General features: G+C 49.2%; 1 protein-coding gene across 1 annotated transcript; it reads right to left on the reverse strand.

Moving 5' to 3' along the window:
• Nucleotides 1-54869: 54869 nt before the first annotated feature.
• LOC120982979 (RNA-binding protein Nova-2-like) lies at nt 54870-105517 on the reverse strand. Its single transcript, XM_040413083.1, has 4 exons — nt 105218-105517; nt 96489-96635; nt 58513-58679; nt 54870-56433 (listed from the first exon to the last, which is right to left on the reverse strand). Exons 1-4 carry the CDS (start codon nt 105366-105368, stop codon nt 55591-55593), a joined length of 1308 nt encoding a protein of 435 aa, XP_040269017.1. The 5' UTR covers nt 105369-105517; the 3' UTR covers nt 54870-55590.
• Between the last annotated feature and the right edge of the window lie 38662 nt (nt 105518-144179).

Raw genomic sequence — 144179 nt, forward strand, 5'->3', positions numbered from 1 at the left:
GGGGGCACTGTGGATGTCACTGTTATGGGGGCACTGTGAATGTCACTGTTATGGGGGCGCTGTGAATGTCACTGTTATGGGGGCACTGTGAATGTCACTGTTATGGGGGCACTGTGGAGGTCACTGTTATGGGGGCACTGTGGAAGTTACTGTTATGGGGGCACTGTGGATGTCACTGTTATGGGGGCACTGTGGATGTCACTGTTATGGGGGCACTGTGGATGTCACTGTTATGGGGGCACTGTGAATGTCACTGTTATGGGGGGGTCGGCAGTGACAGACTTCCCATCACACAGGGGGTCGGCAGTGACAGACTTCTCATCACTCGGGGGGTCGGCAGTGACAGACTTCTCATCACACGGGGGGTCGGCAGTGACAGACTTCTCATCACACGGGGGGTCGGCAGTGACAGACTTCTCATCACACGGGGGGTCGGCAGTGACAGACTTCTCATCACACGGGGGGTCGGCAGTGACAGACTTCTCATCACACGGGGGGTCGGCAGTGACAGACTTCTCATCACACGGGGGGTCGGCAGTGACAGACTTCTCATCACACGGGGTCGGCAGTGACAGACTTCTCATCACACGGGGTCGGCAGTGACAGACTTCTCATCACACGGGGGGTCGGCAGTGACAGACTTCTCATCACACGGGGGTCGGCAGTGACAGACTTCTCATCACACGGGGGGTCGGCAGTGACAGACTTCTCATCACACGGGGGGTCGGCAGTGACAGACTTCTCATCACACGGGGGGTCAGCAGTGACAGACTTCTCATCACACGGGGGGTCGGCAGTGACAGACTTCTCATCACACGGGGGGTCGGCAGTGACAGACTTCTCATCACACGGGGGGTCGGCAGTGACAGACTTCTCATCACACGGGGGGTCGGCAGTGACAGACTTCTCATCACACGGGGGGTCGGCAGTGACAGACTTCTCATCACACGGGGGGTCGGCAGTGACAGACTTCTCATCACACGGGGGGTCGGCAGTGACAGACTTCTCATCACACGGGGGGTCGGCAGTGACAGACTTCCCATCACACAGGGGGTCGGCAGTGACAGACTTCTCATCACACGGGGGGTCGGCAGTGACAGACTTCTCATCACACGGGAGGTCGGCAGTGACAGACTTCTCATCACACGGGGGGGGTCGGCAGTGACAGACTTCTCATCACACGGGGGGCCGGCAGTGACAGACTTCTCATCACACGGGGGTCGGCAGTGACAGACTTCTCATCACACGGGGGGTCGGCAGTGACAGACTTCTCATCACACGGGGGGGGTCGGCAGTGACAGACTTCTCATCACACGGGGGGTCGGCAGTGACAGACTTCTCATCACACGGGGGGTCGGCAGTGACAGACTTCTCATCACACGGGGGGGTCGGCAGTGACAGACTTCTCATCACACGGGGGGTCGGCAGTGACAGACTTCTCATCACACGGGGGGTCGGCAGTGACAGACTTCCCATCACACGGGGGGTCGGCAGTGACAGACTTCTCATCACACGGGGGGTCGGCAGTGACAGACTTCTCATCACACGGGGGGTCGGCAGTGACAGACTTCTCATCACATGGGGGGTCGGCAGTGACAGACTTCTCATCACACGGGGGGTCGGCAGTGACAGACTTCTCATCACACGGGGGGTCGGCAGTGACAGACTTCTCATCACACGGGGTCGACAGTGACAGACTTCTCATCACACGGGGGGTCGGCAGTGACAGTCTTCTCATCACACGGGGGGTCGGCAGTGACAGACTTCTCATCACACGGGGGGTCGGCAGTGACAGACTTCTCATCACACGGGAGGTCGGCAGTGACAGACTTCTCATCACACGGGGGGTCGGCAGTGACAGACTTCTCATCACACGGGAGGTCGGCAGTGACAGACTTCTCATCACACGGGGAGTCGGCAGTGACAGACTTCTCATCACACGGGGGGTCGGCAGTGACAGACTTCTCATCACACGGGGGGTCGGCAGTGACAGACTTCTCATCACACGGGAGGTCGGCAGTGACAGACTTCTCATCACACGGGGGGGGCCGGCAGTGACAGACTTCTCATCACACGAGGGGTCGGCAGTGACAGACTTCTCATCACACGGGGGGTCGGCAGTGACAGACTTCTCATCACACGAGGGGTCGGCAGTGACAGACTTCTCATCACACGGGGGGTCGGCAGTGACAGACTTCTCATCACACGGGGGGTCGGCAGTGACAGACTTCTCATCACACGGGGGGTCGGCAGTGACAGACTTCTCATCACACGGGGGGTCGGCAGTGACAGACTTCTCATCACACGGGGTCTGCAGTGACAGACTTCTCATCACACGGGGGGTCGGCAGTGACAGACTTCTCATCACACGGGGGGTCGGCAGTGACAGACTTCTCATCACACGGGGGGTCGGCAGTGACAGACTTCTCATCACACGGGGAGTCGGCAGTGACAGACTTCTCAACACACGGGGGGTCGGCAGTGACAGACTTCTCATCACACGTGGTCGGCAGTGACAGACTTCTCATCACACGGGGGGTCGGCAGTGACAGACTTCTCATCACACGGGGGGTCGGCAGTGACAGACTTCTCATCACACGGGGGGTCGGCAGTGACAGACTTCTCATCACACGGGGGGTCGGCAGTGACAGACTTCTCATCACACGGGGGGTCGGCAGTGACAGACTTCTCATCACACGGGGGGTCAGCAGTGACAGACTTCTCATCACACGGGGGGTCGGCAGTGACAGACTTCTCATCACACGGGGTCGGCAGTGACAGACTTCTCATCACACGAGGGGTTTCCCACTCAGACGGGGCGTTATCTGTCACACCGCTCATCACACTTCCAGGTCTGGCGTCACTTGGCACAATGATATCTCAGCGTCACCTCACGTCACATTAACACAAAGCCATAAACCCCTGCCCGTCTGGGCGCTCACTATACAGAGGTCTCCCTAACTCACCTCTAGGTCAGTGTTCACACTGCGGTATTCGGCTTCACTCAGCCATGCGGTCAGACAGCTTCCTAGCTGTGACCATTAAACCCATTGGGGTCTCTGTCCTCCAGTTCTCCTGACGGTGAACACACAACACCTTGGGGGGATATGGTCCAGCAGTCCTCCCGACTCCTTCGCCCTCAGCCTTGTGGCCCCCGAGCCCCCCTGGCTGGGACCACACAGAGCCTCTGCAGGCTTCCTCTTCACTTCCTCCCACTCTCAGACACTGAGGATTGATTTATCCCTCAGTGATTATTCACACCTGGAACTTTTATAATATGTAAATCCGGTCTCTACCAGCAAGTATGGCGTCTACGTGCTGGTAGCAGCTGCAGAAAACCGCCCCCTCGTCGTGTTGATTGACAGGGCCAGCCGCGATCTCCTCCTCCGGCCGGCCCTGTCAGCATTTCAAAAATCGCGCGCCTGTGTTCATTCGCGCAGGCGCTCTGAGATGAGGAGGCGAGCCTGCGCCGATGACGTCTTCTATTTCGGTGATGTCATCGGCGCAGGCGCACTGAGGGAGTGCTGAGGAGACGAGCCTCCTCATCTCAGAGCGCCTGCGCCGAATGAACACAGGCGCGCGATTTTTGAAATGCTGACAGGGTCGGCCAGAGGAGGAGATTGCGGCTGGCCCTGTCAATCAACACGGCGAGGGGCGGTTTTTTGCGGCGGCTACCAGCACGTAGACGCCATACTTGCTGGTAGAGACCTAATTTACATATTATAAAAGTTCGTTTTTATAAGAAACTGCTGAAGCAAAGTAAGAGCATTATATTCTCCTATATCGCAGTATAAGGAATTTAACTAGACTTTAGTGGGGTGACAGAAGCCCTTTAACCAGGTTTTGGGGGCTCAGTGGGTTATAAGCTTGACCTCCGGGGGCTTAATCTTATCTGTACTAAGGAAGGGGATGAGTGGAGACAGCGTTTAATACCCTTGAGGGTCATTTCGAATACCCTGTCATTCCTTTTGGGTTAAGCAATGCTTCTCCATCTTCCAGAATCCGGTGAACAGTATTTTCAAGGAACGTATCGGGAGTTTTGTCGCCTTTTATCTGGATGATATATTGATCTATTCTACAGACTAGGCGTCACATATACAACCTATCAGGATGGTCTTACAGATGCTCTCTGATAACCTTTTGGATGTGTCAGGGGTTTAGGAGGTGCTCTTCTCTGGTCTATTCTTACCCCAAGGGCATTTCGGATGAGCTCTGCCAAGGTCTAAGTCAAGGGTCCAACCCTCTTCTTTTAAAGCCTTACATTCGCAAACTACGACTGTAAGTACCTAAAAAACATTTCCAGTAATGGCCAAGCCTCTCACAGACATGACTAAGAAGGGGACAAACCGACTCCATTGGCAACCAGAGGCAGTTGCAGCCTTTGACTTATTGAAAAAAATGTTTTATGGAAGCCGTGTTGTGATCCAGCCAGACCAATCTAAACCATTACTGGTTGAGGTTGATGCCTCTGTGGTGGGAGCCATGTTGTCACATGGAATGTCTTCACTTATTCCGACCATGTGCTTTTTTTCTCCTACGTTTTCTCCTACAGAAAGAAATTATAATGTTGGCATCAAAGAGCTCCCTGCCATTAAATAGGCCTTTCAATATCAATGCTCGTGGGTATTCTGCCACAGTTGTACGTTAGAGAAATCTCTGACCGGTTGTGAGTGCTAATCTCTGTACAAGTAATGGTAGACAGCTGAACCCACTAATATCCCTAGGTCGTGGTACCAGTTGTATGTGAGTTTCCAGTGAGGAGGATACAATGGAGATGCTTTGGTAATTTATTGAGTTTACCTTGAGCAAAGACACATAGAGGACATTAGAGGACAAAATCGAATGCTCTCACCAGCTCTGAGTCTGCTGCAGAAAAGAAAGACACAGGAAGAGAACAACAGGATGTGATGTCACCGAAAGGGAGGAGTAGACATGGGAGTTACATAATACATGCAGGAAACCTATACCCAGAATGACCACAGGGGGGCAGCATTACATAGCATGGTAATGATATGATAACACAAATACAGCAATGTATCTTACATGGAAGAAATAAATGCTGGGACAGAACAGTCCCCATCTGAAATCCTAGGATTTCACACTATATACTAAACATGAATGTCCATATGATGTTCGATGAAAATACTGGAACCTGAAAGACAAAGGCAGTAAAGAAAACACAGTAAACTAAAATGGGTGAACAGGAACAGTCCAATGTCTGGAATTTTCTAGGAATAGTCCGGAGATGGACAACTGAATGGACAAAAAGTTCTTCAAGGCAGAAGAAATCATTCCTCAACAGGAAAGAGAACAATCTCAGATGCAGGCCTGATGAAGGATTTGGGATCGCCTTGGTTTGCGATGGTCACTCCCACCTTACGGACCTTGCCATCCTCACTGGCGAAGATTTTTCAGATAAGACCCATGGGCCAGGAGTTTCTTACCACCTTCATGAGAACAAGATCTCCTATTTGTAAGTTTGGCTTGACCTGCTGCCACTTCCTTTGTCCTTGAAGAAGGGTTAAAGGGCTTCTGTCACCCCCCTAAAGTCATTATTATTTTTTGGGCTCCTTAAAATCCTTATGCTGCGATTTATCAATATATAATGCTCTTACTCATTTTCGTTCAGTAGTTTCTTAAAAAAACGGACTTTTATAATATGTAAATTACCTCTCTAGCAGCAGGCAGGGCGGTTACTTGCTGGTAGCAGCCGCATCCTCCTTTCATAATGACGCCCCCTCCTCATGTTGATTGACAGGGCCAGTGAACACGCTCGTCCTCTGGCTGGCCTGTCTGCGTTTTAAATCTCGCGCCTTCGCCGTACCGGTCTTCAGTCGCTCTGATAGGAGGACGCTCGCTCGGCCGCTCCTTCCTCAGTGCGCCTGCGCCGGGTGTAGATGTGACGTCATCGGCGCAGGCGCATTGAGGAAGGAGCGGCCGAGCGAGCGTCCTCCTTTCAGTGCACCTGCTCCGACTGAAGAGCGGTACGGCGCAGGCGCGAGATTTTGAACTCAGACAGGGCCAGCCAGAGGACGAGCGCGTTCGCTGGCCCTGTCAATCAACATGAGGAGGGGGCGTCATTATGAAAGGAGGATGCGGCTGCTACCAGCAAGTAACCGCCCTGCCTGCTGCTAGAGAGGTAATTTACATATTATAAAAGTCCGTTTTTTGAAGAAACTACTGAACGAAAATGAGTAAGAGCCCTATATATTGATAAATCGCAGCATAAGGATTTTAAGGAGCCCAAAAAATAATAATGACTTTAGGGGGGTGACAGAAGCCCTTTAAGTACTCTTTTTTTCCACCTGTTCCAGAACCGGCCAGATGTTGAACGTGTTTCCACCGTTTCTGATATAGGTTACCAGAAGAAGACTCTTCAGGTGGATTAGGAACAGATCCAAACTTCTGAGTGAGAAGAGTTGCTGGAGTGGAAATGGCAGGGGATTCCATAGATACAGGTACAAGAGGGCTTGCGTTGACCATAGCAGATACCTCAAAGTCTCATGGGTGAGCCTTGAGAAGTTAGGGTCATCATACAGTCCAATATTTTGCGGGTGATGCCTATCATTCTTCCCCATGAACCGCCCATATGAGAGGCATGCGGGGGGTTAAAGATCCATGTACAACCATTGTTGGCCAAGTAGTCTTGAACTGGCTTAGAGTCGATTTGCGATTCTCGGCAGGCGCCTATGAAGTTGGTTCCACAGTCAGATCTTATCTGCTTTACTGGTCCTCTGACGGTGAGAAATCGTCTTAAAGCATTGATGAAGCTAGAAGTGTTCATAGATTCTATTAACTCAATGTGTATAGCACGTACACTTAAGCATGTAAACAACCCTGCCCATCGTTTGCTGTCTGCATGACCACCTCTGGTCCTACGTGCAGTGACTGTCCATTAGAGATGTCCCGAACTATTCGCCGGCGAACATAGCTTGTTCTCGTTCGCCGCGGCGGGTGAACATATGCGATGTTCGGTCCGCCCCCTATTCGTCATCATTGAGTAAACTTTGACCCTGTACCTCCCAGTCAGCAGACACATTCCAGCCAATCAGCAGCAGACCCTCCCTCCCAGACCCTCCCACCTCCTGGACAGCATCCATCTTAGATTCATTCGGAAGCTGCAGTCTCAGTGAGAGGAGGGACAGTGCAGCTGCTGCTGATCTAATAGGGAAATCGATAGCTAGGGCCGTGTATTCAGTGTCCACAGACTCATCTGCTGTAAGGACAGCGTCCTGACAGCTCCCCAAAAAGACCTTTTCAGGGCTAGAACATCAGTCTGCTTTATTATTATTTTTCCCTGTGTAATCTAATTGCAGTTTCCTGCCAGCGTGTGTGTCAGGCTCACAGCGTATACTGTGCCCACTACTGCCAGTGCCACCACTCATATCTGGTGTCACAGTAGCTTGCATTTAAAAAAATAATAATAATAATTGACTGTAATATAATATCAGTCAGTTTCCTGCACGCGCGTGTGTTTCAGGGCCTGCCAGAGCACAGTGTCACCAGCGCAACTCATATCTGGTGTCACAGTAGATTACATTAAAAAAATAAAATAAAATTTTTGACTGTAATAGATTGAATAGCAGTTGTCTGCCCGTGTGTGTGTCAGGCCTACAGCGTCTACTCTGCCAACCTCTGCCAGTGCCCAGTTGCACCACTCATATCTGGTGTCACAGTAGCTTGCACGCATAGTACAACTAAACTAATCTAAAATAAATGACAGGCAGAGGCAGGCCACCCCGCAGGGGCCGTCGTGGTCGTGGTGCTGTGATTCCCTTTGGCCCTAGAATAATGCCCAGTGTTCAGAGGCCACGTACCCTGAACTCGAACTCGAGGACATAGTTGACCGGCTAACACAGGACACCCAATCTTCTACAGCTTCCGCTCGGAACCTTGACGCACCATCCTCCTCCAGCTCAGCTTCGGGCACCTCTCAAGTTACCACTCGCCCGGGGTCAGCCAGACAGCACGCCAATCAACGCATGCTGCTGCCACCACCAGAATGATGTCATTGCAGAGATCTGCCTCTGATAACAGCGATGCCATTTGCATCTGATGCCAGGACCACTGAGGAAGGGGCAAGTTAAGACCCCGAAACGCGTTTGGTGATAGCAGCTACAGGATTCAAAGGAGCCGATATATGGCATGACGTTCTGAAAGACTTTTAAGGAACAACCATCTTCAGCAAAGAAATAGTGAAGCAGGTTCGCGCCTTACTACTATAAAAGCCACAAGCCGTCACAGTCTCCGATACTCCTCCCCACCAGATCACGTGGGTCGATTCAGATCACGTGACCGGAGAACACGTGAGAAACCAGGAAGGTCCTACAGATCCACGCGGACCACATGTAGACTTGACCTATCCTACAGGGTCTGCAGTACCACATCGGTCGTCTGGAGGGGTAATGTAAAGAACATTGATACTAATCCGTCTATATTTGCCCTGACTGGACTTTACTGGCCATAATAGTACGAAGTTCATCAGTACCAAGTCAGTACGTTGCAGCGATATATGCCAGCAGGCCGTAAGCAACATATTTGTGGCGAATGAATATTATTCTATAGCCACCTAGTAGTTGTCGGCCTCTGTCTGGAACGCTGAATTGACATTGTGAAAGTGGTATACATGCATATATTTACGTGACCGTGTGGATTGGAGCCGAATCAGCTGTTAGAAACAGCCATTCTTTTGCCTTATTGCCCTATCGTGGGAATATCCGTGCTATCACAACGAGGTGGTAGCGACAGTTTATATTATCACCAGCAGTCAGCCGACCATGCTACATTATCACTGATTATTATTTGGCATTTTTAAGATTGTGTATTATTATTGTTACTTCGGCGCCTTTTATGTGTGATATTATATGATATGTTTTTGTGGCGAAACCGACCTCGCCACTAGGTTTTGGAGAGGACTGGCTGCTGGCCTCTTGCCCCTGGATTATGGGCCATATACTAACTTTTAAACCCCTGAACCTATTCAAGTGAATTTTGGATAGGTTTGTCCCCAAGTTATACTGGTTAAATTGATGTAAGTTATATGTATGGCCAATGTAAACTCACAAAGTTGTAACAATTTATAATAATTGTAACTTGCCAGCTTGGGAGGAAAATGCTGGGTGTGTTTCTATTGTGCCATTGTCCCATTGTGTGTTTAAATGGTGATGTCTGTTCTGTTGTCCTCACATGTGTATTGGTGACTTCTCTTTGTCTTGAGAGATAATTGGATTGCTCCTTAGGTTGTCTCCGGGACAGAGAGGAGGGAACCGTGATGCATTGTGGGGATATGTTGTATCTGTCCTATGTCACAGTCTTCATTCTGGTCCTCTGGGGGCGTGAACGATTGGTTGCTGTAGTTACATTGTATGTGTTGTTAATTACTGATTGGTTGTATTTCAAACCCCTGTGGGCAGTACTATGTTTGTGGTTTATGAATAACAGAGGCTGTACGTGAAGTACAGTCAGACCACTGCTTGACCCTCAACACGGAGCCCTGTCTCGTTATTGGGGGGATTCACTGAATGCTGTTAGAAGACCGATTGCCAGAAGTGTAAGCTGATCCCTGTTCGTCTGCTAGCAGCTATTCGTGAGGTTCCAGTTTGGAGTCCTACTTTGTATCCCGTCCGGAGTTTGGAGCATTCCCTTGTATGCCGTTACATTGGTGGCAAGCGGCGGGATCGTTCCTACAGCCAGAAGGACAGCTACAGGAGACACCATTTCTTTGGATTCTACAATTTAAAGGACAACGCATGTCCCAGTACAGCGTCCCTGACAGCAGCAGGATGGAACCAGCAGTGTTATACGAGGAGGAGGACCTGGATGGCCGGGATGCATTAAGGAAAGGCATCTGGTACCAGGCCCTGGATAATCTACAATACCAGCGGGGTGAGAGTCTCCCCAGTGAAGAACAGCGGTTGCAGAAGCAAGTGGCCCTGCGGATGCCCTTCCTGGGAGAGCAGCCCCTGGAGGAATGGGTGAAGGAACTAGAGCACCGGGTATGGCAGGAGCTATGGCTGGAGGATGCCTACCAGGCGCTTTGGTGGTATATGGCACAGTATATACCCTGGACAGCCGAACATGACAAGCCAGAGGGAGAGAAGTTTTATGGTCCTGGCTTGTTATGGGAGTCCTTTGCAGAGCCTGACTTCGGGAGCCCTGTACAGTCCAGACTTCAGGACATTTTCTATGAGAGGGAGGCTAGGCATGAGTGGGATGACCCCCATGAGGTAGAGTAAGACCTGTCTCACCTAGCAACCCTGGAGTGGGAACTGGAGCAGGACTACCGAGATCTCTTCCACTCCATTGAGAAGGCTCAGCAGGACGGTAAGGTGACAGACCCAGATCCAGACCCATTCAGCTGGGCAGATATTGTAGAGTGTTACTGGGAAGGACCCCAGGTGGCCGGTAGAGATGGGACCGAGGTCTCTCCACCGGTCCTGCAGGGAATTGGGAGCCCAGTCTCCATTCCCCAGCGGCAGTGTGAAGTGCAGGGAGAGGAGAGCAGCGCCTGTGCTGTTCCTTTCATATTGAATTTCTGCACTGTATTATTTCTTGTTTTTACCTATGTTGTTTAAATCTATTGTTCTCTGCTGCCATCTGCTGGCCGGAATTTGTATGCTGCACGCTTCGTTCGTTGTCTATAAAGTTTTCTCTGGGCGTGGTTTTAGCAGCCTTGGGCCTGGTCACTTCCTGTAGCCTTTTTCAGTGCTGCATCCTTTGTGACTGGAGACACACACCTCGGCTTGTGAAGGCATCAGTTTTTGACCAGCAGTTGCCTCAGCAGTTAGCCTCAGCAAAGACATCCACATCACAGCATCTACTGCATTCCTGTATTGTATCACCGTATGTCACTGCTCTGGATCAAATAAACCCACGTTTGATTGCATCCTCATGTCTACGTCTGGATCCATCTAACCTGAGCATCTGCCGGTCCGGTCTGCTCCACTGCTTGGATACGAAGGTAGGCCAGTCACAAAGTCATTATCATTTACACCTTCATTCGCCTTCATGTGGGGACAGAACAGTCAAAAACTGCCTTAAAGCCTTATACCCCAGTAAATACCCGTCTGAATGTCCAATGCCGGCTACAGGTTCCCTCAGAGCCCAGCGCCACACTCAGGAACCTCCCCTGCAACAGGCCCACTCCCAGCAAATCTGCCCGGCAACAGTGCACGTCCCATAAGTCTAAGGGGAAGCACGGCGTGTCCGCAGTAGATATACTCTCGCCTGGAAGTCCTCCACTACTCGCCAAGCCACTTTCTACATCCTATATTAACCCTTGCTCGCACGATATAAGGACTGTTCACACTCGCGGGGCCTCCCTCAAACCAAAACCCCGCCATTCACTTAAAACACCTTGGGAAACTCATCGGGGTGCCTCATCTGAGCCGCACAGCAATTTTCAGCCCCCAATTCAAAAGTTCATTTTCTTAAAGAGACAGCGCACCTTAAATAAAAATGGCCGAAAAGGACCTCGTACAGTTCCCCAGTGATGAAACAAAACAAATGCTACCTGATACTGATCATTATGAAGAGCTCGAGGTAGAAACCACACTTCCAGCAGACCAAGTCACGCGACCAAGGCGCTCTCTCAAACCAACTATAAAGATCACAGAAAATTATCACACCAGGAAAGATGAGCTATGTGACAACCTGGAAGAGCTATGGGAACGAGTTTCCTCCCTCATATCAGGATTTAAGTCCTCCTCAGGCGATGCCACCAGTTTACAAGTTGCCGTCGGGCGGCTGAACGCAGCCCATGAAAGATACAAGAGACTGTCCACAAGGTATATAACCTTTCTAAAAGACTCTAATATTGAAGAAGCCCCGTCAGAATTGTGCAAGGCAGAATCAATAGACAGACAAAGAGACGCCATGGTGCTGGACGCTAAAGATAAAGTGGAACTCCGCATCTCTCATTTGCAAGAAACTAGATCACACAGATCGCATTCATCCAAACATTCCTCGCGGTCCTACAGATCATCATGCTCTAGAAGCTCCGCCCTGAGCGACAGATTACTAGAGGCCCGCATAAATGCAGAGCAATCCAAAGTGAGGCGTTCCTTCGTCGAAAAAGAAGTCCTTGCCAGGGCAGAAGCAGAGGCTCGAATAAAGATCCTTGAATCAGAGAGGGAAGAGGAAATCGCATTAGCAAAAGTAAGACTACTTGAGCAAGCATTGAGCCAAGGCCCTGATTCAGTCTGCTTACCACCAGAGGAGATAGACGATCCAGCTGATCGCACCAGCGACTACGTACTGAAACAGTTATCTGCACCACCCCCAGTGTGCAGTACTGTCCAAGCCAACAACACTGAAACCTCCAAGTCAGCTCTACCTGCAGTGCCAGTGACACCCACAGCACCTGAGCAATCCAATAACAGTCGCCCAGACGCACCCTCTCAAGGACAGTTATTACTGCAAGATGGCTACCATGTGTTTCCTGGCCTACCTCCACAGCTCAAGCAGCAGTCATCAGAATCTACAGAGGCTAGACCACAGCTCAACCCTGCAGCAACATCATTCTACCCGGAAGCATCTCACCCTTTCACGCCACGCAGCCTATACGCCCCAGGGGCATCACAAGTTGTCATGGCAACAAGCAGTGAGAAATCAGATATGTCTGAGTTTGCCAGGTTTATGGTGAGCAGAGAGCTAATTAACACCAGTCTCTCAAAATTTGATGACCGTGCGGAAAGCTACAGAGCCTGGAAGGCAACCTTCAAAGCCGCCATCGCCAACCTCAACCTAACTGCAGAGCAGGAGCTCGACCTCTTGATCAACTGGCTGGGCCCAGGCTCCACAAATCGCATCAAGAGCCTTAGAACTGTCTATGTGGGACAAGCAGAAGCAGGTCTCGCTGCAGCCTGGCAGAGACTCGAACGCACCTTTGGCAGTGCAGAAGCAATAGAGAAGGCACTATTCAGGAGACTGCAGAACGTCCCCAAGATCAGTCTCAAGGATGTCCATAAGCTTCAGGATTTAAGTGATTTGCTCATGGAACTGGAGCTTGCCAAAAGAGACCCTCGTCTGTCCGGGCTGTGCTACCTAGATACAGCCCATGGGGTGAACCCAATTGTCGTGAAGTTACCATACAGCCTGCAAGAGAAGTGGGCGGCATCAGTCTCAAGGTACAAAAGAGTGCATGACGTCACTTTTCCCCCATTTATTCATTTCTGTAGGTTCATCGATGAACAGTCCCAGATGAGGAATGATCCCAGCCTCGACTTCCTGGAGTTCAATACTACAGCTTCAGTGACACCATCATCAAGGTATGAAAGTATTGTACATAAACACAGAGACTTTAAGAGCAGCGTGAATGTTAGAAAGACTAACCTACCATCATCTGCAGTACCCACTGGTAGACAGTACACTACCTCATCAGGAGACAAGGCCTTCAATCGTGAATGTCCCATTCATAAAAAACCACACTCACTGAACAAATGCAGAGGATTTAGATCCAAAACAATACAGGAGCGCAGGAAAGTCCTGACCGAGCTTGGGGTATGTTTCAAGTGCTGCGCTTCATTGGAGCACATGGCTAAGGACTGTAAATCCATTGTCAAGTGTGAGGAGTGTCATAGTGAAAGACATGCCTCAGCTATGCACCCAACTCCACTCACAAGGGATTCACCGGCTGCTGTCACCACCATTCCTGCTCAAAGTCATGGCGGGGAGCCACAGAACCACGCTAACACAGCCACCGCTGTTTCCTGCTCATGCTTGGACGTATGTGGCGAGGGCCAGAGTGAGAAATGTTGTGCCCGCATATGCCTAATCAAGGTCTACCCGGAGGGGCTACCAAAAAAGGCAGTAAAAATGTATGCCATCATTGACGACCAAAGCAACCGCTCCCTAGCAGGACCTAAATTCTTTGAAGCCTTTGGAATAAAGGGACCGTCAGAACCCTACATCTTAAACACCTGCTCGGGTCGCATAGAGACTAGCGGCAGGAGGGCACAAGGATTCATCGCTTGTTCCGTCAGTGGAAATACGGAAATACCTCTACCGACGCTGATCGAATGTGATCAAATACCCAACCATAGGGATGAAATTCCTACCCCGGAAGCTGCATTTCACCATCCACACCTAAGGCACCTAGCCAATGTTATCCCACCTATGGACAACAACGCCGAGATTCTACTCCTGCTTGGCAGAGACAATCTAAGGGTACACAAGGTGCGTCAACAGTGTAATGGTCCCGACTATGCACCATACGCCCAGAGACTGGACTTGGGATGGGTAGTCATAGGAAATGTATGCCTGGATCAACCAAAAATCCGCTCATTCAAAACGTACGTGCGTGGAGATGGACGCACAACTTGCATTAAGCCTTGCCCTCATCACTATGAGGTGAAAGAGAAGCCTCCAGACCTCATACAACCACCTGACGACATTCCTCCCTTTGCTGACAACTTGGGAAGATTAGTCTTTCACACAAGCAAGGACGATGATAAAGTAGCTTTGTCAGTAGAGGACAGAGAATTTATCAAGATAATGGACAATGAGTTCCTTAAAGACGAAACCAATCACTGGGTTTCTCCATTACCCTTCCGAGCTACCAGGGTGAGACTCCCGAACAATAGGGAACAAGCTCTGTCTAGATTTAACTCTCTTCAGCGTACCATGAACAGTAAGCCTGAGATGAGAGAACACATCGTTGCCTTTATCGACAAAATATTCCGCAACAACCATGCAGAACCAGCTCCATCCTTAGGGAAGAACGACGAGTGCTGGTACTTGCCTTCATTCGGAGTGTATCACCCACGGAAACCTAATCAAATTAGGGTTGTTTTCGACTCAAGTGCCAAACATCAAGGTGTATCGCTTAATGATGTCCTTCTCACAGGTCCTAATCTGACGAATAACTTAGTCGGAGTGCTGATGAGGTTCAGAAAAGAGCTCGTTGCCATCACCGCCGACATTGAACAGATGTTCCACTGTTTCGTAGTCAGAGAGGACCACCGGAATTTCCTCAGGTTTCTGTGGTACAAGAATAATGACACCAACGCAGAGATGGCAGAATATCGTATGAGGGTACACGTATTTGGAAACAGCCCTTCACCTGCCGTGGCAACTTACGGCCTTCGGCGCACTGCATTAGAGGGAGAATTCGAGTACGGTAAAGACGCCAGAGACTTTGTAGAAAAGGACTTCTACGTAGACGATGGACTCAAATCACTACCCACTGAAGAAGCGGCTATCGATCTGCTCAAAAGGACTCAAAGTATGTTGTACCAAGCTAAACTTAGACTACACAAAATTGCTTCAAACAGCCTGGCCGTTATGAGGGCCTTCGAATCAGGCGATCATGCACCAGGATTCAAGGACATTAACTTGGGACTGGACAGTCCACCTGTGCAGAGGAGCTTGGGCCTCAGATGGGATCTCTCGGCTGACTCCTTCGGTTTTCAGATAAGTTGTGCAGACAAGCCATTCACAAAACGAGGCGTCCTATCAGTGGTAAACAGCCTATTTGATCCGCTGGGATTTGTAGCGCCCATCACCATACAAGGTAAATCTCTACTGAGACAGTTTTCTGAAACAGTCAAGGATTGGGATACCCCACTTCCCTCCGAGAAAGAGCAAAAATGGGAAGCCTGGAAGCGATCCTTGTGTGCCTTGGATGAGATCCACATCCCAAGATGCTATATTAAAACTTCACTTTCCTCTAGCATAAAGAAAGAACTCCACGTGTTCTCGGACGCCTCCACGGAGGCCATCGCAGCGGTTGCCTATCTGAAAGTGACAGAACCTAACAACCAAAACCACGTTGGATTCGTCTTTGGTAAGGCTAAGTTAGCCCCCAAGCCCGATCATACTATTCCCAGACTGGAACTTTGTGGGACTGTGTTGGCAGTTGAGATTGCGGATTTCATACAACAAGAACTGGGTGTCGACATAGCTGAAGTCCAGTATTACACCGACAGTAAGGTCGTTTTAGGTTACATCCACAATCGGACCAAGCGATTCTATGTGTACGTTAGTAACCGCATAGAGAGAATCAGGAGGTCCTCCAAACCTGAACAATGGCACTACGTACCATCCGAACTTAATCCAGCAGATCACGCCACTAGGCCTATGTCTATAGGTTCCTTTATTAACTCTACTTGGCTTACAGGTCCAGAGTTTCTGCTTGAAGAGGCGGACGAATGTGTACAGGAAGTTTTCAGCATCCAGGATCCGGATAATGATCCAGAAATCCGCGCTGAAGTTAGCGCATTAGTCACTGGAACAAAGCAAACCGCCAGCTTCGGTTGTCAGCGCTTTGAACGTTTCTCCAGCTGGATGAGATTCGTCAGAACTATTGCAAGGTTAGTGCACATTGCAAGATGTTATCATAATACTTACCAAGATAAAGATTGTCATGGTTGGCATGCCTGTCATAAACCCTTCTCTGCTGAGGACATCTCTCATAGTGAGTACCTCATATTACGTCACGTCCAGCAGGAAAATTTCAACATAGAATGGAAGTGCTTGTACAACAAACAGCAGATTCCTTTAAAAAGCCCTCTTGCCAACTTAAATCCAGTTATCGACAGTTTTGGCTTGCTAAGAGTTGGTGGTCGTTTGAATCAAGCCCACCTGGGAATTGCAGCACAAAATCCTCTCATCATTCCCAGCAAACATCATATCACCGTCTTGCTAATCCGACACTACCACGAAAGGGCCGAACACCAAGGCAGGCAAATTACTGAGGGCAAAATACGGTCTGCTGGCCTTTGGATTATAGGTATGAAAAAACGCGTGGCCCAAGTATTGCATGAATGTGTGCACTGTCGTAAAGCAAGAGGAAAACAACTACACCAACAAATGGCCGACTTGCCTGCGGACAGACTATGTACAGAGCCGCCTTTCACCTATGTTGGCCTAGATGTCTTTGGGCCATGGATGGTATCCGCACGCAGGACTCGCGGCGGTCACGCAAACAGTAAGCGTTGGGCTGTACTATTTACTTGCATGAGCGTGCGAGCAGTTCACATAGAGGTGATAGAATCTATGGACACATCCAGCCTTATCAATGCCTTAAGACGGTTCTTCGCAATCAGAGGACCAGTAAAACAATTGAGGTCTGACCAGGGAAGCAACTTCATCGGAGCTTGTAGAGAACTTAACATCGACACCAAGTCCATTCAAGATCAGTTGGCGGAAAAAGGTTGCACCTGGATTTTCAATCCTCCTCATAGTTCCCACATGGGGGGCTCCTGGGAGAGAATGATCGGCATCTCGCGCAACATCTTAAATTCTATGCTGATGGATGTAAACTCGTCAAGACTCACACATGAGACTCTAGTCACCCTTCTTGCCGAAGTTTCGGCTATTATCAACTCAAGACCCCTTGTGCCAGTGTCTATGGATCCTGAAACACCTGCCATACTGACTCCGGCTATTCTACTTACCCAAAAGACTGAGAGTACGCTAACACCTAGTGGAGAATTTACTCATGCTAACATCTACCAAAAACACTGGAAACGTGTACAATATCTAGCAGATTACTTCTGGAACAGGTGGCGAAAGGAGTACCTCAGTATTCTTCAAGGAAGAAGAAAATGGCAACACAACAAACCAAACTTGAAGGAAGGAGACCTTGTATTGATGAAAGAGCAACAAACCGAAAGGATTGACTGGCCTATCGGACTAATTTCAAAGGTTTTCCCTAGCAAGGATGGCAAGGTCCGGAAGGTGGAGTTGAAGATCTTCAGGAAAGGCGAGCTTAAAACGTTCTCAAGACCAATCAACGAACTCATTTTAATATTACCCGTCGAGAACGTCCCTGCAGGGTGAACAGGACTAATCTATGTTTGCATTCTAACATGTTTTCTTTTACAGGTTGTTTATATTTTATGGACATTCGTCATAGTGAAATCCCCAAAGTGAATTTCAGACGGGGAGTGTGCTGTTCCTTTCATATTGAATTTCTGCACTGTATTATTTCTTGTTTTTACCTATGTTGTTTAAATCTATTGTTCTCTGCTGCCATCTGCTGGCCGGAATTTGTATGCTGCACGCTTCGTTCGTTGTCTATAAAGTTTTCTCTGGGCGTGGTTTTAGCAGCCTTGGGCCTGGTCACTTCCTGTAGCCTTTTTCAGTGCTGCATCCTTTGTGACTGGAGACACACACCTCGGCTTGTGAAGGCATCAGTTTTTGACCAGCAGTTGCCTCAGCAGTTAGCCTCAGCAAAGACATCCACATCACAGCATCTACTGCATTCCTGTATTGTATCACCGTATGTCACTGCTCTGGATCAAATAAACCCACGTTTGATTGCATCCTCATGTCTACGTCTGGATCCATCTAACCTGAGCATCTGCCGGTCCGGTCTGCTCCACTGCTTGGATACGAAGGTAGGCCAGTCACAAAGTCATTATCATTTACACCTTCATTCGCCTTCATGTGGGGACAGAACAGCGCCCTCCCTCCCCAGCGACAGGCTGAGTTACAGGGGGCAGAGGTAGTTGTTCCTGCCCCCCAGCAGCAGAGTGATATGCCGGGAAGGCAGTGTGAAGTGCAGGGAGAGGAGAGCAGCGTCCTCCCTCCCCAGCAGCAGGCTGAGGTACAGTGGGCAGAGGTAGTTGTTCCTGCCCCCCCAGCAGCAGAGTGATTTTTTGAGAATTGGGAGCCCAGTCTCCATTCCCCAGCGGCAGAGTGTCCAGCAGGGAATAGAGAGCCCAGTCTCCTTTCCCCAGCAGCAGGACACTGTATTGGGAGCGGAGACGGTCGGTCGCCCTCCCCAGCGGCTGGAAGTATGTATGGGAGAGGAGCTCGTTACCCCCTCTCCCCAGCGGCAGCTTAACGCTCCAGGGGGAGACAGTAAGCCCCACAACAGTGCAGATGGGACCGTGGTCTCTGCACTTACAGCACAGGGGGTAGAGACAGTCGGTCTCCCCCTCCAACAACCAGACTCCAAGCCAGGGAGCAACACAGAGACCGGGAGTACCAGCTTCCAACATAACCTTGGTGGACTCACTGGACAGAGACAGGCTACCAAATGCAACAGGTCCAGTATTGGGTTGTGGGTGGGCTGCCAGACTAACTCAGGTACCGACCGGCGTGAGGTCAGGTACCTGGTTAGTCTTCCCTGGGGGGGGGGGGATGTGTGGTGAAACCAACCTCGCCACTGGGTTTTGGAGAGGACTGGCTGCTGGCCTCTTGCCCCTGGATTATGGGCCATATACTAACTTTTAAACCCCTGAACCTATTCAAGTGAATTTTATGTATGGCCAATGTAAACTCACAAAGTTATAATAAGTGTAACTTGTCAGCTTGGGAGGAAATGCTGGGTGTGTTTCTATTGTGCCATTGTCCCATTGTGTGTTTAAAGGGTGATGTCTGTCCTATTGTCTGCACATGTGTATTGGTGATTTCTCTTTGTCTTGAGAGATAATTGGATTGCTCCTCAGGTTGTCTCCGGGACAGAGAGGAGGGAACCATGATGCATTGTGGGGATATGTTGTATCTGTCCTATGTTACAGTCTTCATTCTGGTCCTCTGGGGGCGTGAACGATTGGTTGCTGTAGTTACATTGTATGTGTTGTAAATTACTGATTGGTTGCATTTCAAACCCCTGTGGGCAGTACTATGTTTGTGGTTTATGAATAAAAGAGGCTGTACGTGAAGTACAGTCAGACCACTGCTTGACCCTCAACACGGAGCCTTGTCTCGTTATTGGGGGGATTCACTGAATGCTGTTAGAAGACCGATTGCCAGAAGTGTAAGCTGATCCCTGTTCGTCTGCTAGCAGCTATTCGTGAGGTTCCAGTTTGGAGTGCTATTTTGTATCCAGTTCGGGAGGTTGGTGTCCTGCAGTAGCTGTGCCTGTCTCTCAGAAAAGGGGCATATCGCCTAAACTGATTTTAACCCCTTGTCTGCTGAAACAGTCCGTTATAGTTTTATTGATATAATTGATAATAAATCTAATAATTAGTTATACCGCATTCAGCATACATCTGTGTCCATTTGGTTCCAAGTAGTTGAGTGCCCCCCTACACCCACATACCACTTTTCATTTTTCCATTGCGACCAGGGGTAGGCCGCAAGGGGTGCGCACCGTTCCCAGGCGGTATAGGAGGTTGAGCCACTGTAAAATAATTATTCCATTTGCAACCTGTGCCAAAAGAAACTGAGTCGTGGGAAATCCAACACCCACCTAGGTACAACTGCTTTGCGAAGGCACATGATCGCAAATCACAAACGCCTATGGGATCAACACATGAGTACAAGCAGCACACAAACTCAAAGCCGCCATCCTCCTCCTGGTCCAGCATCTTCAGCCACGTCAACCACTGCTGTCCTCCTTGCCCCTTCTCAACCATCCGCCACTCCGCCTCTCACCTTCAGCAGTTCCTGCTCATCTGCCCACAGTCAGGTGTCTGTCAAGGACATGTTTGAGCGTAAGAAACCAATGTCGCAAAGTCACCCCCTTGCCCGGCGTCTGACAGCTGGCTTGTCTGAACTCTTAGCCCGCCAGCTTTTACCATACCAGCTGGTGGAGTCTGAGGCCTTCAAAAAAATTGTAGCTATTGGGACACCGCAGTGGAAGGTACCCGGCCGAAATTTCTTTGCACAAAAGGCAATCCCCAACCTGTACTCAATTGTGCAAAAGGAAGTCATGGCATGTCTGGCACACAGTGTTGGGGCAAGGGTCCATCTGACCACTGATACCTGGTCTGCAAAGCACGGTCAGGGCAGGTATATCACCTACACTGCGCATTGGGTAAACCTGCTGACGGCTGCCAAGCATGGAATGCGTGGCTCTGCAGAGGAGTTGGTGACACCGCCACGACTTGCAGGCAGGCCTGCTGCCACCTCCTCTACTCCTCCTACTCCATCCTCTTCCATAACCTCCTCGGCTGAGTCCTCTTCTGCTGCTGAGTCTTGCTCCACATCAACTACACCCCCCCAGCAACCCAGGGGCTATTCCACATCCCGGATACAACAGTGTCACGCCGTCTTGGGGTTGACTTGCCTGAAAGCAGAGAGTCACACCGGACCAGCACTCCTGTCCGCCCTGAACGCACAGGTGGATCAGTGGCTGACCCCGCACCAACTGGAGATCGGCAAAGTGGTGTGTGACAACGGAAGTTGACACATGTGCTGTGCATGGCACATGTGTGTAATCTGATTGTACTATGCTTTGTGCATAAGTACCCAGGCTTACAGGACGTCCTCAAGCAGGCCAGGAAGGTGTGTGGCCATTTCAGGTGTTCCTACACGGCCATGGCGCACTTTTCAGATATCCAGCGGCGAAACAACATGCCAGTGAGGCGCTTGATTTGCGACAGCCCGACACGTTGGAATTCAACACTCCTAATGTTCGACCGCCTGCTCCAACAAGAAAAAGCCGTCAACGAGTATTTGTATGACCGGGGTGCTAGGACAGCCTCTGCGGAGCTGGGAATTTTTTTGCCACGTTACTGGATGCTCATGCGCAATGCCTATAGGCTCTTGCATCCTTTTGAGGAGGTGACAAACCTAGTCAGTCGCACCGAAGGCACCATCAGCGACATCATCCCATTTGTTTTCTTCCTGGAGCGTGCCCTGCGAAGAGTGCTGGATCAGGCCGTAGATGAGCGTGAAGAGGAAGAGTTATGGTCACCATCACCACCAGAAACAGTCTTGTCAGCATCGCTTGCTGGACCTGCGGCAACGCTGCAAGAGGAGTCTGAGGAAGAGGAGTCAGAGGAGGAATGTGGCTTTGAGGAGGAGGAAGACCAACCACAGCAGGCATCCCAGGGTGCTCGTTGTTGTCACCTATCTGGTACCCGTGGTGTTGTACTTGGCTCGGGGGAAGAACAGACTTTCAGTGAGATCACTGAGGACGAGGAACGGGACATGAGTAGCTTCCAACCTTGTGCAAATGGGGTCTTTCATGCTGTCATGTCTGTTGAGGGACCCTCGTATAAAAAGGCTGAAGGAGAACGACCTGTACTGGGTGGCCACGCTACTAGACCCCCGGTATAAGCAGAAAGTGCGTGAAATGTTACCAAATTACCGGAAGTCGTAAAGGATGCAGCAGTTCCAAAATAAATTAAAAAGTATGCTTTACACAGCGTATAACGGGGATGTTGTTACGCTGAGCGCTCCGGGTCCCCTGCTGGCCTCGGAGCGCTCACAGCGTATGCCCCCAGGCAGCACTCCAGCGTCTCGGCGTGTGCGTCCTCGCTCTCTAGGGCGCGCGTGCGCCGGGACTCTTAGATTCAAAGGACCAGTGCATCAGTGATTGGTGCCTGGTCCAAAGGGGTTATTAAGGGTTAAGGTTGTGAGAGGCAGTGCTGACTTAATTAGGCTGCACCTGTGCACTGCCCATTTATACCTTCTCCTCCCACAGCTTTCTGCCGGATCTTTGTGCCTTGTGCCCCGGAGAAAGCGTTCCCTACGATGTTAGTTTGCCTTACCTGTTGCCGTACCCGTTGCTACCGTCCACTCGCCTTTGAACCTTTGCTGCCTGCCCTGACCGCTGCTACGTCCGACTACGCTCTTACCTTCTCCCTGTGTACCACGCCTTATCAGCTGCCAGAGAGGTCGAGTTGTTACTAGGGGACACGACCTGGTAGTTACCGCCGCGGCAAATCCATGGTGAATCCAATCTGGTGAAGACCAGGAACTGCTTAGAACCGGTCCTCTAGTAAAACCCGCGCCATCGCCTCTCTGGTCCAGAGGATTCACTACCTGTCCTGCCGGTTCGTGACAGATGTCACAGCACAACGGGAATCTAACAGGGGAAGAGGTGAAAGTAATCCTCCTCCTACCACGACCACGCCGGCAAGGACAGGACACTTTACAGACGTGTTGTTGATGGAGGACATGCAGAGCTTTTTAAGTCCTACGCATCGTTCACAGCCCTTCGGGGTCCACCCTCAGAGAACGACTCGACCGACAGGTAGCAGACTACCTCACCTTAACTGCAGATATGGACACTCTGAGGAGCGATGAACCCCTTGACTACTGGGTGTGCAGGCTTGACCTGTGGCCTGAGCTATCCCAGTTTGCGATAGAACTTCTGGCCTGCCCCGCTTCAAGTGTCCTGTCAGAAAGGACCTTCAGTGCAGCAGGAGGCATTGTCACTGACAAGAGAAGTCGCCTCGATCAAAAAAGTCTAGATTACCTCACCTTCATTAAGATGAATGAGGGATGGATCCCGAAGGGACTGACAGTGGGCGATACATTCGACTAATAAAGGCCTGATGAGAGGAGCTGCCTTGGGCTAAAAATGGTCCACACGCTGCTGTATTTTATCTCTGAATGCCGGATGACTTGCGCGACTTCTCCGCCACCAACTAGGGTTCAAGCCGCAATGTTCTAGTGCACTTTCTGCCTGGAAAACATCAATTTTTCTGGCCGCTGCTGCAACAATGCCTAATTTTTCAGACATGTGTAGATGCCTAATTTTTCTGGCCTCTGGTGCTGCACTGTGGCTGCAAAAACCAAACAAAAAAAAAGGCACATACATGTGTCAATTCCCCTTCGTGATCGTTACCTTGTCGTGGTGAAGGGGCTTGTGTATCACAATGAAGCGATCACCTCTATGAGTGTGTTGGCAATGTTGGCACACCCCAGATGATAAGGTCGTTGCTTCATTGTGAACAGACCAAAAGCGATCGGCTGGATAATTTTGCATAGAAAAAACATTAATTTTCTTTGTGATCATCTAAGGTGATCATTAAAGCCTACTAGGCCAACAGTATACAGCGCTGTACAGCCTCAGTGCAGGGCTGACATAGGAGCCCCAGTTACAGGGGAAATACACCCCCCAGAGAGGCTGTACAGCAGTATACAGCGCTGTACAGCCTCAGTGCAGGGCTGACATAGGAGCCCCAGTTACAGGGGAAATACACCCCCCAGAGAGGCTGTACAGCAGTATACAGCGCTGTACAGCCTCAGTGCAGGGCTGACATAGTAGCCCCAGTTACAGGGGAAATACACCCCCAGAGAGGTTGTACAGCAGTATACAGCGCTGTACAGCCTCAGTGCAGGGCTGACATAGGAGCCCCAGTTACAGGGGAAATACACCCCCCAGAGAGGCTGTACAGCAGTATACAGCGCTGTACAGCCTCAGTGCAGGGCTGACATAGGAGCCCCAGTTACAGGAGAAATACACCCCCCAGAGAGGCTGTACAGCAGTATACAGCGCTGTACAGCCTCAGTGCAGGGCTGACATAGGAGCCCCAGTTACAGGGGAAATACACCCCCCAGAGAGGCCGTACAGCAGTATACAGCGCTGTACAGCCTCACTGCAGGGCTGACATAGGAGCCCCAGTTACAGGAGAAATACACCCCCCCAGAGAGGCCGTACAGCAGTATACAGCGCTGTACAGCCTCAGTGTAGGGCTGACATAGGAGCCCCAGTTACAGGAGAAATACACCCCCCAGAGAGGCTGTACAGCAGTATACAGCGCTGTACAGCCTCAGTGCAGGGCTGACATAGTAGCCCCAGTTACAGGAGAAATACACCCCCAGAGAGGCTGTACAGCAGTATACAGCGCTGTACAGCCTCAGTGCAGGGCTGACATAGGAGCCCCAGTTACAGGAGAAATACACCCCCCAGAGAGGCCGTACAGCAGTATACAGCGCTGTACAACCTCAGTGCAGGGCTGACATAGGAGCCCCAGTTACAGGGGAAATACACCCCCCAGAGAGGCTGTACAGCAGTATACAGCGCTGTACAGCCTCAGAGCAGGGCTGACATAGGAGCCCCAGTTACAGGAGAAATACACCCCCCAGAGAGGCCGTACAGCAGTATACAGTGCTGTACAGCCTCAGTGCAGGGCTGACATAGGAGCCCCAGTTACAGGAGAAATACACCCCCCAGAGAGGTTGTACAGCAGTATACAGCGCTGTACAGCCTCAGTGCAGGGCTGACATAGGAGCCCCAGTTACAGGGGAAATACACCCCCAGAGAGGCTGTACAGCAGTATACAGCGCTGTACAGCCTCAGTGCAGGGCTGACATAGGAGCCCCAGTTACAGGAGAAATACACCCCCAGAGAGGCTGTACAGCAGTATACAGCGCTGTACAGCCTCACTGCAGGGCTGACATAGGAGCCCCAGTTACAGGAGAAATATACCCCCCAGAGAGGCTGTACAGCAGTATACAGCGCTGTACAGCCTCAGTGCAGGGCTGACATAGGAGCCCCAGTTACAGGAGAAATACACCCCCCAGAGAGGCCGTACAGCAGTATACAGCGCTGTACAGCCTCAGTGTAGGGCTGACATAGGAGCCCCAGTTACAGGAGAAATACACCCCCCAGAGAGGCTGTACAGCAGTATACAGCGCTGTACAGCCTCAGTGCAGGGCTGACATAGGAGCCCCAGTTACAGGAGAAATACACCCCCAGAGAGGCTGTACAGCAGTATACAGCGCTGTACAGCCTCAGTGCAGGGCTGACATAGGAGCCCCAGTTACAGGAGAAATACACCCCCCAGAGAGGCTGTACAGCAGTATACAGCGCTGTACAGCCTCAGTGCAGGGCTGACATAGTAGCCCCAGTTACAGGAGAAATACACCCCCAGAGAGGCTGTACAGCAGTATACAGCGCTGTACAGCCTCAGTGCAGGGCTGACATAGGAGCCCCAGTTACAGGGGAAATACACCCCCCAGAGAGGCTGTACAGCAGTATACAGCAGTGTACAGCCTCAGTGCAGGACTCACATAGTAGCCCCAGTTACAGGGGAAATACACCCCCCAGAGAGGCTGTACAGCAGTATACAGCGCTGTACAGCCTCACAGCAGGGCTGACATAGGAGCCCCAGTTACAGGGGAAATACACCCCCAGAGAGGCTGTACAGCAGTATACAGCGCTGTACAGCCTCAGTGCAGGGCTGACATAGGAGCCCCAGTTACAGGGGAAATACACCCCCAGAGAGGCTGTACAGCAGTATACAGCGCTGTACAGCCTCAGTGTAGGGCTGACATAGGAGCCCCAGTTACAGGAGAAATACACCCCCCAGAGAGGCTGTACAGCAGTATACAGCGCTGTACAGCCTCAGTGCAGGGCTGACATAGGAGCCCCAGTTACAGGAGAAATACACCCCCAGAGAGGCTGTACAGCAGTATACAGCGCTGTACAGCCTCAGTGCAGGGCTGACATAGGAGCCCCAGTTACAGGAGAAATACACCCCCCAGAGAGGCTGTACAGCAGTATACAGCGCTGTACAGCCTCAGTGCAGGGCTGACATAGTAGCCCCAGTTACAGGAGAAATACACCCCCAGAGAGGCTGTACAGCAGTATACAGCGCTGTACAGCCTCAGTGCAGGGCTGACATAGGAGCCCCAGTTACAGGGGAAATACACCCCCCAGAGAGGCTGTACAGCAGTATACAGCAGTGTACAGCCTCAGTGCAGGACTCACATAGTAGCCCCAGTTACAGGGGAAATACACCCCCCAGAGAGGCTGTACAGCAGTATACAGCGCTGTACAGCCTCACAGCAGGGCTGACATAGTAGCCCCAGTTACAGGAGAAATACACCCCCCAGAGAGGCCGTACAGCAGTATACAGCGCTGTACAGCCTCAGTGCAGGGCTGACATAGTAGCCCCAGTTACAGGACAAATGCACCCCTATAGAGGCTGTACAGCAGTATACAGTGCTGTACAGCCTCAGAGCAGGGCTGATCGAGGTCTCTGAGAGACCTCACACAGCTCCTGCACACTCCGGTCACATGACCGCCGGGCCGGAACAGGAAGCGCACAGCGCTTCCTGCTCTGCAGACACAGCGCTCGGTGAGCTCTGTGTCTGCAGCGATCGTGAAGGCAGGGACACCTGGGAACTGTCCCTGCCTTGTCTTAGGGTTGCCCTGCTGTCACTGACAGCGGGCAACCCGATCAGCAGCTGCACGATTAGCGTGCAGCTGCTATTTCTGACAGGACGTTCTAAAACGTGCTGTCAGAAATAGACGTCCACCCATAGGACGTTTATAGTCTATGGGCGGACGTGAAGCGGTTAAACATACCACTCATATTGGGATTGCACAGTATATTACACGGCGCACGGAACCAAGAATCCAAACAAAGTATAATATACAAATGTGATCGCACTCTACAACCAGCACTCTGCCCTGCCTCCATGCTGGATGAGGCATTGGTGTACATTTTGGCCAAAGCGTATTAAGCCACTCACCACGTCAAGGTCGCCTCTATGGAGTGGTCCCTAACACTAGTTCCTACCTGTTATGGGCCATGACAGCCACACAAAGTCCAGGGAGCGCAGGTGCAGCATGCACGCCAAGCACACTCTGCTTTTAACCCCGTCCCGTGCCATTACAGCTTTCATCGGATCCAGGGATGCAAGTACCAACATGCATGCTGAGCCCACCATATACTTCTCCTGGAGCCAAATGGCTACTGGTAGGCGCTGTAGAAGTAGACTCAGTTTTATACTGACTTTAAAACCAGCCTCCAGGGCAGATTGACTGGTCAGGTGTGCATGACTGCATGGAGATCGCCACGCCTCCAATATATACTACAAAGAAAAAGAGTGCTATTGCATTTGTGTCTTTTTCTTTGTATATGTATTTCGCCATAGCGATGTGCACCTACATACAGGTTGTGCTGACTGTACCCCCCACATTTTTCTTTGTAGTATATATTGGAGGCGATCTCCTTGGAGTCCTGCACACCTGACCAGTCAATCTGTCCTGGAGGCTGGTTTTAAAGTCAGTATAAAACTGAGTCTGCTTATATAGCGCCTACCAGTAGCCATTTGGCTCCAGGAGAAGTATATAGTGGGCTCAGCGTGCATGTTGGTACTTGCATCCCTGGATCCGATGAAAACTGTAATGGCACCGGACGGGGTTAAAAGCAGAGTGTGCCTGGCGTTCATGCTGTGCCTGCGCTCCCTGGACTTTGTGTGGCTGTCATGGCCCATAAACAGGTAGGAACTAGTGTTAAGGACCACTCCATGGAGGCGACCTTGACGTGGTGAGTGGCTTATTACGCTTTGGCCAAAATGTACACCAATGCCTCATCCAGCATAGAGGCAGGGCAGAATGCTGGTTGCAGAGTGCTATTGCATTTGTATATTATACTTTGTTTGGATTCTTGGTTCCCTGACCCTTGGATTGTCCCTGACCGCACTCTTGACAGCTGATTATTTCCTGACGGGATCTCCTGGCTCTGACCCAGTCTGGTTCCCTGATCCTTGGATTGTCCCTGACCGCGCTCCTGACTGCTAATTATTTCCTATCCTGATCTCCTGGCTGACCCAGTCTGGTTGCCTGACTCTTGGATTGTCCCTGACCGCGCTCCTGACTGCTGATTATTTCCTGACGTTATCTCCTGGCTGACCCAGTCTGGTTGCCTGACTCTTGGATTGTCCCTGACCGCGCTCCTGACTGCTGATTATTTCCTGACGTTATCTCCTGGCTGACCCAGTCTGGTTCCCTGATCCTTGGATTGTCCCTGACCGCGCTCCTGACTGCTGATTATTTCCTGACATTATCTCCTGGCTAACCCAGTCTGGTTCCCAGACTCTTGGATTGTCCCTGACCGCACTCTTGACAGCTGATTATTTCCTGACGTGATCTCCTGGCTCTGACTCAGTCTGGTTGCCTGACTCTTGGATTGTCCCTGACCGCGCTCCTGACTGCTGATTATTTCCTGACGTGATCTCCTGGCTCTGACTCAGTCTGGTTGCCTGACTCTTGGATTGTCCCTGACCGCACTCTTGACAGCTGATTATTTCCTGACGTGATCTCCTGGCTCTGACTCAGTCTGGTTGCCTGACTCTTGGATTGTCCCTGACCGCGCTCCTGACTGCTGATTATTTCCTGACGTGATCTCCTGGCTCTGACTCAGTCTGGTTGCCTGACTCTTGGATTGTCCCTGACCGCACTCTTGACAGCTGATTATTTCCTGACGTGATCTCCTGGCTCTGACTCAGTCTGGTTGCCTGACTCTTGGATTGTCCCTGACCGCGCTCCTGACTGCTGATTATTTCCTGACGTGATCTCCTGGCTCTGACTCAGTCTGGTTGCCTGACTCTTGGATTGTCCCTGACCGCGCTCCTGACTGCTGATTATTTCCTGACCTGATCTACCTGACCCAGTCTGGTTCCCTGATCCTTGGATTGTCCCTGACCGCGCTCCTGAATGCTAATTATTTCCTGACCTGATCTCCTGGCTCTGACCCCATCTGGTATTTGACTCTTTGTATGTATATTGTCTTGGTTCTGACTTATCTCTCTGGTTTGGACCCTGGCCTGATCTTGACTTTACTTTTGGATTCTGATCCAGTCCTGGTTTTGTCTGTCATTATGTTTTCTCCCATAGCCCCAGCACCTAGTCAGGAAGGGACTGTCATACAGTTGGGGGCCATCACTTTAAGATGGTTTTTGCAAGTAGTTAGGGATAGTGGTGCGGCTGAGTTGAGGGCTCTTTACTTAATACAGAAAATGGGGGGAAATTATCATGCAGGGAATATTTGAGTCTGCGTTGGTGTACCTTATGCAGCATTTATCAAATGTCTCATGATGTTTGATAAATTTGTCTTATCCTTAACTCTTTTTTTGCGACTTTTAAAAAAAAGTCTCAGTGATAAATCTGGAGTGAGACTCATTAACATAGCTAGCCACACCCACTTTCCCACTCACATTTCAAAACTGGAGTGAGTGATGTAAAAATGCAATTTTATTTGATCTGAAGAAGAGGAAGTCCCTGAAAAGCATTGTCTGTATTTGGTTTTAACATTTTAATAAAGAAGCATTCTTCATATACGGCCTGTGGATGTCACATGACTGGGTGTGCGCCAAGAAGCTGCATCCCTTCCTGTTCAGGGCAGTGGGCCCCTCCCTCCTGGAATCTCCGCGGCTGCAGGCGGACTCCTGGCATCCTATTGTCTCTGAATGTACTTGCGTTACGGTGCACCTTTCTTTATCTCTTTCCTAGCCCGTTCCTCTGTCACACAGCACATACTACACGTCACCAGGACATACCAAATGGGAAAACATCGGTGAAGACTGGACAAGTAACAATCAGTGTCAGGCAGCTGCTGCCAGAGCTGAGCTACAGTCCTGATCAAAAGTTTAAGACCACTTGAAAAATGGCAAACAATCCTATTTAGCATGGCTGGATCCTAACGAGGTTCCAAGTAGAGCTTCAACATGCAACAAGAAATGGGAGTGAGACAAAACATTTTTTGAGCATTCAATTAATTGAAAACAACGAATAAACTGAAACAGGATGTTTTTCCGCTGATCCAAAGTTTAGGACCACATGCCTTTAAAAGGCCAAATCTGTGCAAAGATGTGGATTCATTGTCATCTTCTGTCAGGTAGTCACACGTTGTGATGGCAAAGGCACAAAAACTCTCCCTTTTTGAACATGGTTGGGTTGTTGAACTGCATAAGCAGGGTCTCTCACAGCGCGCCATCGCTGCTGAGGTGGGACGCAGTAAGACAGTCATTTGGAATTTCTTAAATGATCCTGAGGGTTATGGAACAAAAAAGTCAAGTGGAAGACCCAAAAAAATGTCATCAGCACTGAGCCGGAGGATCCAATTGGCTGTCCGTCAAGACACTGGACGATCCTCAACCCAAATGAAGGCTGTAACGGATCCGCTTCCGTTAGTGGACGCTTCCTAGCTTGCGCCGAGGACCACAAGCACCGCACTGGACACCACAAGCACCGCAGACTCCACAACCGCCGTAGCTTAACTGGAGCCGCGCCGTCTTCCTTCCACCCTGAATGAACCTCCAGCATTCAGGACCGTGTGGGAAAGATCTCTCCTCCAGGGAATATGCAGAGCATAGCAATCCCCAGCGTGACGCAGCAATTCCCTCCAATAACGAGACGAGGCTGCGTTCTGAAGGGTTAGAAAAACATGACTGAGCTGAACTCTTTATTGAGGGCTACCCGCCCGTATTTATGCAGGTCCCCACAATGCATCATGGTTTCCTCCTCTCTGCCTGGAGACACCCGAAGTGCAATTCAATTATCTCCTAGGACAAAGGGAGATCACCAATACACATGTGGGAACAATAGGAGAGGAATCCCCACCCGAATACACAAAATCCTCCCTTCTGTCTGGGATATAATTATGGATTAACATAACTATCACAGACAGTAAAAATACAGTTTTTAAACATACACTGTAACTTTAAAACCATACATTCCATCTCCATAAAAATTACATATTTAAACTCAGCTTACATCAAACATAAACACTTCCAAAAATCACACAAATCCCTCCAGCGGATCAAAAGTTTATTGGAAGTCCTTTATGACCGACCACAAGCACAATTTCCTGCCCAAAACAGTTCCATAGATTCTTTAGTATACACCGCTGACCGCGTTCGGTCCTAAGAACAGTCCAGACATGCAGCATAGTTCTGTTCTTGAAGGGTAATATGTCCCGGGGCCATAGTCGTAGGGCAGGAGGCTAGCCATAAGTCCTCTACAATGCCCAGTGGCAAATGGCAGTTTGTCACACATCTCCCCTTTGGGGGGGGAAGACTAACCAGGCACCTGACCTTCTGTCGGTCAGTGCCTCCGTTAGTCGATCCACAAACCCACAGTAACCAGATGCCCGAGTAGCCCACCCACAACAAACAGGTACAAGGGTGACCCACCCACAAGAAACAGTTACTGCACCTGGGTATTTTGCTGTGGTGATGGGGCAACATGCTGTGGGGACTTGAGGGAGGGCAGAGGCCGACTGCACTCTGCCCAGCTGCCAGCTCTTCTGCTGGGGTGCTGAGACCATAGTCCGGCTCAGTAGCCAGAGGAACATGGGAGTCAACAGGGGTTAACATCGCCTCTGTTAACCCTGAGGCCACGTTAGGAGTTAACTGGGGAGGGGAATTTGTACTCACCCCCTCCTCCTGTTGTCCTGGTGAGGGTAGTGGAGGATCTGGACAGGCTGTCCAGCATCCCGTTAGGTCAGGCGCAGAGACCACGGTCCCATCTGCGCCGTCTGGGCGATTGGTGTCTCCCCTTGTTAGGGTAAGCTGCCGCTGGGGAGAGAGGGTGCTGCGCTCCTCTCCCTGAAACACAGGCTGCCGCTGGGGAGGAAGGACGACACCTTCAGCTCCCTGGGGTACACACTGCCGCTGGGGGGGAAGGACGACACCTTCGGCCCCCTGGGGTACACACTGCCGCTGGGGGGGAAGGACGACACCTTCGGCCCCCTGGGGTACACACTGCCGCTGGGGAAGAAGGAGGGCACCTTCAGTTCCCTGTAACACCCACTGCCGCTGGGGAGGAAGGACGACACCTTCAGCTCCCTGGGGTTCACACTGCCGCTGGGGGGAAGGACGACACCTTCGGCCCCCTGGGGTACACACTGCCGCTGGGGGGGAAGGACGACACCTTCGGCCCCCTGGGGTACACACTGCCGCTGGGGGGGAAGGACGACACCTTCGGCCCCCTGGGGTACACACTGCCGCGGGGGGGGAAGGACGACACCTTCAGCTCCCTGGGGTTCACACTGCCGCTGGGGGGGAAGGACGACACCTTCGGCCCCCTGGGGTACACACTGCCGCTGGGGGGGAAGGACGACACCTTCGGCTCCCTGGGGTACACACTGCCGCTGGGGGGGAAGGACGACACCTTCGGCCCCCTGGGGTACACACTGCCGCTGGGGGGGAAGGACGACACCTTCGGCCCCCTGGGGTACACACTGCCGCTGGGGGGGGGGACGACACCTTCGGCCCCCTGGGGTACACACTGCCGCTGGGGGGAAGGACGACACCTTCGGCCCCCTGGGGTACACACTGCCGCTGGGGGGGAAGGACGACACCTTCGGCCCCCTGTAACTCACGTTTTTGCTGGGGCGCAGGAATGGAATACTTTGCTATCTCGGCCCGATATTCTGCTTCCTGCTGCAGATACTCCGGCAGTTCTCTCCTCACTTCCGGTACAAGTTCCTCTGTTAGGAGGGGCCCGTAGATAGCCAACCGCCTCTTCAGTATAGCATCAAACCGTACGTGGCTATACCAATAGTCCAGTTTTGCTTGGTGTTCCCAGGATGCTGCTCCTCGCACTAGGGAAGCCATCCCACCGCTTGCCACCAATGTAACGGATCCCCTTCCGTTAATGGACGCTTCCTAGCTTGCGCCGAGGACCACAAGCACCGCACTGGACACCACAAGCACCGCAGACTCCACAACCGCCGTAGCTTAACTGGAGCCGCGCCGTCTTCCTTCCACCCTGAATGAACCTCCAGCATTCAGGACCGTGTGGGAAAGATCTCTCCTCCAGGGAATATGCAGAGCATAGCAATCCCCAGCGTGATGCAGCAATTCCCTCCAATAACGAGACGAGGCTGCGTTCTGAAGGGTTAGAAAAACATGAACTGAACCGAACTCTTTATTGAGGGCTACCCGCCCGTATTTATGCAGGTCCCCACAATGCATCATGGTTTCCTCCTCTCTGCCCCTGAGACACCCGAAGTGCAATTCAATTATCTCCCAGGACAAAGGGAGATCACCAATACACATGTGGGAACAATAGGAGAGGAATCCCCACCCGAATACACAAAATCCTCCCTTCTGTCTGAAATATAATTATGGATTAACATAACTATCACAGACAGTAAAAATACAGTTTTTAAACATACACTGTAACTTTAAAACCATACATTCCATCGTCATAAAAATTACATATTTAAACTCAGCTTACATCAAACAGAAACACTTCCAAAAATCACACAAATCCCTCCAGCGGATCAAACGTTTAGTGGAAGTCCTTTATGACCGACCACATGCACAATTTCCTGCCCAAAACACTTCCATAGATTCTTTAGTATACACTGCTGACCGCGTTCGGTCCTAAGAACAGTCCAGACATGCGGCATAGTTCTGTTCTTGAAGGGTAATATGTCCCGGGGCCATAGTCGTAGGGCAGGAGGCTAGCCATAAGTCCTCTACAATGCCCAGTGGCAAATGGCAGTTTGTCACAAAGGCCCTTACTGGTGCTGACTGCAGCCCCATAACCAACAGACAGCATCTGAGACTGAAGGGCTTCAAAAACAAAAAACGTCTTCAAAGACCTCGTCTCCTTGAAAGCCACAGAACTGCTCGTTTGGACTTTGCAAGAGAGCACCAAACATGGGACATTCAAAGGTGGAAGAAAGTTTTATTCTCTGATGAGAAACAATGTAACCTTGATGGTCCTGATGGTTTCCAACGTTACTGGCATGACGAGCAGATCCCACCTGAGATGTTTTCTACGTGCCACAGTGGAGGGGGCGCCATAATGGTCTGGGGGGCTTTTTCCTTCAGTGGAACAATGGAGCTTCAGGAAGTGCAGGGGCGTCAAACGGCCGCTGGCCATGTCCAGATGTTGCAGAGAGCATTCCTCATGACTGAGGGCCCTCGTCTGTGTGGTAACAGGAAAACGCTACAGTACACAAGAGAGAATAACACCACTCTTTTGGCCCATCCTGCGTGTTCCCCTGATCTAAATCCAATTGAGAACCTTTGGGGACGAATGGCAAGGGAAGTTTACAAAAATGGACACTAGTTCCAGACAGTAGATGGCCTTCGTGCGGCCGTCTTCACCACTTGGAGAAAATGTTCCCACTCACCTCATGGAAACGCTTGCATCAAGCATGCCGAAACAATAACGGCGGAGCTACTCATTACTGAGCTCATGTTTGGAGGTTGGATTTCTGTTTTGGGGGGGTTTAGGTCTTTTTTGGAAGTGTGGTCCTCAACTTTTGATCAGCTGAAAAACAGCCTGTTTCAGTTTATTCGTTGTTTTCATTAAATTGAATGCTCAAAAAATGTTTTGTCTCCCTCCCATCTCTTCTTGTTGCATGTTGAAGCTCCACTTGGAACCTTGTGAAGATCCAGCCATGATACATAGGAGTTTTTGCCATTTTTCAAATGGTCTTAAACTTTTGATCAGGACTGTATAAGTTAGTCACATCACTGGTCAGAGCGCACATGGAGGACTGTGTACAGTACTGGGCTCCAGAGCACCAGAAAGATATAGCAGAGCTGAGAGGGTTCTAAGGCATGCTGATAAAGTAATACCTGGAATGGGAGGACAACAGACCGCAGAAAGATTATAACAATTAGGGTTATTTAGTTTTGAACTTTACTATAAGAGCAGTGAGACTACGGACTCTTTACTGTAAGAGCAGTGAGACTATGGACTCTTTACTGTAAGAGCAGTGAGACTATGGACTCTTTACTGTAAGAGCAGTGAGACTACGGACTCTTTACTGTAAGAGCAGTGAGACTATGGACTCTATACTGTAAGAGCAGTGAGACTATGGACACTATACTGTAAGAGCAGTGAGACTATGGGCTCTTTACTGTAAGAGCAGTGAGACTATGGACTCTATACTGTAAGAGCAGTGAGACTATAGACTATTTACTGTAAGAGCAGTGAGACTATGGACTCTTTACTGTAAGAGCAGTGAGACTATGGACTCTATACTGTAAGAGCAGTGAGACTATGGACTCTATACTGTAAGAGCAGTGAGACTATGGACTCTTTACTGTAAGAGCAGTGAGACTATGGACTCTATACTGTAAGAGCAGTGAGACTATGGACTCTATACTGTAAGAGCAGTGAGACTATGGACTCTTTACTGTAAGAGCAGTGAGACTATGGACTCTATACTGTAAGAGCAGTGAGACTATGGACTCTTTACTGTAAGAGCAGTGAGACTATGGACTCTTTACTGTAAGAGCAGTGAGACTATGGACTCTATACTGTAAGAGCAGTGAGACTATGGACTCTTTACTGTAAGAGCAGTGAGACTATGGACTCTATACTGTAAGAGCAGTCAGACTATGGACTCTATACTGTAAGAGCAGTGAGACTATGGACTCTTTACTGTAAAAGTAGTAAGACTATAGGAATCTTTACTGTAAGAGCAGTGAGACTATGGACTCTTTACGGTAAGAGCAGTGAGACTATGGACTCTTTACGGTAAGAGCAGTGAGACTATGGACTCTTTACGGTAGGAGCAGTGAGACTATGGACTCTTTACGGTAAGAGCAGTGAGACTATGGGCTTTTTACAGTAAGAGCAGTGAGACTATGGGACTATCTGCCAGAGTAGGTTGTGATTGTGAACTCAGTGGCCTGAGTGTATTTCTGGAGTGTTTGTTGTGGCTGACATTGCAGTCCTTTGAGGGGGGGGGGGGGGATATAGCTGAGTTTACCTCTAGTATGAAGATGATGGGGCTAGTCCATGTCTCTATGTATTTCACTATACATATCGCTAGTTATTAAAAAATGAAAATACTTCTAAATTACTATAAATAATACTGCTGAGTCTCTGTAGGAATAGAGCTCATGAGGAGACATACAGTACAGAGAGGACGGACAGGACATGCTGTGGCGATGGAGATTGCATACAAGAGCTGCTGCTCATTACCCCTACCTTTCCTCTGTACTTCATGTCTTCTCATGAGCTCCATTCCTACAGTGATTCAGCTGAAGATCTTATCAGCTGTATTCAGGACCATAATCCCTGACAAGCAGAGCAGAGAGGAGGATGAGGCAGCTCTATAGCTCAGTGTTCTGAAGTAATCCATCCTCCTGTGTGATATAACAACAGGTTTTGTGTGTACTAATAGGATGGCGGCCATTTTATTTTCCCTGATGATTGCTTTCTAGACAAAACGAGCCATTATAACTAATGAAAGGTATTTCGAAATATGTTTTATAATAATATGGTTAACGAGGATAGCTCACCACCTTCTCAGAATGAAAAAGGTGCTCTAGTCTTGACTGATCACCCAATCAGTAAGAGGTAGAAATGGAAAAAAAGGATATAAGACTGGCACTCAATATGTGGGTTACAATTTAATGTATATTTTTCACAACAATAAAATCAACACATAATAATAAATAACAACACTATAAAAAATTCATGCTGAGTGAATCTGCTTGAACCAACTCTAACTGTCCACAGTTCCAAATACAATGTATGTCTGTGGCTAAGATAGAGTGGAAGCAGAATGTGAGATAACAGCAGTAAAGTGTAAGAGCATATACACAAAGTCCCTTGATTCACAGTAACGGAGGGGTTTATAATTATCATATGAGAAACATCCTTTTGGTCTTGACGATATTTGCTCAAAAAATGACACCCGATAGGCAGCTGTCACCGCCAGCACTCTGAGAAGGTCTGGCAGACGTTCTTCTGTACCTCTTGCATGATGTTCTTTGTTTTGGTTTCACTTTGTCATCTCCTTTCCTTCTCCCAGCTGTCACCTATTGACACTAATTGCCTCCCTTTATATTCCCTCCCATACTGCCTCACTTTGCGGTTTATACTACTTCCTGGATTGAAGTGATCACTGCTGGAGACTTCTGTTCCTGCTTGTTCAGATAAGTCCTTTCTTGTATTGTGTTTACTTGCTGGCTTGATTCTAGGTGACCCTGACTCCCTCCGTTATAAGTGCAGGGAGCCGGTGGTCGTGTCCCCTCACTATTATAGGGTTTTCAGGTGTCGCACAGTCTAGGTACGAGGGCATGCAATCGTCTACCTCTGAGACCTTTGTATGAGCTTAGCAGTCAGGGTGAGCTCTTAGGGTTTTCCAGGGGTCACCTTTATGCTCCTTAGTTAGGGATCAAGCCAGTCGGATGTTTATCCATAACTTCCCGCTATCTGCAATATCATCCGTGACATTATAAACCGCCATAACCGTCTTAAGCATTGATCCGGTTTCAGCCTTGATTGACCGCATGCAAGGTCTTTCACTGGAGGTAGCAGATCTCTGTAAAACTGTGTCTCAGTTTCAGGTGACCGATTCTGCTTGCGTTCATGGAGTTTGTTCCGAGCCTAAGATCTCGCTTCCGTATACGTTCTCCGGGGGTAGTGAGAATTTTGTTTGCTTTAGAGAGGCTTGCAAACTCCATTTTTGCCTACTTCCCCATTCCTCTGGTGATGAGGAGCAGAGGGTGGGGATCATCATCTCGCTACTCAGGGATAACGCTCAGTCTTGGGCCTTTTCGCTGCCGGTGGGGGTGCGGCCCCTCCTATCGGTGGATGAATTTTTTGTAGCCCTGGGGCAGATATATGATGACCCGGATCGTATTGCTCTGGCTGAATCTAAACTGCGTCTTTTATGCCAGGGTAAACAGTCCGCAGAGATATATTGTACTGAATTTCGGAGATGGGCAGCTGATACTGGTTGGAACGATGCTGCACTCCGAAGTCAATTTTGCCATGGTCTTTCGGAGGGATTGAAAGATGCATTCGCTTTTCATGAGAAACCTGCCTCGTTAGAATCTGCCATGTCTCTAGCTGTTCGTATTAACAGGCGTCTTAGAGAGAGAGAGAAGACTACTCCTTCCTGTCATATTCAGTCTAAGGACAGTGGGGCTGTCTCATTCAGTGCGCAGGGGTCTCAGTCTGTCTCAATCCCCTCTGAGGAGGAGTGTCATGGTCTTACCTGCTTGCTGCTCTCCTTCGTTTGACATGTGCTGGCGGCCATCTTGGGTCCTGGGTTTCTTGTAGCCTTCCACCCTGCGGCTCCTCCTTCCCCTGGGAGGAGCTGGATGCCTAGCTCATATATATAGGAGGTCTGTGGCTTCAGTTCCTTGCTTGGTCCTCTTGTGTTCACATGCTTCTAAGACTGCTGCTGCTTCTGGTTCCTGATCCTGGCCTCGTCTGACTACCCTGCTGGTTCCTGATCCTGGCTTCGTCTGACTACCCTGCTGGTTCCTGATCCTGGCTTCGTCTGACTACCCTGCTGGTTCCTGATCCTGGCTTCGTCTGACTACCCTTCTGGTTCCTGACCTCTGGCTTCGCAAAGACTCTGCTCGGTTTCACCATCCGTTTGGACTTTTGCTTTACAGCTTTATTTTCAATAAAGCCTTCTTATTTTCACTTATCTCTTGTTGTACGTCTGGTTCATGGTTCCGTGACATTAGGACCAAGCCATGAATTCTGACGGTACAGGGCCATCCTCGCTACCCACGCTGGTTGCCAGACTTGATCAGCAGGATCACCTGTTGGGTCGGTTCGCTGTGGCGTTGCAAACCCTGCTTGAACGCACGGCTCATTTCGCTCCCGTTGCCGATGGGTCGGTTGTCGCTCCTGGGCTCGCTCCTACTGCCGCTCCGGTTGTTGCGCCAGAGTCTACCCCGACACCTGTTGTTGCGCCTGCGGTGTTTCGGGGTATGACCGGTTCTGCCCCTCTTCCACAGCGCTTTGGGGGAGAGCCAACTCAGTGCCGAGGTTTCCTTAACCAGGTGGGCATTTATTTCGAGTTGCTGCCACATGCCTTTCCTACTGAGAGATCAAAGGTGGGCTTCTTGATCTCGCTGCTCTCGGACAAGGCCTTGGCCTGGGCCAGCCCTTTATGGGAGAACAACAATCCGGTGGTTGCCGAGTTTTCCGGTTTTGTTGCTTCTCTTCGGAAGGTATTCGATGTGCCGGCTCGTGCTGCCTCTGCTGCGAAGCTCCTTATGTCCATCAGACAGGGTTCACGATCCGTAGCTGAATACGCCATTGAGTTTCGTACCCTGGCAGCAGAGGTGGGCTGGAATAATGAGGCTCTGGTCGCTGCTTTCTCTCATGGTCTCTCGGATGCCTTGAAGGATGAGGTTGCAGCTAAGGACCTACCAGTTGAGCTCGAGTCTCTTATTTCTTTCCTGATTTTGATTGACACCAGACTCAGGGAGAGACCTTCCTTTAAGGAGAACCTGCGGAGGTCTTCTAACAGATTGGTGCCTACGTTTGCTGTCCCACCCGTGCCTCCCTCTCCTCCCACGCCTCCTGGGGATGACTTGTCTGGGGGTGAACCCATGCAGCTGGGGTTTGCTCGCCTGTCCGAGGGGGAGAGGGCACTCCGGAGACGCGAGGGCCGATGCATGTACTGTGGTCTCGGTGGGCATTTTCGGTTGGCATGTCCGAACCGTCCGGGAAACGCTCGTACCCTGAGATCCTGTCGGGGGCAGATCTTGGGTGGAGTCTCCTCGTCCCCGGTTTCCCGTGTTGACAAACCACTGATCACTGTTGTCCTCTCCTGGGTCGGGGGCTCGGTGACGACCCAGGCGTTGGTGGACTCTGGTGCTGGTGGTTTGTTCATTGATAGTGTGTTCGCTGCCGCCAATTCCATTCCTCTGCAGGCTCGAGGTTCCCCACTGGCTCTTGAGGCGATAGACGGCAGACCCCTTCTGCCGCCACACGTGACTCATGAGACCCTTCCAGTGGGAATAGCCATTGGTGCCGTTCACAGAGAGTCGGTCTGCCTCCAGGTTATTTCGTCTCCACACTACTCGGTGGTCTTGGGGTACCCCTGGCTCCAGAAGCATAATCCGACTTTCGATTGGAGATCGGTCGAGATCCTCTCGTGGTCACCGCAGTGTGGGCTAGTTGCATCCATGGGTCTGTCAAGTTGCTGTGTACTTCCTCGGACTCTCCGTTGCCTCCTGAATACGAGGAGTACCGGGATGTATTCGATAAGGTGCGCGCGGTTGCCCTACCTCCGCACCGCCCATACGATTGTGCCATAGAGTTACAATCTGGTGCCGTTCCTCCTCGTGGCAAAGTCTATCCACTGTCGGTAGCGGAGAATGAGGCCATGGAGGAGTACGTGAGGGAGGCGCTTTCACGCGGACACATTCGCAAATCTTCGTCCCCGGCAGGGGCTGGATTTTTCTTTGTGAAAAAGAAGGGCGGTGAGTTGAGGCCTTGCATCGATTACAGGGGTCTCAATCGCATCACGATCAAGAACGCTTACCCGATACCCTTGATTTCCGAGCTGTTCGATCGCCTTAAAGGGGCCACGGTCTTTACCAAACTCGACCTGAGGGCGGCATATAACCTGGTAAGGATCAAGGCGGGCGATGAGTGGAAGACCGCGTTTAACACCAGGACCGGTCATTACGAATCCTTGGTTATGCCCTTTGGGTTGTGCAATGCGCCCGCAGTCTTTCAGGAATTCATCAACGATGTTTTCCGTGACCTGTTGCAGCAGTGTGTGGTAGTCTATTTGGATGACATCTTGGTATATTCTGAATCCATGGAGGCCCACATTCTGGATGTCAGACGAGTGTTGCAACGGTTACGAGAGAACAAGCTGTTCGGTAAGCTTGAGAAATGCGAATTTCACCGATCCCAGGTAACCTTCTTAGGTTACATCATTTCCGCTGAGGGGTTCTCCATGGATCCTGAGAAGGTTTCGGCTGTCTTACAGTGGCCCCAGCCCAGTGGTCTTCGTTCCCTGCAGCGCTTTTTGGGCTTCGCCAATTATTATCGGAAGTTCATCAGGGACTTTTCCATGCTGGCCAAGCCTCTCACGGATCTGACCAGGAAGGGCAGTAATTCCCAGGTCTGGCCGCTCGAGGCCATCCGAGCTTTTGAGGCCCTAAAGTCCGCCTTTGTGTCGGCTCCGATTCTGTCGCATCCCAACCCTGGGTTGCCCTTTGTCCTCGAGGTGGACGCGTCTGAGACGGGAGTAGGCGCCCTTCTGTCTCAGCGTAGAACACCAGAGGGTCCTCTGCTTCCTTGTGGGTTTTACTCCCGGAAACTGTCTTCCGCGGAGTGCAACTATCAGATTGGTGACAGGGAGTTATTGGCCATCGTGCAGGCCCTTAAAGAATGGAGGCACTTGCTCGAGGGTTCGGTGGTTCCGGTTCTCATCCTGACGGACCACAAGAATCTGACCTACCTTTCTGAGGCCAAGAGATTGACACCACGTCAGGCCAGATGGGCTCTGTTCTTGTCACGTTTTAATTACGTGGTCTCCTACCTACCCGGTTCCAAGAACATCAGGGCGGATGCCTTATCACGGCAGTACTCCGAGCTGTCCAGGGAGGAGTCGATTCCGACTTCGGTCATACCTCCGAATCAGATCCTGGCCGCCATTCGCACCAGCCTGACCTCTCCCCTGGGTGAGCAGATTTTGGCGGCTCAATCTGGTGCTCCCTCTGGGAGACCCAACGGCAGATGTTTTGTGCCTGAGGAGTTGCGCACTCGGTTGTTGCGAACCTACCATAACTCCAAGACCGCGGGGCATCCTGGAAAGAATCAGCTGTCCTGGGCTGTTTCACGTCTGTTCTGGTGGCCTTCCCTACGCTCCGACATCGCCGCATATGTAGCGGCATGCTCCGTTTGTGCCCAGAGTAAGTCCCCTCGGCACCTTCCGTTGGGCCTTCTGCAACCCATAGCCACCGGGGAGCGCCCATGGTCACACCTGGGGATGGATTTCATTGTGGACCTCCCTGCATCCCGAGGCCATACGGTCATTCTCATGATTGTGGATCGGTTTTCCAAAATGTGCCACTGTGTTCCTCTCAAGAAGTTACCCTCTGCACAAGAGTTGGCCACGATTTTTGCCAGGGAGGTCTTCCGGTTGCACGGTTTGCCTAAGGAGATTGTGTCGGATCGGGGGAGTCAGTTTGTGTCCAGGTTCTGGCGCGCCTTTTGCTCCCAGTTGGGGATTCATCTCTCCTTCTCCTCGGCCTACCACCCTCAGTCCAATGGGGCCGCAGAACGATCCAATCAGGCCTTGGAGCAATTCCTTCGTTGCTATGTCTCCGATCACCAAGACAATTGGGTTGACCTCCTGCCTTGGGCTGAGTTTGCCAGGAACACGGCGGTGAACTCTTCCTCTGGGACGTCTCCCTTCATGGCCAATTATGGGTTCCAACCTGCCGTGTTACCGGAGGTATTCTCTCCCCAGGATATTCCGGCTGTGGAGGATCACCTTTCCGTCCTACGTGCTTCTTGGGTACAGATCCAGAAGTCCCTTGAGGTCTCTGCGCAGCGCCAGAGATTCCAGGCTGATCGCAGACGAGCGCCTGCTCCTTCCTACCAGGTCGGAGACCGTGTATGGTTGTCCACCCGCAACCTCAACCTTCGAGTGCCCACTCCCAAGCTGGCGCCTCGCTTTGTTGGTCCCTTCCGAGTGCTTCGCAGGGTAAACCCGGTAGCCTATGCCCTTGCGCTTCCTCCTGGCATGCGGATCTCCAACGTGTTTCATGTCTCCCTGTTGAAGCCACTGGTGTGTAATCGTTTCACTTCCTCGGTTCCTCGGCCTCGTCCGGTCCAAGTGGGCAATCGTGAGGAATATGAGGTGAGCAATATCCTGGACTCACGCCTGGTCCGCGGTCGGTTGCAGTTTTTGGTCCATTGGCGTGGTTATGGTCCAGAGGAGCGTTCCTGGGTTCCCTCCGCAGATGTCCATGCTCCTGCCTTGCTCCGAGCCTTCCACGCACGCTTCCCTCAGAAACCGTTTTGTGCTCCGCGGAGGAGGGGCCCTTGAGGGGGAGGTACTGTCATGGTCTTACCTGCTTGCTGCTCTCCTTCGTTTGACATGTGCTGGCGGCCATCTTGGGTCCTGGGTTTCTTGTAGCCTTCCACCCTGCGGCTCCTCCTTCCCCTGGGAGGAGCTGGATGCCTAGCTCATATATATAGGAGGTCTGTGGCTTCAGTTCCTTGCTTGGTCCTCTTGTGTTCACATGCTTCTAAGACTGCTGCTGCTTCTGGTTCCTGATCCTGGCCTCGTCTGACTACCCTGCTGGTTCCTGATCCTGGCTTCGTCTGACTACCCTGCTGGTTCCTGATCCTGGCTTCGTCTGACTACCCTGCTGGTTCCTGATCCTGGCTTCGTCTGACTACCCTTCTGGTTCCTGACCTCTGGCTTCGTCTGACTACCCTGCTGGTTCCTGATCCTGGCTTCGTCTGACTACCCTTCTGGTTCCTGACCTCTGGCTTCGCAAAGACTCTGCTCGGTTTCACCATCCGTTTGGACTTTTGCTTTACAGCTTTATTTTCAATAAAGCCTTCTTATTTTCACTTATCTCTTGTTGTACGTCTGGTTCATGGTTCCGTGACAAGGAGGCCATGCAGCTGGGTTTGCTTGCCTCTGATAGTAGAGGATTCAGCTCTCAGAGGAGGGTTTGTTTCTGTTGTGGGGGTATAAATCATTTGGCTAATGTTTGTCCCTCTAGGAGATTCATGGAGTTTTCTGAGGGTAATAAAGAAACAAAAAGAAAAAAACCCTCTAAAAACTTTCCATTTGCTACTATTGGCAAGGTTGATGCGGAAATTGAAGGTTTGCCGTTTGCTTGTAGTTCCCGTTTTCTCCTACCTGCCAGGGTGGCGCTAGACAGCAAGAACATTGTTTGTGAGAATTTTGTGAATAGTGGAGCAGCTGTCAATCTCATTGATAATCAATTTGCAATAACGCATGGTTTCAAGGTATGCACTTTGGGAAAGGATATACCTGTTTTTGCTATCGATTCTTTCTCAAAGATCGTTAAAGGGCATAGTTCACAATATCCGTTTGACTGTGGGTGACGCTCATGTTGAGGATGTGTCATGTTTCGTCCTAGGCGGATTACCTACTCCCCTAGTGTTGGGGCTACCCTGGCTCACTAAACATAACCACACCATTGATTGGCAAGCGAGGCAAATAAATGGTTGGAGTAACTTTTGCAGAGAGAATTGCCTCACGGCGTCTCTTTCAGAGGATTCTACCAAGACTGTACCATCTTTTCTCTCTGAATTTTCGGATGTGTTTTCCGAGAGTGGTGTCCAGGAGCTGCCCCCTCACAGGGAGTATGATTGCCCTATTAATCTCATCCCAGGCGCCAAGCTGCCAAAATCTCGTTTATACAATCTCTCCCAACCTGAGAGGGTCGCTATGCGTGCTTATATCTCTGAGAGTCTGAGAAAGGGACACATACGACCCTCGAAGTCACCTGTTGCCGCTGGGGTTTTTTTTGTTAAGAGAAAATATGGTTCTTTAAGACTTTGTCTGGATTTCAGGGAGCTGAACAGTATCACTATTCGTGACCCTTATCCGCTTCCTCTGATCCCGGACCTGTTTAACCAGGTTGTTGGGGCTAAAGTATTTTCCAAATTAGACCTAAGAGGGGCATACAACCTGGTCAGGGTCAGAGAAGGAGACGAATGGAAGACGGCTTTCAATACCCCTGAGGGCCATTTTGAGAATTTGGTTATGCCTTTTGGTTTGATGAATGCCCCAGCCGTCTTTCAGCATTTTGTGAACAGCATTTTTTATCATTTAATGGGGAAATTTGTACTGGTGTATCTGGATGACATTTAGATTTTTTCTCCTGATTTTAAAACTCATCGGGACCACCTACGCCAGGTCTTGCTGATTCTGCGGGATAATAAATTGTACGCTAAACTGGAAAAATGTGTGTTTGCGGTTCCAGAGATTCAATTTCTTGGTTTTCTTCTCTCCGCTTCTGGTTTTCGCATGGACCCTGAGAAGGTCCGCGCTGTGCTTGATGGGGAGCTTCCTGAGAATCAGAAGGCGCTGATGCGGTTTTTGGGTTTTGCCAATTATTACAGAAAGTTCATTTTGAATTATTCCTCTGTTGTTAAACCACTCACTGATAGGACTAAAAAGGGGGTAGATTTTTCCTCCCAGTCGGTAGAGGCGCGTAAGGCCTTTTCTAGTATCAAGGAGAGTTTTGCTTCCGCTCCCATCCTAGTACAACCTGATATTTCTCTACCCTTCATAGTTGAGGTTGATGCTTCTGAGGTGGGGGTGGGTGCGGTCTTGTCTCAAGGTCCCTCTCCTGCCAAATGGCGACCATGTGCCTTTTTCTCAAGGAAACTCTCCTCTGCAGAGAGAAATTACGATGTGGGAGATAGGGAGTTGTTGGCCATCAAATTAGCTTTGGAGGAATGGCGCCATTGGTTAGGGGGAGCCAGACACCCTATTACTGTGTTTACCGACCATAAGAATCTGGCCTACTTGGAATTGGCCAAGCGTCTGAACCCGAGACAGGCCAGATGGTCTTTGTTCTTTTCTAGGTTTAATTTTGTTGTTACGTTCCGCCCTGGGGTTAAAAATGTGAAGGCGGATGCCCTGTTACGTTGTTTTCCGGGAGGGGGGAACTTTGAAGACCCGGGTCCCATTTTGGCTGAAGGGGTGGTCGTCTCTGCTCTTTATCCTGATTTGGAGGCAGAGGTTCAGGCAGCCCAGGCAGAGGCTCCTGATCTTTGTCCCCCTGGGAGGTTGTTTGTGCCTCTCGCTTTACGACACAAGGTTTTTAAGGAGCACCACGATACTGTCCTTGCTGGGCACCCGGGGAGTAGAGCCACAGTGGATCTCATTGCTCGGAGATTCTGGTGGCCGGCTCTTTGTAAGACGGTTGAGGGTTTTGTGGCAGCCTGCGAGACCTGCGCTCGTGCCAAGGTCCCTCATTCACGGCCATCGGGTTCTCTCCTCCCGTTACCCATTCCTTCCCGTCCTTGGACGCATCTGTCCATGGACTTCATTACGGACCTGCCTCGTTCCTCGGGGAAGACTGTGATTCTGGTAGTAGTGGACCGTTTTAGCAAAATGGCGCATCTCATTCCCTTTCCTGGGTTACCCAATGCTAAAACGTTGGCACAAGCGTTTGTTGATCACATTGTCAAATTGCATGACATTCCTTCAGACGTTTCTGATAGGGGCACGCAATTTGTTTCCAGATTCTGGAAGGCCTTCTGTTCTCGCTTGGGGATTCAGTTGTCGTTCTCTTCTGCTTTTCACCCGCAGTCGAATGGTCAGACGGAGCGCGTCAATCTGAATCTGGAGACATATCTGCGCTTTTTTGTGGCGGAGAATCAGGAGGATTGGTGTTCTTTTTTTGTCCTTTGCTGAGTTTGCTTTAAATAACCGTCGCCATGAGTCCTCTGATAAGTCCAAATTTTTTGGTGCATATGGGTTTCATCCGCAGTTTGGGACATTCTCTGGAGAGGGGGCTTCTGGTTTACCTGATGAGGAGAGATTTTCCTCGTTTTTGTCATTTATTTGGCAAAAGATTCAGGGTAATCTGAAGAGGATGAGTGAGAGATATTTTTTTTGATTCCAGAGGGGAAGCAAACCAGGCTGGTGCAGTGAGCTGCATTTATATTAATATAAGCAGATATATAACGCGAGTTTGACCGCGACGCGTGGTTGATTAAGTGTGGTTGATTAAGTGTGTGACTTAAGATTAAGTGAGGGAGTATCTGAGAGCTAAATAATTTGTGGACATTGATGAGTGGCTGTGTTTGACTGTATTTTGTGCTGTGATAACACTTTTTTTTTTCTTTCTCCAGGGGTTGCACAGGTGAGCAATTAGGGTGTGGCTGTTTAATTAGGGTGTGGCTGTCTAATTAGGAGACTTTAAAAACTCAGCAGTAAGAACAGCACAGCCTTTTTGATTCCAGAGGGGAAGCAAACCAGGCTGGTGCAGTGAGCTGCATTTATATTAATATAAGCAGATATATAACGCGAGTTTGACCGCGACGCGTGGTTGATTAAGTGTGTGACTTAAGATTAAGTGACTTTAGATTCAGGGACTTCAGAGGGGGACTGCAATTAGCCTGTATATTATTACTACATTGTATTGTATTTTTTTCTTTTGTGGTGTAATCCCCATTTAGTATGTGTTGCACAATTGACAGCGCCGTCCAGTGCACATCTTGCATGATGTATGCAGTCCTGGAACAGCCGTTCCAGGGTGAATTTCTTTGTTCAAGATGTGAGCAAATTACCCGTTTGGAATCGCTAATCGAGTCTCTAAATGGGCAAGTTGCAACACTGAGAGGCATTGACAATTTGCAAAAAAGTTTGCTTCTCACCGAGCAAGCACTCTTTGGGGTAGATGAGGGAGAGGGTGACAGAGAGGAGGCTGAGGAAAGTGAGGTAGCTAGCTGGGTAACATTTAGAAAGCGGGGTAGAGGGAAGAGTGCCAGGGAGGCTAGCCCTGATCTGACACACCCCAACAAGTTTGCACGTTTGGCAGATGAGGGGGATGTCAGTCCAGGGACGGCACTGCCGCAGCCGGACACTTCCTCTGCCAGTCAGGGGAATGTCAGCTCCGGTAAGCAGGGGACCAGGAGAGCAGGGCAGGCCAGACAGGTGCTGGTAGTGGGAGACTCAATTATTAGGGGAACAGATAGGGAAATCTGTCACAAAGACCGTGATCGCCGAACAGTGTGCTGTCTTCCTGGCGCTAGAGTTCGACATATCGCGGATCGGGTTGACAGATTACTGGGAGGGGCTGGAGAAGATCCAGCGGTCATGGTCCATATCGGAACCAATGACAAAGTTAGGGGTAGGTGGAGAGTCCTTAAAAATGATTTCAGGGATTTAGGGCAAAAGCTTAGGGCAAGGACCTCAAAGGTAGTATTTTCCGAAATACTACCGGTACCACGGGCCACACAAGAAAGGCAGCGGGAGATTAGGGAAATTAACAAGTGGCTCAAGAACTGGTGTAGGATGGAGGGGTTTGGGTTCCTGGAGAACTGGGCCGACTTCGCTGTCGGCTACAGCCTCTATCGTAGGGACGGGCTGCACCTCAATGGGGAAGGAGCAGCTGTGTTGGGGAAGAAGATGGCTAGAAGGTTGGAGGAGTGTTTAAACTAGGGACTGGGGGGGAGGGTAATTACACTATAGAAGGGGAAGATAGTGCAGATAGAGACCGGGGGCAAGGTAGTGGGACTGGGGGAGAAATGGAAGGAGGCACAAGAACAGTTCAGAAGGAAAGGTGTAGGGTAAAAAATATACATAAACCTCTCATATGTATGTATACTAATGCCAGAAGCCTGACTAATAAAACTGGAGAACTGGAATTAGTGATGTGTGAGGAGGACTATGACATAGTGGGAATAACTGAGACATGGCTGGATGATAGCTATGACTGGGCAGTTAATGTACAAGGTTACAGTCTGTTCAGAAAGGATCGTCAAAACCGGAGAGGTGGAGGGGTCTGCCTTTATGTAAAATCTTGTCTAAAGCCCACACTCCGTGAAGATATAAGTGAGGGACATGAACATGTGGAGTCACTGTGGGTAGAGATACATGGAGCTAAAAACAACAATAAATTACTAATAGGAGTCTACTATAAACCACCTAATATACCAGAGTCCACAGAAAATCTACTACTAAACGAGATAGACAAGGCGGCAAATCATAATGAGGTGGTTATTATGGGGGACTTCAACTACCCAGATATAGACTGGGAAACTGAAACTTGTATATCTCATAAAGGAAACAGATTCTTGGCAATAACCAAAGACCATTATCTCTCCCAACTGGTTCAGGACCCGACTAGAGGGACGGCCATACTGGACTTAATATTAACCAATAGACCTGACAGAACAACAGACGTGCAGGTTGGGGGACACCTGGGAAATAGTGACCATAAAGTAATAACCTTCCAATTATCATTCAAAAGAGCGTTTCTACAGGGAGAAACAAAAATACCAAACTTCAAAAAAGCTAAATTTAGCCAACTAAGAGAGGCCATAGGCCTAACTAACTGGGACAAAGTCCTCAAAAATAAAAATACAGCCAAAAAATGGGATATCTTTAAAAACATCCTAAAATCTCATTGTGAGAGGTACATACCGTATGGGAATAAAAGGTTAAGGAACAAAAAGAAACCAATGTGGATAAACAGAACTGTAAAGAAAGCAATAAATGACAAAAAGAAAGCATATAAAACCCTAAAACAGGAGGGTAGCACGGAAGCACTGAAAAACTATAAGGAAAAAAACAGAACATGTAAAAAACAAATAAAAGCGGCCAAACTAGAGACCGAGAGATTAATTGCCAAACAGAGTAAAACTAACCCTAAAATGTTCTTCAATTATATAAATGTTAAAAAGTATAAATCTGAAGGTGTCGGCCCTTTAAAGAGTAATGAGGGGGGAGTCGCAGAGAGCGACGAGGAGAAAGCAAAGCTGTTAAATATTTTTTTCTCCAATGTATTCACTGAGGAAAATAAACTGTCAGATGAAATGCTGAATGCTGAAATAAATTCGCCATTAAAAGTGTCCTGTCTGACCCAGGAAGAAGTACAACAGCGACTTAAAAAAATCAAAATAGACAAATCGCCAGGACCAGATGGCATACACCCCCGTATCCTAAGGGAATTAAGTAATGTCATAGCCAGACCCTTATTTCTGATATTTGCGGACTCTGTACTAACAGGGAATGTCCCACAGGATTGGCGCATGGCAAATGTGGTGCCAATATTCAAAAAGGGTCCAAAAACAGAGCCTGGAAACTATAGGCCGGTAAGTTTAACATCTGTTGTGGGTAAACTGTTTGAAGGTTTTCTGAGAGATGCTATGTTAGAGCATCTTATGGGAAATAAGCAAATAACGCCATATCAGCATGGCTTCGTGAGGGATCGGTCATGTCAAACTAATTTAATCAGTTTCTATGAGGAGGTAAGTACTAGACTTGACAGCGGCAAATCAATGGATGTCGTGTATCTGGACTTCTCCAAAGCATTTGACACTGTACCTCATAAAAGGTTAGTATATAAAATGAGAATGCTCGGACTCGGAGAAAACGTCTGTAAGTGGGTAAGTAACTGGCTCAATGATAGAAAGCAGAGGGTGGTTATTAACGGTACATACTCAGATTGGGTCACTGTCACTAGTGGAGTACCTCAGGGGTCAGTATTGGGCCCTATTCTCTTCAATATATTTATTAATGATCTTGTAGAAGGCTTGCATAGTAAAATATCAATTTTCGCAGATGACACTAAACTGTGTAAAGTAATTAACACTGAAGAGGACAGTATACTGTATATATATACTACAGAGGACAGTATACTGTATATATACTACAGAGGACAGTATACTATGTATATATACTACAGAGGACAGTATACTGTATATACACTACAGAGGACAGTATACTGTATATATACTACAGAGGACAGTATACTGTATATACACTACAGAGGACAGTATACTGTATATATACTACAGAGGACAGTATACTACTACAGAGGGATCTGGATAGATTGGAGGCTTGGGCAGATAAGTGGCAGATGAGGTTTAACACTGAGAAATGTAAAGTTATGCACATGGGAAGGAATAATGCAAGTCACCCGTACATACTAAATGGTAAAACACTCGGTAACACTGACATGGAAAAGGATCTAGGAATTTTAATAAACAGCAAACTAAGCTGCAAAAAACAGTGTCAGGCAGCGGCTGCCAAGGCCAATAAGATAATGGGTTGCATCAAAAGGGGCATAGATGCCCGTGATGAGAACATATTCCTACTACTTTACAAATCACTGGTCAGACCACACATGGAGTACTGTGTACAGTTCTGGGCTCCTGTAAACAAGGCAGACATAGCAGAGCTGGAGAGGGTCCAGAGGAGGGCAACTAAAGTAATAACTGGAATGGGGCAACTACAGTACCCTGAAAGATTATCAAAATTAGGGTTATTCACGTTAGAAAAAAGACGACTGAGGGGAGATCTAATTACTATGTATAAATATATCAGGGGGCAGTACAGAGATCTATCCCATCATCTATTTATCCCCAGGACTGTGACTGTGACGAGGGGACATCCTCTGCGTTTGGAGGAAAGAAGGTTTGTACACAAACATAGAAAAGGGTTCTTTACGGTAAGAGCAGTGAGACTATGGAACTCTCTGCCTGAGGAGGTGGTGATGGTGAGTACAATAAAGGAATTCAAGAGGGGCCTGGATGTATTTCTGGAGTGTAATAATATTACAGGCTATAGCTACTAGAGAGGGGTCGTTGATCCAGGGAGATATTCTGATTGCCTGATTGGAGTCGGGAAGGAATTTTTTATTCCCCTAAAGTGAGGAAAATTGGCTTCTACCTCACAGGGTTTTTTTTGCCTTCCTCTGGATCAACTTGTAGGATGACAGGCCGAACTGGATGGACAAATGTCTTTTTTCGGCCTTATGTACTACTATGTTACTATGTATATAAGCGGGTGGCGTATAAGAGACGTGTGCCTGGTCCGGACCTGAATGTGGGTCATCTGGTGTGGTTGTCTACAAAGAATATCAAACTGAAGGTTCCCTCCTGGAAGTTGGGTCCTAAGTTTATTGGGCCTTACAAGATCTTGTCCGTCATCAATCCCGTTGCCTTCCGTCTTGATCTTCCTCAGACTTGGAACATCCATAATGTTTTTCACAGGTCCCTATTAAAACCTTATGTCCAACCCACTGTACCCTCCTCTTTGCCTCCTCCTCCGATTGTTGTTGATGGTAATCTTGAATTTCAGGTCTCTAGGATTGTGGATTCTCGCATTATCCACGGTTCTCTCCAGTACCTCGTTCATTGGGAGGGTTATGGTCCTGAGGAGAGGATGTGGGTCCCAGTGGCGGACATTAAGGCCACTCGTCTTATCAGGGCTTTCCATCGGTCCCATCCTGAGAAGGTGGGCTCTGAGTGTCCGGAGTCCACCCGTAGAGGGAGGGGTACTGTCACCGACAGCTCTATGAGAAGGTCTGGCAGACGTTCTTCTGTACCTCTTGCATGATGTTCTTCGTTTTAGTTTCACTTTGTCATCTCCTTTCCTTCTCCCAGCTGTCACCTATTCACACTAATTCCCTCCCATACTGCCTCACTTTGCAGTTTTAACTACTTCCTGGATTGAAGTGATCACTGCTGGAGACTTCTGTTACTGCTTGTTCAGATAAGTCCTTTCTTGTATTGTGTTTACTTGCTGGCTTGATTCTAGGTGACCCTGACTCCCTCCGTATTAAGTGCAGGGAGTCGGTGGTCGTGTCCCCTCACTATTATAGGGTTTTCAGGTGTCACACAGTCTAGGTACGAGGGCATGCAATTGTCTACCTCTGAGACCTTTGTATGAGCTTAGAAGTCAGGGTGAGCTCTTAGGGTTTTCCAGGGGTCACCTTTATGCTCCTTAGTTTGGGATCAAGCCAGTCGGATGTTTATCCATAACTTCCAGCTATCTGCAATATCATCTGTGACAGCAGCAATATGTTTTAAATCCCCAAATATTCGCCTGGAGGAAAAAAGTTAATCCATATGCTATACATAGTGGGCGTGCAGCGATTCGATCTGGTTGAAACAGTCACTGTTGTCAAAGCTGATATTTGCCAAGTGTATCACTGGCGGTTAGGTTTAGGTGGTAAGTAATGCGGTATTAGATGTCTTACCGGTAGAGGATCGAAGCCGGTAGCTGGAGATCCCGTCTCACAATCTTCTACTCACCACACCATACGACTGTGTCTCTTTCCGTCAGAGCCACTGAGGAAGGGGAAAGAAGTCCCCGAAACGCGTCTGGCGTTATTCACCCTTGCACCTGTACCAACTGGATATACAGCGGAATACTGAACAGATAACAAAGATTGGAGCGCTCCAAAACTTTTTACCTGAGAATTGTTCTACCCATGATAACAGGACTGAAAGGCTACTCTCGTAATTTTCCGACGGCAACCATGTGACACGCATTGGCGAGCGAGGACGCCGACGGAAAGAGACACAGCCGTATGGTGTGGTGAGTAGAAGCTTGTGAGACGGCATCTCCAGCTACCTGCTTCGATCCTCTACCGGTAAGACATCTAATACCGCATTACTTACCACCTACACCTAACCGCCAGTGATACACTTGGCAAATATCAGCTTTGACAACAGTGACTGTTTCTACTGGATCGAATCGCTGCACGCCCACTGTGTATAGTCTATGGATTGACTTTTTTCCTCCAGGCGAAAATTTGGGGATTTAAAACATATTGCTGCCTATCGGGTGTCATTTTTTGAGCAAATATCGTCAAGACCAAAAGGATGTTTCTCATATGATAATTATAAACCCCTCCGTTACAGTGAATCAAGGGACTTTGTGTATATGCTCTTACCCTTCACTGCTGTTATCTCACATTCTGCTTCCACTCTATCTTAGCCACAGACATACACTGTGGACAGTTAGAGTTGGTTCAAGCAGATTCACTCAGCATGAATTTTTTATAGTGTTGTTATTTATTATTATGTGTTGATTTTATTGTTGTGAAAAATATACATTAAATTGTAACCCACATATTGAGTGCCGGTCTTATATCCTTTTTTTCCATGTTTTATAATAAAGTAATATTTTCCGTATTTTTTGCCCCATAAGACGCACTTTTTCCTCCCCAAAAATGGGAGGAAAATGCCCCTGCGTCTTATGGGGCGAATGCTGGCAGTTTACCATCGCTGGACGCGATGTACGGATCGGGGGCCGGGGGAGGGACTGGGAGGAGGAGCTGAGGGCCGGCCATAGCGGCGGGGCGGTGCGGTCACTGTACTATAGCCCCGCCCCACCGCTCCGGTATACTAATATAAAATGTATTATTAAATTAAAAGTTATTAAACATGCCCCCCTCACTCCTAATAGTACCGTATATCTTAATTTCTTCTATATAATGCCGGCAGGCAGGACGGGCGGGCGGCAGCGTAACTCCCTGATGTCACGTGCCTGCGCCGCCTGCTTTATGAATGAAGCAGGCGGCGCAGACAAGTGACGTCACTGAGGGATGCGCCGGCCGCCCGGCCTGCCTGCCGGCATTATACAGAAGAAATTCGGATATACGGTACTATTAGGAGTGAGGGGGGCATGTTTAATAACTTTCAATTCAATAATAAATTTTATATTTGTATGCGGCAGCGGCGGGGGGGGGGGGTTGGGCTCGGGGCACACGGAATCTGTGGATGGCACAGTTAAGGGGTGGGGGTCTGTGGATGGCACTGTTATGGGCTGGGGGGGGCACTGTGGATGGCACTGTTATGGGGTGGGGGGTCTGTGGATGGCACATATATAACAGTGCCATCCACAGATCCCCCACCCCATAACTGTGCCATCCACAGATCCCCCACCCCATAACTGTGCCATCCACAGATCCCCCCCCCTGTAACAGTGCCAGCCACAGATCCCCCCCCCTGTAACAGTGCCAGCCACAGATCCCCCCCCCTGTAACAGTGTCCGTCATCCACAGATCCCCCCATAACAGTGTCCGTCATCCACAGATCCCCCAATAACAGTGTTCGTCATCCACAGACCACCATTAGTTCCAAACCCACCAAAAGCACACCTTTTGGTTAAAAAAAAAAAAATCTTATTTTCCTCCCCAAAAACCTAGGTGCGTCTTATGGGCCGGTGCGTCTTATAGGGCGAAAAATCCGGTAAGTATTTTTAGTAATTTTATTTTCTTCATTTCTGGAGAAGGCCTTTAGTGCGCCCACATCCCAATGACCACACACTATGCACGCTGCTAGAATCCATCTTTTATAGTTTATACAGCAAACATTTGGAGATATCTCTATCACTTGCAGCTGATTTCATGAGCCTTTTGCTTTAAATATCTCTAACAAATGCACATCTGCAGTAAAAGCAGTTTTGGCCTTTTTAATGTTACGACAGAAGCAGCTGAGGGGATAACATTGTCCAGTCATTGCCCCAGAGAATTTCTAACTACCAGGTTTGGCATTGTGCAGGACGTGGTTTTGGCACTACTACTTCTATGTAGGTTTTGGCACATATGACGTTCTGAGATGTCACTGGGACATGTGATATGTTCACCTATTACTGCATCCACCATGTTTTCAGCCAATATCATGTGTCAGTTCCAGGAGGGTTGTGAGTGGACTCATCTTTCCAGTGCAAAATCTGCGCTTATTGCTATTGTTCCTGTCTTCACATTTTAAGGTTTTTAACAAATGTTGCCCTCTGAGCGCCATCCATGGATCTATGGAACCTTCAAGGAACAATTACAAAACCCCTTTGCTTCTGTTTCCTGACATTATGGCTCCATGGTCAAGTCCTTCCCAATACCCTGACGTTGTAAGTCCATATTCAACCCACAGAGACAAATAAGTGACCTTTGCTTGTCCCTGTGACTCTCACCCCCCTCCCCCCACTCATTAGCCTCTCTCCACATCACATTCTATCCCACTTTTTGGGGGTTGCTTGAGCGCACGCCCTGCTCATATGCCACCCTCTGCCCGATCAGATACTGTGCCGCTTGTGTAGCGCCTGGTGGGCCAGTGATGGTGACTTTCCTGCTTCTTGTTCCTGGAACAAATTCCCCTTTCTTTGAGATTTGAATTCGAGCTCCTGTCAGCTCTTGATATTCCACCAGCGTTTTGCCACCTTTGCCCAGTATGGCACCCACCAATGTCTCTGGCACTGCCATCTCTAGCGTTTCTTTTCCTGCAACACTTTCTGCAGCCAACTTGTCCATGAGAATTCCTCCTCCTCCAAGCCCAAGAGCTGGACCAGGTTCACCCGCGTACGATGCCAGAAGACTGACTGCTGCTGGATGGACACCACCCACCAAGGGGTTAAATCCCAGGCCTGTACTGTAACCGTAACTGGCCAGCGTATTTAGGGCAGTTGAGATGGCCAAGAGGTCTCCGCCAGAGATGGCTGGAGGGGCCGGTGGTGCAGTAGGGAAAGCGGCAATGGCTGGTTCTACTATCCCTCCAGCATATGGGGATCCTGTAGGGTTTGAGTTTGCCACAGGACCCTGGGAGTTGATGTAGCTGATGTTGAGATGGGCTGTGCCCTGAGGAGGGTCTTCTCTTGCTTTGTGGATGATGCTTCGTATAGCATGTTGAACTTGATTAGGCTCTCCACTCACTGTCACCACTCGTTCCTGGAGATTGGGTCCTGCAGGTTTCTGGGAGAGCTGAACCCATGCCCCTGACTCTTCCATGATGCTACGGACGGTGCTTCCACCTTTACCAATTATCAGGCCCGCTGTTGTGTTTGGGACAATTAGTTTCGCCTAAGGAAGTGAAAGGAGAGAATTATTTCAGGATGGATAGTAAACATTGTGCTGGGATCAGAGTGGTAAAAATTGGGTAGGGATGAGGTCAGTATGGTATTGGGTAGGGATGGGGTCAATATGGTAATTATTGGGTAGGGATGGGGTCAGTATGGGATGGGGTCAGCATGGTAATTATAGGGTAGGGATGGGGTCAGTATGGTAATTATTGGGTAGGGATGGGGTCAGTATGGGATGGGGTCAGCATGGTAATTATAGGGTAGGGATGGGGTCAGTATGGTAATTATTGGGTAGGGATGGGGTCAGTATGGGATGGGGTCAGCATGGTAATTATAGGGTAGGGATGGGGTCAGTATGGTAATTATTGGGTAGGGATGGGGTCAGTATGGGATGGGGTCAGCATGGTAATTATAGGGTAGGGATGCGGTTAGTATTGGATGGGGTCAGTATGGTAATTATTGGGCAAGGATGGGGTTAGTATGGTAAGTATTGGGAAGAGATGGGGTTAGTATGGTAATTATTGGGTAGAGATGGGGTCAGTATGGTAATTATTGGGTAGGGATGGGGTCAGTATGGTAATTATTAGGTAGGGATAGAAACATAGAATGTGTCGGCAGATAAGAACCATTTGGCCCATCTAGTCTGCCCAATATACTGAATACTATGAATAGTCCCTGGCCCTATCTTATATGAAGGATGGCCTTATGCCTATCCCATGCATGCTTAACCTCCTTCACTGTATTTGTATTTGGGGTCAGTATGGTAATTATTGGGTAGGGATGGGGTCAGTATGGTAAGTATTGGGTAGGGATGGGGTCAGTATGGTAATTATTGGGTAGGGATGGGGTCAGTATGGTAATTATTGGGTAGGGATGGGGTCCGTATGGTAAGTATTGGGTAGGGATGGGGTCAGTATGGTAATTATTGGGCAAGGATGGGGTCAGTATGGTAATTATTGGGTAGGGATGGGGTCAGTATGGTAAGTATTGGGTAGGGATGGGGTCAGTATGGTAAGTATTGGGTAGGGATGGGGTCAGTATGGTAATTATTGGGTAGGGATGGGGTTAGTATGGTAATTATTGGGTAGGGATGGGGTTAGTATAGTAACTATTGGGTAGGGATGGGGTCAGTATGGTAATTATTAGGCAAGGATGGGGTCAGTATGGTAATTATTGGGCAGTGATGGGGTCAGTATGGTAATTATTGGGTAGGGATGGGGTCAGTATGGTAATTATTAGGTAGGGATAGAAACCTAGAATGTGTCGGCAGATAAGAACCATTTGGCCCATCTCGTCTGCCCAATATACTGAATACTATGAATAGTCCCTGGCCCTATCTTATATGAAGGATGGCCTTATGCCTATCCCATGCATGCTTAACCTCCTTCACTGTATTTGTATTTGGGGTCAGTATGGTAATTATTGGGTAGGGATGGGGTCAGTATGGTAAGTATTGGGTAGGGATGGGGTCAGTATGGTAATTATTGGGTAGGGATGGGGTCAGTATGGTAATTATTGGGTAGGGATGGGGTCCGTATGGTAAGTATTGGGTAGGGATGGGGTCAGTATGGTAATTATTGGGCAAGGATGGGGTCAGTATGGTAATTATTGGGTAGGGATGGGGTCAGTATGGTAAGTATTGGGTAGGGATGGGGTCAGTATGGTAACTATTGGGTAGGGATGGGGTCAGTATGGTAATTATTAGGCAAGGATGGGGTCAGTATGGTAATTATTGGGAAGGGATGGGGTCAGTATGGTAATTATTGGGTAGGGATGGGGTCAGTATGGTAACTATTGGGTAGGGATGGGGTCAGTATGGTAATAATTGGGCAGGGGTCAATATGATCAGTTCTGGGTGGTAAAAAATGGGCTTGGGTAATATTAAGCAAGAACTTGGTTGTGATGTTGAAACAGAGTAGGGATAGTATGAATTTGGTAGATATTGGGCAGGCATGGGTTCAGAGGGATGACTATCGGGCAGTGGTGGGATGAGGTGGGTATATATTAGGCGAGCATGGGGTCAGGGAGACATGTTTCGGTTATAACAGTAAAAGGTACCCATGTTGAAGGTGGCACAGACCTGTTTGGCCCGCTCGGCACTGATGTTGTTCTGGGCAGGGATGAGCACCCCCAGGTCCGTCTTGGCTGCCCCTTGTGGCACCTCTCTGACCTTCTCTGCTATGAAGGTATGTACAGACAGTAGTGCCTCTGCGGTTCCCTGCACCAGACACACGCGCTCCGTTGTCCCTGTGACACAAGACAAGCTTGGTGAATAACAGGAACACATGAGAAATGTTGGGAAGATCAGCAGCTGCCCACATGGACTTCATCAGAGCCCTCACCAGGGAATAGTCCGCTGCATAGCCCTGCTGGCTCCGTTATCAGCCATATATAATAAGGGGTGAACGGCGGCGGTAGTAGCCGAGGAGAAGGGGACAACTGCAGGGTGAATAATGGAGGACAATAGGGTAGCGGAGTAGGTGAGGAGGCTAGCAGGAAAGGAAGTCACATCTGATGTATGGACTGACTATAATGATGTCACTAAGCATTGTGATGTCATGTATCCTTGTAATAACAGTTTTTGTGTCCCAAACCCTTGTAATTGTCGGTTGTGCCCAAAGCATCACCCAGGTCATATCTAACATGTTTATGGCTGTATGCGTTGCATGTGTTGACATTCTCCTTTGTTTGCAGGACACTGATGCTTGTTTAGTGCCCACATCACAGGACACAAGGTGCGGGGAACAGGCAGTAGTGTGGAGGTGAAGCCACATGGTGTGAGAGGGGAGACTGCTGGGACAAGCTGCAGGTATTGGGCCAGACGACGATTCTTGTGGGACTCTGGGTGACAGCAGGGACTTCAGACCAGCCTGGTCAGGGCTCACCCTAAGAGTTAGTACCTCCCCGTGAAGGGGCACCGTGCAACTGCTACGGTGTCCGGAGGAGGGACCCAGAGCGGATCTTTCTCTCTTCCCAACATGAAAGCGCTGCATTTACAGTATGCCTGCGTACCGGGAAAGTGGGTGAGGCAGCGGGGCCCAGTGAGATTTGTGAAGGCCCCTGGTACCACCACAAGCACCTAAGACCTGAGTGTTGTGCTGCATATTAGGCCCAATAGCTAGCAGTTCCCACATTGACCATTTGAGCCTCATGGCGAGAGACCGCTGGAGATTGTGTAACCATACCATGTGAGTGCCTTAAAGGGGTTGTCTCGTCAAGGACAATGGGCGCATATTGCTAGGATAGTGGGGCCAGCACCGATATCAAGAACGGAGCCCCACAAGGTGGTGGCTGGAGGACTCCGGTCCGGCCACCACCAAGCCAGCTCCCCATAAAAGTGAATGAGAGCATACCGCGCATGCGCGGCCACCGATCCCCTTCATTTCTATGGGGCTGGCGGAAATATCCGAACCAGCGGTCGGCTATTTTTGCCAGCCCCATAGAAAATGAATGGAGGGCGGCTGCGCCCTCCTTCACTTGCGGGGCTCCGTTCTCGATATAGTTGCGGGTACCATCGGTGGGACCTGCGCCTATAAGACAATGAGGGCATATCCTAGCGATATTCCCCCATTGTCCATGATGAGACAACCCCTTTAAAGTTGGGGTCTCCTCCATTCTTGCTGCACCAGACCCCAGACCTATGGCAGTCTTATTATTCTTGGTAACCTCACATAGTACATAGCAGTCCTGAATTTGCAGGGACTGTCCATGATTTTCAGATACAGTACTGGCTAATTCAGGCTGTCCGGGGCTAGAAAGGACTGGGTATCATGTAAGCCCCCCACAAGTGGACGTTTATGAGTTGGTTTGGGGCATTCACAGTTTACCAACTCTGCTGACCCTGAGCTGATAGCGGCACTCCACCTGTAGGACTGAGTATCTGAGCCACACCTGCGGGCTGAGATACGTCTCATACCAGCCCCACCACCGGTATCCTACTTCTAATGGATATTTATATCCGCCTACTGGATATGTGCGCACCCCTGTCTGAGTGTCCCCCAGATAGACGTCCTATATGAGAGATCCGAACACTATTCCCTTCTACAAGGCAGGGAATTCCCTAACCCCAAGAACAGTGGTCATTTGTGTATCCTTAGTACTCCTACAGGCCCTAATGAACCCCCGATAATACACATCTGGGGGGAAACGTTCTGGGCCATATAATATGTCTGAAACCATTGAGGGTTTAACTATATCTATGTATAGAGTAGATAGTACTACTTACTGTGTACTGAACATACCCTTAGGATAGTGGATAGTACTCTTACTGTGTAGTGACCATACCCTTAGGAGAGGGGATAGTGTGAGAGAAGGATTTATTATTTTATCCATATATAATTGGAATATTCTGTAGGACACATTTTTGTCCACTAGATGGCCGCAAACCATATGTATGAGAAGGTCAATAATGGAGGGGGAAGAGGGGATTACATTACAGTCTTCAAATACACCTATAGACTCAGTGAAACCACTCCTATCAGGTTAAGGAGCCAATAGTCTCTTCTTAAGGAACACCCCTTTTGTGATGTCATGTCTGTTATTTAAGTGAATGTACTGTGAATAAAAGTCTCTCGCCGGCTCTTCTACCAATGACTGAGGGAAGATGAGAAGATGCTTTCATGAAACCACCTAGTGTCTGGTCTCATTATAAAGCAGTATGCTGTACACATACTTATACTTCTAATTGATTTGGCACCACACAAAGAAGAGGGAGAAGCGCATGAATTGCGCTAACAATAGTACTCTTACATTGTACTGACCATACCCTTAGGAGAGGGGATAGTACTCTTACTGTGTAGTGACCATACCCTTAGGAGAGGGGATAGTACTCTTACATTGTACTGACCATACCCTTAGGATAGTGGATAGTACTCTTACATTGTACTGACCATACCCTTAGGATAGTGGATAGTACTCTTACTGAGTCTGTGTAGTGACCATACCCTTAGGAGAGGGGATAGTACTCTTACATTGTACTGACCATACCCTTAGGATAGTGGATAGTACTACTTACCGTGTACTGAACATACCCTTAGGAGAGGGGATAGTACTCTTACTGTGTAGTGACCATACCCTTAGGAGAGGGGATAGTACTCTTACATTGTACTGACCATACCCTTAGGAGAGGGGATAGTACTCTTACATTGTACTGACCATACCCTTAGGATAGTGGATAGTACTCTTACATTGTACTGACCATACCCTTAGGATAGTGGATAGTACTCTTACATTGTACTGACCATACCCTTAGGATAGTGGATAGTACTCTTACTGAGTCTGTGTAGTGACCATACCCTTAGGAGAGGGGATAGTACTCTTACATTGTACTGACCTTACCCTTAGGATAGTGGATAGTACTACTTACTGTGTAGTGACCATACCCTTAGGAGAGGGGATAGTACTCTTACTGTGTAGTGACCATACCCTTAGGAGAGGGGATAGTACTCTTACATTGTACTGACCATACCCTTAGGATAGTGGATAGTACTCTTACATTGTACTGACCATACCCTTAGGATAGTGGATAGTACTCTTACTGAGTCTGTGTAGTGACCATACCCTTAGGAGAGGGGATAGTACTCTTACATTGTACTGACCATACCCTTAGGATAGTGGATAGTACTACTTACCGTGTACTGAACATACCCTTAGGAGAGGGGATAGTACTCTTACTGTGTAGTGACCATACCCTTAGGAGAGGGGATAGTACTCTTACATTGTACTGACCATACCCTTAGGAGAGGGGATAGTACTCTTACATTGTACTGACCATACCCTTAGGATAGTGGATAGTACTCTTACATTGTACTGACCATACCCTTAGGATAGTGGATAGTACTCTTACATTGTACTGACCATACCCTTAGGATAGTGGATAGTACTCTTACTGAGTCTGTGTAGTGACCATACCCTTAGGAGAGGGGATAGTACTCTTACATTGTACTGACCATACCCTTAGGATAGTGGATAGTACTACTTACTGTGTAGTGACCATACCCTTAGGAGAGGGGATAGTACTCTTACTGTGTAGTGACCATACCCTTAGGAGAGGGGATAGTACTCTTACATTGTACTGACCATACCCTTAGGATAGTGGATAGTACTCTTACATTGTACTGACCATACCCTTAGGATAGTGGATAGTACTCTTACTGAGTCTGTGTAGTGACCATACCCTTAGGAGAGGGGATAGTACTCTTACATTGTACTGACCATACCCTTAGGATAGTGGATAGTACTACTTACCGTGTACTGAACATACCCTTAGGAGAGGGGATAGTACTCTTACATTGTACTGACCATACCCTTAGGATAGTGGATAGTACTCTTACTGTGTAGTGACCATACCCTTAGGATAGTGGATAGTACTCTTACTGTGTAGTAACCATACCCTTAGGAGAGGGGATAGTACTCTTACATTGTACTGACCATACCCTTAGGATAGTGGATAGTACTCTTACTGTGTAGTGACCATACCCTTAGGATAGTGGATAGTACTCTTACATTGTACTGACCATACCCTTAGGATAGTGGATAGTACTCTTACTGAGTCTGTGTAGTGACCATACCCTTAGGATAGTGGATAGTACTCTTACTGTGCACTGACCATACCCTTAGGATAGTACTCTCACTGTGTAGTGACCATACCCTTAGGATAGTGGATAGTACTCTTACTGTGTAGTGACCATACCCTTAGGATAGTGGATAGTACTCTTACTGTGTAGAGACCATACTCTTAGGATAGTACTCTTACTGTGTAGTGACCATACCCTTAGGATAGTGGATAGTACTCTTACTGTGTAGTGACCATACCCTTAGGATAGTGGATAGTACTCTTACTGTGCACTGACCAAACCCTTAGGAAAGGGGATAATACTCTTATTGTGCATTGACCATACCCTTAGGATAGTGGATAGTACTCTTACCGTGTACTGATGATACACATAGGATAGTGGATAGTACTCTTACTGTGCACTGACCATACCCTTAGGAGAGTGCAGACAGCCTATCACACCTTATATACTCACCGAGGGATATGTGTGCAGACAGCCTATCACACCTTATATACTCACCGAGGGATATGTGTGCAGACAGCCTATCACACCTTATATAACCACCGAGGGATATGTGTGCAGACAGTCTATCACATCTTATATACCCACCGAGGGATATGTGTGCAGACAGCCTATCACACACCTTATATACTCACCGAGGGATATGTGTGCAGACAGCCTATCACACACCTTATATACCCACCGAGGGATATGTGTGCAGACAGCCTATCACACACCTTATATACCCACCGGGGGATATGTGTGCAGACAGCCTATCACACCTTATATAACCACCCAGGGATATGTGTGCAGACAGCCTATAACACCTTATATACCCACCGAGGGATATGTGTGCAGACAGCCTATCACACCTTATATACCCACCAAGGGATATGTGTGCAGACGGCCTATCACACCTTATATACCCACCAAGGGATATGTGTGCAGACAGCCTACCACACCTTATATACCCACCGAGGGATATGTGTGCAGACAGCCTATCACACCTTATATACCCACCGAGGGATATGTGTGCAGACAGCCTATCACACCTTATATACCCCCCGAGGGATATGTGTGCAGACAGCCTATCACACCTTATATACCCACCGAGGGATATGTGTGCAGACAGCCTATCACACACCTTATATACCCACCGAGGGATATGTGTGCAGACAGCCTATCACACCTTATATACTCACCGAGGGATATGTGTGCAGACAGCCTATTACACCTTATATACCCAGAGGGATAAGTGTGCAGACAGCCTATCACACCTTATATATCCACCGAGGGATAAGTGTGCAGACAACCTATCACACCTTATATACCCACCGAGGGATATGTGTGCAGACAGCCTATCACACCTTATATACCCCCCGAGGGATATGTGTGCAGACAGCCTATCACACCTTATATACCACCGAGGGATATGTGTGCAGACAGCCTATTACACCTTATATACCCACCGAGGTATATGTGTGCAGACAGCCTATCACACCTTATATACCCACCGAGGGATATGTGTGCAGACAGCCTATCACACCTTATATACCCACTGGGGGATATGTGTGCAGACAGCCTATCACACCTTATATACCCACCGAGGGATATGTGTGCAGACAGCTTATAACACCTTATATACCCACCGAGGGATATGTGTGCAGACAGCCTATCACACCTTATATACCCACCAAGGGATATGTGTGCAGACAGCCTACCACACCTTATATACCCACCGAGGGATATGTGTGCAGACAGCCTACCACACCTTATATACCCACCGAGGGATATGTGTGCAGACAGCCTATCACACCTTATATACCCACCGAGGGATATGTGTGCAGACAGCCTATCACACCTTATATACCCCCCGAGGGATATGTGTGCAGACAGCCTATCACACCTTATATACCCACCGAGGGATATGTGTGCAGACAGCCTATCACACACCTTATATACCCACCGAGGGATATGTGTGCAGACAGCCTATCACACCTTATATACTCACCGAGGGATATGTGTGCAGACAGCCTATTACACCTTATATACCCAGAGGGATAAGTGTGCAGACAGCCTATCACACCTTATATATCCACCGAGGGATAAGTGTGCAGACAACCTATCACACCTTATATACCCACCGAGGGATATGTGTGCAGACAGCCTATCACACCTTATATACCCCCCGAGGGATATGTGTGCAGACAGCCTATCACACCTTATATACCACCAAGGGATATGTGTGCAGACAGCCTATTACACCTTATATACCCACCGAGGTATATGTGTGCAGACAGCCTATCACACCTTATATACCCACCGAGGGATATGTGTGCAGACAGCCTATCACACCTTATATACCCACTGGGGGATATGTGTGCAGACAGCCTATCACACCTTATATACCCACCGAGGGATATGTGTGCAGACAGCTTATAACACCTTATATACCCACCGAGGGATATGTGTGCAGACAGCCTATCACACCTTATATACCACCGAGGGATATGTGTGCAGACAGCCTATTACACCTTATATACCCACCGAGGTATATGTGTGCAGACAGCCTATCACACCTTATATACCCACCGAGGGATATGTGTGCAGACAGCCTATAACACCTTATATACCCACCGAGGGATATGTGTGCAGACAGCATATCACACCTTATATACCCACCGGGGGATATGTGTGCAGACAGCCTATCACACCTTATATACCCACCGAGGGATATGTGTGCAGACAGCCTATCACACCTTATATACCCACCGGGGGATATGTGTGCAGACAGCCTATCACACCTTATATACTCACCGAGGGATATGTGTGCAGACAGCCTATCACACCTTATATACCCCCCGAGGGATATGTGTGCAGACAGCCTATCACACCTTATATACCCACCGAGGGATATGTGTGCAGACAGCCTATCACACCTTATATACCTACTGAGGGATATGTGTGCAGACAGCCTATAACACCTTATATACCCACCGAGGGATATGTGTGCAGACAGCCTATTACACCTTATATACCCACTGAGGGATATGTGTGCAGACAGCCTATCACACCTTATATACCACCGAGGGATATGTGTGCAGACAGCCTATCACACCTTATATACCCACCAAGGGATGCATGTGCAGACAGCCTATCACATCTTATATATCCACCGAGGGATATGTGTGCAGACAGCCTATCACACCTTATATACCTACTGAGGGATATGTGTGCAGACAGCCTATAACACCTTATATACCCACCGAGGGATATGTGTGCAGACAGCCTATTACACCTTATATACCCACTGAGGGATATGTGTGCAGACAGCCTATTACACCTTATATACCCCCCGAGGGATATGTGTGCAGACAGCCTATCACACCTTATATACCCACCAAGGGATATGTGTGCAGACAGCATATCACACCTTATATACCCCCTGAGGGATATGTGTGCAGACAGCCTATCACACCTTATATACCCACCAAGGGATATGTGTGCAGACAGCATATCACACCTTATATACCCCCCGAGGGATATGTGTGCAGACAGCCTATCACACCTTATATACCCACCGAGGGATATGTGTGCAGACAGCCTATCACACCTTATATACCCACTGAGGGATATGTGTGCAGACAGCCTATCACACACCTTATATACTCACCGAGGGATATGTGTGCACTCAGCCTATCACACCTTATATAAAAACTTTATTAATACAAAGGATTTGAGTTTTTATAGAAAGAAACCTAACCACTTCCGGTCTAGACAGAACCGGTATTAACCACTTTGTTGGAGTCTGATTTGTCCCTATACACATTTCGAGCTAACAGGGCAAACATCATAGCACAGAGTCTAACAATGGGCTGATTAGTTTAACCCCTTAAGGACGCTGCCATATTTCACCTTAAGGACCCGGCCATTTTTTCCAAATCTGACATGTGTCAATTTATGTAGTGATAACTTAAAAACGCTTTAACTTATCCAGGCCATTCTGAGATTGTTTTCTCGTCACGTATTGTACTTCATGACAGAGGTAAAATTGAGTAAAAAAAAATACATTTTTATTTATAAAAAAAATCAAAATTTACCAAAAATGTGGAAAAATTAGCAAATTTGCAAACTTCAATTTCTCTACTTTTATAATAGATAGTAATACCTCCAAAAATAGTTATTACTTTACATTCCCCATATGTCTACTTCATGTTTGGATCATTTTGTGAATGCCATTTAATTTTTTGGGGACGTTAGAAGGCTTAGAAATTTAGAAGCAAATCTTGAAATTTTTCAGAAAATTTCCAAAACCCACTTTTTAAAGGACCAGTTCAGGTCTGAAGTCACTTTGCGAGGCTTACATAATAGAAACCACCCAAAAATGACCCCATTTTAGAAACTACACCCCTCAAGGTATTAAAAAACTGATTTTACAAACTTTGTTAACCCTTTAGGTGTTCCACAAGAATTAATGGAAAATAGAGATAAAATTTCTGAATTTCACTTTTTTGGCAGATTTTCCATTTTAATCAATTTTTTCCAGTTACAAAGCAAAAAATAAAAACTTCTATGAACTCACTATGCCCATCAGCGAATACCTTTGGGTGTCTTCTTTCCAAAATGGGGTCACTTGTGGGGTAGTTATACTGCCCTGGCATTCTAGGGGCCCAAATGTGTGGTAAGGAGTTTGAAATCAAATTCTGTAAAAAAAATGGCCGGTGAAATCCGAAAGGTGCTCTTTGAAATGTGGGCCCCTTTGCCCACCTAGGCTGCAAAAAAGTGTCACAAATGTGGTATCTCCGTACTCAGGAGAAGTTGGGCAATGTGTTTTGGGGTGTCATTTTACATATACCCATGCTGGATGAGATAAATATCTTGGTCAAATGCCAACTTTGTATAAAAAAATGGGAAAAGTTGTCTTTTGCCAAGATATTTCTCTCACCCAGCATGGGTATATGTAAAATGACACCCCAAAACACATTGCCCAACTTCTCCTGAGTACGGCGATACCAGATGTGTGACACTTTTTTGCAGCCTAGATGCGCAAAGGGGCCCACATTCCTTTTATGAGGGCATTTTTAGACATTTGGATCCCAGACTTCTTCTTACGCTTTAGGGCCCCTAGAATGCCAGGGCAGTATAAATACCCCACATGTGACCCCATTTTGGAAAGAAGACACCCCAAGGTATTCAATGAGGGGCATGGCGAGTTCATAGAAATTTATTTTTTTTGGCACAAGTTAGCAGAAATTGATTTTATTTATTTTTTTCTCACAAAGTCTCCCTTTCCACTAACTTGGGACAAAAATGTCAATCTTTCATGGAATCAATATGCCCCTCACGGAATACCTGGGGGTGTCTTCTTTCCGAAATGGGGTCACATATGGGGTATTTATACTGCCCTGGCATTCTAGGGGCCCTAAAGCGTGAGAAGAAGTCTGGAATATAAATGTCTAAAAATTTTTACGCATTTGGATTCCGTGAGGGGTATGGTGAGTTCATGTGAGATTTTATTTTTTGACACAAGTTAGTGGAATATGAGACTTTGTAAGAAAAAAAATAATTATTTCCGCTAACTTGGGCCAAAAAAATGTCTGAATGGAGCCTTACAGGGGGGTGATCAATGACAGGGGGGTGATCAATGACAGGGGGGTGATCAATGACAGGGGGGGTGATCAATGACAGGGGGGGGTGATCAATGACAGGGGGGTGATCAATGACAGGGGGGTAATCAATGACAGGGGGTGATCAATGACAGGGGGGTGATCAATGACAGGGGGGTGATCAATGACAGGGGGGTGATCAATGACAGGGGGGTGATCAATGACAGGGGGGGTGATCAATGACAGGGGGGTGATCAATGACAGGGGGGGTGATCAATGACAGGGGGTGATCAATGACAGGGGGGTGATCAATGACAGGGGGGGTGATCAATGACAGGGCGGGTGATCAATGACAGGGCGGGTGATCAATGACAGGGGGGGTGATCAATGACAGGGGGGGTGATCAATGACAGGGGGGTGATCAATGACAGGGGGGGTGATCAATGACAGGGGGTGATCAATGACAGGGGGGTGATCAATGACAGGGGGGGTGATCAATGACAGGGGGTGATCAATGACAGGGGGGGTGATCAATGACAGGGCGGGTGATCAATGACAGGGCGGGTGATCAATGACAGGGGGGGTGATCAATGACAGGGGGGGTGATCAATGACAGGGGGGTGATCAATGACAGGGGGGGTGATCAATGACAGGGGGGTGATCAATGACAGGGGGGGGTGATCAATGACAGGGGGTGATCAATGACAGGGGGGTGATCAATGACAGGGCGGGTGATCAATGACAGGGCGGGTGATCAATGACAGGGGGGGTGATCAATGACAGGGGGGGTGATCAATGACAGGGGGGTGATCAATGACAGGGGGGTAATCAATGACAGGGGGGTGATCAGGGAGTCTATATGGGGTGATCACCACAGTCATTGATCACGCCCCTGTAAGGCTCCATTCAGACGTCCGGATGCGTTTTGCGGATCCGATCCATCTATCAGTGGATCCGTAAAAATCATGCGGACGTCTGAATGGAGCTTTACAGGGGGGTGATCAATGACAGGGGGGTAATCAATGACAGGGGGGTGATCAGGGAGTCTATATGGGGTGATCAGGGGTGATCAGGGGCTAATAAGGGGTTAATAAGTGACAGGGGGGGGGGGGTGTAGTGTAGTGGTGCTTGGTGCAACATATTACTGAGCTGCCTGTGTCCTCTGGTGGTCGATCTAAACAAAGGGGACCACCAGAGGAGCAGGTAGCAGGTATATTAGACGCTGTTATCAAAACAGCGTCTAATATACCTGTTAGGGGTTAAAAAAATCACATCTCCAGCCTGCCAGCGAACGATCGCCGCTGGCAGGCTGGAGATCCACTCGCTTACCTTCCGATCCTGTGAACGCGCGCGCCTGTGTGCGCGCGTTCACAGGAAATCTCGCGTCTCGCGAGAGGACGCGCCCGAGCATCCAGGCGGAATGAATCAACCACCTCCAGGACGCGTCGCTGCGTTCGGCGGTCCGGAGGTGGTTAAGTCCTGCAAAGAAATGACATACATGTACGTCATGGGTCCTTAAGGGGTTAACGGATAGGTGTGGATGGGGGATGGGAGGATAAACAAAGAGACATACACACAGTGCCTTCCCCCGCCCCCACAATACACAGACAGAACCTTGTTCTTTACATTAAAGGGGTTCTGCACTTTGTATAAATTGATGATCTATCCTCTGGATAGATCATTAGCTTCTGATCGGCGGGGGTCCGACACCCGGGACCCCCGCTGATCAGCTGTTTGAGAAGGCAGTGGCGCTCCAGCAGCGCCGCGGCCTTCTCACTGTTTACCGCTGGCCAAGTGACGTCACGACTAGTGTCAATGGTCTGGGCGGGGCTAAGCTTCATTCAAGTGAACAGACCTTAGCCCCGCCCAGACCATTGACACTAGTCGTGACGTAACTGGGCCAGCGATAAACAGTGAGAAGGCCGCGGCGCTGCTGGAGTGCTGCTGCCTTCTCAAACAGCTGATCAGCGGGGGTCCCAGGTGTCGGACACCCGCCGATCAGATGCTGATGATCTATCCAGAGGATAGATCATCAGTTAAAACAAACTGTAGAACCCCTTTAAACCGGTCACTCACTAACACTTGACAGAAAACGCCTTCACATTAACTTCTAATCCAGTGGTTCTCAACCTTTCTAAAGCCGTGACCCCTTAATACAGTTCCTCATGTTGTGGTGACCCCCAACCATTACTCTTTTTTCCTTGCTACGTCATAACAAATTTTTCTACTGTTATGAATTGTAATGTAAATATCTGATATGCAGGATGTATTTTTATTGCTACAAATTGAACATAATTAAAGCAGAGTAATTAATCACAAAGACATCCACAGATCCCCCCCTAAACAGTGCCATCCACAGATCCCCCCTAAACAGTGCCATCCACAGATCCCCCTAAACAGTGCCATCCACAGATCCCCCCTAAACAGTGCCATCCACAGATCCCCCTAAACAGTGCCATCCACAGATCCCCCCTCCCCGACGCTCACAGCAGTATATTTTTAAACTAATCAGTAACTACTTTAACTTTAATCATTGCTCATTGCTGAGCTCTTTACTTGGATTATAATTTATTTGGATATGGGATATCTTACTCTCTTAGCTCCGGTAATAGCAGGCAGTGCGGGGGGCGGCGCTCACTCACTGACGTCACGCGCCTGCGCCGCCTAGTGGGAGGAGCAGGCGCGTGACGTCAGTGAGTGAGCGCCGCCGCCCCCCGCACTGCCTGCTATTACCGGAGCTAAGACAAAGTAAGATATCCCATATCCAAATAAATTATAATCCAAGTAAAGAGCTCAGCAATGAGCAATGATTAACCCTTTCACGACTGCAATCTGTATATATACGTGATAGCTGCACATGCCCCGTGCAGCTACCACGTATATACACGTTCTGGCAGCTCTTTAATCCAAGAGCTGCAAAGCGCTTGGATTTAAGCTTCTGCCCCTGTCCTGCTGCTGTCACGGACAGCATACAGTGCGGTAATGCCGGCAAGGGGCCAATCAGAGTGGGCCCTTGCCGGCAATCGATCCGATTGGTTAGTCTGTGCAGACTAACCAATCGGATCGCGGCAGTGTTAAAATGCGGTCCTGCCCCGATCTGTGCCCCCTCCTTGTTCTTGTCCTGCCCCCGATGCAGTCCGCCCCCTCCTGCACTGATCTGTGCCCCCTTCTTGTCCATCATCTTATCCTGCCCCCCCGAAGCGGTCCGCCCCCTCCTGCCCCGATCTGTAAGTAAAATGCTGCCCCCCCCCTCCCCGTTTCCAGCGCTGCCCCCTGCCCCCGATGCGGTCCCCCTTGTGTGTGTGTGATGGCGGCGGCTCCATTCCTGAGCCGCCGCCATCAGCAAGGTGTGTCAGCTCTATGCTGACACTGCTGTAACCCCATAGATGCCGCAGTAGCTTCTAAACTTGCTTCTAAACTTCTAAGCCTTCTAACGTCCTAAAAAAATAAAATAACATTTCCAAAATGATGCCAACATAAAGTAGACATATGGGGAATGTTATGTAATAAATATTTTATGAGGTATCACTTTCTGTTTTAGAAGCAGAGAAATTGAAATTTAGAAAATTGCAAATTTTTAAAAAATTTTGGTAAATTTGGGATTTTTTTTAAAAAAAGGAGATATATATTGACTCAAATTTATGACTGTCATGAAGTACAATGTGTCACGAGAAAACAATCTCAGAATGGCGTGGATAAGTAAAAGTGTTCCAAAGCTATTACCACTTAAAGTGACGCATGTCAGATTTGTAAATTTTGACCTGGACACTGGGGCATCAATGACCTTTGGTCATGAAAGGGTTAAAGTTAAAGTAGTTACTGATTAGTTTATAAATACACTGCTGTGAGCGGCGTGGCCCTGTATATTCTAACCCCCAGGCAAGCGTCCCTGTCACCATGGGAACGCCTGGGGGTTAGAATATACCATCGGATTTGAGTTTTTACGATCTCACTGAGCTCGTAAAACTCAGATCCGATGGTATATTCTAACCCCCAGGCAAGCGTCCCCGTCACCATGGGAACGCCTGGGGGTTAGAATATACCATCGGATCTTCTGAGTTACTCAGCTGCAAAACAAGCACCGGCTCTGCTTGGCCCCGGGCCAGCTCGGGGCCCCAACCAGCTCGGGGCCCCAAGCAATTGCTTGTTTTGCCTGTCTGTTAGCGACGGGCCTGGACCCACAATAGGAAGCCTCAGCGACCCCCCGGAAAGGGCCGATCGACCCCCAAAGGGGTCGCGACCCCTAGGTTGAGAACCGCTGTTCTAATCGTAAAGGTTCCTAGGGGTGGGCAATATTGCCTCAAATCTATATTGCGATATAATTTTAAGCATGTGCGATATATTCTGAATTTCGGGGGGGGGGGGTTAAACTTTTTTTACTTTTTATTTAATAACTATTAGCCTTCTTAGTGGCTAGAACCCTTGTCCTATTCCTCCTGATAGAGCTCTATCAGGGTGAATAGGACCTCACACTCTTCCTGCTGTCCTGTGCATAGTGCACACAGCAGCAGGGAGGTTACCATGGCAGCCAGGGCTTCAGTAGCGTCTGATAGAGCTCTATCAGGGTGAATAGGACCTCACACTCTTCCTGCTGTCCTGTGCATAGTGCACACAGCAGCAGGGAGGTTACCATGGCAGCCAGGGCTTCAGTAGAGTCTGATAGAGCTCTATCAGGGTGAATAGGACCTCACACTCTCCCTGCTGTCCTGTGCATAGTACACACAGCAGCAGGGAGGTTACCATGGCAGCCAGGGCTTCAGTAGAGTCTGATAGAGCTCTATCAGGGTGAATAGGACCTCACACTCTTCCTGCTGTCCTGTGCATAGTGCACACAGCAGCAGGGAGGTTACCATGGCAGCCAGGGCTTCAGTAGCGTCTGATAGAGCTCTATCAGGGTGAATAGGACCTCACACTCTCCCTGCTGTCCTGTGCATAGTACACACAGCAGCAGGGAGGTTACCATGGCAGCCAGGGCTTCAGTAGAGTCTGATAGAGCTTTATCAGGGTGAATAGGACCTCACACTCTCCCTGCTGTCCTGTGCATAGTACACAGCAGCAGGGATGTTACCATGGCAGCCAGGGCTTCAGTAGAGTCTGATAGAGATCTATCAGGGTGAATAGGACCTCACACTCTCCCTGCTGTCCTGTGCATAGTACACACAGCAGCAGGGAGGTTACCATGGCAGCCAGGGCTTCAGTAGAGTCTGATAGAGATCTATCAGGGTGACCTGGACTTTACACTCTCCCTGATTTCCTGTGCATAGTACACACAGCAGCAGGGATGTTACCATGGCAGCCAGGGCTTCAGTAGCATCTGATAGAGCTCTATCGGGGTGAATAGGACCTCACACTCTCCCTGCTGTCCTGTGCATAGTGCACACAGCAGAAGGGAGGTTACCATGGCATCCAGGGTTTCAGTAGAGTCTGAGAGAGCTCTATCAGGGTGAATAGGACCTCACACTCTCCCTGCTGTCCTGTGCATAGTACACACAGCAGCAGGGAGGTTACCATGGCAGCCAGGGCTTCAGTAGAGTCTGATATAGCTCTATCAGGATGAATAGGACCTCACACTCTCCATGCTGTCCTGTGCATAGTGTACACAGCAGCAGGGAGGTTACCATGTCAGCCAGGGCTTCAGTAGAGTCGGATAGAGCTCTATCAGGGTAAATAGGACCTCACACTCTCCCTGCTGCCCTGTGCATAGTGCACACAGCAGAATGGAGCTGACTATGGCAGCCAGGGCTTCAGTAGAGTCGGATAGAGCTCTATTAGGGTGAACAGGACTTTACACTCTCCCTGCTGTCCTGTGCATAGTACACACAGCAGCAGGGATGTTACCATGGCAGCCAGGGCTTCAGTAGATTCAGATAGAGCTCTATTAGGGTGAATAGGACTTTACACTCTCCCTGCTGCCCTGTGCATAGTGCACACAGCAGCAGGGAGGTTACCATGGCAGCCAGGGCTTCAATAGAGTCTGATAGAGATCTATCAGGGTGAATAGGACCTCACACTCTCCCTGCTATCCTGTGCATAGTGCACACAGCAGCAGGGAGGTTACCATGGCAGCCAGGGCTTCAGTAGAGTCTGATAGAGCTCTATCAGGGTGAATAGGATCTCACACTCTCCCTGCTGTCCTGTGCATAGTACACACAGCAAAAGGGAGGTTACCATGGCAGCCAGGGCTTCAGTAGAGTCTGATAGAGATCTATTAGGGTGAATAGGACTTCACACTCCCCCTGCTGCCCTCTGCATAGTGCACACAGCAGCACGGAGGTTACAATGGCAGAGAGGGCTTTAGTAGAGTCGGATAGAGATCTATTAAGGTGAATAGGACTTCACACTCTCCCTGCTGTCCTGTGCATAGTACACAGCAGCAGGGATGTTACCATGGCAGCCAGGGCTTCAGTAGAGTCTGATAGAGATCTATCAGGGTGAATAGGACCTCACACTCTCCCTGCTGTCCTGTGCATAGTACACACAGCAGCAGGGAGGTTACCATGGCAGCCAGGGCTTCAGTAGAGTCTGATATAGCTCTATCAGGATGAATAGGACCTCACACTCTCCATGCTGTCCTGTGCATAGTGTACACAGCAGCAGGGAGGTTACCATGGCAGCCAGGGCTTCAGTAGAGTCGGATAGAGCTCTATCAGGGTAAATTGGACCTCACACTCTCCCTGCTGCCCTGTGCATAGTGCACACAGCAGAATGGAGCTGACTATGGCAGCCAGGGCTTCAGTAAAGTCGGATAGAGCTCTATTAGGGTGAATAGGACTTTACACTCTCCCTGCTGCCCTGTGCATAGTGCACACAGCAGCAGGGATGTTACCATGGCAGCCAGGGCTTCAGTAGAGTCGGTTAGAGCTCTATCAGGGTGAATAGGACCTCACACTCTCCCTGCTGTCCTGTGCATAGTACACACAGCAGGGAGGTTACCATGGCAGCCAGGGCTTCAGTAGAGTCTGATAGAGCTCTATCAGGGTGAATAGGACCTCACACTCTCCCTGCTGTTCTGTGCATAGTACACAGCAGCAGCAGGGAGGTTACCATGGCAGCCAGGGCTTCAGTAGAGTCTGATATAGCTCTATCAGGATGAATAGGACCTCACACTCTCCCTGCTGCCCTGTGCATAGTGCACACAGCAGAATGGAGCTGACTATGGCAGCCAGGGCTTCAGTAGAGTCGGATAGAGCTCTATTAGGGTGAATAGGACTTTACACTCTTCCTGCTGCCCTGTGCATAGTGCACACAGCAGCAGGGATGTTACCATGGCAGCCAGGGCTTCAGTAGAGTCGGTTAGAGCTCTATCAGGGTGAATAGGACCTCACACTCTTCCTGCTGTCCTGTGCATAGTACACACAGCAGCAGGGATGTTACCATGGCAGCCAGGGCTTCAGTAGAGTCTGATAGAGCTCTATCAGGGTGAATAGGACTTCACACTCTCCCTGCTGTCCTGTGCATAGTACACACAGCAGCAGGGATGTTACCATGGCAGCCAGGGCTTCAGTAGAGTCTGATAGAGATCTATCAGGGTGAATAGGACCTCACACTCTTCCTGCTGTCCTGTGCATAGTGCACACAGCAGCAGGGAGGTTACCATGGCAGCCAGGGCTTCAGTAGCGTCTGATAGAGCTCTATCAGGGTGAATAGGACCTCACACTCTCCCTGCTGTCCTGTGCATAGTACACAGCAGCAGGGATGTTACCATGGCAGCCAGGGCTTCAGTAGAGTCTGATAGAGATCTATCAGGGTGAATAGGACCTCACACTCTCCCTGCTGTCCTGTGCATAGTACACACAGCAGGGAGGTTACCATGGCAGCCAGGGCTTCAGTAGAGTCTGATAGAGCTCTATCAGGGTGAATAGGACCTCACACTCTCCCTGCTGTCCTATGCATAGTACACAGCAGCAGGGATGTTACCATGGCAGCCAGGGCTTCAGTAGAGTCTGATAGAGATCTATCAGGGTGAATAGGACCTCACACTCTCCCTGCTGTCCTGTGCATAGTACACACAGCAGCAGGGAGGTTACCATGACAGCCAGGGCTTCAGTAGCGTCTGATATAGCTCTATCAGGATGAATAGGACCTCACACTCTCCATGCTGTCCTGTGCATAGTGTACACAGCAGCAGGGAGGTTACCATGGCTGCCAGGGCTTCAGTAGAGTCGGATAGAGCTCTATCAGGGTAAATAGGACCTCACACTCTCCCTGCTGCCCTGTGCATAGTGCACACAGCAGCAGGGAGCTGACTATGGCAGCCAGGGCTTCAGTAGAGTCGGATAGAGCTCTATTAGGGTGAATAGGACTTTACACTCTTCCTGCTGCCCTGTGCATAGTGCACACAGCAGCAGGGATGTTACCATGGCAGCCAGGGCTTCAGTAGAGTCGGTTAGAGCTCTATCAGGGTGAATAGGACCTCACACTCTTCCTGCTGTCCTGTGCATAGTACACACAGCAGCAGGGATGTTACCATGGCAGCCAGGGCTTCAGTAGAGTCTGATAGAGCTCTATCAGGGTGAATAGGACTTCACACTCTCCCTGCTGTCCTGTGCATAGTACACACAGCAGCAGGGATGTTACCATGGCAGCCAGGGCTTCAGTAGAGTCTGATAGAGATCTATCAGGGTGAATAGGACCTCACACTCTTCCTGCTGTCCTGTGCATAGTGCACACAGCAGCAGGGAGGTTACCATGGCAGCCAGGGCTTCAGTAGCGTCTGATAGAGCTCTATCAGGGTGAATAGGACCTCACACTCTCCCTGCTGTCCTGTGCATAGTACACAGCAGCAGGGATGTTACCATGGCAGCCAGGGCTTCAGTAGAGTCTGATAGAGATCTATCAGGGTGAATAGGACCTCACACTCTCCCTGCTGTCCTGTGCATAGTACACACAGCAGGGAGGTTACCATGGCAGCCAGGGCTTCAGTAGAGTCTGATAGAGCTCTATCAGGGTGAATAGGACCTCACACTCTCCCTGCTGTCCTATGCATAGTACACAGCAGCAGGGATGTTACCATGGCAGCCAGGGCTTCAGTAGAGTCTGATAGAGATCTATCAGGGTGAATAGGACCTCACACTCTCCCTGCTGTCCTGTGCATAGTACACACAGCAGCAGGGAGGTTACCATGACAGCCAGGGCTTCAGTAGCGTCTGATATAGCTCTATCAGGATGAATAGGACCTCACACTCTCCATGCTGTCCTGTGCATAGTGTACACAGCAGCAGGGAGGTTACCATGGCTGCCAGGGCTTCAGTAGAGTCGGATAGAGCTCTATCAGGGTAAATAGGACCTCACACTCTCCCTGCTGCCCTGTGCATAGTGCACACAGCAGCAGGGAGCTGACTATGGCAGCCAGGGCTTCAGTAGAGTCGGATAGAGCTCTATTAGGGTGAATAGGACTTTACACTCTTCCTGCTGCCCTGTGCATAGTGCACACAGCAGCAGGGATGTTACCATGGCAGCCAGGGCTTCAGTAGAGTCGGTTAGAGCTCTATCAGGGTGAATAGGACCTCACACTCTTCCTGCTGTCCTGTGCATAGTACACACAGCAGCAGGGATGTTACCATGGCAGCCAGGGCTTCAGTAGAGTCTGATAGAGCTCTATCAGGGTGAATAGGACTTCACACTCTCCCTGCTGTCCTGTGCATAGTACACACAGCAGCAGGGATGTTACCATGGCAGCCAGGGCTTCAGTAGAGTCTGATAGAGATCTATCAGGGTGAATAGGACCTCACACTCTTCCTGCTGTCCTGTGCATAGTGCACACAGCAGCAGGGAGGTTACCATGGCAGCCAGGGCTTCAGTAGCGTCTGATAGAGCTCTATCAGGGTGAATAGGACCTCACACTCTCCCTGCTGTCCTGTGCATAGTACACAGCAGCAGGGATGTTACCATGGCAGCCAGGGCTTCAGTAGAGTCTGATAGAGATCTATCAGGGTGAATAGGACCTCACACTCTTCCTGCTGTCCTGTGCATAGTACACACAGCAGGGAGGTTACCATGGCAGCCAGGGCTTCAGTAGAGTCTGATAGAGCTCTATCAGGGTGAATAGGACCTCACACTCTCCCTGCTGTCCTATGCATAGTACACAGCAGCAGGGATGTTACCATGGCAGCCAGGGCTTCAGTAGAGTCTGATAGAGATCTATCAGGGTGAATAGGACCTCACACTCTCCCTGCTGTCCTGTGCATAGTACACACAGCAGCAGGGAGGTTACCATGACAGCCAGGGCTTCAGTAGCGTCTGATATAGCTCTATCAGGATGAATAGGACCTCACACTCTCCATGCTGTCCTGTGCATAGTGTACACAGCAGCAGGGAGGTTACCATGGCTGCCAGGGCTTCAGTAGAGTCGGATAGAGCTCTATCAGGGTAAATAGGACCTCACACTCTCCCTGCTGCCCTGTGCATAGTGCACACAGCAGAATGGAGCTGACTATGGCAGCCAGGGCTTCAGTAGAGTCTGATAGAGCTCTATCAGGGTGAATAGGATCTCACACTCTTCCTGTTGTCCTGTGCATAGTGCACACAGAAGGGAGGTTACCATGGCAGCCAGGGCTTCAGTAGAGTCTGATAGAGATCTATTAGGGTGAATAGGACTTCACTCTCCCTGCTGCCCTCTGCATAGTGCACACAGCAGCAGGGAGGTTACCATGGCAGCAAGGGCTTCAGTGGCGTCCTGGCTTCCATGGTAACCGATCGGAGCCCCGTGATTAAACTGCTTGGGCTCCGATCAGAAGCTGCCACCCTGGGGCCACTGCCACCAATGATTTAATCGTGTAGAGTGGGGGTCACAATTAATATAATACTTAGAAGAGGCCGAGAGCGTCGCATTCCATGTTCTACCGCAATATGGCGATATAAACAAAATCTCTATCGTTGGCCAAATTTATATTGCATATCGTTTATATTGCCCACCCCTAGTTCACATACTTTTACCACTTGTAGGCCTGATATTGGAGCATTTTCCCAAGTACAATGTTTGTGACTCATTTGTCTGATTGGATTATCTTTATCTACTTTTATGACTTGTATGCAGAAATATAGAAAAGTCAGCACTGTGTATGCATGAAAAAGCATATCCCGGGCTTACAGTACATGACCCTCTGTAGATGGCCCAGTCTGAAAATGTCCAATATGGACTGTCTCCATAGGAGCTCTACCTCATAGACAGCCTATCCCCATAGGAGGTCTACCTCATAGACAGCCTATCAGCTTAGGAGCTCTACCTCATAGACAGCCTATCCCCATAGGAGCTCTACCTCATAGACAGCCTATCACCATAGGAGCTCTACCTCATAGACAGCCTATCCCCATATGAGCTCTACCTCATAGACAGCCTATCCCCATAGGAGCTCTAGCTCATAGACAGCCTATCCCCATAGGAGCTCTACCTCATAGACAGCCTATCACCATAGGAGCTCTACCTCATAGACAGCCTATCCCCATAGGAGCTCTACCTCATAGACAGCCTATCCCCATATGAGCTCTACCTCATAGACAGCCTATCCCCATATGAGCTCTACCTCATAGACAGCCTATTCCCATAGGAGCTCTAGCTCATAGACAGCCTATCCCCATAGGAGCTCTACCTCATAGACAGCCTATCCCCATAGGAGCTCTACCTCATAGACAGCCTATCCCCATAGTAGCTCTACCTCATAGACAGCCTATCCCCATAGGAGCTCTACTTCATAGACAGCCTATTCCCATAGGAGCTCTACCTCATAGACAGCCTATCCCCATAGGAGCTGTACCTCATAGACAGCCTATCCCCATAGGAGCTCTAGCTCATAGACAGCCTATCCCCATAGGAGCTCTACCTCATAGACAGCCTATCCCCATAGTAGCTCTACCTCATAGACAGCCTATCCCCATAGGAGCTCTACCTCATAAACAGCTGTGGCCCCGGGGAAGCAGGATAAAAGGGGTGTTGTTTGCAACGGGAGCGTGTCACCAAGGGGCCCAGCCTTGGTGGAGTAAAGGCCCCTAGATAGGTGGCCACTAAGTTAGCTGGTGGACACCAATATAGTTACAATAGCTGGTTCCAGCTAGTCCGGAAGGCTTTTACTGGGAACAGGCAATGTGCTGGGTGGGTGCCTGTTCCCCACGCTCCAGTCCGGGACTTAGGGCATGCTCACGTCCAGGGATTCCATTTAATCTGGTTGCTGGAATTGGGTGTGTCTCAGTCTGGAGAGTGTGCAGACAGAGGCCTGGTGAGGCTCTGTGTGTGGTCTCAGCTAGGCAAGGCTGAGGGGCCACGAGGCTGGGAGATAGCCTGGACTTTGGGGGGACTTAGCGACGCCCGGGAACAAGTGTTGAAAGTAGGGTTGCCACCCGTACTGGAATGACCCGGACAGTCTGGGTTTGTACTCCCGTGCCCGGGTACAAACCTTTCTCAGACCCGGGCACAGCGATCTCTTTACTCTCCCGACTTCTGTAGTAGGTAGCCAATGAGCAGCAGAGCTGGTGGTGACGGGTCATGCTGCCAGCCCCGCGGTCCGGCACACAGCACAAGAAGACTCCTGGTCAGAGGAGCCGACATTGCAGTAAGAACTGCTGTCCCCCTCCCCCGTGGCTAGCTGGTGCCCTGTTAACCCCTACCCTCTTATTTACACAGCTGCTGGTGTTAATGATGCAGCTTTGTAGTCTGGACCGAGGTCGGGGGCGGGGAGGGAGTGTGACTAGCTGCAGGACTGCATGATGGACCCCAGGAATCCTGCAGAAAAGTCAGTGCATGTGTGATGTGCAGTATGTGCCTGTATGTAATAACATGTGTGATGTGTGCTATGTGCCTGTATGTAATAACATGTGTGATGTGTACTATGTGCCTGTATGTAATAACATGTGTGATGTGCACTATGTGTCTGTATGTAATAACATGTGTGATGTGCAGTATGTGCCTGTATGTAATAACATGTGTGATGTGTACTATGTGTCTGTATGTAATAACATGTGTGATGTGTACTATGTGCCCTGTATGTAATAACATGTGTGATGTGCAGTATGTGCCTGTATGTAATAACATGTGTGATGTGTACTATGTGCCTGTATGTAATAACATGTGTGATGTGTGCTATGTGCCTGTATGTAATAACATGTGTGATGTGCAGTATGTGTCTGTATGTAATAACATGTGTGATGTGTACTATGTGCCTGTATGTAATAACATGTGTGATGTGTACTATGTGCCTGTATGTAATAACATGTGTGATGTGTACTATGTGCCTGTATGTAATAACATGTGTGATGTGTGCTATGTGCCTGTATGTAATAACATGTGTGATGTGCAGTATGTGTCTGTATGTAATAACATGTGTGATGTGTACTATGTGCCTGTATGTAATAACATGTGTGATGTGTACTATGTGCCTGTATGTAGTAACATGTGTGATGTGCAGTATGTGCCTGTATGTAATAACATGTGTGATGTGTACTATGTGCCTGTCTGTAATAACATGTGTGATGTGTACTATGTGCCTGTATGTAATAACATGTGTGATGTGTACTATGTGTCTGTATGTAATAACATGTGTGATGTGCAGTATGTGCCTGTATGTAATAACATGTGTGATGTGTACTATGTGCCTGTATGTAGTAACATGTGTGATGTGCAGTATGTGCCTGTATGTAATAACATGTGTGATGTGTACTATGTGTCTGTATGTAATAACATGTGTGATCTGTACTATGTGCCTGTATGTAATAACATGTGTGATGTGTACTATGTGTCTGTATGTAATAACATGTGTGATGTGTACTATGTGCCTGTATGTAATAACATGTGTGATGTGTACTATGTGTCTGTATGTAATAACATGTGTGATGTGTACTATGTTCCTGTATGTAATAACATGTGTGATGTGTACTATGTGCATGTATTTAATAACATGTGTGATGTGCAGTATGTGCCTGTATGTAATAACATGTGTGATGTGTAATATGTGTCTGTATGTAATAACATGTGTGATGTGTACTATGTGTCTGTCTGTAATAACATGTGTGATGTGTACTATGTGCATGTATTTAATAACATGTGTGATGTGTACTATGTGTCTGTATGTAATAACATGTGTGATGTGTACTATGTGCCTTGTATGTAGTAACATGTGTGATGTGTACTATGTGTCTGTATGTAATAACATGTGTGATGTGTAGTATGTGCCTGTATGTAATAACATGTGTGATGTGCACTATGTGCCTGTATGTAATAACATGTGTGATGTGTACTATGTGCCTTGTATGTAGTAACATGTGTGATGTGTACTATGTGTCTGTATGTAATAACATGTGTGATGTGTAGTATGTGCCTGTATGTAATAACATGTGTGATGTGTACTATGTGCCTGTATGTAATAACATGTGTGATGTGTACTATGTGTCTGTATGTAATAACATGTGTGATGTGTACTATGTGCCTTGTATGTAATAACATGTGTGATGTGTAGTATGTGCCTGTATGTAATAACATGTGTGATGTGCACTATGTGCCTGTATGTAATAACATGTGTGATGTGTACTATGTGTCTGTATGTAATAACATGTGTGATGTGTACTATGTGTCTGTATGTAATAACATGTGTGATGTGTACTATGTGTCTGTATGTAATAACATGTGTGATGTGTACTATGTGCCTTGTATGTAATAACATGTGTGATGTGTAGTATGTGCCTGTATGTAATAACATGTGTGATGTGCACTATGTGCCTGTATGTAATAACATGTGTGATGTGTACTATGTGTCTGTCTGTAATAACATGTGTGATGTGTACTATGTGCCTGTATGTAATAACATGTGTGATGTGTACTATGTGTCTGTATGTAATAACATGTGTGATGTGTACTATGTGTCTGTCTGTAATAACATGTGTGATGTGTACTATGTGCCTGTATGTAATAACATGTGTGATGTGTACTATGTGCCTGTATGTAATAACATGTGTGATGTGCAGTATGTGCCTGTATGTAATAACATGTGTGATGTGTACTATGTGCCTGTATGTAATAACATGTGTGATGTGTACTATGTGCCTGTATGTAATAACATGTGTGATGTGTACTATGTGCCTGTATGTAATAACATGTGTGATGTGCAGTATGTGCCTGTATGTAATAACATGTGTGATGTGTACTATGTGCCTGTATGTAATAACATGTGTGATGTGTACTATGTGTCTGTATGTAATAACATGTGTGATGTGTACTATGTGCCTTGTATGTAGTAACATGTGTGATGTGTACTATGTGTCTGTATGTAATAACATGTGTGATGTGTAGTATGTGCCTGTATGTAATAACATGTGTGATGTGCACTATGTGCCTGTATGTAATAACATGTGTGATGTGTACTATGTGCCTTGTATGTAGTAACATGTGTGATGTGTACTATGTGTCTGTATGTAATAACATGTGTGATGTGTAGTATGTGCCTGTATGTAATAACATGTGTGATGTGTACTATGTGCCTGTATGTAATAACATGTGTGATGTGTACTATGTGTCTGTATGTAATAACATGTGTGATGTGTACTATGTGCCTTGTATGTAATAACATGTGTGATGTGTAGTATGTGCCTGTATGTAATAACATGTGTGATGTGCACTATGTGCCTGTATGTAATAACATGTGTGATGTGTACTATGTGTCTGTATGTAATAACATGTGTGATGTGTACTATGTGTCTGTATGTAATAACATGTGTGATGTGTACTATGTGTCTGTATGTAATAACATGTGTGATGTGTACTATGTGCCTTGTATGTAATAACATGTGTGATGTGTAGTATGTGCCTGTATGTAATAACATGTGTGATGTGCACTATGTGCCTGTATGTAATAACATGTGTGATGTGTACTATGTGTCTGTCTGTAATAACATGTGTGATGTGTACTATGTGCCTGTATGTAATAACATGTGTGATGTGTACTATGTGTCTGTATGTAATAACATGTGTGATGTGTACTATGTGTCTGTCTGTAATAACATGTGTGATGTGTACTATGTGCCTGTCTGTAATAACATGTGTGATGTGTACTGTGTGTCTGTATGTAATAACATGTGTGATGTGCAGTATGTGCCTGTATGTAATAACATGTGTGATGTGTACTATGTGCCTGTATGTAATAACATGTGTGATGTGTACTATGTGCCTGTATGTAATAACATGTGTGATGTGTACTATGTGCCTGTATGTAATAACATGTGTGATGTGTACTATGTGTCTGTATGTAATAACATGTGTGATGTGTACTATGTGTCTGTCTGTAATAACATGTGTGATGTGTACTATGTGCCTGTCTGTAATAACATGTGTGATGTGTACTATGTGCCTGTATGTAATAACATGTGTGATGTGCAGTATGTGCCTGTATGTAATAACATGTGTGATGTGTACTATGTGCCTGTATGTAATAACATGTGTGATGTGTACTATGTGCCTGTATGTAATAACATGTGTGATGTGTACTATGTGCCTGTATGTAATAACATGTGTGATGTGTACTATGTGCCTGTATGTAATAACATGTGTGATGTGTACTATGTGTCTGTATGTAATAACATGTGTGATGTGTACTATGTGTCTGTATGTAATAACATGTGTGATGTGTACTATGTGCCTGTCTGTAATAACATGTGTGATGTGTACTATGTGCCTGTATGTAATAACATGTGTGATGTGTACTATGTGTCTGTCTGTATTTTCTTCTGTTTTTATTCCTGGAGCCCCTATTAACCCCATGCCGGCTGCAGGAGGATTGTTCCTAGTTATATGTTACTTGCAGCCTATGGAGAGTATCCCCGGCGTCTGGTACTTGCAGCCCTTGTGATGTCCTGGCCCCGGGGTCTGTGCTCCGCATCTGAAGGATTGCACCTCGGATGTTCCTGGGATCATTATTGTTATATAACAGACTAGCACTTTTTAGTAGGACCATGAGAGGTCAGCACTTGTGTGAAGTGTCGATACGACAATAGTATTTGGGAAGGTCAGGAATCCTCCTCCTCCTCAGCTTATTATTATTATTATTATTATTATTATTAGCTTTACAAATAAGGAACACTTAGAAGATCACAATGTAGGGGTTTACTTGTTAACCCTATATGTCTGTTAGAATGGTAGATGTAGGATACAATGTAACTCTATGGAGAGTCGGCCTATAAAAGGCTTTGTCTCAGGACATCGGGGGAGCCTTCTTTGACACCTGTTACACACAGATTCACACATCACGTTACCTTAAAGGGCTTCTGTCACCCACTAAAGGCTAGTTAAATTCCTTATCCTGCGATATAGGACAATATAATGCTCTTACTTACTTTGCTTCAGCAGTTTCTTATAAAAACGAACTTTTATAATATGTAAATTAGGTCTCTACCAGCAAGTAGGGCGTCTACGTGCTGGTAGCCGCAGCAAAAAACCGCCCCCTCGTCGTGTTGATTGACAGGGCCAGCCACGATCTCCTCCTCCGGCCGGCCCTGTCAGCATTTAAAAAATCGCGCGCCTGTGTTCATTCGGCGCAGGCGCTCTGAGATGAGGAGGCTCGTCTCCTCAGCACTCCCTCACTGCGCCTGCGCCGATGACGTCTTCTATTTCGGTGATGTCATCAGCGCAAGTAGACGCCCTACTTGCTGGTAGAGACCTAATTTACATATTATAAAAGTTCGTTTTTATAAGAAACTGCTGAAGCAAAGTAAGTAAGACCATTATATTGTCCTATATCGCAGGATAAGGAATTTAACTAGCCTTTAGTGGGCGACAGAAGCCCTTTAAGGGAATTACTTTTTCACTCATTTTAAATCGGTTTATTTCTTGTTACCTTTTGAGATTCATCTGTTGTACTTTATCTTCCTAAACTTTGTAACCTTTCTTTTTATGCGAATTAAATCCTTTTAACTTTTATCTTTCATCAAGAACTCTCCATATTTTGTTGGCTCCTTCTGAAGCATTTCTTACACAATAAGGGCTCTTTCACACCTGCGTTCTTGTCTTCCGGCATACAGTTCCGTCGTCGGGGCTCTATGCCGGAAGAATCCTGATCAGTTTTATCCTAATGCATTCTGAATGGAGAGAAATCCGTTCAGGATGCATCAGGATGTCTTCAGTTCCGGACCGGAACGTTTTTTGGCCGGAGAAAATACCGCAGCGTGCTGCACTTTTTGCTCCGGCCAAAAATCCTGAAGACTTGCCGCAAGGCCGGATCCGGAATTAATGCCCATTGAAAGACATTAATCCGGATCCGGCCTTAAGCTAAACGTTGTTTCGGCGCATTACCGGATCCGACGTTTAGCTTTTTCTGAATGGTTACCATGGCTGCCAGGACGCTAAAGTCCTGGCAGCCATGGTAAAGTGTAGTGGGGAGCGGGGGAGCAGTGTACTTACCGTCCGTGCGGCTCCCCGGGCGCTCCAGAGTGACGTCAGGGCACCCCACGCGCATGGGTGACGTGATCACATGGATGTCATTCTGGAGCGCCCCGGGAGCCGCACGGACTGTAAGTATACCGCTCCCCCGCTCCCCACTACTACTATGGCAGCCAGGACTTTAATAGCGTCCTGGCTGCCATAGTAACACTGAACGCATTTTGAAGACGGATCCGTCTACAAATGCTTTCAGTTCACTTGCGTTGTTACGGATCCGGCGGGCACCTCCGGCAAATGTAATACACGACGGATCCGGACAACGCAAGTGTGGAAGAGGCCTAAGAAATGCTGGACGATATTTAACAATTATACTGAGAGTTCTTTGTATCCTCCACCAGGTAAGATTGTTACCATCTTCCAGTTATTAAATGTCTGTTATGCCATAATAGAGGTTGCCCGGCTCACTGCAGCCTCGGAGGCCTGCTTTTGGAAGATAGCGACGTCAGAAATCTACAGCAGCAGGTTCTCCGATCCTGTGAGGGGCACCTATCTGGGCATAACTACTGTGAGGGGGCACCTATCTGGTATAACTACTGTGAGGGGGCACATATCTGGTATATTACTGTGAGGGGGCACATATCTGGTATAACTACTGTGAGGGGGCACATATCTGGTATAACTACTGTGAGGGGCACATATCTGGGCATAACTACTGTGAGGGGGCACCTATCTGGTATAACTACTGTGAGGGGGCACATATCTGGTATAACTACTGTGAGGGGGCACATATCTGGTATAACTACTGTGAGGGGCACATATCTGGGCATAACTACTGTGAGGGGCACATATCTGGTATAACTACTGTGAGGAGCACATATCTGGTATAACTACTGTGAGGGGGCACATATCTGGTATAACTACTATGAGGGGGCACCTATCTGGTATAACTACTGTGAGGGGGCACATATCTGGTATAACTACTGTGAGGGGGCACATATCTGGTATAACTACTGTGAGGGGGCACATATCTGGTATAACTACTGTGAGGGGGCACATATCTGGTATAACTACTGTGAGGGGGCACCTATCTGGTATAACTACTGTGAGGGGGCACATATCTGGGTATAACTACTGTGAGGGGCACATATCTGGGTATAAATACTGTGAGGGGCACATATCTGGGTATAACTACTGTGAGGGGCACATATCTGGGTATAAATACTGTGAGGGGCACATATCTGGGTATAACTACTGTGAGGGGGCACATATCTGGGTATAAATACTGTGAGGGGCACATATCTGGGTATAACTACTGTGAGGGGCACATATCTGGGTATAACTACTGTGAGGGGGCACATATCTGGGTATAACTACTGTGAGGGGGCACATATCTGGGTATAACTACTGTGAGGGGGCACATATCTGGGTATAAATACTGTGAGGGGCACATAGCTGGGTATAAATACTGTGAGGGGCACATATCTGGGTATAACTACTGTGAGGGGGCACATATCTGGGTATAAATACTGTGAGGGGCACATAGCTGGGTATAAATACTGTGAGGGGCACATATCTGGGTATAACTACTGTGAGGGGGCACATATCTGGGTATAAATACTGTGAGGGGCACATATCTGGGTATAACTACTGTGAGGGGCACATATCTGGGCATAACTACTGTGAGGGGGCACAATGTGGGCATTAGTACTGTATGGTAGCACTAGATTACCCTGCCATACATTGGCATGGCTCAGTCTACCAGGCCAGCACAGCGCCCCCTGCTGGTGATTTCACAGGGGCAGTCACCATCCCTTCCTTATGTGATTTCTCTTTCTCTCTCACCGCAGGGACCTTGTTCCGGATCCAGCGGACATCACGCCGACACCAGTGACACCCGGGATGAGGTAGGACCAGATTTTATTAGGACTGGGTGAGTGTAGCCATGCATTGGGCTCAGGGCTCTTTAACAAGACCGGATCCTGTGCGGGTCGTCCGCTGCGTGAGAGCCAAGCCCCACATGACTGATAACGCTCCGCGCCTCTCTGTCATCTTTCTACTACAAAGTCACAGCGACAGCTTTATCTCACTGATCACAGAGAGGCGCGGAGTCTCTGCTGTCCGGAGCGCGGCTTGGCTCTCACGCAGCGGACGACCCGCACGGCTCCACTTGTGTGAAAGAGCCCTTAGTGTAAAGAAAATCTGACTCCTCTTTGTAAAAATAGGGGGGAGGGGCATTCCAAAGTTTGCACTGGGGCCCATAAAACTCTACGCCACTGAGCTCATGTATGACTGCGTCCATGTATGTGGAGAGTGCGTGTATGACTGCGTCCATGTATGTGTGAGTGTGTGTATGAGTGCGTCCATGTATGTATGAGTGCGTCCATGTATGTGGTGAGTGTGTGTATGACTGCGTCCATGTATGTGTGAGTGTGTGTATGAGTGCGTCCATGTATGTATGAGTGCGTCCATGTATGTATGAGTGCGTCCATGTATGTGGTGAGTGTGTGTATGACTGCGTCCATGTATGTGGTGAGTGTGTGTATGAGTGCGTCCATGTATGTGGAGAGTATGTGTATGACTGCGTCCATGTATGTGGTGAGTGTGTGTATGACTGCGTCCATGTATGTGTGAGTGCGTCCATGTATGTGGAGAGTGTGTGTATGAGTGCGTCCATGTATGTGGTGACTGTGTGTATGAGTGCGTCCATGTATGTGGAGAGTGTGTGTATGACTGCGTCCATGTATGTATGAGTGCGTCCATGTATGTGGTGAGTGTGTGTGTGAGTGCGTCCATGTATGTGGTGACTGTGTGTATGACTGCGTCCATGTATGTATGAGTGCGTCCATGTATGTGGTGAGTGTGTGTGTGAGTGCGTCCATGTATGTGGTGACTGTGTGTATGACTGCGTCCATGTATGTATGAGTGCGTCCATGTATGTGGTGAGTGTGTGTATGAGTGCGTCCATGTAAAGTACAGACCCTGCAGTTTGGACACACCTTCTCATTCAAAGAGTTTTCTTTCTTTTCATGACTATGAAGGCATCAAAACTATGAATTAACACATGTGGAATTATATACATAACAAACAAGTGTGAAACAACTGAAAATATGTCATATTCTAGGTTCTTCAAAGTAGCCACCTTTTGCTTTGATTACTGCTTTGCACACTCTTGGCATTCTCTTGATGAGCTCCAAGAGGTAGTCCCCTGAGATGGTCTTCACTTCACAGGTGTGCCCTGTCAGGTTTAATAAGTGGGATTTCTTGCCTTATAAATGGGGTTGGGACCATCAGTTGCGTTGAGGAGAAGTCAGGTGGATACACAGCTGATAGTCCTACTGAATAGACTGTTAGAATTTGTATTATGGCAAGAAAAAAGCAGCTAAGTAAAGAAAAACGAGTGGCCATCATTACTTTAAGAAATGAAGGTCAGTCAGTCAGCCGAAAAATTGGGAAAACTTTGAAAGTAAGGGCTATTTGACCATGAAGGAGAGTGATGGGGTGCTGCGCCAGATGACCTGGCCTCCACAGTCACCGGACCTGAACCCAATCGAGATGGTTTGGGGTGAGCTGGACCGCAGAGTGAAGGCAAAAGGGCCAACAAGTGCTAAGCATCTCTGGGAACTCCTTCAAGACTGTTGGAAAACCATTTCAGGGGACTACCTCTTGAAGCTCATCAAGAGAATGCCAAGAGTGTGCAAAGCAGTAATCAAAGCAAAAGGTGGCTACTTTGAAGAACCTAGAATATGACATATTTTCAGTTGTTTCACACTTGTTTGTTATGTATATAATTCCACATGTGTTAATTCATAGTTTTGATGCCTTCATAGTCATGAAAATAAAGAAAACTCTTTGAATGAGAAGGTGTGTCCAAACTTTTGGTCTGTACTGTATGTGTGAGTGTGTGTATGAGTGCGTCCATGTATGTGGTGAGTGCGTCCATGTATGTGGTGAGTGCGTCCATGTATGTGTGAGTGCGTCCATGTATGTGTGAGTGTGTGTGTGTGAGTGCGTCCATGTATGTGGAGAGTGTGTGTATGACTGCGTCCATGTATGTGTGAGTGCGTCCATGTATGTGGAGAGTGTGTGTATGAGTGCGTCCATGTATGTGTATGTGCGTCCATGTATGTGGAGAGTGTGTGTATGAGTGCGTCCATGTATGTGTGAGTGTGTGTGTGTGTGTATGACTGCGTCCATGTATGTGTGAGTGCGTCCATGTATGTGTATGAGTGCGTCCATGTATGTATGAGTGCGTCCATGTATGTGGAGAGTATGTGTATGAGTGCGTCCATGTATGTGGAGAGTGCGTCCATGTATGTGGTGAGTGTGTGTATGAGTGCGTCCATGTATGTGGTGAGTGTGTGTATGAGTGCGTCCATGTATGTGGTGAGTGCGTCCATGTATGTGGTGAGTGTGTGTATGAGTGCGTCCATGTATGTGTATGTGCGAGTGCGTCCATGTATGTGGTGAGTGTGGAGTCCATTAAGTTGGGGAGGGGCCCTGTACAAAAATTTGCTGTGGGGCCCAGTCAGTTCTAGCTGCGCCCCTGGACATGCCCTCCCTCCATCCCTTCTGTTCGGGTTTGGCTTTAAGGAAAGGTGGCAACCCTAGTTGAAAGGTCCGAGTCGGGAGAACTGCTAGACCACAACCCCCTCCGAAGGTAGTGCCCTTGTTACAGCCTGAGGGCTGGTGGACTGTATGTCTGGCTCTAGCTCATAGACAGCCTATCCTCATAGGAGCTCTACCTCATAGACAGCCTATCCCCATAGGAGGTCTACCTCATAGACAGCCTATCCCCATAGGAGGTCTACCTCATAGACAGCCTATCACCATAGGAGCTCTACCTCATAGACAGCCTATCCCCATAGGAGCTGTACCTCATAAACAGCCTATCCCCATAGGAGGTCTACCTCATAGACAGCCTATCCCCATAGGAGCTCTACCTCATAGACAGCCTATCCTCATAGGAGGTCTACCTCATAGACAGCCTATCCTCATAGGAGCTGTACCTCATAGACAGCCTATCCCCATAGGAGGTCTACCTCATAGACAGCCTATCACCATAGGAGCTCTACCTCATAAACAGCCTATCCCCATAGGAGGTCTACCTCATAGACAGCCTATCCCCATAGGAGCTCTACCTCATAGACAGCCTATCACCATAGGAGCTCTACCTCATAGACAGCCTATCCCCATAGGAGGTCTACCTCATAGACAGCCTATCCCCATATGAGCTCTACCTCATAGACAGCCTATCCCCATAGGAGGTCTACCTCATAGACAGCCTATCACCATAGTAGCTCTACCTCATAGACAGCCTATCCTCATAGGAGCTCTACCTCATAGACAGCCTATCCCCATAGGAGCTGTACCTCATAGACAGCCTATCCCCATAGGAGCTCTGCTTCATAGACAGCCTATCCCCATAGGAGCTCTACCTCATAGACAGCCTATCCCCATAGGAGCTCTACTGCATAGACAGCCTATCCCCATAGGAGCTCTACCTCATAGACAGCCTATCCTCATAGGAGCTCTACCTCATAGACAGCCTATCCCCATAGGAGGTCTACCTCATAGACAGCCTATCACCATAGGAGCTCTACCTCATAGACAGCCTATCCTCATAGGAGCTCTACCTCATAGACAGCCTATCCCCATAGGAGCTGTACCTCATAGACAGCCTATCCCCATAGGAGCTCTACTTCATAGACAGCCTATCCCCATAGGAGCTCTACCTCATAGACAGCCTATCCCCATAGGAGCTCTACTTCATAGACAGCCTATCCCCATAGGAGCTCTACCTCATAGACAGCCTATCCCCATAGGAGCTCTACCTCATAGACAGCCTATCCCCATAGGAGCTCTACCTCATAGACAGCCTATCCTCATAGGAGCTCTACCTCATAGACAGCCTATCCTCATAGGAGCTCTACCTCATAGACAGCCTATCACCATAGGAGCTCTACCTCATAGACAGCCTATCCCCATAGGAGGTCTACCTCATAGACAGCCTATCACCATAGGAGCTCTACCTCATAGACAGCCTATCACCATAGGAGCTCTACCTCATAGACAGCCTATCACCATAGGAGCTCTACCTCATAGACAGCCTATCACCATAGGAGCTCTACCTCATAGACAGCCTATCCCCATAGGAGCTCTACCTCATAGACAGCCTATCACCATAGGAGCTCTACCTCATAGACAGCCTATCACCATAGGAGGTCTACCTCATAGACAGCCTATCCCCATAGGAGGTCTACCTCATAGACAGCCTATCCCCATAGGAGGTCTACCTCATAGACAGCCTATCACCATAGGAGCTCTACCTCATAGACAGCCTATCCCCATAGGAGCTCTACCTCATAGACAGCCTATCACCATAGGAGCTCTACCTCATAGACAGCCTATCCCCATAGGAGCTCTACCTCATAGACAGCCTATCCCCATAGGAGGTCTACCTCATAGACAGCCTATCCCCATAGGAGCTCTACCTCATAGACAGCCTATCACCATAGGAGCTCTACCTCATAGACAGCCTATCCCCATAGGAGGTCTACCTCATAGACAGCCTATCCCCATATGAGCTCTACCTCATAGACAGCCTATCCCCATAGGAGGTCTACCTCATAGACAGCCTATCACCATAGTAGCTCTACCTCATAGACAGCCTATCCTCATAGGAGCTCTACCTCATAGACAGCCTATCCCCATAGGAGCTGTACCTCATAGACAGCCTATCCCCATAGGAGCTCTACTTCATAGACAGCCTATCCCCATAGGAGCTCTACCTCATAGACAGCCTATCCCCATAGGAGCTCTACTTCATAGACAGCCTATCCCCATAGGAGCTCTACCTCATAGACAGCCTATCCTCATAGGAGGTCTACCTCATAGACAGCCTATCCCCATAGGAGGTCTACCTCATAGACAGCCTATCCCCATATGAGCTCTACCTCATAGACAGCCTATCCCCATAGGAGGTCTACCTCATAGACAGCCTATCACCATAGTAGCTCTACCTCATAGACAGCCTATCCTCATAGGAGCTCTACCTCATAGACAGCCTATCCCCATAGGAGCTGTACCTCATAGACAGCCTATCCCCATAGGAGCTCTACTTCATAGACAGCCTATCCCCATAGGAGCTCTACCTCATAGACAGCCTATCCCCATAGGAGCTCTACTTCATAGACAGCCTATCACCATAGGAGCTCTACCTCATAGACAGCCTATCCCCATAGGAGGTCTACCTCATAGACAGCCTATCACCATAGGAGCTCTACCTCATAGACAGCCTATCCTCATAGGAGCTCTACCTCATAGACAGCCTATCCCCATAGGAGCTGTACCTCATAGACAGCCTATCCCCATAGGAGCTCTACTTCATAGACAGCCTATCCCCATAGGAGCTCTACCTCATAGACAGCCTATCCCCATAGGAGCTCTACCTCATAGACAGCCTATCACCATAGGAGCTCTACCTCATAGACAGCCTATCCTCATATGAGCTCTACCTCATAGACAGCCTATCCCCATAGGAGCTCTACCTCATAGACAGCCTATCACCATAGGAGCTCTACCTCATAGACAGCCTATCCCCATAGGAGCTCTACCTCATAGACAGCCTATCCCCATAGGAGGTCTACCTCATAGACAGCCTATCACCATAGGAGCTCTACCTCATAGACAGCCTATCCCCATAGGAGGTCTACCTCATAGACAGCCTATCACCATAGGAGCTCTACCTCATAGACAGCCTATCACCATAGGAGCTCTACCTCATAGACAGCCTATCCCCATAGGAGCTCTACCTCATAGACAGCCTATCACCATAGGAGGTCTACCTCATAGACAGCCTATCCCCATAGGAGGTCTACCTCATAGACAGCCTATCACCATAGGAGCTCTACCTCATAGACAGCCTATCACCATAGGAGCTCTACCTCATAGACAGCCTATCCCCATAGGAGCTCTACCTCATAGACAGCCTATCACCATAGGAGCTCTACCTCATAGACAGCCTATCACCATAGGAGGTCTACCTCATAGACAGCCTATCCCCATAGGAGGTCTACCTCATAGACAGCCTATCACCATAGGAGCTCTACCTCATAGACAGCCTATCCTCATATGAGCTCTACCTCATAGACAGCCTATCCCCATAGGAGCTCTACCTCATAGACAGCCTATCACCATAGGAGCTCTACCTCATAGACAGCCTATCCCCATAGGAGCTCTACCTCATAGACAGCCTATCCCCATAGGAGGTCTACCTCATAGACAGCCTATCCCCATAGGAGGTCTACCTCATAGACAGCCTATCCCCAAATGAGCTCTACCTCATAGACAGCCTATCCCCATAGGAGCTCTACCTCATAGACAGCCTATCACCATAGGAGCTCTACCTCATAGACAGCCTATCCCCATAGGAGCTCTACCTCATAGACAGCCTATCACCATAGGAGCTCTACCTCATAGACAGCCTATCCCCATAGGAGCTCTACCTCATAGACAGCCTATCCCCATAGGAGGTCTACCTCATAGACAGCCTATCACCATAGGAGCTCTACCTCATAGACAGCCTATCACCATAGGAGCTCTACCTCATAGACAGCCTATCCCCATAGGAGCTCTACCTCATAGACAGCCTATCACCATAGGAGCTCTACCTCATAGACAGCCTATCACCATAGGAGCTCTACCTCATAGACAGCCTATCCTCATATGAGCTCTACCTCATAGACAGCCTATCCCCATAGGAGCTCTACCTCATAGACAGCCTATCACCATAGGAGCTCTACCTCATAGACAGCCTATCCCCATAGGAGCTCTACCTCATAGACAGCCTATCCCCATAGGAGGTCTACCTCATAGACAGCCTATCCCCATAGGAGGTCTACCTCATAGACAGCCTATCCCCAAATGAGCTCTACCTCATAGACAGCCTATCCCCATAGGAGCTCTACCTCATAGACAGCCTATCACCATAGGAGCTCTACCTCATAGACAGCCTATCCCCATAGGAGCTCTACCTCATAGACAGCCTATCACCATAGGAGCTCTACCTCATAGACAGCCTATCACCATAGGAGCTCTACCTCATAGACAGCCTATCCCCATAGGAGCTCTACCTCATAGACAGCCTATCCTCATAGTAGCTCTACTTCATAGACAGCCTATCCCTATAGGAGCTCTACCTCATAGACAGCCTATCCCCATAGGAGCTCTACCTCATCGACAACCTATCACCATAGGAGCTCTACCTCATAGACAGCCTATCCCCATAGGAGCTCTACCTCATAGACAGCCTATCACCATAGGAGGTCTACCTCATAAACAACCTATCCCCATAGGGCTCTGGCTCTTGGACATGCCACCCCGTATCTCACAGACTGCTTCCTGGTACACTCCTCTAGATTGTCAGCTCTTGGACTTAGCTCTCGGTTTCCCCTTATTCTGTACCATTGTGTACTTCCTGCCGGAACCTTCCATGATGCACCATAACTTCCAACAGACCTGCCATGTCCATGGCGCAGACACTCACCTGGGTAGAAGTCTTTAGACTTGGACAGCTTGATGGTCGCCCCCGTCTCTCGCTGCAGCTGGACAATTGTTTGGCCGCCTTTACCAATGATGGAACCAGCGGCATAACTTGGTATGAGAACCTTCAGGAACAAATCGCCATCATCTCCTGAAAAACACAAATCTATGTCACATTGGACCTGAGTCTTCAACGCTGGACTCGAAAAGTCCTGCAAACCTAAAGAATCTGAGGGCGTCTTCACTGCAGATTGTGACGCAGAATGTTCTGCAACTGAAGGTCCGTGGCCTTCATCTGAATACAGCAGCAAAGCCCATGGAGATCGGTACCTGTCAGGTGGATGGTTTAGTCAGCTCTGCTGTGCGGTATAGAGGTTCTGTCAGCTCTGCTGTGCGGTCTAGAGGTTCTGTCAGCTCTGCTGTGCGGTCTAGAGGTTCTGTCAGCTCTGCTGTGCGGAGTAGAGGTTCTGTCAGCTCTGCTGTGCGGTCTAGAGGTTCTGTCAGCTCTTCTGTGCGGTATAGAGGTTCTGTCAGCTCTGCTGTGCGGAGTAGAGGTTCTGTCAGCTCTGCTGTGCGGTGTAGAGGTTCTGTCAGCTCTGCTGTGCGGTGTAGAGGTTCTGTCAGCTCTGCTGTGCGGTGTGGTATAGAGGTTCTGTCAGCTCTGCTGTGCGGTATAGAGGTTCTGTCAGCTCTGCTGTGCGGTATAGAGGTTCTGTCAGCTCTGCTGTGCGGTGTGGTATAGAGGTTCTGTCAGCTCTGCTGTGCGGTGTAGAGGTTCTGTCAGCTCTGCTGTGTGGTATAGAGGTTCTGTCAGCTCTGCTGTGCGGTATAGAGGTTCTGTCAGCTCTGCTGTGCGGTGTAGAGGTTCTGTCAGCTCTGCTGTGCGGTGTGGTATAGAGGTTCTGTCAGCTCTGCTGTGCGGAGTAGTATAGAGGAAGCTATAAGTGAAGTCTATATAGTGGGTATTCCCTGGAGGAAGCTATAGGTGAAGTGTATATTGTGGGTAGACATAGCCCTGTAAAACCCCTTACCATTAATCTTCTAGTATTCTTCGACGGCCATTACTCCTCCTGTAGGTTCAGCCGATAATGACGCGTGTAGTGTCAGCCGATAATGACGCGTGTAGTGTCAGCCGATAATGACACGTGTAAAGGCATCCGATAATGACGTGTGTATCCTCCGCTGATAATGACGTGTGTATCCTCCGCTGATAATGACGTGTGTATCCTCCGCTGATAATGTCGCGTGTAGTGTCAGCCGATAATGTCGCGTGTAGTGTCAGCCGATAATGGCGCGTGTAGTGTCAGCCGATAATGGCGCGTGTAGTGTCAGCCGATAATGGCGCGTGAAGTGTCAGCCGATAATGACGTGTGTAGTGTCAGCCGATAATGACGCGTGTAGTGTCAGCCGATAATGGCGCGTGAAGTGTCAGCAGAAAATGACGCGTGTAGTGTCAGCCGATAATGGCGCGTGAAGTGTCAGCCGATAAAGACGTGTGTAGTGTCAGCCGATAACGGCGCGTGTAGTGTCAGCCGATAACGGCGCGTGTAGTGTCAGCCGATAACGGCGCGTGTAGTGTCAGCCGATAATGGCGCGTGTAGTGTCAGCCGATAACGACGTGTGTAGTGTCAGCCGATAACGACGTGTGTAGTGTCAGCCGATAATGGCGAGTGTAGCCTCAGCCGATAATGGCGCGTGTAGCCTCAGCCGATAATGGCGAGTGTAGTGTCAGCCGATAATGACGTGTGTAGTGTCAGCCGATAATGACGCGTGTAGTGTCAGCCGATAATGGCGTGTGTAGTGTCAGCCGATAATGGCGTGTGTAGTGTCAGCCGATAATGGCGCGTGTAGTGTCAGCCGATAATGACGTGTGTAGTGTCAGCCGATAATGGCGTGTAGTGTCAGCCGATAATGGCGCGTGTAGTGTCAGCCGATAATGGCGCGTGTAGTGTCAGCCGATAATGACGTGTGTAGTGTCAGCCGATAATGGCGCGTGTAGTGTCAGCCGATAATGGCGCGTGTAGTGTCAGCCGATAATGGCGCGTGTAGTGTCAGCCGATAATGGCGCGTGTAGTGTCAGCCGATAATGACTTGTGTAGTGTCAGCCGATAACGGCGCGTGAAGTGTCAGCCGATAACGACGTGTGTAGTGTCAGCCGATAACGGCGCGTGTAGTGTCAGCCGATAATGACTTGTGTAGTGTCAGCCGATAAAGGCGCTTGAAGTGTCAGCCGATAACGACGTGTGTAGTGTCAGCCGATAATGTCGCGTGTAGTGTCAGCCGATAATGACGTGTAGTGTCAGCCGATAACGGCGCGTGTAGTGTCAGCCGATAATGACGCGTGTAGTGTCAGCCGATAATGTCGCGTGTAGTGTCAGCCGATAAGGGCGCGTGTAGTGTCAGCCGATAATGGCGCGTGTAGTGTCAGCCGATAATGGCGTGTGTATCCTTAGCCGATAATGACGCGTGTAGCCTCAGCCGATAATGGCGAGTGTAGCGTCAGCCAATAATGGCGCGTGTAGTGTCAGCCGATAATGTCGCGTGTAGTGTCAGCCGATAATGACGCGTGTAGTGTCAGCCGATAATGGCGCGTGAAGTGTCAGCCGATAATGACGCGTGTAGTGTCAGCCGATAATGGCGCGTGTAGTGTCAGCCGATAATGACGTGTGTATCCTTAGCCGATAATGACGCGTGCAGCCTCAGCCGATAATGGCGAGTGTAGCGTCAGCCAATAATGGCGCGTGTAGTGTCAGCCGATAATGACGCGTGTAGTGTCAGCCGATAATGGCGCGTGAAGTGTCAGCCGATAATGACGCGTGTAGTGTCAGCCGATAATGGCGCGTGAAGTGTCAGCCGATAATGACGTGTGTAGTGTCAGCCGATAACGTCGTGTGTAGTGTCAGCCGATAACGGCGCGTGTAGTGTCAGCCGATAACGGCGCGTGTAGTGTCAGCCGATAATGACGCGTGTAGTGTCAGCCGATAATGTCGCGTGTAGTGTCAGCCGATAATGGCGCGTGTAGTGTCAGCCGATAATGGCGCGTGTAGTGTCAGCCGATAATGACGTGTGTATCCTTAGCCGATAATGACGCGTGTAGCCTCAGCCGATAATGGCGAGTGTAGCGTCAGCCAATAATGGCGCGTGTAGTGTCAGCCGATAATGACGCGTGTAGTGTCAGCCGATAATGACGCGTGTAGTGTCAGCCGATAACGGCGCGTGTAGTGTCAGCCGATAACGACGTGTGTAGTGTCAGCCGATAACGACGCGTGTAGTGTCAGCCGATAATGGCGAGTGTATCCTCAGCCGATAATGGCGAGTGTAGCCACAGCCGATAATGGCGAGTGTAGCCTCAGCCGATAATGGCGAGTGTAGCCTCAGCCGATAATGGCGCGTGTAGCCTCAGCCGATAATGGCGCGTGTAGTGTCAGCTGATAATGGCGAGTGTAGTCTCAGCCGATAATGGCGTGTGTAGTGTCAGCCGATAATGACGCGTGTAGTCTCAGCCGATAATGACGAGTGTAGTCTCAGCCGATAATGGCGAGTGTAGTCTCAGCCGATAATGACGCGTGTAGTGTCAGCCGATAATGGCGCGTGTAGTGTCAGCCGATAATGGCGCGTGTAGTGTCAGCCGATAATGACTTGTGTAGTGTCAGCCGATAACGGCGCGTGAAGTGTCAGCCGATAATGGCGTGTGTAGTGTCAGCCGATAATGACGTGTGTAGTGTCAGCCGATAATGGCGTGTGTAGTGTCAGCCGATAATGTTGCGTGTAGTGTCAGCCGATAATGGCGTGTGTAGTGTCAGCCGATAATGGCGCGTGTAGTGTCAGCCTATAATGGCGCGTGTAGTGTCAGTCGATAACGGCGCGTGTAGTGTCAGCCGATAATGGCGCGTGTAGTGTCAGCCGATAACGGCGTGTGTAGTGTCAGCCGATAACGTTGCGTGTAGTGTCAGCCGATAACGGCGCGTGTAGTGTCAGCCGATAATGACGCGTGTAGTGTCAGCCGATAATGACGCGTGTAGTGTCAGCCGATAATGACGCGTGTAGTGTCAGCCGATAATGGCGCGTGTAGTGTCAGCCGATAATGACATGTAGTGTCAGCCGATAATGACGTGTGTAGTGTCAGCCGATAATGACGTGTGTATCCTCAGCCGATAACGGCGTGTAGTGTCAGCCGATAATGGCGAGTGTAGTGTCAGCCGATAATGACGCGTGTAGTGTCAGCCGATAATGACGCGTGTAGTGTCAGCCGATAATGACGTGTGTAGTGTCAGCCGATAATGGCGTGTGTAGTGTCAGCCGATAATGACGCGTGTAGTGTCAGCCGATAATGACGCGTGTAGTGTCAGCCGATAATGACGCGTGTAGTGTCAGCCGATAATGGCGCGTGTAGTGTCAGCCGATAATGACGCGTGTAGTGTCAGCCGATAATGACGTGTGTAGTGTCAGCCGATAATGACGTGTGTAGTGTCAGCCGATAATGACGTGTGTAGTGTCAGCCGATAATGACGTGTAGTGTCAGCCGATAATGACGTGTAGTGTCAGCCGATAATGACGTGTAGTGTCAGCCGATAATGACGTGTGTAGTGTCAGCCGATAATGACGTGTGTATCCTCAGCCGATAACGGTGTGCAGTGTCAGCCGATAACGGCGCGTGCAGTGTCAGCCGATAACGGCGCGTGTAGTGTCAGCCGATAATGACGTGTGTAGTGTCAGCCGATAATGGCGTGTGTAGTGTCAGCCGATAATGACGCGTGTAGTGTCAGCCGATAATGACGTGTAGTGTCAGCCGATAATGGCGCGTGTAGTGTCAGCCGATAATGGCGCGTGTAGTGTCAGCCGATAATGACGCGTGTAGTGTCAGCCGATAATGACTTGTGTAGTGTCAGCCGATAACGGCGCGTGTAGTGTCAGCCGATAATGGCGTGTGTAGTGTCAGCCGATAATGACGTGTGTAGTGTCAGCCGATAATGACGTGTAGTGTCAGCCGATAATGACGTGTGTAGTGTCAGCCGATAATGACGTGTGTATCCTCAGCCGATAACGGCGTGTAGTGTCAGCCGATAACGGCGTGTGTAGTGTCAGCCGATAACGGCGCGTGTAGTGTCAGCCGATAATGACGCGTGTAGTGTCAGCCGATAATGACTTGTGTAGTGTCAGCCGACAACGGCGCGTGTAGTGTCAGCCGATAATGACGCGTGTAGTGTCAGCCGATAATGACTTGTGTAGTGTCAGCCGATAACGGCGCGTGTAGTGTCAGCCGATAATGACGCGTGTAGTGTCAGCCGATAATGACGCGTGTAGTGTCAGCCGATAATGACTTGTGTAGTGTCAGCCGATAACGGCGCGTGTAGTGTCAGCCGATAACGGCGTGTGTAGTGTCAGCCGATAACGGCGCGTGTAGTGTCAGACGATAATGTCGCGTGTAGTGTCAGACGATAATGTCGCGTGTAGTGTCAGCCGATAATGGCGTGTGTAGTGTCAGCCGATAATGGCGCGTGTAGTGTCAGCCGATAATGGCGCGTGTAGTGTCAGCCGATAATGGCGCGTGTAGTGTCAGCCGATAATGACTTGTGTAGTGTCAGCCGATAACGGCGCGTGTAGTGTCAGCCGATAATGACGCGTGTAGTGTCAGCCGATAATGACGCGTGTAGTGTCAGCCGATAATGACTTGTGTAGTGTCAGCCGATAACGGCGCGTGTAGTGTCAGCCGATAACGGCGCGTGTAGTGTCAGACGATAATGTCGTGTGTAGTGTCAGCCGATAATGGCGCGTGTAGTGTCAGACGATAATGTCGCGTGTAGTGTCAGCCGATAATGACGTGTAGTGTCAGCCGATAATGACGTGTGTATCCTCAGCTGATAATGACGTGTAGTGTCAGCCGATAATGGCGCGTGTAGTGTCAGCCGATAATGGCGTGTGTAGTGTCAGCCGATAATGGCGCGTGTAGTGTCAGCCGATAATGGCGCGTGTAGTGTCAGCCGATAATGGCGTGTGTAGTGTCAGCCGATAATGACGTGTGTAGTGTCAGACGATAATGACGTGTGTAGTGTCAGCCGATAATGGCGTGTGTAGTGTCAGCCGATAATGGCGTGTGTAGTGTCAGACGATAATGTCGCGTGTAGTGTCAGCCGATAATGTCGCGTGTAGCCTTAGCCGATAATGTCGCGTGTAGTGTCAGCCGATAATGGCGCGTGTAGCCTTAGCCGATAATGGCGCGTGTAGTGTCAGCCGATAATGGCGCCTGTAGTGTCAGCCGATAATGTCGCGTGTAGTGTCAGCCGATAATGTCGCGTGTAGTGTCAGCCGATAATGACGCGTGTAGTGTCAGCCGATAATGACGTGTGTAGTGTCAGCCGATAATGACGTGTGTAGTGTCAGCCGATAATGACGTGTGTAGTGTCAGCCGATAATGACGTGTGTAGTGTCAGCCGATAATGACGTGTGTAGTGTCAGCCGATAATGACGCGTGAAGTGTCAGACGATAATGACGTGTGTAGTGTCAGACGATAATGACGTGTGTAGTGTCAGCCGATAATGACGTGTGTAGTGTCAGCCGATAATGGCGCGTGTAGTGTCAGCCGATAATGGCGCGTGTAGTGTCAGCCGATAATGGCGCGTGTAGTGTCAGCCGATAATGGCGTGTGTAGTGTCAGACGATAATGACGTGTGTAGTGTCAGCCGATAATGACGTGTAGTGTCAGCCGATAATGACGTGTGTAGTGTCAGACGATAATGACGTGTGTAGTGTCAGACGATAATGACGTGTGTAGTGTCAGCCGATAATGACGTGTGTAGTGTCAGCCGATAATGACGTGTGTAGTGTCAGCCGATAATGACGTGTGTAGTGTCAGCCGATAATGACGTGTGTAGTGTCAGCCGATAATGACGTGTGTAGTGTCAGCCGATAATGACGTGTGTAGTGTCAGCCGATAATGACGTGTGTAGTGTCAGCCGATAATGACGTGTGTAGTGTCAGCCGATAATGACGTGTGTAGTGTCAGACGATAATGACGTGTGTAGTGTCAGCCGATAATGACGTGTGTAGTGTCAGCCGATAATGACGTGTGTAGTGTCAGCCGATAATGACGTGTGTAGTGTCAGACGATAATGGCGCGTGTAGCCTTAGCCGATAATGGCGCTTGTAGTGTCAGCCGATAATGGCGCGTGTAGTGTCAGCCGATAATGTCGCGTGTAGTGTCAGCCGATAATGTCGCGTGTAGTGTCAGCCGATAATGGCGCGTGTAGTGTCAGCCGATAATGGCGCGTGTAGCCTTAACCGATAATACCGTGTACGTGTTTTAGACCGTATGATAGGTCACATTTTTGACATTTTCAGTCGATTGTCGCCTTTATCTTATGTGAAAATACAACTTAAAGGGGTTGTCAAAAATCAGAAAAACATGGCTTCTTTCTTCTACAAACAGCGCCACCTACGCCCACAGGTGTGGCATTGCATCCACTTCTATGGCGCTTTGCTGCAGTACCAGCCACAATCCATGGACAATGGTCTTGTTGCTGCTTGATGAAAGCAGCCAGGTTTTTTTTCTGGATTAGGTGCGGATGCGTTGCGGGTGCGTTCTGGGAAAATCGCGCGATTCTTCAAGCATGTTCATTGAGTTTTGTCTGCGATTGCATTGCGTTGTTCAGTTTTTTCCGCGCGAATGCAATGTGTTTTATTGTGTTTTGCACGCGCGTGAAAAAAACGGATTGTTTACTAACAACATCTATTAGCAACCATCCATGAAAATCGCATCCGCACTTGCTTGCGGATGCTTGCGTTTTTCACACAGCCCCATTCACTTCCATGGGGCCAGCGTTGCGAGAAAAACACAGAATATAGAACCTGCTGCGATTTTCACGCAACGCACAAGTGATACGTGAAAAACAACGCTCATGTACACAGCCCCATTGAAATGAATGGGTCCAGATTCAGCGCAGGTGCTATGCGTTCATGTCAAGCATTGCACCTGCGCAGAAAACGCGCTCGTGTGAAAGGGACCTAAATGTTCCTCTAGACTGTGCAGGACGATACTATAATGGTGACACAAGGGTGGTGGAGGGCCCTCTGCCCGTCATCTTCTTGTGACCCTCGTGATAAGTTATTCATTCAAGAAACCCCTCCGTCCACCTCTCACAAGCCCATTGTAGGGGTTTGGACTTTGTGCTACACCCGTCCCTTGGTCTTATCACTGGATGTGCAATATCTGCCTGCTGGGGGGTTCTATGGGCAAGGCGATATATGGCGGTTCTATTTGTGGAGATTACAGTCCTGTGTGTGGACTGGTACTTCTCAGAGGCCTGAGCCAGTCTCATCCCATATGATTCTCTGTGCTCACAAAAATGGAGGCTCGAAAAGGCTCCATCGTCGTCTTAAACACAATGTGGATCTCAGGAGGCTTGCCTCCTGAGCCCCCAATCTCCAGATATCACAGTGAGGAGAACGGCCCGAGGAGCCTCACATCCACGCATCTTATGTAAGAGCATGAAATGTTATGGCTGAGGTGGACAAGGACACAAGTAGTTAACCTCCACAGACAATAGACGGGTTAGTGAATGGAGATGCCATGGAGAAGGCCACACAAATCCGTGCATGATGGCAAGAGGTGACAGATCCTGGAGCAGAAACCACCGTATCTATGAAGCATACCAGGATCAATGTCATAAGGTCATAGCTGCTGTCTCAGCCCCCCCCAGAATATAGGACCCCATCCCCTTAATATCTGGACTGACCTGCTGTGTTGGACCTCTTGGTGCTGGAAGCCTCAGTTGGAGTCTCCAGGGGTCTCTTTCTTGAATCTGAAGCCTCGGTCTCCATCTGTGGGGTTTGCTGCTGTTGTGCAGGAGGATAAGGAGCATTCTGGTGAAGAGACCCTCCAGCCATTGTGGTCCTGAAGACAGTGGCTGAGGAATGGAGACTGGAGAGCAGAGTGGCGGTGGTGGGGGTATCACAGTCCCATTAATGCAAAAGATCTCCTGGGCTGTAATAACGGCGGAGCCCCCGGTGTGTCCTCCCAGACTCTCTTATTGCTGTTTCTTCATATTATCCCTCCCCCACAGCTGAGGACAAAAAAATCATGGATTGAAAAGACAAAGGGAGGAAGGAAATGGGATGTGTGAGGGCTTATACTGAGGAGAGGATGAGAGGGGGAGGGGGCTGCAGGGTGAAGGGGATGTGAGAATTGGGGGGTTCAATCTGATCAGATGCTGGAATTAAGATGAGGGTATCAGTCCTGGATGAGGCATACAATTAGCATCTCTATAGAAAGGAGCTGGGGGCAGAGGGCCAGGAGCTGACGTCAGGATGCTGAGCTTGGAATTGGTCAGGAACAGCCCCCCTCCCCTCACACCCCCGGCCCCTGATAGGCAGAAACTCTCCTGGCTTTATTCTAAGGATGAGGATAAAACAGCAAGTGCATCCCACCACAAAAGCCGAGGACGAGCAGCTCCAACCTCCTGCTGTAACCAGGCTTCTGAGCCTAGGCCAAAAGTCTGAGGGGACACAGTGTGGAAGGAGGTCTGAGTCTGAGAGGAGGTCATCATTTGTGGGGATACAGTGTGGAAGGAGGTCTGAGTCTGAGAGGAGGTCATCATTTGTGGGGACACAGTGTGGAAGGAGGTCTGAGTCTGAGAGGAGGTCATCATTTGTGGGGACACAGTGTGGAAGGAGGTCTGAGAGAAGGTCATCATTTGTGGGGACACAGTGTGGAAGGAGGTCTGAGAGGAGGTCATCATTTGTGGGGACACAGTGTGGAAGGAGGTCTGAGAGGAGGTCATTATTTGTGGGGACACAGTGTGGAAGGAGGTCTGAGAGGAGGTCATCATTTGTGGGGACACAGTGTGGAAGGAGGTCTCAGTCTGAGAGGAGGTCATCATTTGTGGGGATAGTGTGGAAGGAGGTCTCGGTCTGAGAGGAGGTCATCATTTGTGGGGACACAGTGTGGAAGGAGGTCTCAGTCTGAGAGGAGGTCATCATTTGTGGGGACACAATGTGGAAGGAGGTCTCAGTCTGAGAGGAGGTCATCATTTGTGGGGACACAGTGTGGAAGGAGGTCTCAGTCTGAGAGGAGGTCATCATTTGTGGGGACACAGTGTGGAAGGAGGTCTCAGTCTGAGAGGAGGTCATCATTTGTGGGGACACAGTGTGGAAGGAGGTCTGAGAGGAGGTCATCATTTGTGGGGACACAGTGTGGAAGGAGGTCTGAGAGGAGGTCATTATTTGTGGGGACACAGTGTGGAAGGAGGTCTGAGAGGAGGTCATCATTTGTGGGGACACAGTGTGGAAGGAGGTCTCAGTCTGAGAGGAGGTCATCATTTGTGGGGATAGTGTGGAAGGAGGTCTCAGTCTGAGAGGAGGTCATCATTTGTGGGGACACAGTGTGGAAGGAGGTCTCAGTCTGAGAGGAGGTCATCATTTGTGGGGACACAGTGTGGAAGGAGGTCTGAGAGGAGGTCATCATTTGTGGGGACACAATGTGGAAGGAGGTCTCAGTCTGAGAGGAGGTCATCATTTGTGGGGACACAGTGTGGAAGGAGGTCTCAGTCTGAGAGGAGGTCATCATTTGTGGGGACACAGTGTAGAAGGAGGTCTCAGTCTGAGAGGAGGTCATCATTTGTGGGGACACAGTGTGGAAGGAGGTCTCAGTCTGAGAGGAGGTCATCATTTGTGGGGACACAGTGTGGAAGGAGGTCTCAGTCTGAGAGGAGGTCATCATTTGTGGGGACACAGTGTGGAAGGAGGTCTGAGAGGAGGTCATCATTTGTGGGGACACAGTGTGGAAGGAGGTCTGAGAGGAGGTCATCATTTGTGGGGACACAATGTGGAAGGAGGTCTCAGTCTGAGAGGAGGTCATCATTTGTGGGGACACAGTGTGGAAGGAGGTCTCAGTCTGAGAGGAGGTCATCATTTGTGGGGACACAGTGTGGAAGGAGGTCTCAGTCTGAGAGGAGGTCATCATTTGTGGGGACACAGTGTGGAAGGAGGTCTCAGTCTGAGAGGAGGTCATCATTTGTGGGGACACAGTGTGGAAGGAGGTCTCAGTCTGAGAGGAGGTCATCATTTGTGGGGACAGTGTGGAAGGAGGTCTCAGTCTGAGAGGAGGTCATCATTTGTGGGGACACAGTGTGGAAGGAGGTCTCAGTCTGAGAGGAGGTCATCATTTGTGGGGACACAGTGTGGAAGGAGGTCTGAGTCTGAGAGGAGGTCATCATTTGTGGGGACACAGTGTGGAAGGAGGTCTGAGTCTGAGAGGAGGTCATCATTTGTGGGGACACAGTGTGGAAGGAGGTCTCAGTCTGAGAGGAGGTCCTCATTTGTGGGGACACAGTGTGGAAGGAGGTCTCAGTCTGAGAGGAGGTCATCATTTGTGGGGACACAGTGTGGAAGGAGGTCTGAGAGGAGGTCATCATTTGTGGGGACACAGTGTGGAAGGAGGTCTGAGAGGAGGTCATCACTTGTGGGGACACAGTGTGGAAGGAGGTCTGAGAGGAGGTCATCATTTGTGGGGACACAGTGTGGAAGGAGGTCTTAGTCTGAGGGAAGGTTATAGCGTAGAAGGAGGTCTCAGTCTGACGGGAAGGTCATGGTGTAGGAGATCTGTTTGTGGGGTGACAGTGTAGAAGGAGGTCTTACTCTGAAGAGAGTTCAAAGTCTGGGGACACAGTGTGGAAGGAGTTCTCAGTCTGAGAGGAGGTCATCATTTGTGGGGACACAGTGTGGAAGAAGGTCTAACCCTAACACAATAGATGCAAGCATTATATATGGACTTAGCCCTCATTCTGATATAATAAAATCTGAGACTCTCAGCCAATATATTTTGATCAAAACACATCTGTGCCCACCTACCCCTACCAAGGTGGTTTCAGTCCGACAGGTCCTACTCTATACCTACCTATGCTATTGGCTATCTTGTTGCCCTTCCTATCAAACAGGTCGCCTTGATTAGGTGGTACATATAGCTGTGCGGGGGCCCATGATTAGGTGGTACATATAGCTGTGCGGGGGCCCATGATTAGGTGGTACATATATCTGTGCGGGCTCCCATGATTAGGTGGTACATATAGCTGTGTGGACACCCATGATTAGGTGGTACATATAGCTGTGCGGGCTCCCATGATTAGGTGGTACATATAGCTGTGCGGGCTCCCATGATTAGGTGGTACATATATCTGTGCGGGCTCCCATGATTAGGTGGTACATATCGCTGTGCGGACACCCATGATTAGGTGGTACATATAGCTGTGCGGGCGCCCATGATTAGGGGGTACATATAGCTGTGCGGGCTCCCATGATTAGGTGGTACATATAGCTGTGCGGGCTCCCATGATTAGGTGGTACATATATTAGGGTTAGGGTTAATATATTGGATATGAGTCTCAGATTTTATTATATCAGAATGAGGGCTTAGTCCATATATAATGCTTGCATCTATTGTGTTGCTAGGGGATCCTAGTCTGTGGGGTGACAGTGTAGAAGGAGGTCTCAGTCTGAAAGGAGATCATCATCTGTGGGGACACATAGTAGAAGGAGGTCTCAGTCTGATGGGAGATCTTAGTCTGTGGGTTGACAGTGTAGAAGAAGGTCTCAGTCTCAGTAGAGTTCAAAGTCTGGGGTCTCTGTAGAAATAGGTCTCAGTCTGAGAGGAGGTCATCTTCTGTGGGGTCACAGTGTGGAAGGAAGTCTCAGTCTGAGGGAAGCTAATGCCCTAGGAGATCTTAGTCTGTTGGGTGATGGTGTAGACGGAGATCTCAGTCTGAGGAGAGGTCAAAGTGTAGAAGGAGGTCTGGATATCATCTGTGGAGACAGTGAGGAAGGAGGTCCAAGTCCGAGGGAAGTTCCTTGTCTGAGGGGACACATAGTAGAAAGAGGTCTCAGTCTAAGTGAAGGGCACGGCGTAGAAGGTCTCAGTCTGATGGGAGATCTTAGTCTGTGGGGTGACAGTTTAGAAGGAGGTCTCAGTCTGAGAGGTGGTCATCTGTGGAGACACAATGTGGAAGGAAAAATAGTGGTAGGTTGTGGTGGCTCACTAGCAAGTAGTTAAGGTATGGGGCTGCAAGCTCATATAGAGGGAATCACCCCACCCTCTCTTAAAAGGCAAATGTAGTAATAGAATAATGAGCGAGCACTCATACACTTGGCAACCAAATTGACATGTGCAGAAAATATTTATTAAATCCCCATAAAATACAAGTAATAAAATGTATAAGAACAATGTAGCAATAATATACAACATTACACAATGTGGAAGGAGATCTCAGTCTGAATGACCTTCACTTGTCTGTGGGGACACATAGTAGAAGGAGGTCTCAGTCTGATGGGAGATCTTAGTCCGTGGGGTGACGGTGTAGAAGGAGGTCTCAGTCTGAGGAGTGTTCAAAGTCTGAAAAACATTCCCCTGATCCCTGCTCCCTTGGTTCCTCTTCCAGGAGCATTATGGAACGCTCGCTCTGTCTGTAACAAACTCTCCGACATTCATGACCTCTTCTTCTCTCAGAAACTTTCCTTTCTTGGTCTCACAGAAACATGGCTGACACCCTCTGACACCTCCTCCTCTGCTGCACTCTCTTATAGTGGATTTTATTTCACTCACACCCCCCGCCTCGGCTGCAAACATGGTGGAAGAGATGGTCTTCTCCTATCAGAAAACTGCTCCTACTGCCCAACTCCATTGCCACCCTCCATTACACTCACTTCATTTGAAGTACACTCTCATCTATTCTCCCTCCAACCTCCAAGTAGCTGTCATTTACCGCCCCCCAGGCCCAGCTACCATCTTTCTTGACCACTTTAACACCTGGGTCCTACACTTTCTTTCTGCCGACATCCCCACTATCATCATGGGTGACTTTAACATCCCCATTGACACCTGCCACTCAGCCACCTCTAAGCTTCTAACACTCCCTTCCTCCTTCGGCCTCTCACAGTGGTCTTCAGCTCCCACCCACAGAGATGGTCACACTCTGGATCTAATCTTTACCCGCCTCTGCTCCCTATCTAACCTTTCTAATTTGTCTCTCCCCCTATCCAACCACAGCCTACTCACCTTCTCTTCACTGGTCTCTTCTGCTGCTCCCCCGGTCCACACACTAGCACACCCCTGCAGGAACCTTAAAAATCTTGACTTTCACTTGCTTTCTGAATCTCTTCTGCCCCTGCAGCGTCCCACTATGTGTGTGTGGGCACTGCTTAAAAGCACTTTTTACTCTAAAAACTGTGTTATGCTGTATTATGTGACTTTGTACCAATTTACCTGCAAAATGCCTGTTACCAGGCAGATTAGGTGTAATTTATACATCCCACCACTAGATGGGGATAAAACATAGGTTCTATATACAGTGGGATGCGAAAGTTTGGGCAACCTCGTTAATCATCATGATTTTCCTGTATAAATCGTTGATTGTTACGATAAAAGATGTCAGTTAAATATATCATATAGGAGACACACACAGTGATATCTGAGAAGTGAAATGACGTTTATTGGATTTACAGAAAGTGCTATAATTGTTTATACAGAATTAGGCAGGTGCATAAATTTGGGCACCAAAAAAAAGAAATGAAATCAATATTTAGTAGATCCTCCTTTTGCAGAAATTACAGCCTCTAAACGCGTCCTGTAGGTTCCAATGAGAGTCTGGATTCTGGTTGAAGGTATTTTGGACCTTTCCTCTTTACAGAACATCTTTAGTTCATTCAGGTTTGATGGCTTCCGAGCATGGACAGCTCTCTTTAAGTCACACCACAGATTTTCAATTATATTCAGGTCTGGGGACTGAGATGGCCATTCCAGAACGTTGTACTTGTTCCTCTGCATAAATGCCTTAGTGGATTTTGAGCAGTGTTTAGGGTCGTTGTCTTGTTGGAAGATCCAGCCTCGGCGCAGCTTCAGCTTTGTCACTGATTCCTGGACATTGGTCTCCAGAATCTGCTGATACTGAGTGGAGTCCATGCGTCCCTCAACTTTGACAAAATTCCCAGTCCCTGCACTGGCCACACAGCCCCACAGCATGATGGAACCACCACCATATTTTACTGTAGGGAGCAGGTGTTTTTCTTGGAATGCTGTGTTCTTTTTCCTCCATGCATAACGCCCCTTGTTACGGCCAAATAACTCCATTTTAGTTTCTTCAGTCCACAGCACCTTATTCCAGAATGAAGCTGGCTTGTCCCTATGTGCTTTAGCCCACCTCAAGCGGAGAAAAGGCTTCCTCTGCATCCCTCTCCATACAGCATCTCCTTGTGTAAAGTGCGCCGGATGGTTGGACGATGCACAGTGACTCTATCTGCAGCGAGATGATGTTGTAGGTCTTTGGTGCTGGTCTGTGGGTTGACTCTGACTGTTCTCACCATTCGTCGCTTCTGTCTATCCGAGATTTTTCTTGGTCTGCCACTTCGAGCCTTAACTTGAACTGAGCCTGTGGTCTTCCATCTCCTCAATATGTTCCTAACTGTGGAGACAGAATCTGAAATCTCTGAGACGGCTTTCTGTATCCTTCCCCTAAACCATGATGGTGAACAATCTTTGTCTTCAGGTCATTTGAGAGTTATTTTGAGACCCCCATGTTGCTACTCTTCAGAGAAAATTAAAAGAGGAGGGAAACTTACAATTGACCACCTTAAATACTCTTCCTCATAATTGGATTCACCTGTGTATGTAGGTCAGGGGTCACTGAGCTTACCAAGCCAATCTGAGTTCCAATAATTAGTTCTAAAGGTTTTGGAATCAATAAAATGACAACAGTGTCCAAATTTATGCACCTGCCTAATTGTGTTTAAACAATTATAGCACTTTCTGTAAATCCAATAAACTTCATTTCACTTCTCAAATATCACTATGTGTGTCTCCTTTATGATAGATTTAACTGACATTTTTTATCGTAACAACCAATGATTTATACAGGAAAATCATGACAATTAACAAGGTTGCCCAAACTTTCGCATCCCACTGTATACCTAGGTCAGGCCTAGTTAGTCAGTTGAGATCAGAGTGGAGATCAGGGTTGAGAATGGATCAGAGTCTAGAGCAGATCTGAGTAGATCAGATGAGATTAGTGGGAGAGAATGCAGAGTGAAGACTCCACACCACAGATTAGTGAGTGGAGCTAACTCCGCTATGTGGTAGTACCAAGGTGTGAGGCGCAGAAGAGCGTTTTCCTTCTGTGGCCGGACTATAGACTTGCATATATGACCAGTAGGAGAGAGTTTGCCTCCCTGGAATAGAAAACAAGCTTCCTAACGATTAATCGGTGATAACAGCCATTATTGAGGGCACAGACACCTTTGCACATAGTGGAGGACTTATAGCTTCTGGCCGCCACACCATGATTCTGGGAAACAGATGAGCTACCTTTCCCAATATTCAGCTTGGAGGGAAAGGACAAGGTATAGGACTGAGCACACCAACAGGAATAAGGTACTCCATAACCACAGCTCAAACCAAAGCCTATGAAAGCCTATAAACAGTGGATTCGCAGAATAACTCTACTGCTAACCAAAAGCTGCATTTTGATTGATGTACTTACTGCAACTGGAACCAACGTCAGAAAAAGTTGTGAGTTGCATCTTACAACTGTCTACCTCATTATTACCACTACTGGTTGTACCACCATTAACGGTACTGGCGTCACGGCAAATACCATCAAGGGACTCAGCCGCAATAAGCACCCCTAGTATCAAGGGCACCTCAACCTCCATCTTGGCTGATGCTTCCTAGCACAGAGCGTGCCCCAGAGGATTTCGTGCTGTCCACCTCAACACTGCGCTGCCGGCCCAGGGAGGCTTCCTGCTAACCGGGAGTAACCTGAGGAACCGTGCACCTCACGTGTTGCCCCTGCAGTTCTGGCTGGCTGCACCACTCTCTACCATTTGTTCCCTTCAAGACCCAGATACTACTACCACCCTATATAACACCACAATAAGTACAGCTCTGGACTCTGCTTCCCCCCTCACACACAAGAAAACATCCTCTGTGTCTGGAGGAAAGAAGGTTTGTGCACAAACATAGAAGAGAATTCTTTACGGTAAGAGCAGTGAGACTGTGGACTCTTTACTGTAAGAGCAGTGAGACTATGGACTCTTTACTGTAAGAGCAGTGAGACTATGGACTCTTTACTGTAAGAGCAGTGAGACTATGGATTCTTTACTGTAAGAGCGGTGAGACTATGGACTCTTTACTGTAAGAGCAGTGAGACTATGGACTCTTTACTGTAAGAGCAGTGAGACTATGGACTCTTTACTGTAAGAGCAGTGAGACTATGGACTCTTTACTGTAAGAGCAGTGAGACTATGGATTCTTTACTGTAAGAGCGGTGAGACTATGGACTCTTTCCTGTAAGAGCAGTGAGACTATGGACTCTTTACTGTAAGAGCAGTGAGACTATGGACTCTATACTGTAAGAGCAGTGAGACTATGGACTCTTTACTGTAAGAGCAGCGAGACTATGGACTCTTTACTGTAAGAGCAGTGAGACTATGGAGTATTTACTGTAAGAGCAGTGAGACTATGGACTCTTTACTGTAAGAGCAGTGAGACTATGGACTCTTTACTGTAAGAGCAGTGAGACTATGGACTCTATACTGTAAGAGCAGAGAGACTATGGACTCTTTACTGTAAGAGCAGTGAGACTATGGAGTATTTACTGTAAGAGCAGTGAGACTATGGACTCTATACGGTAAGAGCAGTGAGACTATGGGCTCTTTACTGTAAGAGCAGTGAGACTGTGGACTCTTTACTGTAAGAGCAGTGAGACTGTGGACTCTTTACTGTAAGAGCAGTGAGACTATGGACTCTATACGGTAAGAGCAGTGAGACTATGGGCTCTTTACTGTAAGAGCAGTGAGACTATGGACTCTTTACTGTAAGAGCTGTGAGACTATGGACTCTATACTGTAAGAGCAGTGAGACTATGGACTCTATACGGTAAGAGCAGTGAGACTATGGGCTCTTTACGGTAAGAGCAGTGAGACTATGGACTCTTTACGGTAAGAGCAGTGAGACTATAGACTCTTTACTGTAAGAGCAGTGAGACTATGGACTCTATACTGTAAGAGCAGTGAGACTATGGACTCTATACTGTAAGAGCAGTGAGACTATGGACTCTTTACTGTAAGAGCAGTGAGACTATGGACTCTATACTGTAAGAGCAGTGAGACTATGGACTCTTTACTGTAAGAGCAGTGAGACTATGGACTCTTTACAGTAAGAGCAGTGAGACTGTGGACTCTTTACTGTAAGAGCAGTGAGACTATGGACTCTATACTGTAAGAGCAGTGAGACTATGGACTCTATACTGTAAGAGCAGTGAGACTATGGACTCTTTACTGTAAGAGCAGTGAGACTATGGACTCTATACGGTAAGAGCAGTGAGACTATGGACTCTTTACTGTAAGAGCAGTGAGACTATGGACTCTTTACAGTAAGAGCAGTGAGACTATGGACTCTTTACTGTAAGAGCAGTGAGACTATGGACTCTTTACTGTAAGAGCAGTGAGACTATGGACTCTTTACTGTAAGAGCAGTGAGACTATGGACTCTTTACAGTAAGAGCAGTGAGACTATGGAACTCTCTGCCTGAGGAGGTGATGATGGGGAGTTCAGTATAAGAATTCAGGAGGGGCCTGGATGTATTTCTGGAGTGTAATAATATTACAGGCTATAGCTACTAGAGAGGGGTCGTTGATCCAGGGAGTTATTCTGATTGCCTGATTGGAGTCGGGAAGGAATTTTTTATTCCCCTAAAGTGAGGAAAATTGGCTTCTACCTCACAGTTTATTTTTGCCTTTTTCTGGATCAACTTGCAGGATAACAGGCCGAACAGGATGGACAGAGGGCTTTTTTCGCTTTATGTACTATGTTACTATATTACAGAAGATAAACTCTCCACTCTACTCTCCAGATCACATCTCACTGCAGCGTCCCACTAGTGTACGTGGGCACTGCAAAAGCTTATTGTGTCACATGTTATATCATGCTGTATTTCATCCTTATGTGAAATCCCTGTTAGCAGGCTGTCAGGTGCACTACATACATTTCACCACTAGATGGGGATAGCAGTAGGATAGATAGACCCCAGTTCAGGCCTAGTTAGAGAGGAGGAGTTGAAGGAGTGAGAGTGCAGCTGCTGGCTGAGTCCAGTAAAGAAATGCATACTGTGGTAATGTGAACAGTGCTGGAAGGTGTGTTGTCCCACTCAGGTACCTCAGATGGGTGAGACAGATACAATCCAGAGAGTGGCAGTGGCCTCAGGAAAGCACAGTTTGCTGAGACATGTTTGTATATGTGGCTAGGCTTGGCAGAGGGAGTTGCCAGTCCACCCCCTTCCAGTACGGGTGGTTTTCCTTTCTACCTGAGGTGATGACAGGGGAGGCCTGCTGTAATCAGGCTGGCATAAAGCGCCTCAGAGGAGGTCAGTCTGGGAAGAGATACGCTGTGAGATAGAGGCTCTGTGTGTGGTCTCAGCTCGCCAGGCTGAGAGACCCCGGGGCATTGTGACAGCCCGAAGTTTGGGGAACGCCGGGATTCAAGGGTCACAAGGCCGGAGTCAGGAGGACTGTTGGGCCACACTTCCCCATACAGGTGCGGGACTGATTACAGCCGGAGCGGCTGGGGAACTACAGGCTGAGAAAAGCTGCATATGGGTTCCGTGTGTGAACAGGGTTCTGTAGCTGAGTCAGGGCCACGTTGACAGGTGTAGTGGGAGCCCCGCCGGGCAGGTATGTGGGAACCTCACCACCCCAGTGATTATTAACTGGACTGTTCCGTGTATGAAAAATGTCCCAATAAATGCAATGTTTGGCCCCGAAAGCTGCAGTGGACGACGATTCTTGTGAGAATGACCCCCCAAGTACAGCGATCCCTTACAATACGTTAACGTAATTTTATTTTCTACCATGGAACTGTATGGTGAACGGACGCCACTGTGCGGCATCAGTCTGAGGCATCTGGTTACGCAGACATTTTTGGTATACATTAAATGGATGGCAAAAATAGGATGTGAACCCAGTGTCAGAATAAGCCCCAGTACACAGCGGAGAGGGGAGGCCGGCATGTACTGACAGAGCGCTGCCTGGTCCTGGTGGTCAGGGGTGAGAACTGTGCTTCCCAAGAATCATTTATCTACTGGGAAATACAGGGCCCAGTATAATACACTAGAGTCTATATAATATAACGATATTAGCCCTACCACGAATGATGATACAATTAGGGGGTCATTTATTTGTCACCGCCACTTCTGTGAGAAGGTCTGGCAGACGTTCTTCTCTACCTCTTGTATGATGATCTTTGTTTTGGTTTCACTTTGTCATCTCCTTTCCTTCTCCCAGCTGTCACCTATTCACACTAATTGCCTCCCTTTATATTCCCTCCCATACTGCCTCACTTTGCGGTTTATACTACTTCCTGGATTGAAGTGTTCACTGCTGGAGACTTCTGTTCCTGCTTGTTCAGATAAGTCCTTTCTTGTATTGTGTTTCCTTGCTGGCTTGATTCTAGGTGACCCTGACTCCCTCCGTTATAAGTGCAGGGAGCCGGGGGTCGTATATTATTGGTATATAACACCCCTGCCTCAATCCGTTTTTTGGGGGGGCAACTGGTTATTCACACCAGTAGAAATTGTCTGTTCCAGTAGCGTTTGGCACTCTATAATATACTTTCTAATAAGTCAGAGTGTATATTATAAGTATATCACGCCCCTCAGTAAGTCCCACTGTCACCGCCGGCCCTGGGAAGTTCTAATAGACGGAGGACTCAGGAGTCGATCTGACAGATCTCTCTTGTATTCATTGTTGCTGACAGGCTTCCACCCCTTCGCAGATGCTGCTCATTATCAGTCAGGTGGCCCTTCATATGTTCCGCCTCTCACTTGTTTCCCTGCGGCTGATAGCTCTTCTGAGGAGTTCTCTGTTGTGTGGTGGTTCTTCTGTTCCAGTTACATCTCAAGCTAAGTCCTTTTCCTTTTCTTGTTGTGTCTGTCCTGACTAGGCCTCAGGGAGACACTGGCTCCTTCAGTTTGGAGGGAGTCAGTTCCCTCTTTCGCTGTTCCCTAAGCTGAGGGTTTGGTGCAGTGTGTCAGCAGTCTCAGGTTCCTGTGCATGTGCATTTCTACCTTTGAGATTTGCACATGTTGTTAGCAGCTTAGGGAGAGTATCAGGGATTGCTAGGAGGTGACCTCTTCATTCCCTAGGTTTGGGGCCTAGTCTGTTTTGTTGTTCCCTTTGGTTGTCTTTCCTTCCCCGTACTTCCCGTGACATTATCCGCCGCCGAATACCGTTACGGTTTCCCCTGCTCTGTGTTGTCATGGATCCTGTCTCTGCACTGGTGGATCGCATGCAGGGGTTGTCGCTGGAGATAGCAGACCTCCGTGAATCTGTTGCAAGGTGTCAGGCGTCTGTCTCCGCCAGTGGGGTCCAGACCTGCTCTGAACCTAAGATCGCCCTCCTGGACCGATTTGCCGGAGGAAGTGACAACTGTGTTCGGTTCAGGGAGTCCTATAAACTTTATTTTCGCTTACGCCTCCTCTGGTAACGAGAGTCAAAAGGTGGGGATCGTTATTTCTTTATTGAAAGGTGACGCTCAATCCTGGGCCTTCTCTTTGCCGACCGGATCCCAATCCCTCAGGTCGGTGGAGGATTTTTATGACGACCCAGACCAAGTTTCTCTGGCGGAATCTATGTTTCGCGGCTTGCATCAGGGAAATTGGTCTGCTGAGTCCTACTGCTCTGAATTCAGGAGGTGGGCAACTGATTCTCCGGAGTCCGTTCTGTCAGGGGCTTTCTGAGAGACTACAACATGCCCTAGCACTCCATGAAAATCCTGTCTCATTATAAGCTGCCATGTCTCTTGCAGTACGAATTGATAGACGTCTGAGGGAAAGGTGCAAGACTCCGTTCTCTCGGGACGTATTACCTGAAGGGAGGTCGGTCCACGCGGACACTCGGGGTACTGAGACACCTGAGCCCATGTCTGGACAGGAACGTGTGCAATTGGGACGGGTCTCTCCAGACCCCGGTGATAAGAACTTCAGGGCTAGAAAGAGACTCTGTTTTTGTGGTAAAGGGGGTCATTTTGTTAATGTTTGTCCCTATGTAAAATATCAAGGCAAGAATAAAAAAAGAAAAGGAGTTACCAACAAGTTGTGTTCTCTAACTCTTGGCGGAGTAGTTGGGGAACCTGAGAACATGCTCTTGTCTTTTACTGGTAGTACCCGTTTTCTCCTGCCTGCCAGGGTGGCGCTAGATATCAAAGAATATTGATGTGGAGGTATTTTTGGACAGCGGGGCAGGGGTTAACCTTGTGGATGACCAGTTTGTCCTGATGCATGGTTTTAAATCTAATGCACTGTTCAGTGTTCGCTATTGATTCTGCCCCCCTTTCTCAAAAATCTTTGACTCACCTGGTGCAGGGTATCCAGTTAAGGGTGGGGGATTCCCATGTTGAGGGTATTTCTTGTTTTATAATGAAGGGTCTGCCGGCCCCTCTGGTGCTAGGGTTGCCATGGTTGACCAAACATAACCCTACCATTGATTGGCAGGCGAGACAGATCAAGGGCTGGGGAGGTTCCTGTATGGACAACTGTCTCGTCACATCTCTTGCCGGGATATCCACTAAGATTTTGCCCCCGTTTCTCTCTGACTTTTCTGATGTGTTCACTGAAGGTGTGGATCAGGAGTTACCCCCTCATAGAGAATATGATTCCCCGGTCAATCTGATTCCCGGAGCGAAGTTGCCAAAGTCTCGGTTGTATAACCTTTCTGAACCCGAAAGAGTTGCTATGCGAAAGTATATTACTGAGAGTTTGGCAAAGGGACACATCAGACCATCTAAGTCTCCTATGGCGGCGGGACATTGAGACCGTGTCTAGAGTTCCGATCACTATGCGTGATCCTTATCCCCTTCCCCTGATCCCAGATTGTTGGAGCCAAGGTGTTCTCTAAATGAGACCTGAGAGGGGCATATAATCTGGTAAGAACCAGCGAGGGGGATGGAAGACAGCGTTTAATACCCCAGAGGGTCATTTTGAGAACGTGGTCATGCCTTTTGGTTTGACCAATGCCCCGGCAGTATTTCAACATGTCGTCAATGACATTTTTCATCATTTGGTGGGAAGGTTTGTTGTCGTATACCTGGATGACATACTGATTTACTCTCCCGAGATGGAGACAAGTCTTGCTGATCCTCCGGGAGAATAAGTTATATGCCAAGTTAGGCTGAGTTCACACGGGCGAGATTTCCGCGCGGGTGCAATGCGTGAGGTGAACGCATTGCACCCGCACTGAATACGAACCCATTCATTTCTATGGGGCTGTGCATCACTTGTGCGTTGCGTGAAAATTGCAGCATGCTCTATATTGTGCGTTTTACACGCAACGCAGGCTCCATAGAAGTGAATGGGGCTGCGTGAAAATCGCAAGCATCCACAATCAAATGCGGATGCGGTGCGATTTTCACGCACGGTTGCTAGGAGACGATCGGGGTGGGGACCCGATCTTTATTATTTTCCCTTATAACATGGTTATAAGGGAAAATAATAGCATTCTGAATACAGACTGCATAGTAAAATAGCGCTGGAGGGGTTACAATTTTTTATAAAATTTAACTCACCTTAATCCACTTGTTCGCGCAGCCGGCATCTCTTCTGTCATTATCTGTGAGCAATAGGACCTTTGATGACGTCACTACGCTCATCACATGGTCCATCACATGATCCATCACCATGGTGATGGATCATGTGATGAACGCAGTGACGTCATCAAAGGTCCTATTGCTCACAGATGAAGACAGAAGAGATGCCGGCTGCGCGAACAAGTGGATTAAGGTGAGTTCAATTATTATTATTATTTTTTTTTAACCCCTCCAGCGCTATTGTACTATGTTATAAGGGAAAATAATACAATCTACACTACAACTAACCCAAACCTGAACTTCTGTAAAGAAGTCCAGGTCTGGGTAACACAGTCGATTTTTTTATCACGCGCGTGCAAAACACATTGCACCCGCGCGATAAAAACTGAACATCGGAACGCAATCGCAGTCAAAACTGACTGCAATTGCGTTCCTACTCGCACAGGTTTGCCGCAATGCACCGGGACGCATCCGGACCTAATCTGGACACGCCCATGTGAAAGGGGCCTTAGCAACCATCAGTGAAAAACGCATCGCACCGCACTTGCTTGCGGATGCAATGCGTTTTTCACTGAAGCTCCATTCACTTCTATGGGGCCAGGGCTGCGTGAAAAACTCAGAATATAGAACATGCTGCGATTTTCATGCAACGCAGAACTGATGCATTGTACCCGCGCGGAAAACTCTCTCGCGTGAAAGGGACCTAACGGTATAATCCGCGGTGTCTGCGCTGGTAGTCCTACAAGATACGGGTAGTGTAAGTATAATCCCTTTATCCCAAGAACTGGCCGACACACAGTCTGGGAGTCAACAACCCTTTTATTGAAATGTAAACGTTTATATACGAGTCCTCATGCACGGGGTTTCCATAATGGCATTCCAGGGGTTTCCCCATATACGGGGTTTCCATAATGGCATTCCAGGGGTGGACTCTGTGGAAATCTTAACCTGCCATGCTATTCTGCTATTCCCTCATTGTTCTTTACTTGTAAGACCAAAGTAATCGGGCCCCCGCCGAGCCCTGGTCTGGCTATTCAGCAGAAACACAAAGACTACAATGGAAATTGGTTATCCTCAGCTGGGGGGGGGGGGGGGGGGCATACACATCTGTTCCTGACCCCAGCCCAGGAATGCCCTCCGTCTTGTACAGTGTACAATTGTACAATTGACGCATGAACCCAGTCTTTGATACTGAAGTGGCGAGGTTGGGCACAGTGTGTTTGCTGCTCAAGAGATTCCTTTTCTGGGTCACCTGCTTTCCGCTTCGGGCTTCCGCATGGATCCCAAAAAAAGTCTGTGCGGTCTTGGAATGGGATCTGCCCGAGAATCAGAAAGCGCTTATGATGTTTTTGGGGTTTACCAATTACTACAGAAAATGTATCTTGAATTATTCCACTGTTGTCAAACCTCTGACTGACATGACTAAGAAAGGGGTGGACTTCTCAGTCCGGTCGGCTTTTTCCACTATAAAGAAATGTTTTTCTTCTGCTCCCATTTTGGTGCAGCCCGATGTGTCTCAGCCATTTATTGAGGTGGACGCATCAGAAGTGGGAGTTGGTGCAGTTCTGTCACAGGGTCCTTCTCCTGGCAAATGGCGTCCTTGTGCTTTTTGTTTTCGAAAAAACTCTCTTCTGCCGAGAGAAATTATGATGTTGGCAATAGAGAGCTGCTGGCCATTAAGTTGGCCTTTGAGGAATGGCGTCATTGGTTAGAAGGAGCGATTCATCCCATTACTGTATTTACCGATCATAAACATCTGGCCCACCTGGAGTCGGCTAAACATTTGAACCCAAGGCAGGCCAGATGGTCGTCGTTTTTTACCAGATTTAATTTCATTGTCACTTTTCACCCTGGGGTCAAGAATGTCAAGGCGGTTGCCTTGTCGCGTAGATTCCCGGGGGAGGGGGGGGGTGATACTGAGGATCCTGGTCCGATTTTGGCTGATGGGGTGGTTGTATCCACCGACTATCCTGAACTGGAGGCGGAGGTGGAAGTTCAGGGAGAGGCACCTGATTCCTGTCCTCCAGGGAGGTTGTTTGTTCCTTCTGAGCTTCGTCACAAGGTGTTTAACCACCTCAGCTCCCCTAGCTTAAATAGAGCTTTCATTTGGTGGTATTTCATTGCTGCTGACATTTTAACTTTTTTTGTTATTAATCGAAATTTAACGAATTTTTTGCAAAAAAATGAAATTTTTCACTTTCAGTTGTAAAATTTTTCAAAAAAAACGACATCCATATATAAATTTTTCTCTAAATTTATTGTTCTACATGTCTTTGATAAAAAAAAATGTTTGGGTAAAAAAAAAATGGTTTGGGTAAAAGTTATAGCGTTTACAAACTATGGTACAAAAATGTGAATTTCCGCTTTTTGAAGCAGCTCTGACTTTCTGAGCACCTGTCATGTTTCCTGAGGTTCTACAATGGCCAGACAGTAGAAACACCCCACAAATAACCCCATTTCCTAAAGTAGACACCCTAAGGTATTCGCTGATGGGCATAGTGAGTTCATAGAACTTTTTATTTTTTGTCACAAGTTAGCGGAAAATGATGATTTTTTTTTTTTTTTTCATACAAAGTCTCATATTCCACTAACTTGTGACAAAAAATAAAAACTTCCATGAACTCACTATGCCCATCACGAAATACCTTGGGGTTTCTTCTTTCCAAAATGGGGTCACTTGTGGGATAGTTATACTGCCCTGGCATTCTAGGGGCCCAAATGTGTGGGAAGTAGTTTGAAATCAAAATGTGTAAAAAATGCCCTGTGAAATCCTGAAGGTGCTCTTTGGAATATGGGCCCCTTTGCCCACCTAGGCTGCAAAAAAGTGTCACACATCTGGTATTGCCGTACTCAGGAGAAGTTGGGCAATTTGTTTTGGGGTGTTATTTTACATATACCCATGCTGGGTGAGAGAAATATCTCGGTCAAATGCCGACTTTGTATAAAAAAAATGGGAAAAGTTGTCTTTTGCCAAGATATTTCTCTCACCCAGCATGGGTATATGTAAAAAGACACCCCAAAACACATTGCCCTACTTCTTCTGAGTACGGGGATACCAGATGTGTGACACTTTTTTGCAGCCTAGGTGGGCAAATGGGCCCACATTCCAAAGAGCACCTTTCGGATTTCACAGGCCATTTTTTACAGATTTTGATTTCAAACTACTTCTCACGCATTTGGGCCCCTACAATGCCAGGGCAGTATAACTACCCCACAAGTGACCCTATTTTGGAAAGAAGACACCCCAAGGTATTTCGTGATGGGCAGAGTGAGTTCATGGAAGTTTTTATTTTTTGTCACAAGTTAGTGGAATATAAGACTTTGTAAGAAAAAAAAAGAAAAAAGAAAAATCATCATTTTCCGCTAACTTGTGACAAAAAATAGAAAATTCTAGGAACTCTCCATGCCCCTCACGGAATACCTTGGGGTGTCTTCTTTCCAAAATGGGGTCACTTGTGGGGTAGTTATACTGCCTTGGCATTTTAGGGGCCCAAATGCGTGAGAAGTAGTTTGAAATCAAAATCTGTAAAAAATGACCTGTGAAATCCGAAAGGTGCTCTTTGGAATGTGGGCCCCTTTGCGCACCTAGGCTGCAAAAAAGTGTCACACATCTGGTATCTCCGTATTCAGAAGAAGTAGGCCAATGTGTTTTGGGGTGTCATTTTACATATACCCATGCTGGGTGAGAGAAATATCTCGGCAAAAGACAACTTTTCCCATTTTTTTTATACAAAGTTGGCATTTGACCAAGATATTTATCTCACCCAGCATGGGTATATGTAAAATGACACCGCAAAACACATTGCCCAACGTCTCCTGAGTACGGAGATACCAGATGTGTGACACTTTTTTGCAGCCTAGGTGGGCAAAGGGGCCCACATTCCTTTTATGAGGGCATTTTTAGACATTTGGATCCCAGACTTCTTCTCACGCTTTAGGGCCCCTAGAATGCCAGGGCAGTATAAATACCCCACATGTGACCCCATTTTGGAAAGAAGACACCCCAAGGTATTCAATGAGGGGTATAGCGAGTTCATAGTATCTTTTTTTTTGGCACAAGTTAGCGGAAATTTTAGTTTTTTTGTTTTTTCTCACAAAGTCTCCCTTTCCGCTAACTTGGGACAAAAATTTCAATCTTTCATGGACTCAATATGCCCCTCACGGAATACCTTGGGGTGTCTTCTTTCCGAAATGGGGTCACATGTGGGGTATTTATACTGCCCTGGCATTCTAGGGGCCCTAAAGCGTGAGAAGAAGTCTGGAATATAAATGTCTAAAAATTTTACGCATTTGGTTTCCGTGAGGGGTATGCTGAGTTCATGTGAGATTTTATTTTTTGACACAAGTTATTGGAATATGAGACTTTGTAAGAAAAAATAAAATAAAATGTCTGAATGGAGCCTTACAGGGGGGTGATCAATGACAGGGGGGTGATCAAGGAGTCTATATGGGGTGATCACCCCCCTGTCATTGATCACTCCCCTGTAAGGCTCCATTCAGACGTCGGTATGTGTTTTGCGGATCCGATCCATGTATCCGTGGATCCGTAAAAAACATACGGACGTCTGAATGGAGCCTTACAGGGGGGTGATCAATGACAGGGGGTGATCAGGGAGTCTATATGGGGTGATCACCCCCCTGTCATTGATCACCCCCCTGTAAGGCTCCATTCAGACGTCCGTATGTGTTTTGCGGATCCGATCCATGTATCCGTGGATCCGTAAAAAACATACGGACGTCTGAATGGAGCCTTACAGGGGGGTGATCAATGACAGGGGGGTGATCAATGAAAGAGGGGTGATCAGGGAGTCTATATGGGGTGATCAGGGGTTAATAAGGGGTTAATAAGTGACAGGGGGGGGGTGTAGTGTAGTGGTGTTTGGTGCTACTTATTACTGAGCTACCTGTGTCCTCTGGTGGTCGATCCAAACAAAAGGGACCACCAGAGGACCAGGTAGCAGGTACATTAGACGCTGTTATCAAAACAGCGTCTAATATACCTGTTAGGGGTTAAAAAAATCGCATCTACAGCCTGCCAGCGAACGATCGCCGCTGGCGGGCAGGAGATCCACTCGCTCAATTCTGATCCTGTGAACGTGCGCGCCTGTGTGCGCGCGTTCACAGGAAATCTCGCGTCTTGCGAGATGACGCATAGATGCGTGACTCTGCCTGGAGCTGCCGCCTCCGGAACACGATCCTGCGTTAGGCGGTCCGGAGGCGGTTAAGGAACATCATGATTCTGTCCTTGCTGGACACCCTGGGAGCAGATCCACTGTTGATCTTGTGGCTATGTGGCAGCTTGTGAGAACTGTGCATGTGCCAAGGTGACCCTCAGGATCTCTTCTTCCTTTGTCCATCCCATCCCTGGACGCACTTGTCCATGGACTTTATCACCGATTTGCCCAGTTCTTCTGGAATGATGGTGATTTTGGTGGTCGACCGCTTCAGTAAGATGGCACACTTTATTCCATTCTCTGGTTTACCCAATGCCAAAACTCTGGCTCGGACATTTGTTGATAACATTGTGAAATTGCACGGCATTTCCTTCAGGGCCGTTTCTTGGACCGGGCGGGCCGGGTGGCCGCCTGGGGCGCTGTCAGAAGAGGGGTGCCGGCAGCGAGGAGGCTCCTTGGCCGGTGTAGCGACTGCCACAAACACCACACACTGTAACACACCGCCCTTACTATTGTATAGACGCCCTGCCTGTGTCACAACTTGCACGCTGCATAGCCACTGACTGAAAAAATATGAGACTTCTACTGTAGACTCTGTTATAGCTGTTATAGCTAGTGTACATCTATACACATGACAGCTGCCCCAACACTGCTATATCTCTATATGACAGCTGCCTCAGCACACTCAGCTCTGCTATATCTCTATATATGATAGCTGCCCCAGCACACCCAGCTCTGCTACATGTAATACACATGACAGCTGCCCCAGCACACTCAGCTCTACTATATCTCTATATATGACAGCTGCCCCAGCACACCCAGCTCTGCTACATCTATACACATGACAGCTGCCCCTGCACACTCAGCTCTGCTATATCTATATATATCTAAGTATTACTATACAGTAGATAGATATATAGAGATATAGCAGAGCTGAGTGTGCAGGGGCAGCTTTTTTTGTGTATAGATGTAGCAGAGCTGGGTGTGCTAGGGCAGCTATCATGTGTATAGATGTAGCAGAACTGGGTGTGCTGGGGCAGCTATCATGTGTATAGATGTAGCAGAGCTGGGTGTGCTGGGGCAACTATCATATATAGAGATATAGCAGAGCTGAGTGCGCTGGGGCAGCTGTCATGTGTATGGATGTACACTAGCTATCAAAGCTATAAACGAGTCTACAGTAGAAGTCTCATATTTTTTAAGGCAGAGGTTATGCAGCTCCTATAGCTGTGTGGTTAGGTGCTTTGCCTCTGATACAGAAGGTCGTGGGTTCAAGTCCCAGCAGAAACTTTTCTGAAATACACAAGCACTGACTCCATATATGGACGTACAGCGCGGGACACAGGAAGAGCCTGCACCGCATTGCTGACATGGAGGGAAGTAGAAGTGTTTTTTTTTTTTTAAATATCCGACTGTTACTGAGGGGGGGGGGGGTTGGCACCTGATACTGGCACATGGGGGGGAGGGGGATTGGCACCTGATACTGGCACATGGGGGGGAGGGGGTTGGCACTATGATACTGGCACATGGGGGGGAGGAGAGAGGCACTTGATACTGGCACATGGGGGGGAGGAGAGAGGCACTTGATACTGGCACATGGGGGGGTGGGTTGGCACTATGATATGGGCACATGGGGGGAAAGAGAGGTACTTGATACTGGCACATGGTGGGGGGGAAGGAGAGAGGCACTTGATACTGGCACATGGGGGGGGAGGGGGTTGGCACCTGATACTGGCACATGGGGGGGGGTTAGGCACTATGATACTGGCACATGGGGGGGAAGGAGAGAGGCACTTGATACTGGCACATGGGGGGGGGGGGCTAATGGCACATAAGGGGGACTACTAGCACATAAGGGGGGCTACTGGCACATGGTGGGGGGCTCTTATTACTGGCACATGATTGGGGGGCATCTATGGGGGCTCTTATTACTGGCACATGATTGGGGACATCTATGGGGGCACATCTTACTGGCACATGATTGGGGCATCTATTGGGGCATCTACTGAGGCTAAAAAGAAGGGGTATTTTATATGAGGGGCTCTGTATAGGGGCATTATATGCTGGAACACATTATGGTGGGTACTATGGGGAAGGTGGGAGAGGAGAACTATGGGGTCATTTACGGGGGCACTTAGAAGGGGTATTTTATATTGGCACATTATGGGAACATTAGCTCAACTGGGGGCATTACAAGGGGGTATTTTTTGCACTGTCACATTATAAGGAGAATTATTACTACTGGGGGCATTATGGTGGGCTTTATTACTCCCCCATGGTATGACCCCCTAGTACCAGCCCCACCCTCCCCCTGCTCTGCTATTCCTCTGCCCCTTCTCCAAATCCTTATTATGAAATCTTTCTCATTAGGATAAAACACAACATCAGCTCCGCCGAGCCCCCGGCCAAGTGTAGAAGTGGTGTCCGAGATCCCCAAGGGCCAAGCAACTGTAAGGGTTCATGTGGAATATGTGTGTTATACACATATAGCCTACACTGTGCCACACAATATACAGTATACCGCTACACTGTGCCCCACAATGTACAGTATACCGGTACACTGTGCCACACAATATACAGTATACTGCTACACTGTGCACCACAATATACAGTATACCGCTACACTGTGCACCACAATATACAGTATACCGCTACACTGTGCCCCACAATATACAGTATACCTCTACACTGTGCCACACAATATACAGTATACCGCTACACTGTGCCACACAATGTACAGTATACCGGTACACTGTGCCACACAATATACAGTATACCGCTACACTGTGCCACACAATATACAGTATACCGCTACACTGTGCCACACAATATACAGTATACCGCTACACTGTGCCCCACAATATACAGTATACCTCTACACTGTGCCACACAATATACAGTATACCTTTACACTGTGCCCCACAATATACAGTATACCTCTACACTGTGCCCCACAATATACAGTATACCTCTACACTGTGCCCCACAATATACAGTATACCTCTACACTGTGCCACACAATATACAGCATACCTCTACACTGTGCCACACAATATACAGTATACCTCTACACTGTGCCACACAGTATACAGTATACCTCTACACTGTGCCACACAATATACAGCATACCGCTACACTGTGCCACACAATATACAGCATACCGCTACACTGTGCCACACAATATACAGTATACCTCTACACTGTGCCACACAATATACAGTATACCTCTACACTGTGCCACACAATATACCGTATACCTCTACACTGTGCCACACAATATACCGTATACCTCTACACTGTGCCACACAATATACAGTATACCTCTACACTGTGCCACATAATATACAGTATACCTCTACACTGTGCCCCACAATATACAGTATACCTCTACACTGTTCCACACAATATACAGTATACCTCTACACTGTGCCCCACAATATACAGTATACCTCTACACTGTGCACACAATATACAGTATACCGCTACACTGTGCCACACAATATACAGTATACCTCTACACTGTGCCACACAATATACAGTATGACGCTACACTGTGCCCCACAATATACAGTATACCTCTACACTGTGCCACACAATATACAGTATACCGCTACACTGTGCCCCACAATATACAGTATACCGCTACACTGTGCCCCACAATATACAGTATACCTCTACACTGTGCCACACAATATACAGTATACCTCTACACTGTGCCACACAATATACAGTATACCTCTACACTGTGCCACACAATATACAGTATACCTCTACACTGTGCCACACAATATACAGTATACCTCTACACTGTGCCCCACAATATACAGTATACCTCTACACTGTGCCACACAATATACAGTATACCTCTACACTGTGCCCCACAATATACAGTATACCTCTACACTGTGCACACAATATACAGTATACCTCTACACTGTGCCCCACAATATACAGTATACCTCTACACTGTGCACACAATATACAGTATACCTCTACACTGTGCCCCACAATATACAGTATACCTCTACACTGTGCCACACAATATACAGTATACCGCTACACTGTGCCACACAATATACAGTATACCGCTACACTGTGCCACACAATATACAGTATACCTCTACACTGTGCCACACACTATACAGTATACCTCTACACTGTGCACACAATACACAGTATACCGCTACACTGTGCCACACAATATACAGTATACCTCTACACTGTGCCCCACAATATACAGTATACTTCTACACTGTGCCACACAATATACAGTATACCTCTACACTGTGCCACACAATATACAGTATACCGCTACACTGTGCCCCACAATATACGGTATACCTCTACACTGTGCCCCACAATATACAGTATACCTCTACACTGTACCACATAATATACAGTATACCGCTACACTGTGCCACACAATATACAGTATACCTCTACACTGTGCCACACAATTTACATTATACCTCTACACTGTGCCCCACAATATACAGTATACCTCTACACTGTGCCACACAATATACAGTATACCGCTACACTGTGCCACACAATGTACAGTATACCTCTACACTGTGCCACACAATATACAGTATACCTCTACACTGTGCCACACAATGTACAGTATACCTCTACACTGTGCCACACAATATACAGTATACCTCTACACTGTTCCCCACAATATACAGTATACCTCTACACTGTGCCACACAATATACAGTATACCTCTACACTGTGCCACACAATATACAGTATACCTCTACACTGTGCCACACAATATACAGTATACCTCTACACTGTGCCCCACAATATACAGTATACCTCTACACTGTACCACACAATATACAGTATACCTCTACACTGTGCCACACAATATACAGTATACCTCTACACTGTGCCCCACAATATACAGTATACCTCTACACTGTGCCCCACAATATACAGTATACCTCTACACTGTGCCACACAATATACAGTATACCTCTACACTGTGCCACACAATATACAGTATACCTCTACACTGTGCCACACAATATACAGTATACCTCTACACTGTGCCACACAATATACAGTATACCTCTACACTGTGCCCCACAATATACAGTATACCTCTACACTGTGCCACACAATATACAGTATACCTCTACACTGACACACAATATACAGTATACCGCTACACTGTGCCCATAATATACAGTATACCTCTACACTGTGTAGGGGTTATACTGTTTATTGTACAGCATGGCACAGAGGTTATATTGTCCGGCATGGTGTAACCTCCATACATTTATGTACAGTATACCGTAATCCGCCATCTATGCTTTGAATCTGGTTTTATATGTTCCTTGGTTTTTGTACCTTTTCTTGCGTGTGCTAGGTGAGACCTGCTGTGATTGGGTTTTAGTTAGTTATTAAATGCTGACATGACAGTTTTTTGGTTTTGCACATTATTGATGATTGTATTTCATGACTACTCTTCTAAGGGCATTGCCTTCCTTTATACTGCAGTTCTGCTCTACCACTCCGCCTGACACTTTTAGCAGTTTAAGGCTACTTTCACACCTGCGTTTGGAATTCCGTTTGTGAGATCCGTTTCAGGGATCTCACAAACGGTTCCAAACGGATCAGTTCAGCCCCAATGGATTCTGAATGGATAAGGATCCGTTCAGAATGCATCAGTTTGGCTGCGCTTGGTCTCCGTTCCGCTTTTGAGGCGGTCACCAAAATGCTGCTTGCAGCGTTTTGGTGTCTGCCTGACGATGCAGAGCCAAACGGATCCGTCCGGACTCACAATTGAAGTCCAGGGGAGGTGGACCAAGCCCGGACCGGGGCTGTCAAGAAGTAAGTATATATATATAATTTATTTTTTTATTTAAATACATTCTGTTTAAAAAAAAAAAAGTTTTTGTTTAAGTAATCTGCACCTAGAGCCGCCAGCGAGGATCCCCCAGTCGCCTCCAGAGTCCGTGGGAATGAGCGTGGCGGTCGTAGACGTGTAAGTCTTGAATTAAGTAGTTTTAATTAGCATTTTGTATTAGGATTTACATTTAATTTTGTATTTCCTTTTTCTCAGGGTTCCAGAGGCTCCACCAGGGAAGATGAGGAATTCGGGGTTCCTACCATAGATAACCTGCTCCTCATCCAACTGGTGGAGGCGCGTCCATCGTTATGGCACCACTCCGACCGCCACCACGCTGATCATCATCGGACCCAGCGGCTCTGGAGGGACATCTGTGCGGAAATTTTTGAGACCTGGGGGGATCGAAATGCGGCGGCTAAGGAGAAATATGGTAAGTAAAACAATATGTATTTTAATACATTAATATTGTTCTTTTCCTTACATCATGCTGATTCTATTTTTTATGTTTTTTTTCTATAGTCAAACTGGCTACAACGCGTTGGCGATTTATCCGGGACCGCTTCAGGAGGGATTATAACAAGGAGGTTCGGCCCCGAGTGGCTCTGGAGGAACCTCAGGGACCACATACGTCCATACGGCGGCCCTGGGGTTCCTACGAATGGCGATGGCACCAAGAAGGCAAGGGACAACAGTTCTCTCCGTCTGAGTCTAAGGGGCTGTCTGAGACAGGGTAGCGTTTGGCACCCCCTACAGTCAGAGGGACAACAGTTCTCTCCGTCTGAGTGTAAGGGGCTGTCTGAGACAGCAGAGCGTTTGGCTCCCCTTACAGTCAGGGTGACAACAGTTCTCTCCGTCTGAGTGTAAGGGGCTGTCTGAGACAGGGTAGCGTTTGGCGCCCCCTACAGTCAGAGGGACAACAGTTCTCTCCGTCTGAGTGTAAGGGGCTGTCTGAGACAGCAGAGCGTTTGGCTCCCCTTACAGTCAGGGTGACAACAGTTCTCTCCGTCTGAGTGTAAGGGGCTGTCTGAGACAGGGTAGCGTTTGGCGCCCCCTACAGTCAGAGGGACAACAGTTCTCTCCGTCTGAGTGTAAGGGGCTGTCTGAGACAGCAGAGCGTTTGGCTCCCCTTACAGTCAGGGTGACAACAGTTCTCTCCGTCTGAGTGTAAGGGGCTGTCTAAGACAGCGGAGCGTTTGGCTCCCCCTACAGTCAGGGTGACAACAGTTCTCTCCGTCTGAAAGTAAGGGGCTGTCTGAGACAGGGTAGCGTTTGGCGCCCCCTACAGTCAGAGGGACAACAGTTCTCTCCGTCTGAGTGTAAGGGGCTGTCTGAGACAGGGTAGCGTTTGGCGCCCCTGTTTTGGCCAGCCCCCTACAGTCAAAGGGACAACAGTTCTCTCCGTCTGAGTGTAAGGGGCTGTCTGAGACAGGGTAGCGTTTGGCGCCCCCTACAGTCAGGGGGACAACAGTTCTCTCCGTCTGAGTGTAAGGGGCTGTCTGAGACAGCGGAGCGTTTGGCTCCCCCTACAGTCAGAGGGACAACAGTTCTCTCCGTCTGAGTGTAAGGGGCCTTCTGAGACAGGGTAGCGTTTGGCTAGCCCCCTACAGTCAGAGGGACAACAGTTCTCTCCGTCTGAGTGTAAGGGGCTGTCTAAGACAGCAGAGCGTTTGGCTCCCCTTACAGTCAGGGTGACAACAGTTCTCTCCGTCTGAGTGTAAGGGGCTGTCTGAGACAGGGTAGCGTTTGGCGCCCCCTACAGTCAGAGGGACAACAGTTCTCTCCGTCTGAGTGTAAGGGGCTGTCTGAGACAGGGTAGCGTTTGGCGCCCCCTACAGTCAGAGGGACAACAGTTCTCACCATCTGAGTGTAAGGGGCTGTCTGAGACAGGGTAGCGTTTGGCGCCCCTGTTTTGGCCAGCCCCCTACAGTCAGAGGGACAACAGTTCTCTCCGTCTGAGTGTAAGGGGCTGTCTGAGACAGGGTAGCGTTTGGCGCCCCCTACAGTCAGAGGGACAACAGTTCTCTCCGTCTGAGTGTAAGGGGCTGTCTGAGACAGGGTAGCGTTTGGCGCCCCTTACAGTCAGAGGGACAACAGTTCTCTCCGTCTGAGTGTAAGGGGCTGTCTGAGACAGCAGAGCGTTTGGCTCCCCCTACAGTCAGGGTGACAACAGTTCTCTCCGTCTGAGTGTAAGGGGCTGTCTGAGACAGGGTAGCGTCTGGCGCCCCCTACAGTCAGAGGGACAACAGTTCTCTCCGTCTGAGTGTAAGGGGCTGTCTGAGACAGGGTAGCGTTTGGCGCCCCCTACAGTCAGAGGGACAACAGTTCTCTCCGTCTGAGTGTAAGGGGCTGTCTGAGACAGCGGAGCGTTTGGCTCCCCCTACAGTCAGGGGGACAACAGTTCTCTCCGTCTGAGTGTAAGGGGCTGTCTGAGACAGGGTAGCGTTTGGCGCCCCCTACAGTCAGAGGGACAACAGTTCTCTCCGTCTGAGTGTAAGGGGCTGTCTGAGACAGGGTAGCGTTTGGCGCCCCTGTTTTGGCCAGCCCCCTACAGTCAGAGGGACAACAGTTCTCTCAGTCTGAGTGTAAGGGGCTGTCTGAGACAGGGTAGCGTTTGGCGCCCCCTACAGTCAGAGGGACAACAGTTCTCTCAGTCTGAGTGTAAGGGGCTGTCTGAGACAGGGTAGAGTTTGGCGCCCCCTACAGTCAGAGGGACAACAGTTCTCTCCGTCTGAGTGTAAGGGGCTGTCTGAGATAGGGTAGCGTTTGGCTCCCCCTACAGTCAGGGGGACAACAGTTCTCTCCGTCTGAGTGTAAGGGGCTGTCTGAGACAGGGTAGCGTTTGGCGCCCCCTACAGTCAGAGGGACAACAGTTCTCTCCGTCTGAGTGTAAGGGGCTGTCTGAGACAGTGGAGCGTTTGGCGCCCCTGTTTTGGCCAGCCCCCTACAGTCAGAGGGACAACAGTTCTCTCCGTCTGAGTGTAAGGGGCTGTCTGAGATAGGGTAGTGTTTGGCTCCCCCTACAGTCAGGGGGACAACAGTTCTCTCCGTCTGAGTGTAAGGGGCTGTCTGAAACAGGGTAGCGTTTGGCGCCCCTGTTTTGGCCAGCCCCCTACAGTCAGAGGGACAACAGTTCTCTCCGTCTGAGTGTAAGGGGCTGTCTGAGACAGGGTAGCGTTTGGCGCCCCTGTTTTGGCCAGCCCCCTACAGTCAGAGGGACAACAGTTCTCTCCGTCTGAGTGTAAGGGGCTGTCTGAGACAGCGGTAGCGTTTGGCTCCCCTACAGTCAGAGGGACAACAGTTCTCTCCGTCTGAGTGTAAGGGGCTGTCTGAGACAGGGTAGCGTTTGGCTCCCCCTACAGTCAGAGGGACAACAGTTCTCTCCGTCTGAGTGTAAGGGGCTGTCTGAGACAGGGTAGCGTTTGGCGCCCCCTACAGTCAGAGGGACAACAGTTCTCTCCGTCTGAGTGTAAGGGGCTGTCTGAGACAGGGTAGCGTTTGGCACCCCTGTTTTGGCCAGCCCCTACAGTCAGGGGGACAACAGTTTTCTCCGTCTGAGTGAAAGGGGCTGTCTGAGACAGGGTAGCGTTTGGCGCCCCCTACAGTCAGGGGGACAACAGTTCTCTCCGTCTGAGTGTAAGGGGCTGTCTGAGACAGCGGAGCGTTTGGCTCCCCCTACAGTCAGAGGGACAACAGTTCTCTCCGTCTGAGTGTAAGGGGCTGTCTGAGACAGGGTAGCGTTTGGCTCCCCCTACAGTCAGGGGGACAACAGTTCTCTCCGTCTGAGTGTAAGGGGCTGTCTGAGACAGGGTAGCGTTTGGCGCCCCTGTTTTGGCCAGCCCCCTACAGTCAGAGGGACAACAGTTCTCTCCGTCTGAGTGTAAGGGGCTGTCTGAGACAGCGGAGCGTTTGGCGCCCCTTACAGTCAGAGGGACAACAGTTCTCTCCGTCTGAGTGTAAGGGGCTGTCTAAGACAGCGGAGCGTTTGGCTCCCCCTACAGTCAGGGTGACAACAGTTCTCTCCGTCTGAGTGTAAGGGGCTGTCTGAGACAGGGTAGCATTTGGCGCCCCCTACAGTCAGAGGGACAACAGTTCTCTCCGTCTGAGTGTAAGGGGCTGTCTGAGACAGGGTAGCGTTTGGCGCCCCCTACAGTCAGAGGGACAACAGTTCTCTCCGTCTGAGTGTAAGGGGCTGTCTGAGACAGGGTAGCGTTTGGCGCCCCCTACAGTCAGAGGGACAACAGTTCTCTCCGTCTGAGTGTAAGGGGCTGTCTGAGACAGCGGAGCGTTTGGCGCTCCTGTTTTGGCCAGCCCCCTACAGTCAGAGGGACAACAGTTCTCTCCGTCTGAGTGTAAGGGGCTGTCTGAGACAGGGTAGCATTTGGCGCCCCCTACAGTCAGAGGGACAACAGTTCTCTCCGTCTGAGTGTAAGGGGCTGTCTGAGACAGCGGAGCGTTTGGCGCCCCCTACAGTCAGAGGGAAAACAGTTCTCTCCGTCTGAGTGTAAGGGGCTATCTGAGACAGCGGAGCGTTTGGCGCCCCTGTTTTGGCCAGCCCCCTACAGTCAGAGGGACAACAGTTCTCTCCGTCTGAGTGTAAGGGGCTGTCTGAGACAGGGTAGCGTTTGGCGCCCCCTACAGTCAGGGGGACAACAGTTCTCTCCGTCTGAGTGTAAGGGGCTGTCTGAGACAGCGGAGCGTTTGGCTCCCCCTACAGTCAGAGGGACAACAGTTCTCTCCGTCTGAGTGTAAGGGGCTGTCTGAGACAGGGTAGCGTTTGGCGCCCCTGTTTTGGCCAGCCCCCTACAGTCAGAGGGACAACAGTTCTCTCCGTCTGAGTGTAAGGGGCTGTCTGAGACAGGGTAGCGTTTGGCGCCCCCTACAGTCAGAGTGGCAACAGTTCTCTCCGTCTGAGTGTAAGGGGCTGTCTGAGACAGGGTAGCGTTTGGCGCCCCCTACAGTCAGAGGGACAACAGTTCTCTCCGTCTGAGTGTAAGGGGCTGTCTGAGACAGGGTAGCATTTGGCGCCCCCTACAGTCAGAGGGACAACAGTTCTCTCCGTCTGAGTGTAAGGGGCTGTCTGAGACAGGGTAGCGTTTGGCGCCCCTGTTTTGGCCAGCCCCTACAGTCAGGGGGACAACAGTTTTCTCCGTCTGAGTGTAAGGGGCTGTCTGAGACAGGGTAGCATTTGGCGCCCCCTACAGTCAGAGGGACAACAGTTCTCTCCGTCTGAGTGTAAGGGGCTGTCTGAGACAGGGTAGCGTTTGGCGCCCCTGTTTTGGCCAGCCCCTACAGTCAGGGGGACAACAGTTTTCTCCGTCTGAGTGAAAGGGGCTGTCTGAGACAGGGTAGCGTTTGGCGCCCCCTACAGTCAGGGGGACAACAATTCTCTCCTTCTGAGTGTAAGGGGCTGTCTGAGACAGGGTAGCGTTTGGCGCCCCCTACAGTCAGAGGGACAACAGTTCTCTCCGTCTGAGTGTAAGGGGCTGTCTGAGACAGGGTAGCGTTTAGCGCCCCCTACAGTCAGAGGGACAACAGTTCTCTCCGTCTGAGTGTAAGGGGCTGTCTGAGACAGCGGAGCGTTTGGCGCTCCTGTTTTGGCCAGCCCCCTACAGTCAGAGGGACAACAGTTCTCTCCGTCTGAGTGTAAGGGGCTGTCTGAGACAGGGTAGCGTTTGGCGCCCCCTACAGTCAGGGGGACAACAGTTCTCTCCGTCTGAGTGTAAGGGGCTGTCTGAGACAGCGGAGCGTTTGGCTCCCCCTACAGTCAGAGGGACAACAGTTCTCTCCGTCTGAGTGTAAGGGGCTGTCTGAGACAGGGTAGCATTTGGCGCCCCCTACAGTCAGGGGGACAACAGTTCTCTCCGTCTGAGTGTAAGGGGCTGTCTGAGACAGCGGAGCGTTTGGCTCCCCCTACAGTCAGAGGGACAACAGTTCTCTCCGTCTGAGTGTAAGGGGCTGTCTGAGACAGGGTAGCGTTTGGTGCCCCTGTTTTGGCCAGCCCCCTACAGTCAGAGGGACAACAGTTCTCTCCGTCTGAGTGTAAGGGGCTGTCTGAGACAGGGTAGCGTTTGGCGCCCCCTACAGTCAGAGGGACAACAGTTCTCTCCGTCTGAGTGTAAGGGGCTGTCGGAGACAGCGGAGCGTTTGGCGCCCCTGTTTTGGCCAGCCCCCTACAGTCAGAGGGACAACAGTTCTCTCAGTCTGAGTGTAAGGGGCTGTCTGAGACAGGGTAGCGTTTGGCGCCCCCTACAGTCAGAGGGACAACAGTTCTCTCCGTCTGAGTGTAAGGGGCTGTCTGAGACAGGGTAGAGTTTGGCGCCCCCTACAGTCAGAGGGACAACAGTTCTCTCCGTCTGAGTGTAAGGGGCTGTCTGAGATAGGGTAGCGTTTGGCTCCCCCTACAGTCAGGGGGACAACAGTTCTCTCCGTCTGAGTGTAAGGGGCTGTCTGAGACAGGGTAGCGTTTGGCGCCCCCTACAGTCAGAGGGACAACAGTTCTCTCCGTCTGAGTGTAAGGGGCTGTCTGAGACAGTGGAGCGTTTGGCGCCCCTGTTTTGGCCAGCCCCCTACAGTCAGAGGGACAACAGTTCTCTCCGTCTGAGTGTAAGGGGCTGTCTGAGATAGGGTAGTGTTTGGCTCCCCCTACAGTCAGGGGGACAACAGTTCTCTCCGTCTGAGTGTAAGGGGCTGTCTGAGACAGGGTAGCGTTTGGCTAGCCCCCTACAGTCAGAGGGACAACAGTTCTCTCCGTCTGAGTGTAAGGGGCTGTCTGAGACAGCAGAGCGTTTGGCTCCCCTTACAGTCAGGGTGACAACAGTTCTCTCCGTCTGAGTGTAAAGGGCTGTCTAAGACAGCGGAGCGTTTGGCTCCCCCTACAGTCAGGGTGACAACAGTTCTCTCCGTCTGAGTGTAAGGGGCTGTCTGAGACAGGGTAGCGTTTGGCGCCCCTGTTTTGGCCAGCCCCCTACAGTCAGAGGGACAACAGTTCTCTCCGTCTGAGTGTAAGGGGCTGTCTGAGACAGGGTAGCGTTTGGCGCCCCCTACAGTCAGGGGGACAACAGTTCTCTCCGTCTGAGTGTAAGGGGCTGTCTGAGACAGCGGAGCGTTTGGCTCCCCCTACAGTCAGAGGGACAACAGTTCTCTCTGTCTGAGTGTAAGAAGCTGTCTGAGTCAGGGTAGCGTTTGGCTAGCCCCCTACAGTCAGAGGGACAACAGTTCTCTCCGTCTGAGTGTAAGGGGCTGTCTGAGACAGCAGAGCGTTTGGCTCCCCTTACAGTCAGGGTGACAACAGTTCTCTCCGTCTGAGTGTAAGGGGCTGTCTAAGACAGCGGAGCGTTTGGCTCCCCCTACAGTCAGGGTGACAACAGTTCTCTCCGTCTGAGTGTAAGGGGCTGTCTGAGACAGGGTAGCGTTTGGCGCCCCCTACAGTCAGAGGGACAACAGTTCTCTCCGTCTGAGTGTAAGGGGCTGTCTGAGACAGGGTAGCGTTTGGCGCCCCTGTTTTGGCCAGCCCCCTACAGTCAGAGGGACAACAGTTCTCTCCATCTGAGTGTAAGGGGCTGTCTGAGACAGGGTAGCGTTTGGCGCCCCCTACAGTCAGAGGGACAACAGTTCTCTCCGTCTGAGTGTAAGGGGCTGTCTGAGACAGGGTAGCGTTTGGCGCCCCTTACAGTCAGAGGGACATCAGTTCTCTCCGTCTGAGTGTAAGGGGCTGTCTGAGACAGGGTAGCGTTTGGCGCCTCCTACAGTCAGAGGGACAACAGTTCTCTCCGTCTGAGTGTAAGGGGCTGTCTGAGACAGGGTAGCGTTTGGCTAGCCCCCTACAGTCAGAGGGACAACAGTTCTCTCCGTCTGAGTGTAAGGGGCTGTCTGAGACAGCAGAGCGTTTGGCTCCCCTTACAGTCAGGGTGACAACAGTTCTCTCCGTCTGAGTGTAAGGGGCTGTCTGAGACAGGGTAGCGTTTGGCGCCCCCTACAGTCAGAGGGACAACAGTTCTCTCCGTCTGAGTGTAAGGGGCTGTCTGAGACAGGGTAGCGTTTGGCGCCCCCTACAGTCAGAGGAACAACAGTTCTCTCCGTCTGAGTGTAAGGGGCTGTCTGAGACAGGGTAGCGTTTGGCGCCCCTGTTTTGGCCAGCCCCTACAGTCAGGGGGACAACAGTTTTCTCCGTCTGAGTGTAAGGGGCTGTCTGAGACAGGGTAGCGTTTGGCGCCCCCTACAGTCAGGGGGACAACAGTTCTCTCCGTCTGAGTCTAAGGGGCTGTCTGAGACAGCGGAGCGTTTGGCTCCCCCTACAGTCAGAGGGACAACAGTTCTCTCCGTCTGAGTGTAAGGGGCTGTCTGAGACAGGGTAGCGTTTGGCGCCCCCTACAGTCAGAGGGACAACAGTTCTCTCCGTCTGAGTGTAAGGGGCTGTCTGAGACAGGGTAGCGTTTGGCGCCCCCTACAGTCAGAGGGACAACAGTTCTCTCCGTCTGAGTGCAAGGGGCTGTCTGAGACAGGGTAGCGTTTGGCGCCCCCTACAGTCAGAGGGACAACAGTTCTCTCCGTCTGAGTGTAAGGGGCTGTCTGAGACAGCGGAGCGTTTGGCGCTCCTGTTTTGGCCAGCCCCCTACAGTCAGAGGGACAACAGTTCTCTCCGTCTGAGTGTAAGGGGCTGTCTGAGACAGGGTAGCGTTTGGCGCCCCCTACAGTCAAAGGGAAAACAGTTCTCTCCGTCTGAGTGTAAGGGGCTGTCTGAGACAGCGGAGCGTTTGGCGCCCCTGTTTTGGCCAGCCCCCTACAGTCAGAGGGACAACAGTTCAATCCGTCTGAGTGTAAGGGGCTGTCTGAGACAGGGTAGCGTTTGGCGCCTCCTACAGTCAGAGGGACAACAGTTCTCTCCGTCTGAGTGTAAGGGGCTGTCTGAGACAGGGTAGCGTTTGGCGCCCCTTACAGTCAGAGGGACAACAGTTCTCTCCGTCTGAGTGTAAGGGGCTGTCTGAGACAGGGTAGCGTTTGGCGCCCCCTACAGTCAGAGGGACAACAGTTCTCTCCGTCTGAGTGTAAGGGGCGTCTGAGACAGGGTAGCGTTTGGCGCCCCCTACAGTCAGAGGGACAACAGTTCTCTCCGTCTGAGTGTAAGGGGCTGTCTGAGACAGGGTAGCGTTTGGCTAGCCCCCTACAGTCAGAGGGACAACAGTTCTCTCCGTCTGAGTGTAAGGGGCTGTCTGAGATAGGGTAGCGTTTGGCTCCCCCTACAGTCAGGGGGACAACAGTTCTCTCCGTCTGAGTGTAAGGGGCTGTCTGAGACAGGGTAGCGTTTGGCGCCACCTACAGTCAGGGGGACAACAGTTCTCTCCGTCTGAGTGTAAGGGGCTGTCTGAGACAGGGTAGCGTTTGGCGCCCCCTACAGTCAGAGGGAAAACAGTACTCTCCGTCTGAGTGTAAGGGGCTGTCTGAGACAGGGTAGCGTTTGGCGCCCCTGTTTTGGCCAGCCCCTACAGTCAGGGGGACAACAGTTTTCTCCGTCTGAGTGTAAGGGGCTGTCTGAGACAGGGTAGCGTTTGGCGCCCCCTACAGTCAGGGGGACAACAGTTCTCTCCGTCTGAGTGTAAGGGGCTGTCTGAGACAGGGTAGCGTTTGGCGCCCCTGTTTTGGCCAGCCCCCTACAGTCAGAGGGACAACAGTTCTCTCCGTCTGAGTGTAAGGGGCTGTCTGAGACAGGGTAGCGTTTGGCGCCCCTGTTTTGGCCAGCCCCCTACAGTCAGAGGGACAACAGTTCTCTCCGTCTGAGTGTAAGGGGCTGTCTGAGACAGGGTAGCGTTTGGCGCCCCCTACAGTCAGAGGGACAACAGTTCTCTCCGTCTGAGTGTAAGGGGCTGTCTGAGACAGCGGAGCGTTTGGCGCCCCTGTTTTGGCCAGCCCCCTAGAGTCAGAGGGACAACAGTTCTCTCTGTCTGAGTGTAAGGGGCTGTCTGAGATAGGGTAGTGTTTGGCTCCCCCTACAGTCAGGGGGACAACAGTTCTCTCCGTCTGAGTGTAAGGGGCTGTCTGAGACAGGGTAGCGTTTGGCGCCCTCTACAGTCAGGGGGACAACAGTTCTCTCCGTCTGAGTGTAAGGGGCTGTCTGAGACAGCGGAGCGTTTCGCTCCCCCTACAGTCAGAGGGACAACAGTTCTCACCGTCTGAGTGCAAGGGGCTGTCTGAGACAGGGTAGCGTTTGGCGCCCCTGTTTTGGCCAGCCCCCTACAGTCAGAGGGACAACAGTTCTCTCCGTCTGAGTGTAAGGGGCTGTCTGAGACAGGGTAGCGTTTGGCGCCCCCTACAGTCAGAGGGAAAACAGTTCTCTCCGTCTGAGTGTAAGGGGCTATCTGAGACAGCGGAGCGTTTGGCGCCCCTGTTTTGGCCAGCCCCCTACAGTCAGAGGGACAACAGTTCTCTCCGTCTGAGTGTAAGGGGCTGTCTGAGACAGGGTAGCGTTTGGCGCCCCCTACAGTCAGGGGGGACAACAGTTCTCTCCGTCTGAGTGTAAGGGGCTGTCTGAGACAGCGGAGCCTTTGGCTCCCCCTACAGTCAGAGGGACAACAGTTCTCTCCGTCTGAGTGTAAGGGGCTGTCTGAGACAGGGTAGCGTTTGGCGCCCCTGTTTTGGCCAGCCCCCTACAGTCAGAGGGACAACAGTTCTCTCCGTCTGAGTGTAAGGGGCTGTCTGAGATAGGGTAGTGTTTGGCTCCCCCTACAGTCAGGGGGACAACAGTTCTCTTCGTCTGAGTGTAAGGGGCTGTCTGAGACAGGGTAGCGTTTGGCGCCCCTTACAGTCAGAGGGAAAACAGTTCTCTCCGTCTGAGTGTAAGGGGCTGTCTGAGACAGGGTAGCGTTTGGCGCCCCTGTTTTGGCCAGCCCCTACAGTCAGGGGGACAACAGTTTTCTCCGTCTGTGTAAGGGGCTGTCTGAGACAGGGTAGCGTTTGGCGCCCCCTACAGTCAGGGGGACAACAGTTCTCTCCGTCTGAGTGTAAGGGGCTGTCTGAGACAGGGTAGCGTTTGGCGCCCCTGTTTTGGCCAGCCCCCTACAGTCAGAGGGACAACAGTTCTCTCCGTCTGAGTGTAAGGGGCTGTCTGAGACAGGGTAGCGTTTGGCGCCCCTGTTTTGGCCAGCCCCCTACAGTCAGAGGCACAACAGTTCTCTCCGTCTGAGTGTAAGGGGCTGTCTGAGACAGGGTAGCGTTTGGCGCCCCCTACAGTCAGAGGGACAACAGTTCTCTCCGTCTGAGTGTAAGGGGCTGTCTGAGACAGCGGAGCGTTTGGCGCCCCTGTTTTGGCCAGCCCCCTACAGTCAGAGGGACAACAGTTCTCTCCGTCTGAGTGTAAGGGGCTGTCTGAGACAGGGTAGTGTTTGGCTCCCCCTACAGTCAGGGGGACAACAGTTCTCTCCGTCTGAGTGTAAGGGGCTGTCTGAGACAGGGTAGCGTTTGGCGCCCCCTACAGTCAGGGGGACAACAGTTCTCTCCGTCTGAGTGTAAGGGGCTGTCTGAGACAGGGTAGCGTTTGGCGCCCCCTACAGTCAGGGGGACAACAGTTCTCTCCGTCTGAGTGTAAGGGGCTGTCTGAGACAGCGGAGCGTTTGGCGCCCCTGTTTTGGCCAGCCCCCTACAGTCAGAGGGACAACAGTTCTCTCCGTCTGAGTGTAAGGGGCTGTCTGAGATAGGGTAGCGTTTGGCTCCCCCTACAGTCAGGGGGACAACAGTTCTCTCCGTCTGAGTGTAAGGGGCTGTCTGATACAGGGTAGCGTTTGGCGCCCCCTACAGTCAGAGGGACAACAGTTCTCTCCGTCTGAGTGTAAGGGGCTGTCTTAGACAGCGGAGCGTTTGGCGCCCCTGTTTTGGCCAGCCCCCTACAGTCAGAGGGACAACAGTTCTCTCCGTCTGAGTGTAAGGGGCTGTCTGAGATAGGGTAGCGTTTGGCTCCCCCTACAGTCAGAGGGAAAACAGTTCTCTCCGTCTGAGTGTAAGGGGCTATCTGAGACAGCGGAGCGTTTGGCGCCCCTGTTTTGGCCAGCCCCCTACAGTCAGAGGGACAACAGTTCTCTCCGTCTGAGTGTAAGGGGCTGTCTGAGACAGTGGAGCGTTTGGCTCCCCCTACAGTTAGAGGGACAACAGTTCTCTCCGTCTGAGTGTAAGGGGCTGTCTGAGACAGGGTAGCGTTTGGCGCCCCCTACAGTCAGGGGGACAACAGTTCTCTCCGTCTGAGTGTAAGGGGCTGTCTGAGACAGGGTAGCGTTTGGCGCCCCCTACAGTCAGGGGGACAACAGTTCTCTCCGTCTGAGTGTAAGGGGCTGTCTGAGACAGCGGAGCGTTTGGCGCCCCTGTTTTGGCCAGCCCCCTACAGTCAGAGGGACAACAGTTCTCTCCGTCTGAGTGTAAGGGGCTGTCTGAGATAGGGTAGCGTTTGGCTCCCCCTACAGTCAGGGGGACAACAGTTCTCTCCGTCTGAGTGTAAGGGGCTGTCTGATACAGGGTAGCGTTTGGCGCCCCCTACAGTCAGAGGGACAACAGTTCTCTCCGTCTGAGTGTAAGGGGCTGTCTTAGACAGCGGAGCGTTTGGCGCCCCTGTTTTGGCCAGCCCCCTACAGTCAGAGGGACAACAGTTCTCTCCGTCTGAGTGTAAGGGGCTGTCTGAGATAGGGTAGCGTTTGGCTCCCCCTACAGTCAGAGGGAAAACAGTTCTCTCCGTCTGAGTGTAAGGGGCTATCTGAGACAGCGGAGCGTTTGGCGCCCCTGTTTTGGCCAGCCCCCTACAGTCAGAGGGACAACAGTTCTCTCCGTCTGAGTGTAAGGGGCTGTCTGAGACAGCGGAGCGTTTGGCTCCCCCTACAGTCAGAGGGACAACAGTTCTCACCGTCTGAGTGTAAGGGGCTGTCTGAGACAGGGTAGCGTTTGGCGCCCCTGTTTTGGCCAGCCCCCTACAGTCAGAGGGACAACAGTTCTCTCCGTCTGAGTGTAAGGGGCTGTCTGAGACAGGGTAGCGTTTGGCGCCCCCTACAGTCAGAGGGACAACAGTTCTCTCC

The sequence above is a fragment of the Bufo bufo genome (assembly GCF_905171765.1).
Source record: "Bufo bufo chromosome 8 unlocalized genomic scaffold, aBufBuf1.1 SUPER_8_unloc_1, whole genome shotgun sequence".
NCBI lineage: Eukaryota > Metazoa > Chordata > Amphibia > Anura > Bufonidae > Bufo > Bufo bufo.

What these genes read in the sequence shown, in the direction of transcription:
- LOC120982979 (XM_040413083.1), bottom strand. Translation starts at nt 105,368, where the DNA reads ATGGCTGGAGGGTCTCTTCACCAGAATGCTCCTTATCCTCCTGCACAA. An exon ending in CAAGAGGTCCAACACAGCAG is followed by an intron (nt 96,636 to 105,217) that starts GTCAGTCCAGAT and finishes TGTGTTTTTCAG; the next exon opens with GAGATGATGGCGATTTGTTC. An exon ending in GTGCCGAGCGGGCCAAACAG is followed by an intron (nt 56,434 to 58,512) that starts GTCTGTGCCACC and finishes TCACTTCCTTAG; the next exon opens with GCGAAACTAATTGTCCCAAA.